At 41.5% G+C, this 144,179-nt stretch overlaps 4 protein-coding genes across 7 annotated transcripts in view; all 4 read left to right on the plus strand.

Moving 5' to 3' along the window:
* LOC311078925 (myelin-oligodendrocyte glycoprotein-like) overlaps positions 1-16,512 on the plus strand; it is a gene marked incomplete at its 3' end in the record, with an annotated part of 41,909 nt that extends 25,397 nt beyond the window's left edge. The window contains exons 3-7 of the mRNA XM_084107977.1: positions 12,169-12,528; positions 12,708-12,827; positions 12,917-12,937; positions 16,162-16,226; positions 16,459-16,512. Coding sequence (XP_083964103.1) covers positions 12,169-12,528; positions 12,708-12,827; positions 12,917-12,937; positions 16,162-16,226; positions 16,459-16,512 — 620 coding nt within the window. The remainder of the gene's footprint in view (positions 1-12,168; positions 12,529-12,707; positions 12,828-12,916; positions 12,938-16,161; positions 16,227-16,458) is intronic.
* A 12,407-nt stretch (positions 16,513-28,919) lies between these two features.
* Positions 28,920-45,741, plus strand: LOC311079264 (butyrophilin-like protein 8). 3 transcript variants are annotated; one of them, XM_084108524.1, is made up of 8 exons: positions 28,920-29,113; positions 29,229-29,285; positions 41,251-41,610; positions 43,724-43,852; positions 43,938-43,958; positions 44,196-44,234; positions 44,614-44,655; positions 44,759-45,741. In XM_084108524.1, the coding sequence occupies exons 2-8, from the start codon at positions 29,231-29,233 to the stop codon at positions 45,397-45,399; spliced, it is 1,287 nt and encodes a 428-aa protein (XP_083964650.1). In that variant the 5' UTR covers positions 28,920-29,113; positions 29,229-29,230; the 3' UTR covers positions 45,400-45,741. The 3 variants fall into 3 exon arrangements, with proteins under 3 accessions (XP_083964650.1, XP_083964651.1, XP_083964652.1); XM_084108525.1 differs by having other exon boundaries at positions 43,733-43,852; XM_084108526.1 differs by lacking the exon at positions 44,196-44,234.
* Positions 45,742-46,681: 940 nt separating this feature from the next.
* Positions 46,682-76,081, plus strand: LOC311079258 (butyrophilin subfamily 2 member A1-like). Its single transcript, XM_084108515.1, has 14 exons — positions 46,682-46,776; positions 47,008-47,153; positions 47,270-47,323; positions 56,206-56,568; positions 63,641-63,934; positions 64,250-64,360; positions 64,465-64,485; positions 64,634-64,672; positions 64,885-64,926; positions 70,785-70,952; positions 71,156-71,197; positions 73,370-73,408; positions 74,167-74,208; positions 74,332-76,081. The coding sequence occupies exons 3-14, from the start codon at positions 47,272-47,274 to the stop codon at positions 74,934-74,936; spliced, it is 1,818 nt and encodes a 605-aa protein (XP_083964641.1). The 5' UTR covers positions 46,682-46,776; positions 47,008-47,153; positions 47,270-47,271; the 3' UTR covers positions 74,937-76,081.
* Positions 76,082-89,920: 13,839 nt separating this feature from the next.
* LOC311079265 (butyrophilin-like protein 8) lies at positions 89,921-120,258 on the plus strand. Of its 2 annotated transcripts, XM_084108527.1 has the most exons (8): positions 89,921-90,127; positions 90,241-90,297; positions 103,313-103,675; positions 105,807-105,908; positions 106,006-106,026; positions 116,203-116,241; positions 119,074-119,115; positions 119,213-120,258. In XM_084108527.1, exons 2-8 carry the CDS (start codon positions 90,246-90,248, stop codon positions 119,839-119,841), a joined length of 1,248 nt encoding a protein of 415 aa, XP_083964653.1. In that variant the 5' UTR covers positions 89,921-90,127; positions 90,241-90,245; the 3' UTR covers positions 119,842-120,258. The 2 variants fall into 2 exon arrangements, with proteins under 2 accessions (XP_083964653.1, XP_083964654.1); XM_084108528.1 differs by lacking the exon at positions 116,203-116,241 and having other exon boundaries at positions 89,922-90,127; positions 119,213-120,245.
* Positions 120,259-144,179: the final 23,921 nt, after the last annotated feature.

Genomic DNA, 144,179 nt, shown 5'->3' on the forward strand with positions numbered 1-144,179 from the left:
TCGAGTTGTCCATCAAGATCGACAATCTCCTTCGATCTCGTCGCACCAACCGTCTGCCCACTTCTCCCATGACACTTTCAACAGTTAACTCCGACGTAGAACCCATGCAAATTGGCTTCACACGCATCAGCGAGGAGGAGAGAGAGAGACGCATTCGACAGAGCTTATGTTTGTACTGCGGATTACCGGGACATCTAAGAGCAACCTGTCCTACTCGTCCACCCCGCAATCCCACTGTGGTGAGTTCAATTCCCAAATCCACTACTAGTTTAGAGATTGCAGTCACTCTGGAGATAAATGGGAGGGTCGTTGAGACAGTAGCATTGATTGACTCGGGGGCTGCAGGAAACTTCATCGATATGTCTTTCGCGAAAAATAATAATATTCCCCTTGTTCCCTATGACTCTCACTTGGCAGTCGCAGCGCTAGATGGCCGACCTCTGGGCTCCGGTTGTATCAAATTCACCACTGAAGATCTGCAGTTGAGCACCGGAGTCCTCCACACTGAAACCATCCGTCTGTTTGTCTTTCAATCACCACAAAATCCCATCATCCTCGGTCTTCCATGGCTGGAGCTGCACAACCCCTCTATCTCATGGACTAAGAAACAAATCACTCAATGGTCAGACTTCTGTCTTCACAACTGTCTTCACAACATGCCCGTCAAGAAGAGGAGTGATACTTCTTTAACAGATCCACTTCCCAGTGTCTATCAGGATCTAGCCGAGGCGTTCAGCAAGGTGAAAGCATCACACTTACCTCCTCACCGAGCCAGTGACTGTGCCATAGATCTCCACCCAGGATCACAACCTCCCAAGGGCAGAGTCTTTCCGCTGTCACAACCCGAAGCAGAGGCTATGAGATCCTACATTCAGGAGGAACTCGCCAAAGGTTTCATCCGTCCCTCCACTTCACCCGCATCAGCAGGCTTCTTCTTCGTCAAGAAGAAAGATGGAGGTCTTCGTCCCTGTATCGACTATCGATCTCTCAACGACATCACAACCAAGTTCCGTTATCCTCTACCACTCGTCCCTGCTGCTCTCGAACAACTCAGACAAGCAAGATATTTCACCAAACTGGACCTTCGTTGTGCCTATAATCTCATTCGCATTCGTGAAGGGGACGAGTGGAAGACTGCATTCTCCACCACGACGGGGCACTACGAATATCTTGTTATGCCGTTCGGCCTGTCCAATAGTCCTTCCGTGTTTCAGGCTTTCATTAACGACGTTTTCAGAGACATGCTGAACCAAAGGGTAATTGTTTACATTGATGACATCCTGATTTATTCCGAAACTTACGAGGAGCATGTTAAACACGTCAGAGAAGTCCTGAAACGTCTCATTCAACACCAACTGTACGCCAAGGCAGAGAAGTGTGAGTTCCACCAAGAGACCATCTCCTTTCTCGGGTATGTGATTAGCTCTGGAGGGGTCGCCATGGACGAGAGGAAGGTACAGGCGGTAGTTCACTGGTCCCAACCTACCACTCTCAAGGAACTACAACGCTTCTTAGGATTTGCCAATTTCTATCGGCGGTTCATCCGTAACTTCAGCAGTATCGCTGCCCCTATGACATCCATGATCAAAAAGGGAACCCAACGTCTAACCTGGTCTTCAGCAGCTATAGCAGCGTTCCGTTCACTAAGAGAGAAATTCACGACCGCTCCCATCCTGCACCATCCTGATCCTGAATGTGAATTCATAGTGGAAGTAGATGCTTCCAGCACAGGCATTGGGGCAGTGCTTTCACAACGCCAGGGTGAACCTCCCAAACTTTTCCCCTGTGCGTTCTTCTCCCGTAAATTGAACTCTACCGAGCAGAATTATGACGTTGGCAACCGCGAACTTCTCGCAATGAAGGCAGCATTCGAGGAGTGGCATCACTGGCTGGAGGGGGCTAAACATCCGTTCACTGTTCTCACTGATCATCGTAACCTAGAGTATCTGAAATCAGCCAAACGACTCAACCATCGACAAGCCAGATGGTCACTCTTTTTCACCAGATTCGATTTCAGAGTTACTTATCGTCCAGGCTCTCAAAATACCAAGGCGGATGCTCTTTCTCGACTTCATGAGTCTGACCTCCTATCGCCAGATCAATAACCCATCATTCCATCCACTATCATTCTCGCACCTGTGCAGTGGGACATACTAACCGAAATCGCAGAAGCCCAGGTCATCGAGCCACCACCGGCTGAAACCCCACCCAACCTCACGTACGTTCCACAGGCCCTAAGACAGAGAGTAATACAAATGGTACACAATAACCCTAGTTCCGGTCATCCAGGTATAACGGCTACAGTACAACTCCTCAACAATAAGTTCTGGTGGTCTTCTATACGAACGGACACCATCACGTTCATTCAGAATTGCACCATCTGCAATACCTCCAAATCTCCGCGTCAATTACCTGCCGGCCTTCTTCATCCATTACCCATCCCACAAAGACCATGGTCACACATCGCCATTGACTTCGTGACTGACCTACCACTCTCTCAGGGCCACACTACCATTCTCACGGTAATTGATCGTTTCTCTAAAGCCTGCAGACTGATACCTCTTCCCAAACTCCCCACTGCTCTGGAAACTGCTGAAGTTCTCTGCAATAATGTATTTAGATTCTATGGTCTACCGAAAGATGTAGTCTCTGATCGGGGTCCGCAGTTCACCTCCAGAGTCTGGTCCGCTTTCTGTCAGCTACTGAACATTAATGTCAGCTTAACCTCCGGATACCATCCTGAAGCCAACGGTCAAGTGGAAAGATTAAATCAGGAACTCACCCGCTTCCTTCGCTCATATTGCCAGAAGAATCAGTCCGACTGGAGTCGGTATCTGCTATGGGCCGAGTATGCTCAAAATTCACTCCGCAAGCCATCTACAGGTCTCACCCCCTTCCAATGCATCCTAGGCTTCCAACCCCCATTGTTTCCATGGTCTGGAGAACCCTCGGACTTACCTGCAATTAACTCATGGTTACAACGCAGTGAGGAGACGTGGAACAATGCTCATGTCCATCTACAAAGAGCAGTTCATCGCACCAGAGAACAGGCCAATCGTCATCGGCGAACCAATCCCAACTACCAACCAGGGCAATGGGTTACCCGTGACATACGGCTCCAGTTACCCTGCAAGAAGCTCAGTCCCAGGAGCCGCTCACAGGGGAGGGGCTCTGTCACGAATTCAGCCTCTGTGGCTCCCTCTGCTCACCACCAGAGGTCACCATCACCTGAGTACTAACTCTTTGGACTTCATTTCCCATATACCCCGTACCTGTGGCTGATTTCACTCACAGGTGTTTTCCATTGACTCTCAACTATTTTAACTGTTCTCCCAGCTTCCTCATTGCGAAGTCTTGTCTTGCCATGCAAACATTTCTGAGCGTTTATTCCGTGTGTGATTTCCCGTGTATGACCTGGACTGTTTACTGGACTCTGATTCTTTGCCGCCTGCCTATTCTGATTCCATCTGCCTTGTCATTTGATTATCCTGTGTGTTTGCCGCCTGCCCTGATCTTCAGCCTGAACTCTGACTTTGATTCTGCCTTATCTACATTGTGTTTGAAGCCCGTGATTGAACTCTGCCTGTTTGACTTGCATTCTGTCTTAATAAAGCTGCATATGGATCCTCACGACACTGACTCCTCGTTACACTTACAAAATGATCAGAAACATGGAGAGGTCTCACCAAAATATTGTCTGTGATGCAGTTGCGTGTGTAAACCAGGTCCAGTTGGTTGCCTGATGTGTGTGTACCTGTGGTGATGAGCCGTTTGAGATTGAAGGAGGCTAGGAGAGAGATGAAGTCTGTTGCATACGGCTTCTCTAGATGAATGTTGAAGTCACCAAAGACTACCAGTGGGGAGCCATCCTCAGGGAAAGAGGACAGCAGCACATCCAGCTCCTCTACAAAGCTTCCCAGCTGACCCGGGGGGCGATATATGACCTCAGTATGGATCTTACTGGGAGTTGTAAGTGTAATAGCATGATATTCAAACGAGTTATTGTTGCATAGAGAAGAGAGTGCTGAGTATTTCCAATTGTTAGAAATGAGAAGCCCTGAACACCCCCACCCCTCCCAGACTGGCGAGGGGAGTGAGAGAAAGAGAAAGTGTTAGAGAGAGCAGCGGGGGTTGCTGAGTCTTCTGGACGAATCCAGGTCTCAGTCAAGCCCAAGATACTAAGAGTAGAATGAGATGCAAAGGCTGGAATAAAGTCAGCATAGACCCACGGAAAGAGAGAGAGGTGTGTGTGAGGATGAGAGAATGGGACGCAGATTAGCAGTATTGCGCTGCCTTCTGCGCGTGATGAAAGAGCGTTGTCGAGAGACAACAGGAATGTATTGAAAGCACATGTAGAGTAAGAAAAATAGGATAAAAGTGGGAAAGGAAAGGGAGAAGAAGATACTTAAGTGCCTTCCTGGTGTCGTTGCTCGGTGGAGTCGCACAGGTAGAGTAGTCGGTCTTCACACGAGGAGTCTGAACACTTCCACGACAGCACACAAACTACATAGATATAATGCTTTCTCAGACAGCTGTCTCGGCCCAGCAATTAAGCAAATAATCCGAAAATGGGAGAAATCGAGACTAGCTGCTGAGAGGCAACACTTAAGTGCAATGAAACTGCAATACTTTTCAGACGAGGCTGTTATTTAAAGTAGGAACGCGTCTAAATAAAATACAGATTTGTGTTAAGGTAAAAATTTTAAATAAGCAGAGAATCGAAAATGGCCTTACCTTGAGTAAGGAGCAGGAGAACTGGATATTAAGAAAAAAACACTTGCGCGCTCTCGCCGTATCCACAGACTGACCGCTTGTCCTGGTTTTGACCTGAATCTCCTCTAGTTTACATCTGTTTTACAGTTGCTGTCTCGGGCAATTAAGCGAATAATCCGAAAATCACAACTTAAGCGTCGGAAGTGGCGTACGCCTCTGTCAGGCCCTGTTTTGTGTGTACGCAACGGTTATAAATGAGGCCCCAGAACTCAGTCACTGATAAACACGCGCTGTTTGATTGACAGCTACAGCTATTGTAAACGGACCGTTCTTTGATCGCTTTTCTATAAATAATTCAATCAGTTTAAATAACAGATTATTTAGTACATCCTACTAAGAGAAACAATGTGAAGATGACCTTTTCGTCACTGGTTTGATTTACTGACAGGACACAGAACATCTTACGGTACATGAATCATTACATCAGAAATCACTGTTTCACAGATCAGGCATTAGAATAAACAATGTTACTTACATGTTACTTACATGTTGTGGCAATACTGTCGAGTCCATATCGTAAAAGTCTGCGCCGAGATTGCGGACTGATTTACCAAAGAATCCAGTGAAATGTACCGAATATGAATAAATAATGTTCAACTGAGTCATTCACATTGTTGAAAATAAACAACCACATTCCCACATTCCCAGCATTAGAATCCTTTGGAAGGTAATGTTCTGTTTAGTCCAGTGGGTGACCCTGTGCTCTTCTCTCTTCCTCATCTCACTAACGCCAGTGGGCGGGGCCAAAGCTGACGCCTTTCACTACCTTTATCACGTCATTAAGAGGCACATTCCAGAATGAGTCTTCGCTGGGCCTGGTAACTATAAAAGCTGATTTTGGACTAACAAGGAAGTTTTCAGTTCTGAAACTTTCAGGATATTCTTATAATATGATGACCTCTTATATGTCAAAACCTCAAGGAAAATTTGATTTCTTAGTTCATGACCCCTTTAATTTCTGCATTATTTTTTACAGTAACGTACTGTAGATTACAGTAAAAAAGACCAGCAGTCTGAATATAAACTCCAGACTCAACCGCAGGAATGAATGACACCTGATATGCAGTGATGTTTGAGATGTTTGAGATGCCTGTCCAAAGACACGGTTCAGCAGGGTGCTGTCCTCCTTCTTCATGACTCCTCGTCTGATTTCTTGCTCTTCTTCTTTTGGGCTGGTTTGGGGGCGGAGCCGTCAGCTGATTGGCTGGATTGTCCGAGGGAGAAAATGCAGAAATGTGAGAAACTCATTACGTGAAAATGCAAGATTCTGTTGCATGTATCCTTACCAGAACGGATGTGATACGTTTCAAGATAATAATAAAAAACTAAAATATAAGACACCAAGTGAATGTCAAGATGCTTGATGTCATGATCGTGGCTGATAAGAACAAAAACAACATTTAAGTGTTGCGAAAAAACTAATCTAACATCACAGTTTATAGGGATAAAATCAGATTCTCACAATGTGACACAGAGTGACTTTGACATTCATGTTGATATTAACAACACTGACTGTTGCATTGTGTATATTGTAAAATACAGTCGTCAACATTTGAAGTGGATCAAAAAAGTTCATCAAAGTTGTCCTAAGAAAAGAACGGTTTTGTTCAAAATTCATGTATAACTTTGATGAAAGGTTTTGATCCACTTCAAATGTTGACTACTGTAGTTCAATGAATAAAATGCTACGACACACTTACAGTTTTTTTTCTTCTATTAAGTAAGCCTACACTGAAAAAAAAATATTTTGGCTGCTTGTTCAAATTGCTTCATTGCTTCATTAGAGGTCTTTAGAATCGCGTGGAAAGACTGTATGTCACGTTATAAAAAGGCCCTAAAAGCGGCCAGGGCTGAGCATCTCCGCAAACTAATAGAAAACAACCAAAACAATCCTAGGTTTTTATTTAACACCGTGGCTAGACTAACAAATAAACAGACGTCACCCGAACAAAATATCCCGTTACAGTTTAGTAGTAATGATTTCATGAACTTCTTCACTGAGAAAATAGAAAACATCAGAACCACAATTGTAAACATTCAATCCTCAATCGCACCTTATAATTCAGCCTCAATTTTCCCCCCGCAAGAACAATTACAGTGCTTTACAACTATAGAACAAAAAGAGTTAAATAAACTTATCACTTCATCTAAAACAACAACATGTTTATTAGATCCTATACCAACTAAACTACTGAAGGAAGTGTTACCTGTAGTGGAAGAGCCTCTCCTCAATATTATTAACTCGTCTTTATCTTTAGGTCATGTTCCAAGAACATTTAAACTGGCAGTGATAAAACCTCTCATTAAGAAACCACAATTAGACCCGCATAATCTAGCAAATTATAGACCCATTTCAAATCTACCTTTTATGTCTAAAATACTAGAAAAAGTTGTGTCCACTCAACTGGGCTCTTTCTTGCAAGAAAATGATATCTATGAAAAGTTTCAGTCAGGATTCAGGCCGCATCATAGCACTGAAACTGCGCTCGTTAAAATCACAAATGATTTACTCTTAGCTTCTGACCAAGGCTGCATCTCAATACTAGTTTTACTCGATCTAAGTGCTGCGTTCGATACTATAGATCACACAATACTCTTAGATCGACTACAAAATTATACTGGTGTTCAAGGACAAGCATTAAGCTGGTTTAGATCATACTTATCAGACCGCTACCATTTTGTCTATTTAAATGGAGAAAAATCGATCATAACTCCAGTAAACTATGGAGTGCCGCAGGGATCTGTGTTGGGCCCTCTATTATTCTCAATATATATGCTGCCACTTGGAAATATTATAAGGAAACATGGAATTAGTTTCCATTGTTATGCTGATGACACTCAAATATATATTTCATCACGGCCGGATGAAAACGCTAAATTATCCAAATTGACAGAGTGTGTTAAAGATATAAAAGATTGGATGACGCGTAATTTTCTATTATTAAATCCAGACAAGACAGAGGTAATACTTATCGGTTCAAAAAACCGCCCACAAAACCTCTCACAATACAACTTTGACATCATAGGATGTCCTGTTACTTTATCCTCTACAGTAAAAGACCTGGGTGTTATACTAGACTGCAACCTGTCTTTTGAAAATCATATTTCGTATGTTACAAAAACAGCCTTTTTCCACCTTAGAAACATTGCTAAGCTACGTAACATGCTATCAGTTTCTGATGCAGAAAAGTTAGTTCATGCATTCATGACCTCGAGACTAGATTACTGTAATGCTTTATTAGCCGGTTGTCCTGCATCCTCAATAAACAAGCTACAGTTAGTCCAAAATGCAGCCGCTAGAGTTCTTACTAGATCAAGAAAATATGATCATATAACACCGATTTTATCATCACTACATTGGCTACCTATAAAGTTCCGTATTAATTATAAGGTATTGCTACTGACTTATAAAGCCCTAAACGGCTTAGCTCCAGTCTATTTAGCGGATCTTCTATCGCCCTATAATCCATCGCGCTCTTTAAGATCAATAAATTCAAGGCTTTTGGTCATACCTAGGATATCCAGATCAACCAAAGGAGGGAGAGCATTTTCACATTTAGCTCCAAAACTCTGGAATAGTCTTCCTGATACTGTTCGTTGCTCCGACTCACTCTCCCAGTTTAAAACTAGATTAAAGACGCATCTTTTCAGCCAGGCATTCATATAATATTGTTAATCTCACAGTTTCAAACTACAATCCGGCCTCTAGTTCATAAACGCCAGAGGAGAACTGGCCCCCGACTGAGCCTGGGTTCTCCCAAGGTTTTTTTTTTTCTCCATTAGGTCACCTGATGGAGTTTTAGGACACCATTAGGTCACTTGATGGAGTTTTTCGGTTCCTTGCCACTGTTGCCTTTGGCTTGCTCAGTTGGGGATATTTTGGGGATATTTAATTTTATTCTATCAATCAATAAATTCCACTAGAAACAAACTTTGTTGTATTATTTTATTTTAATACTGTGAAGCTGCTTTGATACAATCTGTATTGTGAAAAGCGCTATACAAATATACTTGATTTGATTTGATTTGAAAATGAGCTTAAGCAACACAATTGCTATACATTTTGTCCAAACTTAATTCGATTGTGTTCAATCTGCTTAAATATGTAAAATGTAAATTTACTTAATCCGTTTGTGTTGGATTACATGAATGATTTGTGTTGCATTAACTGAAACTGGGCGGTGATTGTTAGTTCCCAGCATGCTTTGCATATAGCTGAATTAAGAGAATAAACATTGAAATTAAGTGTTATTTTATGTGTTTTTGAGAAAATGAGGAAAGGGGAAGACTTGATAGTGTGTAATTGTGTTGAACTTGCCTTGCCTTGCCTTAATGTTCAATTACATTGGAATTATTAGAACCATTTAAATTACAGTGGGTTGCCACTGTGGAGAAGAGTGGAGCATTTGGTTGGGCTGTGGACTGATTCAAATAAGTTTAAATATTGTGACTGACGGAACATATAAATCTTAGCATTTAAAATGTTATTAACTGCTATTATTAGCTAATAGCTAGAGGTAGTCTAGAAATTCATTAGCGAAATCATGTAAATTCTACACACTTTATAAACTAAATAAACTAAAGCATGTCCACTAAACTTAACATGTTTAAGTAACAGGGAAGCAGTTCCACTGATGTGGTTGGACATTACTATTTCACATAGATTCTTTCTCATTCAGTTGTGTTGTCACAACACGAAGAGCTTACATAGATTAAAAAAATTCCATTAATGTTAATAAAAAATAATTTGCTTGTGTGGAACCACTGTCCATACTTGAATTAAGTTAGTTTAAAGAGTAATTTTTTTGAGTGCATTTACCTTAATATATAAATTAAAATGAACCATAATTTCATTTCAGTCTCTGAAGATCTCCAAACACTTTTGTTAATAATAAAAACAATAGAATAAATCCATCTATAACCCTATAGAGGATCAGATTCAACCCTTACACAACAATAAATCTCAGATTGTTCACTTAAATAGGGTCAAACAGAATGCAAACCCGGATTTCTCTATGAAAATGTTCATGCATCACATTCATCTTCCTTGAGCAGAAGAACATGAAGCTTCTCTCCTCCTCATCCAAACCATCAAAGGAGCTGAGTTACAGTTTTCTACTGTTTATAAATAAGCCTAAATTTATTTTCACTTACAAAATATTTATATGATGTATCATCATGCTGCACATGCTAAAGCACAGCTAAGTGTTCATTTATTAAAATAGTTAAGGGAGCGTCGTCTCTGTTGTCCTGATCATCGATCCATATTGATCTACAGTATCGCACACTGCAGGCTTTTCCTAGCCTGGAAAACTTTTTTCTACAGTCGATCCATGAGGGAAAAATCCTTGAGATCTGTGTGGATTTTCCATTAGCTATTCAATCGCCTCATAAAAACAGAAAACACACACATATGCATGCTCACACCGCAGAGATTATTACACAAAAAACATCTATGAGAATCAGTTGAAAAGGCGCATATCCAGTAGTTTCATGGATTGTTCAATTGTACGCGAATGTCAGTGATTTGAGCTTTCGAGGCCACATTTGCTTTGCTGCAGGGGCCAGCGCTCAAATCATGTTTCGGAGAGTCCTATTAAATCTTTCCACCCCTCCATTGCCCATTGGGTGATACGGAGTGGTGTGTGACAGACAATAGCTCAGATATTAAAGCGCTTTCAAAATGTACTCCTTGATCGGAGTGAATTTTTTTGGGGGAAACCATATATACAAAAAAAGTTGTTCCATAACTGTTTGGCAACAGCTTTGGCTGACTGATTTGGGCAATGTACCAACATCATAAAACGATCAGTGACAACAAGAACATCCACTGACTTATTCCTGCTGTCCTCAGCTGACCAAAAGTCAACACACACAAGCTCCAAGGGATCAGATGTGACTATGTTTTCAAGAGGAGCCCTAGCCTCTGTCTCAGGGGATTTACCATAGACACACCTCTTACAACATTTGAAATAATCTCTCACATCCCAGGCATAGCATACAAAACAGAGCCCATTTGCCTGACAATGGTAAGCGGTGGAATGGTTAAGGTCCCCACAAACTCTACACGCATCCCGTCCATCCCCTCTATATTTGGCCCTTGGTCGCACAGGTTTTTCTGTAGGTTTTGTCGGACCACTTGGAACCCTTTCCAACACATGTTCCAGTCGTGTAATTAGGCGCTCTAAGGATACTGTGCCACCCAAATGTTGCTTCAGGATGTCAAAAATAGGTCCGGGGCCATTACTCAAGTCAGTTTTTGCATAGTTGCGTAGGGCTATTTTAACAACATCATGTGCCCTACCCATTAATCGGTTCAGAACTTCTTCAGCCTGACATTCTTGGCTATACTCATGTTTACGCAAGTATACTGACATCAAATCCACCCATACATATATTGTACATTTATCAGAACCATCCCCACAACACTTTAACATCAGACTGTAATACCAGCTTCAGATTTAGCATGTCAGAAGGCGCACTGCTGCCAGCGTGTGTCGCTCTAGATCCCTCCCCACACCCCGTTACTCTTGATTCCAGACAGGACACAATATTCTCACTGATGGATTGACCTATTTCTTTCACAACAGTGGCCAACATATCCACAGAAATACTTCCCTCTGCAGCTGAAGTCCTTAATTCATTCACTTCTGTCCCATTAACCACAGGCTGATCAATTTGACGTGCTTCCCCACAATTTTGATAGGTTACCTGTGGTGTGGAAGTTAGTGGGTAGCCAGAAAACCCCCTACCTACAGAAAATGTTACATCAGTCTGATACACACCACTACCCAGGCCTGGTGTGTTAAATCTGTCCATGTTTTCTCACTCTATTGAACCCAAAATTAAACAAACAACCCACTACCATAAAAGTAATACATCCAAAACAGGAAATATTTCAGATAATATGCATATCAAATCACAAACGCCTCGTGCCAGTCCTCCGAAATCCGTTGTGCGCCGATCCTTGGATGTTACAGAATTTTACAGAGCTATATATGTATATGTATATGTATATAACTATGCTATGTATATAACTAAGTTACACATGCACATTTCACTCGTATTCAGGTTGGTCCCATGAATTTGCCGCAATGACAAACAGAAAACTGATTGGTTTGAAAGGTTTTTTTTTATTGGTTTTCGCTTGATATTTGCATATCGAGCCTGCCCCAACTTTTGCCGCTCTCAGCTGCCAATCCCACAATTCCCCGTGCGACCATGAAGCTCAACTTCTATAGGAATGAACTGTAACCTAGAAAATCGCTCCTCACCAGTGGACATGTACTTTACAAAAAAAACATGCTGCAGATTTAGAATCACTGTGATAAGTAAATGCAGTAAATAAATACAGCATAGTATATTTCATTGGGTGTGTCTCTCTGTGTCTCTCAGAGTCGTTCACTGTTGTGGTTCCTCGTGATCAGACAGTGGCTCATGTCGGGTCCACAGTCACTCTGCCCTGCTGGATCTCTCCTCCTGAGAACGCTGAAGCTCTGGAGATCCGCTGGTACCGTCAAGAGTTCAGCAACCCTGTTCTCCTCTATCAGCATGGGAAGATCCAGGACGTCCAGGAGGAATCGTACAGGAACAGAAGCTCACTGACTCTGTGGTCAGATCAGTCTGGTGGACTGAAGGATGGAGACGTCTCTCTACGCCTGGAGAAACTCAGGATTCAGGATGAAGGTTCATTTCACTGTTATGTCAGTGGAGAAAAGTCATATGACAGCAGTAAAGTGGTTCTCAAAGTCACTGGTGAGTCAAAATTCATTATGTTTTTATGGATCTACACCGTGACCTCATTAAAGGATTAGTTCACCTATAGAAATTACTAATTCACCAAATCAAATGTGCATGAGGTTTTTTAGCCTATAATTGATTGATATATTTTTCTCCAGAGTTGAGTTTAAATTCATATGAACTTTCTTCCTCAGATCTGCCAGATTCATCAGATTCATCAGACCCATGGAAGGCTCTTTTCTTCACCCTTCTCATCTGTGCTCTTCTGGGTTTGGTTGGGCTGATCCTGTACAAATACAGACAGAAACTAACAGGTACAATCTGGTTAAAAGATTAAAAAGATTTAGTCTTCAGTGTTTATTTATTCAATGTCATCTCATGATCTTATTGATCTGTTTTGCAGGGAAGCAACAAGCAGATCAAAGTAAGTCACATGAACCCGTAGTGTCGGCCCAGATCCGGCCCACATCTGGTACGCATTGAATCATCATGAACATGTACCAGATGTGGGGTGCAGCGAAATGAGAACCAACGACAGCATTATTTTAAATAAATGTTGTGGTACATAATCCATAATGCATATATGTATGAATATTACACACGAAAACCGCAATACATAAATATGAAAGATATTCTGTCTCTCTGCCTGGAATGGTTAGAAGTGTAATTTGCAGTAATGTGGTTTATTGTCTTTCTATGTATTTGTTGAAACGGATTTATAATGAACCCCTCCAATGATATTTTCTCTGATTTTAGATTATGAGCATGGAGTTATGAACGACAGAAAAGGTATTAGTAGTTGCAAACAATAATAAAAATAAAAGTAAACAAGTACTGTCAAGTTGTGCACTGGTTTATACCGGGATACACTGAGGTCCAGAAGTCTGAGAGAACCAGTGAAAAAGCTTCTGGATTATATTGATCTAATTTACTATAATCTTTTATAAATAATTGTATCAGCATTAAGAGCAACTCGTGCTTCAATGAATCAAGGAGATCTGACCTTCTATTCCAGGAGTCATTTCTAACATTTATAAGGCTCAGACTTTTAGACCCCACTGTATATTTTATTATAAATATATTTTATTATAATTGTCTACCAGAGCATAATGTGAATATAATTAAACATACAACTTCAATATGAGAAATTAACAATTCATGAAAGTTAAACTATTTATGTCCATTTTATGTCCTAAATTAAAGCTGTAGGTGTCCTTCACTAACATTATTATCTGTTTCTTATTTTAGTTGTGGGAGACGAAAATATAGAAGAACTGAGGAAACATGCAGGTATGACATCATCTCAGTTACACACACTCTTCATCATCTCAGTTACACACACTCTTCATCATCTCAGTTACTCACACTCTTCATCATCTCAGTTACTCACACTCTTCATCATCTCAGTTACTCACACTCTTCATCATCTCAGTTACTCACACTCTTCATCATCTCAGCTATACACACTCTTCATCATCTCAGCTATACACTCACACTCTTCATCATCTCAGCTATACACACTCTTCATCATCTCAGTTACTCACACCCTTCATCATCTCAGTTACTCACACTCTTCATCATCTCAGCTATACACACTCTTCATCATCTCAGCTATACACACTCTTCATCATCTCAGCTATACACTCACACTCTTCATCATCTCAGCTATACACACTCTTCATCATCTCAGTTACTCACACCCTTCATCATCTCAGTTACTCACACTCTTCATCATCTCAGCTATACACACTCTTCATCATCTCAGTTACTCACACTCTTCATCATCTCAGCTATACACACTCTTCATCATCTCAGTTACTCACACTCTTCATCATCTCAGTTACTCACACTCTTCATCATCTCAGCTATACACACTCTTCATCATCTCAGTTACTCACACTCTTCATCATCTCAGCTATACACACTCTTCATCATCTCAGTTACTCACACTCTTCATCATCTCAGCTATACACACTCTTCATCATCTCAGTTACTCACACTCTTCATCATCTCAGCTATACACTCACACTCTTCATCATCTCAGTTACTCACACTCTTCATCATCTCAGCTATACACTCACACTCTTCATCATCTCAGTTACTCACACTCTTCATCATCTCAGCTATACACACTCTTCATCATCTCAGTTACTCACACTCTTCATCATCTCAGCTATACACACTCTTCATCATCTCAGTTACTCACACTCTTCATCATCTCAGTTATACACTCACGCTCTTCATCATCTCAGTTATACACACTCTTCATCATCTCAGCTATACACACTCTTCATCATCTCAGTTACTCACACTCTTCATCATCTCAGTTACTCACACTCTTCATCATCTCAGCTATACACTCACACTCTTCATCATCTCAGTTATACACTCACGCTCTTCATCATCTCAGTTATACACTCACGCTCTTCATCATCTCAGTTATACACTCACACTCTTCATCATCTGTTATACACTCACACTCTTCATCATCTCAGCTATACACACACACTCTTCATCATCTCAGTTACTCACACTCTTCATCATCTCAGCTATACACTCACACTCTTCATCATCTCAGTTACTCACACTCTTCATCATCTCAGTTACTCACACTCTTCATCATCTCAGTTATACACTCACGCTCTTCATCATCTCAGTTATACACTCACACTCTTCATCATCTGTTATACACTCACACTCTTCATCATCTCAGCTATACACACACACTCTTCATCATCTCAGCTATACACTCACACTCTTCATCATCTCAGTTATACACTCGCGCTCTTCATCATCTCAGTTACTCACACTCTTCATCATCTCAGCTATACACTCACACTCTTCATCATCTCAGTTATACACTCACGCTCTTCATCATCTCAGTTATACACTCACACTCTTCATCATCTCAGTTATACACTCACACTCTTCATCATCTCAGCTATACACTCACACTCTTCATCATCTCAGCTATACACTCACACTCTTCATCATCTCAGTTATACACTCACACTCTTCATCATCTGTTATACACTCACACTCTTCATCATCTCAGCTATACACTCACACTCTTCATCATCTCAGTTATACACTCACACTCTTCATCATCTGTTATACACTCACACTCTTCATCATCTCAGCTATACACACACACTCTTCATCATCTCAGCTATACACTCACACTCTTCATCATCTCAGTTATACACTCGCGCTCTTCATCATCTCAGTTACTCACACTCTTCATCATCTCAGCTATACACTCACGCTCTTCATCATCTCAGTTATACACTCACGCTCTTCATCATCTCAGTTATACACTCACGCTCTTCATCATCTCAGTTATACACTCACACTCTTCATCATCTCAGTTATACACTCACACTCTTCATCATCTCAGCTATACACTCACACTCTTCATCATCTCAGCTATACACTCACACTCTTCATCATCTCAGTTATACACTCACACTCTTCATCATCTCAGCTATACACTCACACTCTTCATCATCTCAGTTATACACTCACACTCTTCATCATCTCAGTTATACACTCGCACTCTTCATCATCTCAGTTATATATGCTCCTACAGTAAGTGTAATATCATCTCACACATGAGGATTAATAATTGTTGTTTTATCTCTTCCTCAGTTCAGATCACTATTGATCCTGAGCATTTACATCCAGATCTGAAGGTTTCTAAGGACTGTAAAATAGTGAGAGACGCTCCAGGATATAATCACACTGGAGAGGGATTTCCATATCTATTATGTGCATTTGGAGCTCAAACATTTACATCTGGACGTCACTATTGGGAGGTAGATTTGGCACGAGAAAATAACCCTCCTAAAATCTACTGGTTAATTGGTGTGTCGAAACATGGAAATCTTCGCTTAAATAACAGATCTGCTTTAACTCCATCAAACGGTTACTGGTTCTTGTGTTCAGACGGTCCTAATGGCTTTTACACCAACTCTGATCCACCAGTTTCTCTCTCACTGACGCCGAGACCTGAACAACTGGGAGTTCTGTTAGTATGGAGCGAATTATGTGCCATAATTTAACAAACAAATCCAGCATTTTGCAAACAAACTCAATCTACTTCGCAAAGGAAAACTCCACTCGCAAACAAACTCGATCCGCTTTGCAAAGGAAAACTCGACTCGCAAACAAACAGAAAGCAATGTGCAAGCACAAAGGTCAGTTTGAGTGAAAATGCAGTGGAGTTACAAATATGTATTGTGTTTTACAAATATAAATAAATGAACCAAGATAATACTTAACAAATATATACAAACCATCCTTCAAATTGCATGTAACCTTTGAACAAATACCAAATCTAGTGCATACAAATGCATATCTGTCTGTTATGATTGTGTGACACTTCGCTTTTTATGAGATCTCTTGGCTCGATTTTCTCACAAATGTATCCAGGCAGATTTTCTCACAAATGCGTCCAGGCAGATTTTCTCACAAATGCGTCCAGGCAGATTTTCTCACAAATGCAGTTGAGCAACTTCCTCTTCTAAAACAGTAGATGGCGCTAAACTAGAGGCTAATTTAGCGCTAGTCTCCCAGGAGAAGCACTGATTTGAAACTTGCCTTTGCCTACAGCTGAGGAAAATGACCGGTGAACGGGTGTGTTTCTGTCTTATTTGATCTATAATTAACCTTTTTGAGGTTTTCTCTTGCAAAATGTTTATTGCCTATCTAGACAGAAATCCACATTAGCACTTAGTAGCACTTCATTCTCTCTAGGATCGGGGAATCTAAGCTGAAAGCTCTGCCATCTTGTTGCTTTTTGTCATTTTTTTCTGCATCGGACTCATGCGAAATGACTAAATTAGTAATTATGTCTACACTGAACAAATCTATTTCTTTCGTTCTCCATAAATGAATGAGAACATTTCATTTAATTGAAAGGAGGGTCCCACTTATTTATTTATTTAGTTGGAATTCAGTCAGCTTTACTGTTAATGTAATAAAATAATTAATGAACAAAACAAACAATATACAATTGTTTCTTAACTTGTCTGTGACGTATGCCGTGCCCAAATTATTTTTTTGGACACACAAATGAAACCCGCCGCTCAATTAAATGAAATGTTCTCATTCATTTATGGAGAACGAAAGAAATAGATTTGTTCAGTGTAGACATAATAATGTAACTCCACTGCATTTTCACTCAAACTGCCCTTTGTGCTTGCACATTGCTTTCTGTTTGTTTGCGAGTCGAGTTTTCCTTTGCAAAGCGGATCGAGTTTGTTTGCGAGTGGAGTTTTCCTTTGCGAAGTAGATTGAGTTTGTTTGCAAAATGCTGGATTTGTTTGTTATAATTATGGCACATAATTCGCTCCATATGTTAGATTATGATCACGGTCAGCTGTCATTTTACAGTGTCAAAGAGAGGAAACATCTGCTGACCATGAGCTCCAGATTCACTGGATCAGTCGCTCCGCTGTTTAATCCAGGTGTAGGAGATCTGAGTCCGCTTACAATTCTGGATTGTCCAGAACCTGTAGAATCACCTGTAGAGTCCAGTGAACCTTTACTGAGTAACAGCTCAGAACTTTGACTGACCAATCCAGTGTGTTTAGACAGAATGAAGCATGTGCACAGATACTGACACAGATGCTTTCCCCTCTTATGCCAAATCCAGATGTAAACTGGGATTGAAAACTCAACTTCTTTCCCAAATTCATCTAGTGTCTGAAAACAGAGATGATGAAGTGAGTTATTACAGTCTTCACATATTAAAGAGTTCTTCATCCTCTCTGTTACTAACACATATATCCAGAAACACATTAACTTACTATAACTATACTTTTAATTCAATTCAATTCAATTCAAATTTATTTGTATAGCGCTTTTCACAATACATATTGTTTCAAAGCAGCTTTACAGAAAGTGCATTTCAGAAATGTACATAGAGAAATACAGTTAGTTAATCATGTATTGATTTAGGGCATAAACATATCGCCATCGTCGAGTCGTCTCTTCACAGGCGCCGAGTCGTCTCTTCACAGGCGTCGAGTCGTCTCTGCACGGGTGTTGGGGCATCTGTAGTTTCCATGAGAGGCTGGATACAAACTGGAGCTGACGATCTGTATTTACCTTGGGACTGGCGTCCCGAGATAACAACAGAAAAGCAGATGGGAAATAATTAGCGTAGCTGCTGTTCGTAATATTAATGTTAATGCATTCAATCTGATTCAACTGTAGTATAAAAGGTAGGTATTATGTGAATGCTTGGCTAAAGAGATGCGTCTTTAATCTAGTTTTAAACTGGTACAGCGAGTCTGAGCCTCGAACAATATCAGGAAGACCATTCCAGAGTTTAGGAGCTAAATGTGAAAACGCCCTCCCTCCTTTAGTGGACTTAGATATCCTAGGAATGACCAGAAGCCTCGAATTTAGTGATCTTAAAGAGCGCGATGGATTGTAGGGCGATAGAAGTTCCGTTAAATACATGGGAGCTAAACTATTTAGGGCTTTATAGGTCAGTAGTAATACTTTGTAATTGATACGGAACTTTATAGGTAACCAATGTAGAGACGACAGAATTGGTGTTATATGATCATATTTTCTTGATCTAGTAAGAACTCTAGCGGCTGCATTTTGGACTAACTGTAGCTTGTTTACTGAGGATGCAGGACAACCTGCTAATAAAGCATTACAGTAATCTAGTCTCGAGGTCATGAATGCATGAACTAACTTTTCTGCATCAGAAACAGATAGCATGTTACGTAGCTTAGCAATGTTTCTAAGGTGGAAAAAGGCTGTTCTTGTAACATATGAAATATGATTTTCAAAAGACAAGTTGCGGTCTAATATAACACCCAGGTCTTTTACTGTAGAGGATAAAGTAACAGGACACCCTTCTAAATTAAAGTTGTATTGTAAGAGGTTTTGTGGGCAGTTTTTTGGACTAATAAGTAATACCTCCGTTTTATCTGAATTTAATAGCAGAAAATTACATGTCATCCAGTATTTTATATCTTTAACACACTCTGTTAATTTAGATAATTTATTGTTTTCATCTGGTCGTGATGAAATATATAATTGAGTGTCATCAGCATAACAGTGGAAATTAATTCCATGTTTTCTTATAATATTACCAAGTGGTAGCATATATATTGAAAATAGCAGAGGGCCCAACACAGATCCCTGCGGCACTCCATAGTTTACTGACGTTATCTTCGATTTTTCCCCATTTAAGCAGACAAAATGGTAACGGTCTGATAAGTACGATCTAAACCAGTTTAATGCCTGTTCCTGAACACCAGTGTAGTTTTGTAGTCGGTCTAAGAGTATTTTGTGATCTATAGTGTCGAACGCAGCACTAAGATCGAGTAAAACTAGTATTGAGATAAAGCCTTGGTCAGAAGCTAGAAGTAAATCATTTGTGATTTTAACGAGCGCAGTTTCTGTGCTATGATGCGGTCTGAATCCAGACTGAAACTTTTCATAGATGTCATTTTCTTGTAAGAAAGAGCACAGTTGAGCGGACACAACTTTTTCTAGAATTTTAGACATAAATGGAAGATTTGAAATTGGTCTATAATTTGCTAGGTTATTATGATCTAATTGTGGTTTCTTAATGAGAGGTTTTATAACTGCCAACTTGAATATTCTTGGAACATGACCTAAGGATAAAGACGAGTTAACTTTTACTTTCCTGCATGTACTTTCCCTAACCTGTGTATTAATCTGTGGTCCTACTCTAAACTTTGAATATATTCATAATACTCTGTATAAAATTAAGAGCTTCAACCCATGAACTGTGCACATTGAACAAAGAAAAACCATTGACTTGTACCTGGACATTAAAGAGGTCTAAAACATCTTTTTAGTTATGATAAAGAGTCTCAGTCTACATTACATTACCACTGGTGTTTATGATTTATATAAGTATTCCTATGACGTAAAATCCATATAGCCTATAAATGTACAGACAGATAGACAGATAGATGTTATGTTAAAGTAAGAGTTTTAAAATCAATACGGGCATGGACCAGAAGCCAATGCACGTTCCTAAACACCCCAGAGATATGCTGATGAGGAGTATGTGTAAGAACACGTGCAGCTGAGTTCTGTATGTGTTGCAGACGCTTAATAGACTTTGCAGCTAGGCCAAGATGAAGGGCATTACAATAATCAACCCTAGTGGGAATACTACATTATTTTCAAGGTGTAAACTGAATTTTTTTACCATAACAGGCAGCTGCAGGGGTACCAACTAAAAGGACCTCAGACTTTGTGCCATTCAATTTAAGAAAAGTGTGGTACATCCATAATTTAATTTCCTGCAGACAGTCAGAGAGTGTTGCCGAGATACCTGTGATATTAGTTTTCGCACGCAAATATTAAAAAGTATTTGGCCGAGGACAGACCCCTGAGGAACACCATGACATACCTGTCCGACATTAGATTTATTGTTTTCTAAAACAACAAACTGGGAACGGTAAGGTAAGATTTAAACCACTCCAACACTGTACCGGAAATACCAAGCCAAGTCTCAGTCTCTCAATCAGTACAGAGTGACACAAAGGCTGCACTCAAATCTAACAGCACCAAGGTAGTAAAGGCCCCAGAGTCAGCAGAGACAAGGAGATCGTTCATAACTCGGACCAATGCAGTCTCAGTACTATGTCCTGATCGAAACCCAGATTGAAAAGGTTCTAAAAGCTCGTTCAAGGACAAGTGAGAATATGAAGTTGTGACACGACAACACGTTCCAGAACCTTCGCCATAAAAGGAAGATTAGATATAGGCCTGTAGTTAGACAGATCAGACACATCACACCCAAGGCTTTTTAAGAACCGGTCTGATGGCAGCAACTTTTAGGGCTTGGGGAACAAGTCCAGTACTAAGGGAAGCATTAACAATGTTCAAAATGAGAGGAGTGATAGATGACAGACACTCTTTGAGAACATAAGTTGGAATAGGGTCCAAAGTACAGGTAGTGGAATTCATCATCATAATAGTTTAGAAATGTAATCAATGGTGACCGGTTTAAAACTAGAAAACCAATCTAGCGTACAATTTAAGGGATGGATCTCAGGAAGTGCACACAAAGAGACAGAAGTAATAGACTGATAAATATTCTCTTTTTTTTTAGATAGACAGACGACAGATAGATAGATAGATAGATAGATAGATAGATAGATAGTAAATTCACAATCTTCTTTCTCCACCATAATGTCACATCATTGTTCCATTTTTCATACAATGTCATAGGAATGATGATATATTTTTTCTTTAGTGAATCCAACTGAAAAAAATAAACATCAACACCTTTGAAATCTGTGTGAGTTAACAGTAGATTCAGTTGCACATGTAGGATTGAAAATAATCCAAGATATTTTAAATGAACCAAGACATTGGCTGCGTTCGAAACCGCATACTCAACGAGTAGGTACTTCTTTTCAATAAGTACTTACTTAACGAGAGCTAAAAGAGTAGGTACTTAATAGCCAAATCTCGTTGAGTATGAATGCGGTTCGGACGTCATCTGCCATGTTGACGTTATCATGTGACCTATGACGTTATCACAAGCGCAACAATTTAAAAGTTATGAGCGACAGGTGTGCACCACCGACATCTGATTGCATCAGTACCACCTAACCAGTCCAGAACGGTTCAGCGTCTGAAATGGTTGGCATGTCATCAATAGTTAGAAGAATAATTTGTGCACAAAGGAGACATCGGGCAGCTGCTCGAAGATCTCGCCTTTGGAGAAGGTTGATGATTTTATATTCAAACAAGGCAAGTATTACTACTTAAAAAATGAAGACTACCCCAGAATGAATTGCATTACTAGCCCACCCCAACACTTATGCACAATACTAATGACAAATGCTGACCAACACTTATTTATATAACATTTTCTGGTAACACTTTACAATAAGGTTAATTTATTAAACATTAGTTAATGTATTAACTAACATGAACGAACAAATAGCAATACATTTGTTACAGTATTTATGAATATTTGTTAATGTTAGTTAATAGAAATAAAGCTGTTCATTGTTTGTTCATGTTAGTTCACAGTGCATTAACTCATGTTAACAAGATTTAAATAAATTATTAGTAAATGTTGAAATTAACATTAACAAAGATGAATGAATGCTGTATAAGTGCAGTTCACTATTAGTTAATGTTAACTAATGTAGTTAACGTTAACTAATGTAGTTAACTAATGTTAACTAATGTACCTTATTGTAAAGTGTTACCCATTTTCTTAATGAAAATGATCTATTTTGGTAAAACAAGCAAACTGTTGTATTGTCATATGACAGCTATGCATGAATACACACTAGACAAATGCAGCTGATGTGAATAATACATTTTTATTCAAGCAATGATTAATGCATGAAATGAATTGTTTTATTTACTGAAAACAATATGAAACATGAATAAAAATAAGTAAATGAATAAAATAAATAATCACAATAAATAAATACATACGAGTCAATACTACATGAAACATCGCTTTATTCAAGCTTTTTGTTTTAACAAACTATCATGTTTTTACAGGCGGTGAACCCCACATCATACTGCCATCTCAACAGAGCTGTTCCCATTCTGCAGCTTTATTTTGATGAAGCAGCTGACCACCGTGCCCACCTTCGCCTGTCTCTGCCGTCCATCAGGTCCCTGATTGGTGCAGTCAGACTGGAATCTGACCATGGATGGGAACGGGACATCGAGGTGCTTGTGTTCCTCTACTGGCTGGCTCATGCAGCATCTTACAGGGTGGTGTCGCAGACCTTTGATATCCCCAAGACCTCTGTGCATGACATTGTGCACAGAGTAAGCAAGGCCATCATAGGAATTTTGAGGAGGGTGATTTGCTTTCCGACCGGAGATGACCTGGAGGCAGTGGGAGCAGGATTTGCACAGCTGGCTGGGTCACCAGCTTTCAGCAGAGCAGTTGGTGCGATAGACGGCTGTCATATCCGTATCAAACCTCCAGCAAATAACTCCCACTGTTATTTCAACCGGAAGCTGTTTCACTCCATCCAACTCCAGGCCATCACTGATCACCGGGGGAAATTCCTAGATGTCTTTGTGGGATATCCTGGGTCTGTGCACGATGCCAGGGTGCTGAGGAACAGCCCTGTGTATGCTGAAGGCCTTTATCCACCTGCAGGCAAATGCATCCTCGGGGATGGAGGCTATCCTTGCCTGAGTGCCCCCATCTGCCTCATCACCCCGTACAGAGAGCCGGTGCAGAACCCTGTGCAGGCTCGCTTCAACAGCAAGCACTCCCGTGCCCGCAACATCGTGGAGAGAGCTTTTGGGATGCTGAAGACACGCTGGCGCTGCATTTTCTTCAAGGCCTTGGAGGTGAGCCCTGCCTTCGTGCCTGAGGTTGTTGCGTGCTGCGCTGTGCTTCACAATCTCGCTCTGGTCAATGGAGATATTGTTGAGCCAGAGGATGAGGAAGACCTTGATGACGGCCCCCCTGAGCCCCGCAACCTTGAAGCAAGAGTGGGAGATGATGTGCGGGACAATCTGGCTGCCGCTGTGTCTGCTCCAAACATCCCTGTGCCTGCTCTCCATGAGCACGACTACCTTTAAAATATTTAGGAAGATTAAAATGTTTTTTTTTTTTCAATTCATGTTGTCAGCATTCCATTTCTTGTCAAATGTCATTTTATAGGTTAACAATTACATGCAAATATTTGTTAGAGCTTTACTACCTTTGTGGTGTAGTGGGCTAAACCACTGAACTGGTTAGCAGAAGATTGCTGGTTGATCAGCAAGGCTCTTTACTCCAGGTTTGTCCAGGGTCATTGTCACTGTAATAAATGCATTTAGTCACTTTGGATAAAAACATCTGCCAAATGCATAAATTTGATGGATCTTTGTAAAGAAACAGTCTCGGGCATAAACGCTCAAAGCTGCTTATTTCTTCAAGGTATTACTACAAAATACATACATTTACTACAATTTCTACTTAGTGGGAAAAAGGGTTAGTTCACCTCAACATATAAATACAGCCATTATTTGCTTGCTTTCATGCCGTTACATTACTCTGTTTTTTATTTTATTTTTTATTGTTTAAATACAAAAGGGGATTTTTGTCAAGTTTGTTCTGCTGGTTTAACACAATATCAGTCAATGGAGGCCAACTATCAGAAGCTTCTTGGCATTATTTGATAATGTTTTTGAATCTTCTGAAAGTCCATTGACTGATGTTGTATTAAACCAACAGTACAAACCTGACCAAAATCACCTTTTGTGTTCAGGAAAACAAAACAAAAAACAAAGGGTTCAAACAACATGAAGGTGAGTAAATAATGACTCAATTATTTGCTTGGGTTCACAAACCCTTTAGTCACTATTTTAACAGTGGGTAGTTAATGCAAAACTTAAGGTAGTTTGTGTAAACCGTCTCAAGTTCAGAGTTTTCAACCCTAATTATACACACCTGAATCAATTTAAACCAATTAATAACAAATTACAGACAGGAGTGCTGGACTGAACCCTCCATGACCTGCCTTGAAAATCCCTGCATGAGCTCTGAATGCATTTAGAAGTCATTTAATAAATTCCAATAAAACTGTTTTAAAGTGTGTTTTTTTTTACATTACACCACACATTCACTAATGATTCATCACTTTATAAATATTTAATTTATGAATTTTATCAAACTAAAAGTATGACTAAATTTATAGAAGTCTATAATGCACTGTGACTGCCTAGAAATAGTTTGTTTTACATAACATTGTACAAAAGTCTTAGGCCACCATTTGTTGTTGTCGTTGCACAGTACTGTGTATATATATATATAAATACATTTTATTCACATTAACCCAAATGTGTAAATGACCATAAGATGTTTTTTTTTTCCCACATAATTTATTTCTTAGCAAGGATTTCAAGGACAGATAAAAATCGTTCATCCCTTTCTGCAACTTCTCGTTCTCTCCTTTCCTCCTTCTCAATTGCCTCCCGGTGCCATCTCTCCTCTCTTTCTCTTACTTCTCTTTCTTGTCTTTCTTCTCTCTCTCTTCTCTCTTGTCCTCGTCGTTCCTCCTTCTCCTCCATTTCCCTCCAAAGCCTCTCCTCCCTCTCAGCAGCTTTCCGCTCTCTCTCCTCTTCTCTCTCCTCCATCTCCCGAAATAATGCCATCACGTCAGTAATCAGTAGTCACCTGTAACATCCAGACAAGATTCACGTTACCTCTGTGATTTATGAGCTCAATACTACATTTACATGTTGAGGTTGTTGCTGATAAGTAACCTAGCTTTTTATCCATCATAAACGTTCCACAATTGTTCAACAGTAGGCTACTAATGGACAAATGAAATACAGGGTGGGCCATTTATATGGATACACCGTAATAACATGGGAATGGTTGGTGATATTAAAGTCCTGTTTGTGGCACATTAGTATATATTAGTACACACCACCCATCTTGAGGAGTTTGCCCCCTCACGTATACTAATGTGCCACAAACAGGACTTTAATATCACCAACCATTCCCATGTTATTACGGTGTATCCATATAAATGGCCCACCCTGTAGATTACTTATGTTTAGTTACTTAATCTAAATGTATTAAACATTCGTCTAATGAAAAAAAAAAAATTCTCCTAAACAATAGTACACATACATCACTCAGATGTCTATTTCATATCTATTAGACGTAGTAGTAATCTGCAATTCTTATAGAATATTTTCTTGCTAGATATTTAATAGACATTTAGTAATTTAGATGTATACAGTTTAAAATGTATGCAAATCCACTTTGGAGACGTATGTGTCCTTACTAGAGCTCCTCTGTTAGCTAATATAGCTATAGATAATAAAATGTAATTTACAGCAAAATCACAAATGAACCATATTATATAGCGTCTTTACACCTTCAACAATTCAACAGTTTACTGTACAGTATTCAACACATGCGATTTGGTTTGTAGGCTAATACTCACATTTGAAAGACCTCTCCATTTGTTCAGCCATGTTTGAGTATGACGTATCTTTTTCTTCTTCTTCTTCTTTTATGACGTATCCTCTCTCGTGGCCTCCTGGGATAGAAAAGTATCCATGGTTGAGCACTCAAAAATCCGGGCGGAAGTAGTAAGCCATCCGGGAACTTCTCGCCTACTCTTTTATGAATACTGATATGTTTCAAACGTACTGCTTCCTTCACATACTGTTTTTGCCTACTATATAGTAGGAAAGTAGGCATATTCGAACGCACTATAAGTATACGTACGTCCGAATCTCGCGATAATTAGTATGTCACCCAGGTAATTCTCGCCTACTCTTTTATGAACACAGAGGACTCGTACATACTTTTTCGCTCGCCTACTCTTTTTACCATACTATATAGTAGGGAAGTATGCGGTTTCGAACGCAGCCATTAGCTTTATTGTTTTCCACCCCCTCTTTCTCCCACAAGGACCATTTGGAGTTCCTAAAGGCACCGAGGGGCTGATAGTGATCAAGGCCTGTAGGACAAGATGTGTGTAATTCGGGTTGTCACACCTTTAGTACAGTGGGGGAAGTGTAATTATCTGATTGGTCGGTTTGAATGTCTCACATTTGGGTTTTAGTCACATGGTCACAGAAGGGATAAAAGAAGATGGTAACACTTTAGAATACTGTTTCTTATTTACTACATAACTAATAAGGAATTACTGAAGAACTAATAGGTAATTATTTATTAACACTTAAATCACTACTGTTAAAGGACAAGTTCGGTATTTTACACTTAAAGCCCTGTTTACAGATCGTATCTGAAGAAATAGAACGGTTAAGATTAAATTTTGGACACATGCTCCTGTCCCGAGAATTTTAGGTTTATTTCGCTTTCCCCCCCACCCCCACAATGGTTGTCTAGGTGCACTGGAACATTCCTTCCTAAAACACATTAAACTTTCGTTTACAAAGACGTGAAACTCACCGAGTGGTCAGGGATGTTCACTGATATGCTCACTCAAAAATCGCTGCAAAAGATGCTTTTAATGTAGGCAGTATTGCACATGTTAAAACGAAATCAAATTCATGCTGTATTAAGAAATGTTCTCATCTGAAATAAAGGAAGATATCACGTAAATCAGTTATTGTCGTGTATTTTACAAAGGTTTAGATGATTACGTTAATAGAAAGTTTGATTTGAGTCAGAGGTATGTGGTAATTCTTTATTAATTACTAATGTGTTCCCATATTTCACTTTAGAATACTGTTTCAGGTTCTAAGTAATTCCTGCAGAATTTTTTGATAATTATTTATTAATTACTAATAAGTTCCCATTATTCTCAGTTCCCCTCAGCTGTTGCCTCAAATACATGAATTTACTCAATGGCATTCTATGCTGAGGAATACAGACACACACACAGTACTGTAAATAAAATATAAAAACTAATCTGAGGTTAGTTATGGCAAGGCACTTGAGTGGGGTTCCTTTAGAACACTCACAGAACCACACAGGCAAAAACCTCTTTAACATTTATATGTATTTGTTAAAATTGTATTTTCATAATACTACTTCTATTAATAACATTAGTAAATAAGGAAGGGCACAACTCAATGTAGTTGTGTATGACTGTTCATTAGTTACTTCTAAGTTATTTTTCTAATAACTTCCTAATTTTTAAATCAACCTTAATTAGTAGATAATTAATAATAGTTCTTCAGGCGGTATGACAGAATATTGATTAACTAACTGATACTTAACACAATCATACAATTCTATTACATACTGATTAGTTAACACATCTTCCTTAGTAGTTAACAGTAGCAAAGAAGTAGTTAATGAAGAATTACCTATTAGTTCTTCAATAATTCCCTATTAGTTATGCAGTAAGAACAGTATACTAAAGTGTTACCAAGAAGATTGTAACTGTTGCACTGTCTCTTTGATGCTCTGGCTCTCTCTTCTTATTCTCTGGGTCCCTCTCTCTCTCTCTCTCTCTCTCTCTCTCTCTCTCTCTCTCTCTCTCTCTCTCTCTCTCTCTCTCTCAGGTAACATTTTACATATATGCTGGGTAAAATTATTGGTTTTTATCATCTCATACATCTATTTTGTAACTATTTTTAGTGTAACCATAACCATATTTTGGCATTAAACTTTTTCAATTACAAATAATGTGCTAACTAGTTGTGATTTGGTATTGACTTTGAAGTGCTACCTATTGCAATACAATATCGTCACTCTCTATAGCAACGCTCTCCCACATATTAAGCTATTGTAACTGCGCTTATTTCTGTCGTTGGTATAAGTAGCAGTGAGTGGAATAGACAAGAAATGTGCAGTTTTCTACAATCTTGCTAATAACGTTTCTTTAGTCATTCTGCAGTCTTGCAGCTTGAACCACTGCAGGAGATCCACCCTTACACACACACATGTGCAAATACACACATACTGACTGAGTGTTCTGATGACGTCTGTGTTTCATTGAGGATCATTAAACTGACGTTAAAGTGAAAGTAAAGCAGGAGGGAAAACAGGAGCACGTTTGATTCTCACTAAATTCCGTCTGCTTTTATGAATTATATTTATATATTAATGTGCTGAATGTGTCTAATGGCTCAAATTCATCGTAATTAACACTGTGATTTAACGGACGAGTCTTTGTCTCCGGTGAGTTTCTGTTTCCTCACTGAACACGACAGTCTGATTTATTATATCTCTCATATTATTTGTGTGTTTCTGGAGAAATCTGGATTTTGTTTTATTTGAGTCTGTGTTTTCTCAGAAATGATGTCGATTATTATCATCGCTTTACTGGTGAATCTCCTCATAGAAACTTCTGGTAAGAAACAAAACACGTTTGGATTTCATTCATTTTTACGGCTTTAATATTCCACACAAACCAAATGAAATCAACAAATGTTCATATTTATCGAGTAATTTGTATATGTGAACACTTTCTATTATTATTGCACTATAGATTAAATATTACGCAGACATGGAAGATTATTTACAATAGGTTATTTGAGACACAGTCTGTCTTATCTCTAACTCCACTCCTTCAATATTCAATATCAGAGTCTAAAGTTCAAAAATAACCCTGGTTAAACATTCACTGTTTGCAATGCTTACATGTATTTCTAACCTGTGCAAAACTGCTCCAGATTTAGATCCACAATGACTAGTAAATATAATGAATAAATACAGTATATAGGCCTACATCAGGTTCAGCAGCATTTTTTAGTTTTGTAAAAGCACTTTTATAATTACCTTGTAAAATGTGTTTTATATGTCTAATATTTAAATTTAATCAATTAATTTAATCCAACAGAATTTCTGTTGCCAATAAAATTTGATCAGCATCAACACAAGCCATCTTTACACTGCCAATGTGGCACAGAATGGCATGTTTAGACACAGACTGTTTAATGCTGCTCAGGGGTGGCATTAATGTATTTACACAACAATTGCATAATATAATGGGATCAATGTAATTTTAAATTGGCTACATAAAGTAGGCCTATATAAATGATAAAATTAAACAATAGGATCTAATTACAGGGTAGGGCTATTGGGGTAGGGCCCTGAAAAAGCGGAACGAGATGCTGCGCTGCTTAGCGCATTGGGAACGTCTTTAATCGTGACCAGCTGTGAAAATTGTGTGTAAACACGTCGATGGAATCGACTGGAGGTAATATAGCGGTCGGTGACATCATCGGCGCGCACCCGCGACACGAGGCTATAAATAGATGAGCCACAGGTGCATCGTCAGGATATTTTGTCTGAAGAGCAGTCCCGGGACATCTTCAGCACGGCAATGCAGCGCAGCATCTCGTTCCGCTTTTTCAGGGAACAGGGTTACAGACAAGTAACCCGGAACGTTCCCTTTCAAAAGCTACAATCGATGCTGTGCTGCTTAGCGCATTGGGAACGAGAATGCCTACGCCGCTGTGCTTGAAGGTGTCTGGACCTTACGGTTGTGCAGGTGTGCTCACAAGAACGCAAGAAAGCCCTAGACATTAGCTTGTGACGTTGACTCAAGGACGTGAGAGCCCGGAGTGGCATGAACATCCAAGCTATAAAATCTTATGAATGTGTGCGGAGAGGACCAGCCTGCCGCATCACAAACAAATTGTAAGGGGGCACCCCTTGCCAGAGCAGTAGAGGAGGCAACCCCCCTGGTGGAGTGAGCTCTTAGACCCGTTGGCGAAGCTTGGCCGCACGCCTCATAGGCAAGAGCAATAGCATCCCTGACCCAATGTGACATGGTCTGTTTGGTGACCATAACAGACGAACAGTTGCTCTGACTTACGCCACTGGCTAGTGCAGTGGACGTAGGTCTGAAGAGCATGGACTGGGCACAGTCTGTGAGATCTCTCCTGCTCCGACGTTGTGAACGGCGGGGAGCAGAAAGCCTCAAGAGTGACCGGATGTACAGCCGAGAAAGGTACCTTAGGCAGGGAATCAGGATGAGGATGCAAAATCACTTTCACCATTCCTGGGGCAAAGTCTAAGCAGGATGGTGATATTGACAGAGCCTGCATGTCCCCGATTCTTTTTAGAGAGGTTATAGCCATAAGAAAAACCATCTGTAGGGTCAGAATTTTGTCAGACGCTGACTCTAGAGATTCAAAGGGGATCTCAACCAGACCCTCGAGGCTAAGTCCCATAAAGGGATCTTGGTTCTTACGGGAGGCCTCAGTCGTCTGGCCCCACGAATAATGCGAGCGAGCAGAGGATGTCTCCCGAGTGGCACCCTGTCAACCAAGGCGTGGCAAGCCGAAAGAGCGGCCACATAAACCTTGAGAGTGGCGGGGCATGTGCCTGTTGATAATTTTTCCTGCAGGAAGTCCAGAACTGAAGCAATCTGGCAGTTGACCGGATCTGCATTATGTACGACACACCACCTTTCAAAGACACCCCATTTGTTGGCATAACTCTTTCTAGTGGAGCCCTAGCACTTAGAATGGTCTCAATAACGGCAGGCGAAAGCCCAGTGCCCCTCAGTTGGTACCCATCAGGGGCCAAACATGAAGGTTCCACAGGTTGGGCCTGGGATGGAATATCGTGCCCTCCGCCTGGGACAGAAGGTCCCTCCTCTCCGGAATCGCCCATGGCGAGCCGCAGAGGAGAGATATTATCTCCGAGAACCATACGAGGCGCTATCAGTAAGAGGCAAGACCCTTGTTGGCGAACTCTGGCTAGAACTCCCGGGAGCAGAGATACTGGAGGAAATGCATACAGGCGCATTTTGGGCCATGTGTGTGCCATCGCGTCCAGACCCAGTGGGGCTGGGTGACTCAGAGAGACGTAGAGGGGACATTGCGCTGTCTGTTGGGAGGCGAAGAGGTCCACCTCCGCTTCATAAAATCTGGTCCAGATCTGTTTTACTACTTCTGGGTGGAGTTTCCATTCCCCCATTGGCAGTTTCTGTCTGGACAGTAAATCCGCTCCAACATTCAGATGTCCTGGAATGTAAACTGCCCTGAGTGACAGGAACTTGGCCATGAAACCTAAAATTTTTTGGTACTGACGAACAGTGCGATCTTGGTCTAGCCAGACTTTACTCATGGTTAGCCGAATGGTCTCGATTCGAGTGGGAGACAGTTGTGCCCGCATCGTAATCGAATCCCAAACGATCCCGAGATAAGTCGTTCTCTGTGCAGGAGAAAGAACACCTTTCTTGGTATTGAGTCTCAACCTTAGAGAAACTAGATGAGCTAACACAATGTCTCTGTGTTGAAGCGCCACCTTTTGCGATAGTGCTAGTATTAACCAGTCGTCTATGTAATTCAAAATGCGAATGCCCTGGAGTCTTAATGGAACCAGTGCTGCATCCATGCATTTTGTGTACGTGCGGGGTGACAAGGCTAAGCCAAATGGAAGAACCCGAAATTGGTATGCTTCACCCCTGAAAGCGAACCTCAGGAACTTCCTGTGTTGTGGCAATATTTGTATGTGAAAATATGCGTCCTTCAGATCGATCGTGACGAACCAATCGTGACGTTGAATTTGCGACACGACCGTCTTGACGGTTAACATCTTGAACTTGAGCGCATTGACTGTACGGTTTAACTGACTGTACTGCCTCGAAGATCTAAGATTGGACGCAACCCCCCGTCCTTCTTGGGAACCAGGAAGTATCTGCTGTAATAAAACATCACGCGCCGATGCACACAAATCAGTGACTAACGTTACTAACCTGCTGACTCCGACCTCGTCTACTCTGTGCGTTTCTCAGCATCGGTCCCGAGCGCCGAGGTCGCGATCAGCCATGGTCTCGTTCACTCCGGCTCCAACACGCCACCACGAAGCCTGGGTGGTTCCGCAGCGGAAGACGCGAGTCAGGCCCAGACCAAAACTCTCTCCGACCCTCCCGGTTTTCGAGCTATCCACACAGAACCGCTTCTCCCCTCTCCGCGAAACAGAACACGATGCTTTGATCATCGGCGATTCCATCGTTCGGCACGTACATGCTACGTTAGGTAAAAGTAAGGTGCACAGTCACTGCTTTCCTGGTGCTCGTGTTTCTGAAATCGCTGCTCGCGTTCCCGAGATTCTGAACGATGACGAGCGCGTCGGAACTGTGGTCCTGCACGCGGGAGTGAACGACATCAGGCTGCGCCAGACGGAGATTCTGAAAAAAGACTTCAGGAATCTGATCGATACGGTACGCAGCACATCGTCCTAAACAACGATTATTGTGTCAGGACCGCTTCCCACGTACCGACTAGGACATGAAAAATTTAGTAGATTGTTCGCGCTAAATGAATGGTTAATGTCATGGTGCAATGAGCAGAAACTGCTCTTTCTAAATAATTGGAATCTGTTTTGGGAGCGTCCTAGGCTTTTCCGTGCTGATGGCTTACACCCAAGCAGATTCGGAGCAGATCTTTTGTCGGATAACATCTCCAAAATGTTAAATACTTTTTGACTAGTAACCAAAAGTCCAAATCATAGTCTCTGCTGCACCAATTTAACTGATATAAATACTAGTGTTGAACATTGCATAGAAACTGTGTCTATTCCTCGTTTAGTGAGACCAAATAATAAATCTACTGCAGGATCTAGGAACAATCTAATTGTTATTAAACCAGAAAATGTTGCTATTAGTAAACAAAAACAATTTTTAAAGCTAGGTCTTCTAAACATTAGATCACTCACACCTAAGGCAGTTATTGTAAATGAAATAGTCACGGATAATAGCTTCGATGTACTTTGCCTTACTGAAACCTGGCTTAAACCAAATGATTATTTTGGTCTAAATGAGTCTACTCCATCTGGATACTCCTATAAGCACAAGCCCCGTCTGATTGGTCGTGGCGGCGGTGTTGCAACAATCTATAGAGATATTCTCAATGTTACTCAGAAAACGGGTTATAAGTTTATTTCGTTTGAAGTACTTGTACTAAATGTTACGCTCTTAGATGTTAGAAAAACAGCCCTATTATCTCTAGCCTTGGCTACCGTATATAGACCGCCTGGGCCTTACGCTGATTTCCTAAAAGAGTTTGCAGATTTTCTCTCAGACCTATTAGTCAATGTAGATAAAGCATTAATTGTTGGAGATTTTAACATACATGTAGACAATCCAAATGATGCGTTAGGGGCTGCGTTTACAGATTTATTAAACTCCTTTGGGGTCAAGCAAAACGTCACCGGACCAACTCATCGTCTTAATCACACACTCGATTTAATTATATCATATGGAACCGATCCAACTGATATAGATATCATTCCACAAAGTGATGATGTCACTGACCATTACATGGTAACTTGCATATTACGTACTGCTGTAATATGTCATGCGGCGCCGCGTTATCGACCAGGCAGAACAATCCTTCCATCCACCATAGATAATTTCTCAAATTGCTTATCTAATCTGTCTCATCTGCTGCCTGAACCCAAACAAACAGATGAACTAGAAGAACTAACTAGCACTATGAGCACCATTCTCTCTAGAACATTGGATGTTGTTGCACCTATTAAATTAAAAAAGGTCAGAGAGAAAATTAAAGCACCATGGTACAACAATACTACGCATGTTCTAAAGAGAGAAACCCGTAATTTAGAGCGTAAATGGAAAAAAAAACTAATTTAGAGGTCTTTAGAATCGCGTGGAAAGACAGTATGTCACGTTATAAAAAGGCCCTTAAAGCGGCCAGGGCTGAGCACCTCCGCAAACTAATAGAAAATAATCAAAATAATCCTAGGTTTTTATTTAACACCGTGGCTAGACTAACAAATAAACAGAAGTCACCCGAACGAAATATCCCTTTACAGTTCAGTAGTAATGATTTCATGAACTTCTTCACTGAGAAAATAGAAAGCATCAGAACCACAATTGTAAACGTTCAATCTTCAATCGCGCCTTATAATTCAGCCTCAATTATCACCCCTCAAGAACAATTACAGTGCTTTACAACTATAGAACAAAAAGAGTTAAATAAACTTATCACTTCATCTAAAACAACAACATGTTTATTAGATCCTATACCAACTAAACTACTGAAAGAAGTGTTACCTGTAGTGGAAGAGCCTCTCAATATTATTAACTCATCTTTATCTTTAGGTCATGTTCCAAGAACATTTAAACTGGCAGTTATAAAACCTCTCATTAAGAAACCACAATTAGATCTTAATAATCTAGCAAATTATAGACCAATTTCAAATCTCCCATTTATGTCTAAAATACTAGAAAAAGTTGTGTCCGCTCAACTGGGCTCTTTCTTACAAGAAAATGATATCTATGAAAAGTTTCAGTCTGGATTCAGACCGCATCACAGCACTGAAACTGCGCTCGTTAAAATCACAAATGATTTACTTTTAGCTTCTGACCAAGGCTGTTTCTCAATACTAGTTTTACTTGATCTAAGTGCTGTGTGCGATACTATAGATCACACAATACTCTTAGATCGACTACAAAATTATACGGGTGTTCAAGGACAAGCATTAAGCTGGTTCAAATCATACCTATCTGACCGCTACCATTTTGTCTCTTTAAATGGAGAAAAATCGATCATAACTCCAGTAAACTATGGAGTGCCGCAGGGATCTGTGTTGGGCCCTCTGTTATTCTCAATATATATGCTGCCACTTGGAAATATTATAAGGAAACATGGAATTAGTTTCCATTGTTATGCTGATGACACTCAAATATATATTTCATCACGGCCGGATGAAAACGCTAAATTATCCAAATTGACAGAATGTGTTAAAGATATCAAAGATTGGATGACGCGTAATTTTCTTTTATTAAATCCAGACAAGACAGAGGTAATACTTATCGGTTCAAAAAACCGCCCACAAAACCTCTCACAATACAATTTTAACATCGTAGGATGTCCTGTTACTTTATCCTCTACAGTAAAAGACCTGGGTGTTATACTCGATTGCAACCTGTCTTTTGAAAATCATATTTCATATGTTACAAGAACAGCCTTTTTCCACCTTAGAAACATTGCTAAGCTACGTAATATGCTATCAGTTTCCGATGCAGAAAAGTTAGTTCATGCATTCATGACCTCGAGACTAGATTACTGTAATGCTTTATTAGCTGGTTGTCCTGCATCCTCAATAAACAAGCTACAGTTAGTCCAAAATGCAGCCGCTAGAGTTCTTACTAGATCAAGAAAATATGATCATATAACACCGATTTTATCATCACTGCATTGGTTACCTATAAAGTTCCGTATCAATTACAAGGTATTGCTACTGACTTATAAAGCCCTAAACGGCTTAGCTCCAGTCTATTTAACGGATCTTCTATCGCCCTATAATCCATCGCGCTCTTTAAGATCACTAAATTCGAGGCTTTTGGTCATACCTAGGATATCCAGATCCACCAAAGGAGGGAGAGCATTTTCACATTTAGCTCCGAAACTCTGGAATAGCCTTCCTGATACTGTTTGTTGCTCAGACTCGCTCTCCCAGTTTAAAACTAGATTAAAGACGCATCTCTTCAGCCAGGCATTCATATAACATTTTAAATCTTACTGTTCAAACTACAATCTGGCCTCTAGTTCATAAATGCCAGAGGAGAACTGGCCCCCGACTGAGCCTGGGTTCTCCCAAGGTTTTTTTTCTCCATTGGGTCACCTGATGGAGTTTTAGGACACCATTAGGTCACTTGATGGAGTTTTCGGTTCCTTGCCACTGTTGCCTTTGGCTTGCTCAGTTGGGGATATTTTGGGGATATTAATTTAATTTTATCAATCAATAAATTTACACTAGAAACAACCTTGTTGTGTTATTTTGGTTTAATGCTGTGAAGCTGCTTTGATGCAATCTGTATTGTGAAAAGCGCTATACAAATATACTTGACTTGACTTGACTTAATAGCCCGACTGCCTCTATGGAAGAGGAACATGTTCTATGGCCTCTTTGCTCAGAAGAGTTTGTAGCTCTTGCGACAGTACATGCATCAGCTCCGGTCTCACGGACGTGGATACCACGCCGTTGGGCTATGAATAAAGTGGATTCTGTATCCTATCTGTACTGTGCTTAATACCCACGCAGAAATGCCTGGCAGAAGTTTCCACGTTTCCAAGTTTCTCTCAATTTTAACACTTCCTTTTGAGGGGATGTTAGATGTTCCGTGTCCTGGATGACAGCAGGAAGCAACGGAACATCTAACAATTCGCTGGAAACCGCTGCCCCCCCGAAGCACCAGAGGTGGCGGGGATGGAGAGGTTTCGTGGGGGTAACGAGAAGGGGCGGTCAGATGTAATACGGGCCCCGTCTCGCGGGGGGGCTACCCACACCACACTGGGCGCCAGACCATCAGGACTTCTTCTTTCTGTTGATGATAGTCTTAAGGTCTGGCTTAGGAGGTTGCTGAGCGCGACGAGCCTGTCCCCAGTTCTTACTAGGGGGAGCACGGTTCGCCACACTCTGCTTTTTCACCTCCCTAGATCTTGAAGGACCGGGAGAGGTTGGGTGGCCGATGGCTCCTCCCCTTGAGTGCGGCGAGGAAGGAACTGAACAAACGCCTCCTCATGTCTCTTAACCTCTCTGAACCTGGAGACTACTGTGTTGACCGAGTCGCCAAACAGGCCAGAGGGAGAGACCGGGGAGTCCAGAAGAAAAACACGGTCCTTATATTTTATCCCCGTGAGGTTGAGCCACAGGTGCCTCTCCGTGCTAACGCAGACATACAGATGTGGCCTTTAGAAACGCGCGTTTTCTCCCGCGGCATTCGGCAATTCGTCTCGCATAGTCTCGCAGAATTCTTCAAGTTCTTTCGGGGGGGCCTACTTAAAAAATCCCTCAATGTGTTTCGCTTCACAGAATATCCACCAGGTGGCGCATAAAAAACAACTTTACATTCGATTTTTTAGTTTACTTCACATTAAGTCATGATTGTGAGAAAACATCCACGATAAAATATAAATTATAAATAGTAATAGACACAAATATTTACAGTAGGCTACTGTATTATACAGACATTTGAAAATATTTGTAAATGCAAAAGGTTCGTCAAAATTGTCTTAAGACAAGAAGGGGTATTGGACAACGTTTACGAATTTTTATATGCTTTGTCATTGCTGTGGTTTCCAGGAGATGAGTGCATGCAGAATATTTAACATTGCTTTTATTAAAACAGCATAGTGACGTTCTTGCCAGCGCAAAACTTTTTTGTACAACTATTAAGATGATTGTGCATGCAATGCGCATTTATATAAGTGCAACAGAGAATTTAGTGTGAGCATAATACATGTGACTCTGCCTGTAAAAACCCAGCAGTATTTTTTTTTTATATATATATAGGCTACACAAAATCATCCTAACATAATGAAAGGCTTAAATAATGCGACTTACCCAGACTCTTAATTCGTGCAGATATTTCTTGTGTGATTGTTCTTGTGCAGATATTTCTTGTGAGGTAATGTTGCAGCACAACGCGTAGCATTTATATTTTGGGCGCATCTGATTTGCCATTACATTATTAATAAATATTTTAATTGAACTGTCTTAATGCATTAAGCATAAAGATTTTTCCACGTTAGTCTCAGAATGTCCGGGGTTGGTTTGCGGTCTTGCCGACAGTTTGTAAATCTTCTAAATATTCATATTCACAAATTCCATACAAAGGGTGATCAACAGTTATGACTTCTAAAATAAAATAAAAAATGCGAACACGAAAAATAAAATAAAATGAATATTATAATGTTTTTTTTTTTTGTTGGGTCAGACAATGATTACCAAATTTCTCTCTCATATTGCTCCTCATAACCACTGAAAACGGTAAAAAAAAAAAAATCGAACCAAAAGTCAAATTAATATGGATGGAAGTTAAAAGTGGTGGGTACAAAATGACTCGTGACGAAATCTGGTGGGTGCGTACCCACCGTCCCCACCGAAATCGACGCCTATAGGGAAACATGATAATATAAAAAGTACTGTACAGTAATGCAGAAAAGCGCATTACAACCATGTTAAAGCTATTTAAAACGTTAAGATGCAAAAAGGAACTAAAGATAATGATATTGCGCAAATGCTCTCGGTCTCTTCAAAGGTCTTCGCAAATTATTGTGTTATAAGACTCAGTTATCATACATCACATCTCTTCTACTGTAAGTACACAGAAAAAAAAAGACAAATGATGCGCGTTTGAGTCGGATTTTTATGAAGAATATGTGACTGTTTATGTAACTGGCAAAAGAAAACATTGTCTTCGTCATACTTCGTCAACTCAGTATGGCCACATGAAACACGACTGCCATCTACAGGTTTTAGTATTTCCTGCGTCCAACACCTAATCCCCCTTCTGCACAATCCCGCAGAATTTCGGAAGTGCTCGCGGCATTCTTCTCTCTGAGACGCGCATTTTTAAAGGCCACATCTGTAGAACGGCCGATGGCACAGGCCGTCTGTTTAGTGGCACGGAGAGACAAGTCTGTGGCTCAGCGCAGTTCAGAAAACACTTCCTCATCTATCGTTGTGCCTGCACTCAAGTCCTTCAAGAGGTCAGCCTGGTACGCCTGTAACACAGCCATTGTGTGCAGCGCAGCACCAGCCTGACCTGCAGCTTGGTAAGCTTTACCCACGAGAGCCGATGTTGTTCTGCATGGCTTCGTGGGGAGGGTAGGTCTCTTAAGCGAAGATGCAGACCCAGGTGAGAGATAGCTGGCGAGCGTCTCTTCAACCCGAGGCATCTTCGCATACCCCTGCGCCTTCGAACCCACGATAGTCGAAAAAGTCGACGTCGAGGGAACAAAGACACAAGAGGTATATGGTTTTCTCCATGATTTAGAGATTCATGGAGGTGCTCGAAGAAGGGGAGAGACTAATGTTGCGGTCCCTCCCCCCTGCCACCGGACAGAAACCTATCCTCAAGCTTACTGCGTTTGGGGGTCTCTTGTTCGCGAGGCCAGTCAAGCTGCAATCTGGCCACCGCACGAGTAATAACCCTGAGTAATTCCTCGACGGACTTATCAACGTGCGAGGAATGCTCAGAGGTTGGCTGCTCGAAGTCCGTAGAGAGAGATTCATCATCGTCCCCTGCGTGAGCCGAAGAAGCACCAGGGACTTCGGGATCACTCGAGGGAACTTGTGGATCTGGTGAGCGAGCAAGCAAAAGGGACGACCCGTCTCTTGCTCGTCAGCCAAATCGATTTGGGAGCCCCACGATGTTAATGCGGGTGCGGACTGAAAGTAGCCAAGATGAGCACGAAGCATCTTAACTGTGAACAGTTCACAATGCTCGCACTCTCCTGACTCCAATGCAGCGGCCGCATGCTCCTCCCCCAAACACACAAAGCAGTAAGCGTGTGTATCCAGTTCTGACATAGGACGAGAACATGGAGGGATACAGCGCTTACTTTGCTGACTCATTTCTCTTTTTGACTTTTAAACTCTTTTATTAGATTGTTCAGAGATGAGAAAGAAAAAAAATCTGCACACTGCCAGATGTAAAACTAAATAACTCCTAACCAAGATCTGTAGTAGACAAAGAGGAAATAGATGCTTGCACACTAAGAGGTCTCTGAAGACAAAAGACCTGATGATGCACCTGTGGCTCATCTAATTGTAGCCTCGTGTCGCGGGTGCGCGCCGATGACGTCACCGACATTCACAGCAGGTCACGATTAAAGGCGTTCCCAATGCGCTAAGCAGCGCAGCATCGATTGTAGCTTTTGAAAGGGAACTCCTGTTATGATAAATAATGATGTCTACACTGCATAAAGATTTTTTTATTGACATTGTATCTGAACTTAGTTGTTCATGATGAGAGAATTTGCAGAACGCTTGCTGAACAAAACTCCAGCGTTGCAGATTTCTTCTTCAACAGAGACTAATCTAAACTCCTCTATTTGGCCGTGGATTAATGTGGAAATGTGATTGGTTATAATGCTCAACACTGTAAAAACTGCTTAAAAAGCTTTGATGCAATGTGAGCAGATATGGATGTAATTCTGCAATCAACACTTTTTATTCATGTTCACATTTCACTTTAATCACAACAGTCAATCATTTTAGTTTCTGCACCTGCATCTTAAATTTAAGGCATTTATGTGAGCATTGGGGGCATTTTTACCCCAAGCCCAAATGTGAATCCACTGCAATGAGAAACATAAAACAGCTTGGTTTTAAAGTGACTTCTGTGTGAGCTGTACTTCATACATTGTTACATAATTGACAATAGATAATGGACACTTTTTGCATGCAAATTTTATCTGAAATATTGCTAATGCTATGAGTCACTGTATCTAGTAAAATAAAATAAATACAGTATATACATACATTAAAGACTAATGCATAGTATTTTTTTTTTTGGGGGGGGGGGTGTCTTCTGTGTCTCTCAGAGTCGTTCACTGTTGTGGTTCCTCGTGATCAGACAGTGGCTCATGTCGGGTCCACAGTCACTCTGCCCTGCTGGATCTCTCCTCCTGAGAACGCTGAAGCTCTGGAGATCCGCTGGTACCGTCAAGAGTTCAGCAAACCTGTTCTCCTCTATCAGCATGGGAAGATCCAGGACATCCAGGAGGAATCGTTCAGGAACAGAAGCTCACTAACTCTGTGGTCAGATCAGTCTGGTGGCCTGAAGGATGGAGACGTCTCTCTACGCCTGGAGAAACTCAGGATTCAGGATGAAGGTTCATTTCACTGTTATGTCAGTGGAGAAAGTGCATATGACAGCGGAGAGGTGTTTCTCAAAGTCACAGGTGAGTCAAAACCTACAATTCATGTTTTATGGATCATTAAAGCCTGTAAAGGGGACATTTGTTTTATTGCAAGGGGAAAACATCATTACATGAACTTCCAAATGAATTGAAGAATCTGGGGTTGACTATACTCCTAATCATCCCCATATGTATATATACTAATTGGCTTCATCACTCTGTCTCCTCTCCACCAATAATCGGACAGAGAGGTTGTAGACACTTGCCTCTCATCCCTCGGGAAGAGAGCCAAGCATGAGTGGAGCTTCCTCACTGTAAACTTGACACAGTGATTCATCCCCCTCAAGGGCTGAATTCTGAATCCTAAGCAGACAACGCAGAGCTCATGAGTGTCCTCAGGTGTCAAATAACGAGGACACGGAAGCAAGACAAAATAGCTCAGGCACCCCTTTACACGCACACACTCCTGGACTGCTGTCTGCCAATAAGATTGCCATGTGTATAATAAATGCTGAGGGCGTTCCCCATAGCGTCAACACCAAGATGCAGTGTCGAATTTCCACTTTGAAAGGGAATGTCTTGGTTACTGTTGTATCCCTCGTTCCTTGAAGGAGGGAATGGAGACGTTACGTCGAAAAGACTGACATTATGGGAGCCAAATCACCTTCTAGTGGTAACAAAACAAGCCAATGGACATTAGCAAGTGAGATTTGCATGGCAAGCCACTCCCCCAGACATACGGGTATATAAGCTTGCCAGCAACTCACTCATTTTGTGCTCGTTTGTGCTGAGGAGGCGAGACAGGGTCCCAGCCGTTCAGCGGTGATACGGGGTTGTGGCAGACGGGACATGTCGTCTCAGTTTCCTCCTTCAGGGAACGAGGGTTACAGCAGTAACCAAGACTTTTCCCGATCAGCCGGTCACGTTCGACTTTCCGTGGGCGTGAACGGGGCACAGCGACGAAAGGGAGTGGTGGGAACTTTGGGCACATATCCGGGCTGGGGTTTCAGGATTACGTGAGTCAGCTGACCCAAATTCCAGACAAGTTTCGCTGACCGAAAATGCCTGCAGGTCCCCTACCCTCTTGATAGACATGAGCTCAGTCAGGATCTTAAGCTTGACTGACTGTAGCAGCTCAAAGGGCGCTCTCTGCAGGGCTGTAAGTACAGCGGAGAGGTCCAAAGAGGGGAGAAGACGTGGTCGAGGAGGATTTAGTCTCCAGACACCTCTCAGGAACCTTATGATCAGGTCGTACACTCCCTAAGACCTACTGTCTACTGCTTTGTGATGTGCTGCAATTGCAGCAACATATTCTTTCAAGGCAGAGGGAGACAGCCTTCTCTTAAACCTCTCCGGCAAGTAAGAAAGCACAGAGCTGATCGGGCATTTACGAGGGTCCTCCTGGCGGGGAGGAACACCAATCAATGAACAGTCTCCACTTAAAGACATAAGCTACTTGTAGAGGAGGCTCTGGCTTGAGTGAGAGGAACTAAGGTTTTAATTAGGAATTAATTTAGCAGGGGGGGGGGGGGGGGTCGCCTGGGATATTTCAAAGAAACACAGGGCCAAAAAATGATCCTGCGGTAGGCCACTTAAGTCTGGAAGCCACACATGGAGGTTCCAGAGATCTGGACACGAGTGCTATGAGAAAACAGGTCCTTCCTCAGGGAAATTCCTTAGCTGTCATGAGGAGCATCATGTCCAAAAACCAGGTCCGGTCGAGCCAATAAGGGGCATCCATCAAGACCGGCTCCCCTTTCTCCTGTCCTTGCACAGTGTCTGTGCGAGCAAGCTCACTGGGGGAAATCCCCAGGGCCATCTGTGTGTCAGTGCATCCATGCCGGTCCCCTCGGTCATCATGGAGTAAAGAAGCTGGCAATGGGAGGACTCCGGAGAGGCAAACAAGTCTACCTGTGCATCTCCAAATCAACTCCATATCAGCATGGCAGAGTGACCTGAGCTTCTGCTGAGTTCAGAGGAGGAGATGTTGTGCGAGTTGTGACATGATAGGGAACTTTGTCCAGCATTAAGCCTGGTGTGAACACACATGAATTGAACATGAGCAAAAATGAAAATTTTGTTTTCTTTTAGCATTATTTATTTATATATTTTGCTTTAGAGTTTAGTTAAAAATTATATGGACTTTCTTTCTCAGAACCACCAGATCCACCAGATTCATCACATTCATCAGATCTATGGAAGGCACTTTTCTTCACCCTTCTCATCTGTGCTCTTCTGGGTTTGGTTGGGCTGATCCTGTACAAATACAGACAGAAACTAACAGGTACAATCTGGTTGAAAGATTTCAAAAGAGTTTAGGAGTTTGTTATTATGTTTTATGCATCTCATGTGTTTTATCTGTTTTGCAGGGAAGAAACCAGAAGAACAAAGTAAGTAACATGAACTCATGCCATGTACATCTAAACTCAGTCATGGATCAGACGAAAGCTTTTAGACACAGGATTACTGTGAGAAAATGCCTGTTCTTTTCTGAAAACACTTTCTGATACAGTTAAAGTAGTCTATGGTTTTATGCCAGTCAATGCCGGAGTTGGTTAAATGTGCAATTTAATCTGGAGAAATGATCATTGGTCCAAATTAATCCCTCCAATTTTATTTCATTTTAGTTTGTGAGGATGAAGCTATGGAGAAACTGACAAAAGAAGGTACTTTATTAAATGTTCTTTGATATATTTTTATAAGAACCATAACTGCTGAAGGGACACGCTAATCATTAAATAAACATTTACATGCATGTTGTAGCAGAAGAAAATATGAACATGGTTTGGTGGAAAATAGAATGAACTGAATAATGAAACAGTCAGTTCAGGATCAGGTCTGTCCACATATGTGTTAGTAAAAATGAACTCGATTAACAAATCATTGTCATTTTGTTGCTTTTACAGTCTAACTGTAACATAAGAATTTGCTCACTTTTCATATTTGTTAATTATACTTTTCTCTGTTACACATTGATAACTCTAGATGTCCTCAAAACATTTTTTTTTCTTTTCAAAACATCAAATTGCTTGTTTTTCATTTTAGCTGGGGGAGAGATAACTATAGAAGAACTGAGGAAACATGCAGGTATGACAATCTCATTTACATACATTTCATATGCATATATGTAAATATGATCTCACACACAAGTTTGAGGATTAATAATTGTTGCTTTGTTTTTTCCTCACAGTTCAGATCTCTGTTCACGAACATTATGTATCTCCAGATTTGAGCATTTCTAAGGACCGTAAAATAGTGAGGCACAATAAAGAATATAATCACACTGGAGAGGGATTCCCCTACAGATTATATGCATTTGGAGCCCAAAAATTTAAATATGGCCGTCACTATTGGGAGGTTGCGTTGGCACAAGAAAATAAACCTCCTAAAAACTACTGGTTAATTGGTGTAGTGAAAGATGGAAATTTTCGTTCAAAAGACAAATCTTTTACTCAATCAAACGGTTACTGGTTCTTGTGTTCAGACGGTCCTAATGGCGTTTTCACCAACTCTGATCCACCAGTTAAACTCTCACTGACGCCGAGACCTGAACAACTGGGAGTTCTGTTAGATTATGGTGCCGGTCAGCTGTCATTTTACAGTGTCAAAGAGAGGAAACATCTGCTGACCATGAGCTTCAGATTCACTGGATCAGTCGTTCCGCTGTTTAATCCAGGAGTAGTTGAACAGAGTCCGCTTGTAATTCTGGATTGTCCAGAACCTGTAGAATCAGCTGTAGAGTCCAGTGAACCTTTACTGAGTAACACAGAGGCTACACCGGACGCAAGCGGCGCGATGCAACGCAACAAAAGCAAAAAGAAACCATTATAATCAGTGATGCTGTCTACACTGGATGATGGACAATAGTAAACTGATGCTCTGCTCTATTTCTGATGTACTCCACACACACACACACACACACACACACACACACACACACACTAAAACTGCACTTTTAAGCCTTCTGTTTGTCAGTTCGGTGAGTTTGAGTGACTTTGATCTTAAAAACGAGCGAAATCCCAGCAAATTTAATATAAAATTAAATTTGACATTGTAAGATATATTCAATAGATGGACACTGTACTTTGGGGACATTGAAATACATTTCTTTTATAAACCATATTGTAAATGACATTGAAGTACACTTTGATTGATTTTTTTTGTCATTTTAATAAAAGACACAATAAATAAATAATCAAAATACTTTTGTTTTTTCTTTATAAATGAGATCTTGAGGAGGAAACACACTGAGACTTCAGACATGATGAAGTAAAGTGATGTTCATGAGACACGCAGAAACACACACTTGATTTGATTTAACTGCACCAATGCTTTTGGGGGTCACTGCTGTAAACCTCTTAAATGTGAATTAATTTAAAAGTTCTCTTTCTTTCTCCATTAATCACAGTTGTGGCTCCTTACGGTCGGGACTACATTCTCTTCTGTAAGACTTTCTTTCTTCAGGCAAACACAGGAGGAGATGTTCAGAACTGAAACGGTTGAGCTTTAAAATTATATTAAAAAAAGCACCGTGAACTTATCATAAGAGTAGTGCACATGACTTGTGTGCTGTATTCTAAGTGTTCTGAAGTTATATGATACTTCTGTGTGATGAACAGAACTTGATCTCGACACTAAAGAGCAGCAGTCTGGATATAAACTCCAGACTCAACCGCAGGAATGAATGACACCTGATATGCAGTGATGTTTGAGATGTTTGAGATGCCTGTCCAAACACTGTCCTCCTCCTTCATGACTCCTGATTTCTTGCTCTTCTTCTTTTGGGCTGGTTTGGGGGCGGAGCTGTCAGCTGATTGGCTGGATTTGATGCTGTCAGAATGAGAAAATGCAGGAATGTGAGAAACTCATGAACTGAAAATGAAAGTTTCTGTTGCATGTTTCCTTACCAGAACTGATGCTTGATCGTGGCTGATAAGGACAAAAATTAAATTAACCCATATGGCAACAATTAATTTCTACTCCTTGTTCAGAAAAAAATACAATATATTGCTCCATGAGAATTAAAAGGGCAGGCCTTAAGGTAGCCAATGATGTGCTGGTTTTAAGTCACATGACATTTGAATGTCCTTCCAGAACTCTCTTTCCCACCGTCACACTGAAGACTGTTAATGTGCTCAAGAAATTACTCTATTAACCTCATTTCTAAATCTCTTCTCAAGGGGGATTTTTATGAAGCATCTTTGATAAGTAAATTATATATTTTTATGCACAAATCAACTTTGTCTAACATAGTTTTACTGTAAATTGAGAAAATGGCAACGCTGTACCACAGTAGAATTGCAGTAATGTATTTCTACATTGGGATTTTTTATAGATAGTAGCATCAACAATATGATTGCAGTTATTTATTTATTTGAAGTGTTTATTGTAGTATAGTTGTATTTATGTATAAATAACAAATTGATTTCTTCTTTTCAGAAAATGAATACAGCAAAAAATCAGGTGCACGTTTGATAGATTCAGATTTCCGTCGATTTTTTCCGTTTATTTTGACTCTATTATTGAGTTGAACGCGTAACAGCTCATCTTCAGATCTCTGTGATTTAACAGAGTCTTCTTCTCCGGTGAGTTTCTGTTCCTCGATGAACACGACAGTCTGATTTATTATTTCTCTCACATGATTCATGTGTTTCTGGAAAATATCCCGTAGTGTTTTATTTGAGTGTCTGTATTTTCACAGGAATGTTGACTATTATTGTCGCTGTTCTGGTGAATCTCTTCATAGAGACTTCTGGTAAGAACATGTTTAATAATAATAAACTGTATTTCATATGGTGTCTTTAAAGCAGCTTCTCAAGGCACTTTACACTATAAAACAGACATAATTTTGCACACATTGAGTGTAGTTTTAGGAACCCATGCAAGAAGTGCGTTGTAATCAATGTGTTAAAACACAAAAGTATTGATAAGCTTTTCAGTCACAAAAAAAAAGAAAAAAAAAAGGACAAAGTAGCAATATTTCTGAAATGAAAAAAAGGAATTCTTAACAGTATGGGTCAAAAGACAAACTTGAATCAAATATAACTTCTAAAAAAAAAATTACAATAGTTTACATGCAATGAGTAGCCTAGTTTTGGTTGTTGTTGGTGGCGTTATTGCATTGTTATGCCTACAATGCAAAATTGTTCCCTCGCGATTGGAAGCTCCTGTAGCGCCGCATACGCATTTCAAAACATCGCAACGTGAAATGCCACAAAAAGCGGTTTGTGAAGGTCTTAGTGAGTTAGGAGTCCTCTCGACTTCTTTTAAGCTGTCCCAGGCTTAGGTGCTACTTTTAGGGCTAAAATGCTTCGTGAATTACTCTTAGTCAAAAAAAAATAGGAGTCCTAAAGTTACGAGTGACACGCCCATTATTTTTAGGAGTTGCTCCTAAATTCGCCAGTTAGAGCTACTTTTAACCTTAAAATTCTTTGTGAATACGGCCCCTGATCTCTAGGTTTTCTCAGAGGAAACGTGTCTTTAAAGCAGCTTCTCAAGGCACTTTACACTATAAAACAGACATAATTTTGCACACATTGAGTGTAGTTTTAGGAACCCATGCAAGAAGTGCGTTGTAATCAATGTGTTAAAACACAAAAGTATTGATAAGCTTTTCAGTCACAAAAAAAAAGAAAAAAAAAAGGACAAAGTAGCAATATTTCTGAAATGAAAAAAAGGAATTCTTAACAGTATGGGTCAAAAGACAAACTTGAATCAAATATAACTTCTAAAAAAAAAAAAAATTTAGTTTGGAACAGAGCCATCTAAATTTAACATTAGTGAACCAGCTTTACGGAGCTGATGATGAGAGACAATAAGCAAAACCTCTTAACACTATTAAGGCTCATCCATATTTATATCTCAGAAATACAATGTGAGAGAAAAGAAACATCCACATTTTGACCAGGATTGGAGTGGATATAAATCTGAGTCTCATCTGCACAGAAGTGATCATTACGCCTGAGTGTTCTTAAGAGCAATCCAGGAGGATATATATAAATGATAAAAATTAAGGGGCTTAAAACCGAACCCTGGGGGACGCCAGTCAATCTCAGACCTGAAGCCACTCATAAAAACAAACTGGTAGCGGTCAGAGAGATAAGATCTAAACCAGGTTAAAACAGTCTCAGAAACACCAAAGACAGTTTCAAGATGGTTGAGTAAGAGGTTGTGATTGACAGGTTTGGATTTCATTCAGTTTTATGGCATATATTCCAAACACACCATTCCTGATAGATCAACAAATGTTGATATTTATGGAGTAGGCCTAAATCATATATGTGAACTCTTTCAATTGGATATTATGGCACTGGGTTACAATGCTTAGACATGGAAGGTTATTAGGTCAATGTGACACCAACCAAGCTAACTAATTTTTGTTCTAAGAACGTTTTCCAAACATTTTGTTTTGGTTATGGAAACGTTAAAGTGTCCAGTTTTCTTAATGTTAGAGGAGCGTTTTATAAAAGTTTAGTATGATGTTCTTGAAACATTCTTTCAACTTACTTTTTATCAACAACTCAACATTCTAGTAATGTTGATTTGTAACATTCCAAGAACATTAAAACATCCCACTTCCTTAATGTTAACAGAATGTCTTTTAACTCCACAAACAGCATTACCAGCTTCACTTATTACTTGTCACATGCCTGTCCTGTCTCGTGTAGCACATGTGGTGTTTGTGTTCCTGTCTCTGTTTTGACCCCACCCTCCTTGTTATCTCATTATTGGCTTCATTTGTCCCACCTGTTCCTTCATTATCCTGCCTGATTTGTTCCCTTTTATAAGCTCCTTTGTGTTTGCAGTCTTTGTCAGATTGTTGTCTGGTTTACGTCTCCCGCTTCATGTGTAACCCTGGTATGTGTTGTTTCTAAAGTTGTTGTTTTGTTGAGTTCTTGTTTTTCCCCTTGTGGGTTTTTGGTTTCGATTTCTGTTTCAGTTTGTTAATAAATTCTTTTTCTGCAATTGAGTCCTTCCCTTAGTTTTCTTTAGTTTTCATGACAGAACGATCCGACCATGTCTAGGATTAAGCAGAAAGAGTCACGTCACCCACCAGGCCCTCCTGTCTCGTGCCCCCACTACCAACGCATTGTACGTTTCCAGTCATTAAGTGCCCTCCGCCAACAAGGAACTGACCTGAGGAAGTTCGCTAGGGAATTCCTTAGAGCGGTGGAGGGTTTAAGACTTAATAACGGGCCTCTTAAGGACCTTTTTTTTACGCTCTTAATGAGCCAATGGACTGGGTTCTCAGGAGGGCGTATGATGGGTGTACCTTTGAGGCTATGGTGGAGGGTCTTGCTCGCTTTCAGGAGCGGGAGGCCAGGAAGGTGGCCCCTGTTCCAGTGGTCCCGAGTCCGGTGGTCCCGAGTCCGGTGGTCCCGAGTCCGGTGGCTCCTAACACGGAGACCATCCCGGAGGTGACTGCCGTCCCTGACGCGCCACCCAGGCGTCTTGCTCTGCCCGCGCCGCCCAGGCATCTTGCTCTGCCCGCGCCGCCCAGGCATCTTGCTCTGCCCCACCGCCCAGGCGTCTTGCTCTGCCCGCACCGCCCAGGCGTCTTGCTCTGCCCCACCGCCCAGGCGTCTTGCTCTGCCCCACCGCCCAGGCGTCTTGCTCTGCCCGCACCGCCCAGGCGTCTTGCTCTGCCTGCGCCGCCCAGGCGTCTTGCTCTGCCCCACCGCCCAGGCGTCTTGCTCTGCCCGCACCGCCCAGGCGTCTTGCTCTGCCCCACCGCCCAGGCGTCTTGCTCTGCCCCACCGCCCAGGCGTCTTGCTCTGCCCCACCGCCCAGGCGTCTTGCTCTGCCCGCACCGCCCAGGCGTCTTGCTCTGCCCCACCGCCCTGGCGTCTTGCTCTGCCCCACCGCCCAGGCGTCTTGCTCTGCCTGCGCCGCCCAGGCGTCTTGCTCTGCCCCACCGCCCAGGCGTCTTGCTCTGCCCCACCGCCCAGGCGTCTTGCTCTGCCCCACCGCCCAGGCGTCTTGCTCTGCCCCACCGCCCAGGCGTCTTGCTCTGCCCGCACCGCCCAGGCGTCTTGCTCTGCCCCACCGCCCAGGCGTCTTGCTCTGCCCCACCGCCCAGGCGTCTTGCTCTGCCCGCACCGCCCAGGCGTCTTGCTCTGCCCCACCGCCCTGGCGTCTTGCTCTGCCCCACCGCCCAGGCGTCTTGCTCTGCCTGCGCCGCCCAGGCGTCTTGCTCTGCCCCACCGCCCAGGCGTCTTGCTCTGCCCGCACCACCCAGGCGTCTTGCTCTGCCCCACCGCCCAGGCGTCTTGCTCTGCCTGCGCCGCCCAGGCGTCTTGCTCTGCCCCACCGCCCAGGCGTCTTGCTCTGCCCGCGCCGCCCAGGTGTCATGCTCTACTGGCCCCGCCCGAGCTGCTCGCACTGCCTGCACCACCCCAGCGATCCGTCACGTCTGCTCAGCCAGAGACTGTTCACGTCACGTCTGCCCAGCCAGAGACTGTTCACGTCACGTTTGCCGAGCCTGTGTCTTCGGACAAGATGGCCGTCACAGAGACTGTTCACATCACGTCTGCCGGGCCTGTGTCTTCGGACAAGATGGCCGCCAAAGAGACTGTTCACGTCACGTTTGCCGAGCCTGTGTCTTCAGACAAGATGGCCGACGCCGACCCTGTTCACGTCACGTTTGCCGAGCCTGTGTCTTTGGACAAGATGGCCGCCACAGAGACTGTTCACGTCACGTCTGCCGAGCCTGTGTCTTCGGACAAGATGGCCGCCGCCGAGCCGGTGTCTGTTCCTGAGCCGGTGGTGTCTGTTCCTGAGCCGGTAAGCCACCCGAAAGGTCGTCTCCGCCATGGCCGCCTGAGGGGTCGTCTCCGTCATGGCCACCCGACGGGTCGTCTCGGCCCTGGCTGCCTGCACAATCTCCTCTGCCCTGGCCGCCCGAGGGAGAGTTTCTGCCCTGGCCGCCAGATGGACTGACATTTCCGCCCTGGCCTCCCGAACTCTGTGGTCCGCCCTGGCCTCCTGAACTCTGTGGTCCGCCCTGGCCTCCTGAACTGTCCATTTCCCCTGCTCCACCCTGGTCTGTCCTTCCTGTTCCCCCTGTTCCATCCTGGTCTGTCCCTCCCATCCCGCCCTGGTCCGTCCCTCCCGTCCCTAGTGGAGCGTCTGGTAGCCGCTCCGTAAGGAGGGGGTAATGTCACATGCCTGTCCTGTCTCGTGTAGCACATGTGGTGTTTGTGTTCCTGTCTCTGTTTTGACCCCACCCTTCCTTGTTATCTCATTATTGGCTTCATTTGTCCCACCTGTTCCTTCATTATCCTGCCTGATTTGTTCCCTTTTATAAGCTCCTTTGTGTTTGCAGTCTTTGTCGGATCGTTGTCTGGTTTACGTCTCCCGCTTCATGTGTAACCCTGGTATGTGTTGTTTCTAAAGTTGTTGTTTTGTTGAGTTCTTGTTTTCCCCCTTGTGGGTTTTTGGTTTCGATTTCGGTTTCAGTTTGTTAATAAATTATTTTTCTGCAATTGAGTCCTTCCCTTAGTTTTCTTTAGTTTTCATGACATTACTAACCAGATTTACTTTATTTCTCTCATACGTCTACAGAAGTTCTTAATGAGAATTAACAGAGGATTAGTTGTTGATGTTTTACATCAAAGAACGGACAAAAGTAATGATTATGAATATGTCAAATATAGCAAGGAGACATTTCAATTGTTTATTAATAAACAAGTGTTTTCTGTGTCAGTGTCGCTGCAAAAATGAAGTTGACGATGCAAGATCTTCGCAGTAGCGCCAGAGAGAAATGCATATTTCATACGGATTACATAAGCAGAGAGCAGTCTGTTTTCTTTCGTTTTGAATTGTTCTGCTTAAAAGTAGACATTTCAAGCTTTCTATATATTTCTCAGGTCTGTGAGGCAAGTACCTTATTCGCTGAATTTCGGTTAATTTATGAGACGAGAGTCCAGTTCACGCACCGGCGCCTCCATGTCATGATTATCTATTTTTTACTATTCTTATTTATTAAATCCAGACAATTGGTTGATGAAACATTGATTAAAATTAAGATACAATTAATAAAAAAACGAAATTCACTTTAAAGAAAGGCTTTGTGCTTTCTGTTTGAGGTCTTTGTGAAAGTTTTAAAGTCGCTTTCAGAGCGGTCATGTCCGTAACATTGTTTTTTTCCTCATAAACACGAAATGTTCCATGCGAACACGAAAAATAAAAATAAAAAGAATATTTTATGTTCTGTGGAGGCCGACCCTTCTTCGGTGGGTAGAGTATTACTTTTGGTTTGAGCAGTGTAATTCACAGAATTACTAAAAAATATTTTGCCACCTAAAAGTTAAAGATTTTTTGTGTCACGTCACGTGTATTTGTGTAGACTGATATTTTTCTAATGTGTGGACTCCTTTATTAGGCTAAGGGAGTATGGATATATAAACAGATGTTTTAATATATTGGTATTAAATGCATTTTCTGAGAATTTATATTTCAAGTTTTGACTGCAAATGTCACGTCCATAATGCTGGAATTGCCCAATTTTAAAGAATTTATCCCCAACTAGTCTTTTGGTGTAGGTCTACGTATTTTATAATCTTAACTTCAAATAACGCTAATAGTAATTTAAAGATGTGGTAGCCCTACATCTTACACATCATACTCCACTGTTATGGTGGAAATTTCAGTAGATTTACTCACTAACATTGTTAGAATGGAAACTAAAATATGGTAGTATCGTGCTGCAGCGCACATTCTATCAGCTGCAGTTCTGGCGCCTCAGTCCCAATACCGTAAAACTCGACGTACATTCACATCACATGTTAATGCAGCGGTAGAGTCACACTCACAGGACTCTGCACTTATTCGCAATCACAAAAGTTAATTATTTGCTTGTGCTTTAAAGCTTTGCCGGGTAAACATTTCATCGGCGTTCTGTTCTGACATGATGCACTTTTTCTGAGCACGTACTTAAGTGCGCGCGCACTGTCAAACAGTGCCAAACTGGATTTTTGTTGGGTCAGACCCATCTGATAGCGATGTGGGGCCGAAACCGAGAGAGCTACATGGAGCTACATGGAAAAAATATGCACCAAGCAAGCCACTTTTGCTGTTTTCATGAATACAAAAGTTGGGTGACCCTCCCCCTAGACTAAAAAATGTTGGATGACCCTCCCCTCAACAAAGAATAAAAAGACATGACCCTCCCCTATTTTCCTCCGGTGGTCCATTCCATAAATACAAACACTCATTATACAAACCTCATCAATGGTGATAATAATAAATAAAAAAATAGTAAAAGAATTCAGCTGCATAATTTATTCATGCCGCAATGCATGCTGGGAGCCATGAAGGAGTTTTGAATGCTGGCATTAAGCATTTCACCATTGTTGCGTTTCATATGCCGATTGTTGATGTCTGTGAGTGTATAAATAACACAGCCATTAATAACTTCCTGAACATGTTTTCATTTGTCAGAAAATCTGATTTTCACAATAACATCACATCAGTAGCACAATTTTTAATTAATTAAAAACAAAACACACTTCCGATCAGTGATTAGACTTCAGGTGTGATCAATGAGTTAGGCCACTTCATGATGATTTCACTATTAATTAACAGTCAACATCATCTGATGTTATTGTACTCTTCTGACACAATAAATGTGTTTTCTAAACACACTCATACTGCCGCTACAGGAAACACTGATCACCACGGCGGTGACTTCAAATGTTCCTCTTTCCTTAAGTGATTTTACTCATTAACATCAGGTGACATCACTAATGGTCACATTGAGCGTGTAAGGTTACAAATTACACAACAACAATGAGGGTGTGCTTACAATGTACTAAAAATGGTAAAAACAGAATAACATTTCTGTTATTTGCGTACAGACGAATATGTTGTCAAAACGATCCCTGTTCACACGGATCTGCATAAACTACTAAAAACGCTGCATTATTCATGCCAAGCCAGTAGATGGCGATTATGGGATTCCATTTGTGCCAAAAAAAGAGTCGACTGCTTTGTGCTTTGTACTATACATTTGTCCTTGACAACAGTCATTGCCTAGTTGTTCAGATAAATTAGTATGTTGATATGTACAGTGGGGAGAACAAGTATTTGATACACTGCCGATTTTGCATGTTTTCCAACTTACAAAGCATGTAGAAGTCTGTAATTTTTATCATAGGTACTCTTCAACTGTGAGTGATGGAATCTAAAACAAAAATCCAGAAAATCACATTGTATGATTTTTAAGTAATTAATTTGCATTTTATTGCATGACATAAGTATTTGATACATCAGAAAAGCAGAATTGTAATATGTGGTACAGAAACCTTTGTTTGCAATTACAGAGATCATACGTTTCCTGTAGTTCTTGTCCAGGTTTGCACACACTGCAGGGATTTTGGCCCACTCCTCCATACAGACCTTCTCCAGATCCTTCAGGTTTCAGGGCTGTCGCTGGGCAATACGGACTTTCAGCTCCCTCCAAAGATTTTCTATTGGGTTCAGGTCTGGAGACTGGCTAGGCCACTCCAGGACCTTGAGATGCTTCTTACGGAGCCACTCCTTAGTTGCCCTGGCTGTGTGTTTCGGGTCGTTGTCATGCTGGAAGACCCAGCCATGACCCATCTTCAATGCTCTTACTGAGGGAAGGAGGTCGTTGGCCAAGATCTCGCGATACATGGCCCCATCCATCCTCCCCTCAATACAGTGCAGTCATCCTGTCCCCTTTGCAGAAAAGCATCCCCAAAGAATGAGGTTTCCACCTCCATGCTTCACGGTTGGGATGGTGTTCTTGGGGTTGTACTCATCCTTCTTCTTCCTCCAAACACGGCGAGTGGAGTTTAGACCAAAAAGCTCGATTTTTGTCTCATCAGACCACATGACCTTCTCCCATTCCTCCTCTGGATCATCCAGATGGTCATTGGCAAACTTCAGACGGGCCTGGACATGCGCTGGCTTGAGCAGGGGGACCTTGCGTGCGCTGCAGGATTTTAATCCATGACGACATAGTGTGTTACTAATGGTTTTCTTTGAGACTGTGGTCCCAGCTCTCTTCAGGTCATTGACCAGGTCCTGCCGTGTAGTTCTGGGCTGATCCCTCACCTTCCTCATGATCATTGATGCCCCACGAGGTGAGATCTTGCATGGTGCCGCCCCAGACCGAGGGAGATTGACCGTCATCTTGAACTTCAAATACTTATGTCATGCAATAAAATTCAAATTAATTATTTAAAAAGCATACAATGTGATTTTCTGGATTTTTGTGTTAGATTCCGTCTCTCACAGTTGAAGTGTACCTATGATAAAAATTACAGACTTCTACATGCTTTGTAAGTAGGAAAACCTGCAAAATCGGCAGTGTATCAAATACTTGTTCTCCCCACTGTATGTTCATAAACAGAGAACATACATATGAACATATATTAATTAATTTATCTGAACAACTAGGTAATGACTGTTGTCAAGGACAAATGTATAGTACAAAGCACAAAGCAGTCGACTCTTTTTTGGCACAAATGGAACCCCATAAGTCTTATTTATTTTATTTTTCACAAAAAACATAGACTACAGATTTAGAATCACTGTGACTAGTAAATATAGCACATAAATACAGTATATAATGCATGTATTACATTGGGTGTGTCTCTCTGTGTCTCTCAGTGTCGTTCACTGTTGTGGTTCCTCGTGATCAGACAGTGGCTCATGTCGGGTCCACAGTCACTCTGCCCTGCTGGATCTCTCCTCCTGAGAACGCTGAAGCTCTGGAGATCCGCTGGTACCGTCATGACCAGTTCAGCAACCCTGTTCTCTTCTATCAGCATGGGAAGATCCAGGACATCCAGGAGGAATCGTACAGGAACAGAAGCTCATTGACTCTGTGGTCAGATCAGTCTGGTGGACTGAAGGATGGAGACGTCTCTCTACGCCTGGAGAAACTCAGGATTCAGGATGAAGGTTCATTTCACTGTTATGTCAGTGGAGAAAGTGAATATGACAGCGGAGAGATGTTTCTCAAAGTCACTGGTGAGTCAAAAACTACAATTCAATGTATTGTTTTTATGGATCTAGAGCTCATTAAATGAATAGTTCACCTATTGTGTTGCATGAGTAGGCTTTTCTCCAGATTTCAACCACTATATCTCTGAAACAAATGGAATATCAAAACACAAAAGTTTTTGCAGCATAATGCTGCCATCATTTTCCAAAGAAATTGTCAACCCAGCAATCAGGGAATGTTCTCATAACTTTTGCTAATATTCTGGCAATGTTCTCTCAAAATGAATATTCTTTCAATATCTTTCTAGTAACATTAATAGAATATTTGTTAAACATTTTTTTTTTGAAGAAGAAGAATGTGGTTTTACAGATGCTAGAAACGTGACTTTCAAATGAAAGATTGGTATCAAAGAGCAAACCCGGTTTCCTAACTGAAACCAGAGACTTGACAGAACATTCATCAAGTGTTAGACAGTATTTTAGGTTATTATGTGCTGAGGTTTTTGGTCCAATAATTAGAAACTCAGTTTTTTTCTTCAGAATTAAGTAGTAGAAAATTATTAATTTCTAGTCATCCATTTTTTTATATCAGCTATGCATTCCATTAATTTTGTGAATTGGTAAGTTTCATCGGGGCGTGAAGAATTATACAGTATCATCAGCATAACAGTGAAAACTAATTCCATGCTTCCTAATGATATCTCACAAGGGTAGCATGTACAGGGTGAACATCAGCGGTCCTAGTACTGAGCCTTGTGGTACGCCATACTGAACTTGTGATTTAACACTTTCTGGTCTCACACAGATATCTTCATATTTTCAGTGTTAATGCACTACAGTGATATTACAATAGCTGGTTCTGTTTTTATTTTTTTATTTTATTTTTTTATTAATGCTTCAACTTCATAATTGTTACATTTAAGCCTATCATGAAACTACAGAAAAAACAGTTGTTTAAACCACTTTAATGCAGTAATTTGACTTTCATTAAAGTAGTCATGTTGATATGCTTTTTCCTCAATCTCTTTCTTTATCAATGCAGTAATTTTCTATGAAAACAGTAATGCAATTTCTGTAAGAGAAATCAACAAAAGTCAAGGGTCAAGAGATCAACTAAAGATTTTGCTGTGAAGAATGTTGTTGTTAATAAAGATCAAGTTGAAAGAATGTTTCAGGAATATCATACTAACTGTAAAAAATTTGTTTAAAAAAAATCCTCTAATATAAGGAAACCGTCTCATGTAACCCATGTTCCCTTAGAAGGGAACGAGACACTGCGTCGGTAATGACACATTTTAGGGAACGCCCTTCAGCATAGCGCCTCTGAAGCATGAATGAAACTAAGCCAACCATGATTGGTGTTGCGTCATGATGTAGTGTGTGACAACATACACAGAAGCTACAAAGGGATGCCGGCACACAACAGAGTTAGCTTCTGTGATGAAGCAAGTTGCTCCCAGGCAGGGGAAGGCGTGGCAAAGGGACGCAGTTTCTCGTTCCCTTCTCAGGGAACAAGGGTTACAGTCATAACCCGAGATGTTCCCTTTTGAGGGAACTCACACTGCGTCGGTCACAACACTTTGGGGAACAAATACCCACTATGTTTGTATGCCACAACAACTTAGGACAAGAGCACTTGTGCACCCGGCATCAAAGGAAGGTCCAGACTATAGAATCTTGTAAATGTATGAGGGGTGCCCATCCAGCCGCATCACACACTTCTTGGATAGGGGCCCCTGAGAGGAGGGCTCTAGAGGACACCATGCCTCTGGATGCGTATTACGAGTTCAGTCTATAGGTATGTGCGTTTGAATATATGTGCGCAGGCGTGTAGTCCTTCCCTACAAATCAACCCTAAACATACTACTTGTCTTGCCTTAAAATTAATAATACAGAATTTTATCGCTTCCACGTAGCCACGCGAACCGGAATTATCCCGACAACGCTTTATCTGTAGAGAGGTAAAGGGAGGGGAGGAAGGCCTTCACAGGGAAGAGCCTAGTTGACATTTCAGGACTGCTCTGTCGTCGTGTCCAAGCGCAGGTCCTTCATCAGATCTGGAGTGTGTGTGTGTCCAGGCGCAGGTCCTTCATCAGATCTGGAGTGTGTGTGTGTCCAGGCGCAGGTCCTTCATCAGATCTGGATACGGCCTGGATCCGGCGGCCTGCGGTAAACCTCGGGATAAACAGAGAGACTAATATTAGCGTAGATGCCATTCTTCTTATGATGTAACGAGTACATCAGGATTTATGGGAAGTGTTCCCGGTTCCAGCTGACCTAATCTATGCAGCCTAACATTGAATTATAAAAGTCTATAATGTGTTATGTGTATCCTAGGTCAAAGAGATGTGTTTTTAGTCAAGCTTTGAACTGACAGAGTGTGTCTGCTTCCCGGACAATGGTAGGAAGACTGTTCCAAGGTTTTGGTGCTAAATAGGAAAAGGATCTTCCGCCAGCAGTCGATTTTGATATTCTAGGTATTATCAACTGGCCGGAATTTCGAGATCACAATAGACGTGAAGGACTATAATGCGTTAAGAGCTCGCTCAAGCACTGCGGCGCTAAACCATTTAGTGCTTTGTAAGTAATCAGCAATATTTTAAAATTTATACAATGTTTAATAGGGAGCCAATGCAGTGTTTACAGAACCGGGCTAATTTGGTCATACTTCCTGGCTCTGGTAAGAACTCGAGTTGTTGCGTTTTGGACCAGCTGTAGTTTGTTTATTAAGCGTGCAGGGCAACCACCCAGTAGAGCATTACAATAATCTAGCCTTGAGGTCATGAACGCATGAACTAATTGTTCCGCATTTGTCAAAGAGAGCATATGACGTAATTTAGATATATTTTTAAGATGGAAGAATGCGGTTTTACAGATACTAGACACGTGACTTTCAAATGAAAGATTGGTATCAAAGAGCACACCCAGGTTCCTAACCGACGACGAAGACTTGACAGAGCAGCCATCAAGTGTTAGACAGTATTCTAGGTTATTACGTGAGGAAGTTTTTTGTCCAATAATTAGAATCTCTGTTTTTTCAGAATTAAGTAGTAGGAAATTACTAGTCCAATTTGTTATATCACCTATACATTCCTTTTCTTTGTGTTGAGCCTCAATCCCACCTCTGAATGTGGGCAAGGACGACAGCTCCTGTGACTGGGCCAGAATAAGCCAATCGTCGATATAATTCAGCACCCGGATGCCCTGAAGCCTCCATGCACTTGATAAATGGGCGAATGGAAGAACCCGATATTGGAACTCTCCGCCCCCGAAGGCGAACCTCAGGAACCTCCTGTGAGATGGATGGATATGTGGTATAGGTATGGGTCCTTTAGATCTATCGTGACAAATCAATCCTCAGATTGGATCTGACTCATGATGATGGGAATAGTAAGCATCTTTAACCTGAATCTCCTCAGGTACCGATTCAAGTGCTTTAGATCTAAAATTGGATATGACCCTCCATCCTTCTAGGGAATTATGAAGTAGCGGCTGTAGAACCCGGAATCCCTGTCTGGTGGAGGAACACGTTCTAATGCCTCATTTACCAGCAGGGAGTTTACTTCCTGTTCCAATACCCGACTCTGCTCTGGGTCAACTGCAGTCCACACCACCCTGCTGGATTTCAGAGGGCGGAAATCGAACTGCAGCCTGTAACCCTTTTCTATTGTACACGGGACCAAGGAGAAATATTCGGCAGGTTTTGCCATGCTTTGAATATTCTACTATATTTGAAATATTACTGTATACTGCACCCCTGTCCGAAATTCAGAATGGATGGGGACACACATCAGATGTGTATACACTGCTTGGGAGTGCAGCACACTCAGGCAGATCTCGAGGGAGCCTGTGCAGATTGTGAAAGGTTGCTGATCTGAGTGCTGCCCTCACGTTTGCCCATTTTCAGTGACGATGGTCAGGCTTGCGTTCCCTGGTGGTTCGGGTCCGGGCGCGGCGTCTCAGATCATGGGGTTCCCAGATGGAGCTGACAGAGGACCCTGAGACTGCTGAGGCACTTTCTCAGGCTTCCTTTGCCAGCTCTGATGTTCTCCCTCCTCATGCGGAATCCTTTCACAATCTGCACAGGCTCCCTCGAGATCTGCCTGAGCGTGCTGCTCTCCCAAGCACTGTACAAACATCTGATGTGTGTCCCCATCCGTTATGAATCTCGGACAGGGGTGCACACATCTCTTAACCCTCTGGGGACCAAGCTGTTTTTGGGGTCCTTGAGATGTTCTGACATGCCTTGACATTTGTGCTTTTTTCAGTTATTTATAAACATGTTAATGGCAAAGGTGTAAATTCACTCTATATAGCACAAACAGGGCTACCATAATATGCGAGCAACGTGTATGTAGATGTTTGTATTTTTAAGAGAATAATGTTTATGCGTGGTTATTGGAAAAAATTCAAATGAAAGTTGCTGAATTAAGACCACAAAACACATATTAAATATGTGTCCACAAGACTTTTGACTAATGGATGTCGTCCCTTTGAGTTCTAGCTTCAAAATGATGTAAAAATAGTCTTGCTTTATCGTTCACAAAAAAAAATACATTGATTTAAATGGTGTAAAACAGGTTTTGCTTGGAAAGCCAATATGCGAGGGGGAGGAGTAGTTTACACCTTAGATTATGAATGTCCCACCCACTCTGCATAATGAGCCATTCACTCAGGTGTGAAACTGACTGAGCCACAATGCAAGGACAAAAGATGTATTTAGAAGAAGACTTATATTGACCATTTAAGATTTCGCTTACATCTCTCTTGTAAATATGTTTTGCTATTTTATTAAAAATGTTACAATTACAACAATAATTACAATTTCAACAATATTTCAAGTGTACTCTTTCTTTGTAAAAAAAAAAAAAAAAAAGATTATAGGCCTACATTTTATCATATGTATTCATTAGTTTGAATATAGCCAACATTGGAACATCTAACATCTTAGTCTATGAATTTATTTTTGACAAAAATAGTATTTTTTTTGCAGTTTAATACGTTGCTTATACAAATACATTTTATTTCAACATATTCCAGTCGATTTTTACTCATCTCAGTAGGCTATAGCAAAGCAGTTTATTCTTTCACACACAGACGCGCGATTCATATTTAGGCTAAACAGTCTTTACAAATATGTCCCCTTCATTCATCTCACAGAAAGGCGAGTCATATTATAGAAATGCGATTCATCTTTTTGCGGTTTACATAGGCCTACACTAACGTTATTCCATAATGTTATTCCACACGTGAGAAAAGAAAACAGCCTACCTCACTCCTCAGCGGAATCTGCTCCTCATTTCAGGAGATATTGCTCCTCATCAGCACTGTTCTGAGGAATCTTTTCTCCATAAGGTAGGCTATAATGTCTCACTCGCGAGGAGTCGCAACGCGCTTTGTTTACAGCTGATGTGGGCGTTTCACAGCTCTGAAATAGTTCTCAGAATTTGCGTTTGAATAGCACGCGCTCTCCGGGGAGTGGTCACATTACTGTGAATGAGCTCCTAATGAGCTCGACAGGAGTCGCTCTCTTTTTATACAGATTACAGAAGCTGAGAATATTTGTTTTTTATATAAATGACTTCATTTAAAAGATGCGATCTCAAGCTTTATGCCCGTGGGTCTGTTTGCCTGTTTGACTGAATTTTCGCGGAGTTATAGATCATTTTCGAACGCGTTTCAAATGGGAGTTTACTGACAGAGAGAAGGCAGAAATCGCATCATGTTAATTTTTCTTTATTTGTCAAAAAGCAAAACACTTTATTTTTATTGTGAGTATACAGAAAAAAAATAGAAACTGAACAGGATCGATTGATGTATTACACGAAAATGAAAGATCAAAATTAACAGAGCATTTAGTGTTTATTTTCATTGCTAAAAAAAAAAAACGAGCAAAACGCGTGGGCGCGTTTGTGGTCCCCAGAGGGTTAAATGATTTTGCCATGTTTGCTGATAATATACAGGCTTGTTTGACAGAAAACACCAAATAAGACAGACAAAGATAGAGAGTGCTTGCTGAAGAGCAGAAAGCTAACTCTGTTGTGTGTCGGCGTCTCTTTGTAGCTTCTGTATATGCCGTCACACATTACGTCATGACACAAAACCATCCAGGATTGATTTAAGCCCTATTCGGACGGGATTAACTTTACAAGGGTAGATAGAGTAATGTAATTTTACCACAGGACGTCTGTAATATTAATGGCCAATTCGCACGGGATAAGAGATCTCAGTAAAACTAGCAGAAGTAGGAAAGGTAACTCGATTTGCACATCGCTGTCACTCCTGTCGTCATGCTTCATGTATTACATTACTTTCTTATATCACGTGTGCAAACACATAACCTATATTTATAAAACCGTTATGTCCGGTCGAGCGATGTATTAATTAACTTCAGATTGGATTGTGTTGGTAATAGGCACTTGCCTAACGCTAAAAGTTTCGTGCCTCTAACAACTTTTGATCTTCTTTCTGATCTGAATGGCGTGTGGAAAACACTTGAGTTTTGTCCCAGCGTCTAGAACACAACTGAATGCTTTTTCAAGCGTCTCCATACTTGAAAAACTGTGGAAAAATACTTTTAAACAGGAAATGCCGAAATATTTACGTACATGTTTACAGCGGGTCTATTCGCACGGGATTAGTATTACCTGAGGTAGTTTTTCCGGACCTTTTTACCGAAGGTAAAAGTCGGCGTAATCTTAACTGACATTGTCCGTGATGATTACTGAGATGCACATTCGGACGCGACTAAAATCACAGAGAAGCTCTGGTCATTATTACTTTACCCCACCTCTCCGTGTTAAACTAATTTCGCTGGTACTTGTGACTAAGTGACAATAAAGCTACTACAACTAGTCCCGTCTAAATAGGGCTTTAGTTCTCCAAAGTGTTGTTCCGACGCAGTGCGATCTCCCTCGAAAGGGAACTGGATATTTTAAAGTTACCATAACCAACACATAATGTTTGAAAAACGTTCTTAGAACAAACATTTGTTTGCTGGGAAGCAGCCTTCATTAATCCACTAGAGATGCATTTACCCCAAAGAAATGTAAAATATACTTGCACAGTGTTTGTAGAACGTCTGTCTCTTCTCTTCCAGCTTTAGGATCCGCTCCTGTCCTGTTTCCACAGCCTCTGGATGATGGATGTGTGAACATCAGCTGTAAGTCCAGCGGCTGGTATCCAGAGCCGGACGTCACCTGGATGTCAGATGAGCGAACGGTTCTCCGTCCTGGAGGAGTGTCTCGCAGTCGTGGAGCAGATGAGATGATCTCTGTCCACAGCTGGACGGCCGTCTCTCACTCGGACACTCAACTGGTCTCATGCTCAATGTCTCTCAAGACTGGAGAGTTTAGAGAAAGTAGGATTGACATACAGGCCGTCATCCCTTCAGGTCAGAGAACATCTTGGAACAAACATATTTGTAGATATCTGAAAAAGGTTGTGTTCACAGACAATACGGTTGTGAGTTCCGAAAATATTCGGATGTGAGTTTGGTTAGTCAAATAAAATTTTACATTTTTCAACCATCCAATTAAAAATAAAATCCCATCCTACATTTAGTTCTCAATCCTGTTTCAGAAGAAAAATGGATTATGAATGACATTTTTATGTTTACAAAGTAAAAAAAAAAAAAAATCTACTTAATCATTGTAATGGATTTATATATTTTGAAGATATTAAGATTGATCTGGTTTGTCTTCCTCAGATCCACCAGATTCATCAGATCCATGGAAAGCTCTTTTCTTCACCCTTCTCATCTGTGCTCTTCTGGGTTTGGCTGGGCAGATCCTGTACAAATACAGACATAAACTATCAGGTACAATCTGGTTAAAAGATTAAAAATGATTTCATCTTTAAAAGCTTTTTATGTGGGTATTTTATGCTTATGTGTTGATATATATTTTTTAATCTTTCTTTCAGGGAAGAAAACATGTAAAGAAGGTAATTCAACTACACATATTTCATTTTAAGATCCAAAACACATGTGATTCCACTTAACAGCAACATTTATTATGGTTTACAAATTCTGGAGTATTTGTGGAAACAATTAATAATTAAATCTTCAAAATAAAATTTTCTCTCATTTTAGTTTGTGACGATGAAACTATGGAGAGTCTGACAAAAGAAGGTATCTGAAGAAGCGTAATTATTGCAATATCCAATATCAGCAATAATATCTGAAGCTATTCACTAAACTTCAAACAAATGCTCATGTGTATGTTGTTGCAGAAATCTTATACCAGAACACATTTCCAGCTAATAGTAATAACTGTATATGTCCACAATTACAGCTGTAGTTTTCTTTCTCTAAAACCTTGAATTATTTGTTTTTTAATTTAGTTGTGGGAGACAAAACTACAGAAGAACTGAAGAAAGATACAGGTATGTTATGATGATATCTCAGTTATATATGCATACACTGTACAGTATTTGTAAAGCTTGTTGTTTGTTCCATCCTTTCCTCTTTTCTCTCCCGCTTTGCTCCAATCTCAGACTGATTAAAGACAAATAACGGTAAACAAACAAATTTTGCAGAATGACAATCTATAAATACAATCATACCATTCTTAAACATTTTGATTGTATAAGGTAAATGAGGGGGTTACACACAGAAGCCACAGTGCATTCAGAGAAACACCAAATCACGAGGCAGATGTGATGAAAATCATTCAGTTTATGACTGTAGAATTCATAACCTCAGCAAACACTGATACAGCACTTTTCATTTCTTATTTGAAGATATAATTGATAATTAAGAACATCATCATTTCAAACCAATCTGATCTGAATGTATTTGTAGCAATGTTAGATGTTGCGGGAAATAAATAAAAATGTTGCGGGTTAAAAAATAAATAAACAAATACAAAATGAAAGTAAAGACAGAAACAAAACAGAAAACAGAAACAAAACATCAAAAAAATTCCAGGTCTGGCCTCTCTCGTCTTTCACCGTCGTCGCTCCTCCTTTTACGCTTCCGCTCCTCCGTGAGAGTTACGAGACCGGTGCATCGTGCAGGTGTCACTCATCAGCAATCACGCCACCGGCCTCGCGCTGTTCTCCCACGGCCCTCGGCCTCGTCCTGCTCGCCACAGTATTGAAAGACTGACATAACTAAAGTAATTCCTGGATGACAGATGAACACTAAGAGCAGTGTGGTGTTTTTATGAGGCTAGAATGACCTTTGACCCTGAGCCTAAGAAGCGTAACTGACAGCAATACAAGTTAATATCTTAAAGAGATTCTATCTGAAAGAGTTAAAGGAGTTCCCTTTCGAGAACGGTCACTTCGTATTGCGCAGCTATATGCAGTGGGGAAACTCCTTTTCCTGGATAATACTGAAGCCTAAAATGTAAAACGCATTTGCAGCTGCACAGCTAGCACAGTGAATGTCTGGCTCACTCATTGGCTGTGCTGCGGCAACTGCACATCCAATGGCATGGCGTCTCTGGTCTCTGACGTGTGTTGGCGGGCTGTTAGCTCATTGGCGCACACGTCAGAGACCACCAAATTGGCCGTGGCTAAGTCTATATTAGAGCCTGAATTCGCCATTATAGCAGATGTATCTCCTTCATCGACACACTTCACGTCTCTGATTCCTCTGCAAGCCTTCGCCATAGAAACAAGCCTTTTACAGCCTGAGCGAGCCATTTTACAGTAGACTACGCCTTCAACACCCAAAGTCACTCCTGTCGCCGTTCTCCTGTGGCCATCTGGCGATCGACACATATCCTTTTCATTGCATTATTGCTACTATGTGTTCGCCGCTGCGTTCACATAGTCTGAAAGAGCAAGCGAGCGTTGTTACAAAAGCCTCGCTCTACATGCGCCACGTGCGGATGCCATCTGCACGAGGCCGACGGGCATGCGAAGTGCGTCACATGTCTGGGAACCCCCCATGCTGAAGCTGTGCTCTCTGCCGGAGGCTGCTCTCTCTGCGAGAGTATGCCTGTTCTGTGACTGCGCACGCGGCTAGCTCTCTGCAAGATGGCGATGTCGCTTCTCCTGCTCTTCCTTTCCCGGAGGAAAAAGAAGCGCCACAGCCAACGAGCGCCCGAAAGAATGGAGGTGATTATTTTTTTACGACACAAGAGAGCTACCCCACCCTCCGTTCTGCACATCACACAGAAGCGCGTTTTCTCTGAAAGTGTTCTCTATCATGTGCTTCCCCGCTTCCTTCCTTCATTGAGCCCCGACGGAAGAAGCGCACGGTCAGATGTGCTCGCGGCTATCTCTCTTTACGACACAAGAGAGCTACCGCTCCCTTCCGTTCTGTTCATCATGCAGAACCTTCTCCGTGATTCAGACACAACAGTGCGGTGTTCATGCCTGGAATCAAACCACACTGAAACTGTTCTCTCTCACTGCGAAGCCACCATTCTAAGTACTATAAGAGCTCTTATCTGTCAATCCCCCCTGTGGCTCAGTGGTGGATTCTAAGACTTTCGCGCCAGAGACCCGAGTTTGAATCTCGGCTGCGCTGAATCTATTCACCAAAGCGAATGAGCTCACACCAGCCCCGCCCCCGCGTGACTCACTCTCTTTGGCAGCGTCTGAAGAAGGGTTTGGTCGGGCTCATCATTTGACCCCGCCCCCCAGCATGAGTGCAATTGGACAAAGCATGGCCAACTAGTCATATTAAAAAAACATTCAAACAGAGCTATAGCCGCAGTCAAGGGGCCCGCTGTAAACCGCGCACCACTGCAAACTAACGCTGTTCTCACAGTAGCTCAAATAGAGTGAGAAATAAATGTTACCCCACAGCCCCCGCTCACAGGTGGCTGGGAACGTTCTCAAATCAGTCATTAGGCCTGTTACAAAGCACATAAAGAGTATGTTTCAAGCACACAACATACTGGTTCACAGTCCCCCTTCACTAGGCAGCCCCTTCCCAGTTGTTTCTCTGACTTTGCCCCAAGCGAAAGCCTTTACAGTCAGCCCAACACTCAATATGATAAGATAAGAAAAACTTTATTGTCTGTCACAAGTGACAGAAATTTGTGTTTGACAAGGCAGGCTCAGATAACATAAAAACACATACAAAAAGAAAACATGAATACACTCAAAACAATTTAACCACATTAGCTGTACAGACATGTGCAAAATGTAAAAATGTGATGTGTTCTATATATGATTGTTCAGTGTAGTAATGGCCGTGGGAATAAACGATTTTTTGTATATATTTTTCCTTGCAAGTGGGACTCTGTAGCGTCGACCTGATGGCAATAACTGAAAGGATTGCTTAAGGGGGTGGGTGGGATCCTGTGTGATTGTAGTGGCTTTCCTCAATACTGACCGAGTGTGAAGTTCTGTCAAGGGAGTTTGAGGGGAGCCTATTATCTTACTGGCTTGATTTATTATTCGTGCAAGTTTGGATTTGTGCTTGACGGTGAGGGCATTATACTGAGGCTGATATTAGGCTGAGATATTAAAAGTGAGTATGGATTCAATGAGTGACCTGTAGACCCTAATTAAAATTCCCTTGCTCACCCTAAAGTCTCTAAGTTTCCTCAGCAGGTGTAAGCGCTGCTGGGCTTTCTTATACACAGTGTCTGCGTGCTGTGAGAAAGACAGAGATGTGTCCATCTCTGTCCCAAGGTATTTAAAAACATTGACTTGTTCAACTGTCTGACCATTGATGCTGAGGGGTTGAAACATTTGCTGTGTATTCTTGGTTTCCCTACTCTGACAGCACAGCTCCTTGGTTTTATCGATGTTGAGCTCCAGGGAAATTTCTTGGAATGTTGTGACCAGATTATTAACTGTCTGGTGGTAAACAGACAATGCCTTAGTATCAGACAAGTGGGCTACTAAGGCCATATCATCAGCATACTTAAAAAGAAACATTCCGTCCCTGTTGCAGGATATATTGTTTGTGTAAACAGAGAAGAGAGCAGGAGATAAAACACATCCTTGGGGGAGCCCAGTATTTAAAAGCTGTTTCCTAGAATTAAAACCGTTCACACGCACATGTTGTGGTCTGTCCTGTAAAAAGTTATTAATCCATAAAATCAGTATTGGGTGGACCTGAAGCTCGACTAGATGTTGCAGAAGTGTGTATATGTGTACAGTATTAAAAGCAGAGGAAAAGTCCATAAATAAAATCCTTGCGTGAGTGTGTAATGAGTCCAGCTGTCTGGTCACAGTGTCCAAGAGAGTTAGAGTTGCATCCTCCACTCCACGTTTAGCTTTATAAGCAAACTGGAGTGGGTCCAGTCTTCCTGTCACAGGTGATGGCAGGTAGCGGTAATCGGCTACCTCTTCTCCTCATTCTGTTGCGAATACCTCCTCTAGACCCTCGTTTCCTCCGTATTCTCCTCCGTTTGCTGCCACGAATTAACTCCGGAGGGATCTGTGTTGTGGAAAGGGATACCTGCGATGGCTCTAAGTCAAGCTGGCTCAGCTCAAACAGATGGGTCCGCGTGTAGACGAGCCTGCCTGGGTTGGCGGCGAATGGAGTATCTGGTCCTAAGAAAAGTCCGTTTACACGACATAGACTCACAATCGCGAGCCAGATGTACGTTAAATTCAACACTGTTGTTATTGACATTTTGTCAAACGTGAAAACACACACTATGGAACACAACACAAGGCGGAATAACAGAAAAATACAGAGCCTGACCGTGTCATGTGACATGTGCACAAATCACAATATAAGGGTATCAGGTCCCCCTGTGTTAGCTGGCCCGTCCCCGAACATGTGTCAAACCTTGGCCTGGCAAGCCATCCCCGGTGTGTTGAGTTGGGTTATAAACACAATAAAGCGAGGCTACTCGCTCGCAGACCCCCAAAATTTCAGGCGGTTGTCGAGACCTCGGTGAGAAGCGGCGTGTGTCACGTGCTTTTCTCCGAAATACAAAATCTGTTAGCAAAAGGGGCGATAGAATTAGTCCCCCCTGTGCTAAAACACTCAGGGTTTTACAGCCACTATTTTCTAGTTCCGAAAAAAGACGGCGGCATCAGACCCATACTAGATTTGAGACATTTGAACAAGGCTCTCATGAGACGGCCATTCAAAATGTTAACTACCAAACATATCCTTGCGCAAGATCGCCCGGGGGATTGTTTTTTTTACGGTGGATCTGAAAGATGCATACTTTCACATTCAGATAGCCCCTCGTCACAGGCCATTCTTGAGATTCGCCTCGAGGGGCAGGCTTATCAGTACACGATTCTGCCATTCGGTCTGTCCCTAGCACCCCGTACGTTTACGAAGTACATGGACGCGGAGCTTTCTCCTCTGAGGCATCAGGGAGTGCGTATGCTAAATTATCTCGACGACTGGCTAGTCCTGGCGCAGTCGAGAACCGAACTTTTGACACACAGATCTTTGATTCTCAGCCATTTGGAATGCCTGGGTCTCAAAATCAACTTATCCTAGAGCAAACTGAACCCCATCCAGAGTGTGATCTTTCTGGGCACAGTTATCGACTCTACAACGATGAGAGCGCGGCTTACACAAGAGCGCACGCTCTCTATACAGAAGCTGGAAGCCTCCTTCAAGGCAGCCGAGTGCACACCCTTAAGAAGTTTCAGAAACTTATCTGTCTCATGGCAGCTGCATCGTCAGTACTCCGAATGGGATTACTGCGCATGCGCCCACTGCAGTACTGGCTCAAACGCCGTGTGCTAGCCCATGCATGGCAGTCAGGCAGCCTGCGATTCATGGTGAATCACGGTTGTCTATGGACCCTGATTCCCTGGCGGGCTCAGGACTGGTACCATGAGGGCGTGACCATGGGGGTGACTTCCGGGAGTAAAGTGGTTTTTACAGACGCTTCCAACCTAGGTTGGGGAGCGCTGCACGAGGGCAAGCCTGCCTCCGGCCTCTGGTCGAGCACGGAGCAGAGCTTACATATCAACTGCCATACAACACGTCAGTGGTGGCATACATAAATCGGCAGGGCGGTGTCAGGTCGGGCAACCTGTACACCATGGCAAGAGGCCTCCTCTTCTGGGCGCAAGCCAATCTGAGCTCTCTGAGGGCAGCACATATCCCTGGCATTCAGAATCTGGGTGCGGATATGCTTTCACGGGGCAACACTCCCCTAGGCGAGTGGTCCCTGAACCCTAAGACGGTCGGTCTAATATGAAGTGTGTTCGGCGAGGCCGAAGTTGACTTTTTCGCCTTGAAAACCAACACTCACTGCGCAGTGTTCTTCTCGAAGAACAGGGACGCGTTGGCCCATCTCTGGCCCAGCCGCCCCCTTTATGCGTTTCCCTCTGTTTCAATGATCCCCCAGGTCATCTAACGGGTCAGGGAGAGCGGATGCCCAGTCCTCCTAGTGGCCCCCCTCTGGGAATCCAGGCTGTGGTTTCCAGAGCTGGTTCAGATGACGGTTCAAGTCTCCTGGCCTCTCCCGCTGAGAAAGTTTGTGACGATGAATCTACGGAGAGAGTGACAAAAGAAGGTATCTGATGAAGCTTAATATTACAATATCAGCAATAATATCTGAAGCTATAAACATCAAATAAATGCTCATGTGCATGTTGTAGCAGAAATCTTGTACCAGAACACATTTCCAGAAAATAATAATAACTGTATGTATATGTCCACAATTACAGCTGTAGTTTTCTTTCTCTAAAACCTTCAATTATTTGTTTTTCAATTTAGTTGTGGGATACGAATTAACAGAAGAACTGAAGAAAGATACAGGTATTTTATGATATCTCAGTTACATACACTGTACAGTATTTATAAAGCTTGTGGTTTGTTCCATCCTGTCCCCCTTTCTCTCCATCACATTGTAGGTTATGTTTACACAACAATGATATGCTTAAAACGGAGAAGTTTTCTCCTTCCTTTGAGTTTTCCACGTACAGACGACACCAATATCAAAATGATCCCCATTCACACGGATCCGCGAAAATGACTAAAATCTCTGTGTTCTCCTGCCAGGCCAGTAGATGGCGATGAAACACAATAGACTGAACACGTAATACGCATGTGCACGACATCATCGTTTTTAGAGATCGTTTTTGTTGTTTACACGGAGAACGTTTTCAAAAGTTAGCGTTTTCAGGCACCCAAAACTCTGTTGTCGTGTACATGTATGGCCAAAACATTTACGGATGAGGCAGACGAGAAAATGGCGAAGGGATGGTGAGAGCAGATAGATGAGACCATGGAGGCGATGACGGAGGAAGAAGCCATGGTTGGGAAGATGGGAGGAGCCAAGTGATCGTCGGGACAGAAGCCCACGGTGGAGTTTGTGGAGGGAGGGGCCATGGTGGAATCCCGGCTGACGACACTAGGGGAATGACCGTCGGCGATGGAGCCAAAGGTAGTGGAGCCCAGAGCAAAAATGGAAGGCAGAGGAAGCAATGTGACACCGATGACCTGGGCAGCTGCGACGGAGCCGCAGATGGAACAACCTCCTGAGATGGAAGTGGGGAATCAAGTCTGCAGCGGAGGCGTGGCGATGTCCGACCCAGGTGAAGCCGACAGTTCTCATCACGGTTCATCGCGCCCAGAAGGAATATGCTACCAGCAAGTCCGCAGTGTAACAACGCCACTGAGAGGAGGTAGAGGTGACCCAGCGGGACCGATGTGGGACGATGACGACTGGGTGGCAGACTTGGCTGAGGACTGAGGATGAGGATGAGAATAGATAGTAGCATGAAAACTAACACAACACTACTGATAGCAGTATGTAGAGGTGGTGGGAGAGGGAGGCTGGGTGGGGTCAGCAGGACTGAAGTGGATGTACATTCTGGCAATATCAGGGGACATAAGGAATTCCTCTCTCCACACTCAAAGAAACTGTCCAGTAAGTCCAGCCGGTACTCACACTCAGTAGTGGGAGGGTGGGCTGGGCTTGCTTCCATTCCCTCAAACTCCACGAGGACTCCCACGACAAAGGATGATGACCCTGGCTGTGAACACACATTCTAAAATTCACAGTGCTAGCTAAAATAAATTTGCCTGTTCAGATCACACGTTCAAACAAACGATAAGAGGATGACGTATTGCACAGGTGCCCTTTTATACTCTCTGTCTCACCTGTAGTGACGTCATAGGCTGCCGCCTGCCAATGTCAAGTTCATTGTCGTGTTTAGATTTTCACTTCAGACACCGGTCGCGCCCAATGCATTCCACATAACGATCCCTAGGGGACGCAGTGCGAGTTCCCTTTCGAAAGGGAACCTAAAAGTTTCAGGTCTTTTAAAAAAACACAGAAGCCATGCCCTCGCTCCGGCCCTGACTGTGTTAGGCTGGAACTGAACTCTGCAGGAAGATCTCCAGGAACAGGAAAAAGCTCTCTTGACCTAAAATCTCTCATTTTGCTTCAGAGTTTATAGTTGAAATGTTTACATTTTCACAATCTATAAATACAATCATACCATTTCTAAAACATTTTGATTGTATAAGGTAAATGAGGGGGTTACACACAGAAGCCACAGTGCATTCAGAGAAACACCAAATCACAAGGCAGATGTGATGGAAATCATTCAGTTTATGACTGTAGAATTCATAACCTCAGCAAACACTGATACAGCACTTTTCATTTCTTATTTGAAGATAGAATTGATAATTAAGAACATCATCATTTCAAACCAATCTGATCTGAATGTCTTGAAAGACTGACACAACTAAAGTAATTCCTGGATGAACGGATGAACACGAAGAGCAGTGTGGTGTTTTTATGAGGCTAGAATGACCTTTGACCCTGAGCCTAAGAAGCGTAACTGACAACAATACAAGTTAATATCTTAAAGAGATTCTGCCTGAAAGAGTTCAAAGAGTTATTGAGGTTTATAGTGTCTGGAGTATTTGTGGAAGCTGAATGATAATTAATCCCTCCAATTAAATTTTCTCTCATTTTAGTTTGTGACGATGAATCTACGGAGAAACTGACAAAAGAAGGTACTTGAAGATGTTGTTCTTTGATATATATTACAAGAACTGAAACCGCTGAAGTGACGCACTAATCATTAACTAAACATTAACATGCATGTTGTAGCAGAAGAAAACATTAATATAACAGGTTTGGTGACTCACAAAACACTGAGTTTAGGACTGAACTATTCACACACACACACACACACACACACACACACACACTCATACTCTCTCACACACTCACTCACTCACACTCACACACTCTATCTCTCTCTCTCTCTCTCTCTCTCTCTCACACACACACTCACACACACACACACACACACTCACACTCAGTCAGTCACTCTCTCTCTCTCACACACACACACACACACACACACACACACAGACACTCACTCACTCACTCACTCACATACACATACACACACACACACACACACACACACACACACAGTCACACACACTCTCTCCCACACACACACACACATACACACTCTCACACATACAGCAACACACTCACACACACGTATTGGGATTCAAAATTTTATTTACAAGTGTAGAATTGTTGTATCCCAGATTGTCTTTTGACTTTTGGACTCCGCTGTATATTTTACAAAGTGTTGCAGAAACATAGTGTGAACATAATCAAATATACAACTTCATTACGGGGAATAAACAATTCATAAAAGTTGATAAAAACTAATAATGTCTGTTATATATTGATGATACAGATACAGGAGTAGATTTCTTTCTCTAAAGTCTCAAATTATTTTTCATTTTAGTTGTGGGAGACACAAATATAGAAGAACTGAGGAAACATGCAGGTATGATGACATCATCTCAGTTATATATATTTCATCATCTTTAGTCATATATGCACATATTTGTAAATATGATCTCACACATGTTGAAGTGTATTAATAATTGTTGCATTATTTTCTTCACAGTTCAGATCATTATTGATCCTGGGCGTTCACATCCAGATCTGATGATCACTAAGGACCGTAAAATAGTGGGAAATGCTCCAGGATATAATCACACTGGAGAGGGATTTCCATATGAATTATGTGCATCTGGAGCTCAAAGATTTACATCTGGACGTCACTATTGGGAGGTTGATTTGGCAGTACAAGATACTCCTCCTAAAATCTACTGGTTAATTGGTGTGGCGAAACATGGAAATTTTTGTTCAAAAGACAGATCTGCTGTAACTCCATCAAGCGGTTACTGGTTCTTGTGTTCAGACGGTCCTAATGGCTTTTACATCAGCTCTGATCCACCAGTTACTCTCCCACTGACGCCGAGACCTGAACAACTGGGAGTTCTGTTAGATTATGATCACGGTCTGCTGTCATTTTACAGTGTCAAAGAGAGGAAACATCTGCTGACCATGAGGATCAGATTCACTGGATCAGTCGTTCCGCTGTTTAATCCAGGAGTAGGAGATCCGAGTCCACTAGAAATTCTGGATTGTCCAGAATCTGTAGAATCACCTGTAGAAACACCTGTAGAAACACCTGCACCTGTAGAATCACCTGTAAGAGTCCAGTGAACCTTTACTGAGTTACAGCTCAGAAGCTTGACTGACCAATCCAGTGTGTTTAGACAGAAGAACGAATATGAAAAAAGTAAATATCTCTTCTCAGATATACATCCTAGAAAAGTGTTTAAAATCCACAAGTAGAGCATCAGGCTCATGGTTTGATTCCCAAAGATCATGAATACTGATAAAATGTACAGCTTGAACACAGCAGCATCAGTTCAGTCTTTAAGGTACGACAACTTTAGATGAAGCAATATTATTACAATAATCACATAACATCATCAGATCAAGTGCTGCACATTCTCTGCTCACAGCAACACTATTACAGCTCAAGACACTCTTGATCTGACTGATTCAGGGATCTCGTCTTGCTCTGATACTGGCTGAACTGCAGAACAGAAAACTGAACATGAACCAACAGAATCAGCCACAGAAAAATCAAACCAGTCCAGATGTAAGCTGGGATTGCAAACTCAACTTCTTTCCCACATTCATCTAGTGTCTGAAAACAGAGATGATGAAGTGAGTTATTACAGTCTTCACATATTAAATAGTTCTTCATCCTCTCTGTTACTAACACATATATCCAGAAACACATGAACTTACTATAACTATACTTTTTTTATACTTCCCTGCATGTAATTTCCCTAACCTGTGTATTAATCTGTGGTCCTGCTCTAAACTTGTGTATTATGAATATTGTTGACTCTTACGACAAACTGCTTGTTCCTCATTTGTAAGTCACTGATAAAAGCCTCTGATAATGAATAAATGTAAATCTTCAGCCTTACAGGAGGAATAAAAGTCTTCATGACTTTAAGATCAAGGCTCACAAAACATGATGCTCAAAGATATTTGTACTTTTTTACTGTATATTGATGGAGAAACATGATGTCTAAAATGTTTGATAAAATGTCTAAAGGTGCCTTGACCAAATACTTTTGATATTTAACAGATGATCATTGTACTTTGGGCTCTTACTTTTCTCTTATAAAACAATGTAACTGATAATTGAAATGCACATTGGTTGATGTTTGTGTTCATTTAATAAAAAACACGATCTGAAATGTAAAGTCTGATACAGATGGCTGAGGGCGAATCCACAGAACAAGATGCTCAGAGTAAATGAAAACGAAAGACACAACTGCATCAATATAAAAATAATAATTTCTTGAAGTTGTAAACATTCTCAGAATCAAAATACAACTGTCACAGTCACTTAACTCCTGTTTCCCTTTTGCTCTATTTTCCCGCCACTCGTTTGTCTCCTTGCTTACCGTCATTATGAGTTCTGTGTTTCAGCTGTGTTTGATTATCATCTCGTTTGTGTTTGCTTTATAAGTTGTACACTCACAGTCACTCTTTGTCTGGTCACGGTCCATGTTAGAGGTTGTTTTGTTTGCCTGCCTGTTTGGATTGCCTTTGTAGTGGATTATTAAAGACTCTTAAAACATCATCAATAATCACTCATCAACCTTGTGTGACAGATGACCGGACCAAACAAAGAAATGGACATTGTGTCTATTAACGACACAAGGAGGGGCAATAGAGTTTTGGATGGAGGGACAGTTTATGTTCTAGAGTGGCAGAGACCTGGAGCGATTCCTGGATACGTGGAGGAGTTCCTCGAAAGCTTCCATCTTGCCACCAGACCCAGAGCCCTGCCCCCCACCAACACACTAAACCGAGGAGATTTCATCTGAGCCCCAGCAGACGGAGAGCTTCAGCCTGCCGCGATGTGTGAGCCAGAGTCCGTTAAAGAGAGGACATCGCCGACCATCGTCCCGGAGCCAGAGCCTCAGACTGAGTCTGACCAGGGGTGTGAGCCAGCGGCATCTGTGGCTGAGGGAGTTCTGGTGGAATTGGACACTGAGGACTGGCTGATAAACTGGGACACTGAGGTACTGCCTCCCACCCTGAATCATTTGCCTGTTCTTCATCATCGCTGTTTAAAGACAGCACTGAGACCGTTTCATTGACTTGTTGGGAATTGGAATTACCGTTATTGATCCCGTCCAGCTTCCCTCTCTCACCTTCACCTCAGCCAGTCCTCCAGCCCTGCCTCTGCTGGATGCCCTTCGTCTTCCCCGGGAACGACTTGCTGCGACGTGAAGCCTCAGGTTGTGCATCCACCAGCCCTGCCCTAGTGAGAGGATCCTGTGGCCGTGCCTCCGGCCTCTGATCCCTTCACTCCACCTCGGCCCGTCGACCTGTCGGCTCCGCTTTGGCTCCTCCCACCCTTGGCTCCACCAGAGACCCTCGACCCTGCGGCCCCACCGGCTCCCCCTTGGTCAATCGTCAAGTCACCTTTATTTATATAGCGCTTTTTACAATACAGATTGTTTCAAAAGCAAGGCAAGGCAAGTTTATTTATATAGCATATTTCATACACAATGGCAATTCAAAGTGCTTTACATAGAAGAAATTAAAATAATAAAAAGAAATAAGAATAATTAAAACAGTTTAGAATGAAAAATAAAATAAAATACGGTACAGTACAAACAGTCGGACGAACAGTGACACAGTGCTCATTCAGTAAATGCACAGCTAAACAGATGAGGGATTTGAATGTGATACTGTAGGAGCACGTCTGATCTCTTCTGGAAGCTGGTTCCAGCAGAATTGTCTTATGGTGTTTTTGGGAAGGCCAGTGAGGAGTCCATTACAATAATCCACCTGCTGGTGACGAAAGCATGAACTCGTTTCTCTAAGTCTTGTCTGGAAACAAAGCATCTAATTCTTGCAATATTTTTCAGATGATAGTATGCTGATTTAGTTATTGCTTTGACATGACTACTGAAACTAAGGTCTGACTCTAGTGATACACCAAGATTCCTGACTTGATTTTTAGTTGTTTGACCCCTAGAGTGAAGGTATGCATTCACCTTGAGAACTTCATCTTTGTTTCCAAACGCAATGACTTCAGTTTTGTCTTTGTTTAACTGAAGAAAGTTTTGGCACATCCAACTGTTGACTTCATCAATGCATCGGCACAGGGAGTCAATGGGGCTGTAATCGTTAGACGATAGGGCTAAGTAGATCTGTGTGTCGTCTGCATAGCTGTGGTGTGTGTGTGTGTGTCGTCTGCATAGCTATGGTAAGCAATTTGGTTCTTTCTCATTATTTGGCTCATTGGGAGCATATACAGGTTGAACAGGAGTGGCGCAAGAATTGAGCCTTGAGGGACTCCGCATGTCATGGATGTCCACTCAGACTTATGGTCTCCTATACTCACATAATAACCTCTCCCATCTAAGTATGACCTGAACCATTTAGGACTATCCCAGAAAGCCCCACTCAGTTTTCCAGCCTGTCAAGAAGTATGTTATAATCGACAGTGTCAATTATTGGACAAACTGATTAATCTCACAGTTTTAAAGGAAGGTCTACCTGGGCCAGCTCAAAGGCCTAGGACCACAATTCAAAAACTAGAAAGGGTTCCTTCATAAAGCCAATTGAAGACAAATTTTCAATGATCTTGCCTATGAAAGGAAGATTTGAGATCGGTCTATAGTTGCTTAATATGGTCTTATCCAGATTGCTCTTTTTCAGGAGGGGCTTGACAACTGCAGTTTTCAGGGAGTTTGGAAAACGTCTCAGGTTACGACTGTAACCTATGTTCCCTGAGAACAGGGAACGAGACACTACGTCAGAATGACGCTATGGGGAACGCCTCAGGCGTGACAGGTGTCTGAAATAAATATCAACTCACGTCAATCATGTTGACCGGCGACAGCCCGTGAATCATCAGCTTGATTGATTAACGCGCGACCTGGATGTATAAAGGGGAGCCTTGCACACATGACAACATCCTATCGTCTGAAGGGACTGTTGCAGGCAGGCCCCGAGGCATGGCAGGAAGACGTAGTGTCTCGTTCCCTGTTCTCAGGGAACATAGGTTACAGTCGTAACCTGAGACGTTCCCTTTCGAAAGGGAACTCTACACTACGTCAGAATGACGCTATGGGGAACGATATACCAACGCCACCATGCTAAGGGGAGTGCATGCCCTCAGGTCACACTGGGCTGTCAGTGACAGCATTCCCTACGGTCATAGCCCAAGCTAAATGATACCACAGAAAACCTCACAGTTTTAAAGGAAGGTCTACCTGGGCCAGCTCAAAGGCCTAGGACCACAATTCAAAAACTAGAAAGGGTCCCTTCTAGGGAATGTGGCTAGGGGACCCGAGGGAACCCCAGCCAGTCACTGTTCAGGGGAACGTGCCACCTGAAATACCACCAGGCAGGCCTGACCTGGTGTCACTACATAAGACACTAAAGTCTGGCCACTTCCTGTCTGTCCGAAGACAGAGCCTCTGGAACTTGCCTTAGGAAGGCATCCAACCCGAGGGACTGCGAAGCAGGCAGTGAACCACTCAGCCCGGATCTCAGAGACGGGACATCCTGGAGAGTATGACTCAGCATAGTGCTTTACAACCCTTGCCAGCGAGGGGAGTTTCTCTACTCTATCCATGGATCTACCCAGTGTTTGAGTTTCAAAACACTGAGGAGGCCTGTGAGGGCCTAAAGGGAGCTTACCTCCAGGAAGGCCTGGTAGGACCTCTAACCTGGCGACCACAACATGGGGGAGCTTGTATTCAACCACAATATGTGGGAGCTTACCTTCAGGAAGGCCGGTAAGGCCTCTGACCTGGTGACCACAGCATGTGGGAGCTCATATTCAACCACAGTATGTGGGAGCTCATATTCAGGAAGGCCTAGTGAGGCCTCTGACCTGCTAACCACAGTATGTGGGAGCTCATATCAGGAAGGCCGGTGAGGCCTGTAACCTGGCGACCACAGCATGTGGGAACTCCTATCAGGAAGGCCGGTGAGGCCTCTAACCTGGCGACCACAGCATGTGGGAGCTCAAATCAGGAAGGCCTATGAGGCCTCTAACCTAGCGACCACAGCATGTGGGAACTCCTATCAGGAAGGCCGGTGAGGCCTATAACCTGGGGACCACAACCTGTGGGAGCTCACTTTCAGAAAGGGAATAAAGCGTACAGCGCACAACCCTTACCATAAATATTGGAAATAGAAAGTACATGAAAGAAAGTGCATGTACTTAGCCATTCTGAACCCAAGAAGGCCTGATGAGGCCTCTAACCTGGCGACCACAGCATGTGGGAGCTCATACTCGGGAAGGCCGGTGAGGCCTGTAACACGGTGACCACAGTGTGTGGGAGCTCATCAGAATGTGGAAGTTAGCTAGAGAAAGGCGTCTGTCGTAAAAAGTGACGACAGGACGCATCTAGAGTGGGACCCGAGGTGAAAGACCAAGGTCTGAGCCACATAGGAAGGGACCGAAGCGAACAGCGCATGACCCTTACCATAAAAATGGATTTTAGAAAGTACACAGGACGTTAGTCGTGTGACTTACATAAGCATGGGTTTAAGAAAAATAGATGAAGTAAAGGTGCATGTACTTCATCACTCTATATTCAGGAAGGCCTAGTGAGGCCTATAACCTGATGACCACAGTAAGTGGGAGCTCATTCTCAGGAAGGCCCCTAAGGCCTGTGACCTGACGACCACAGACTGTGGGAGCTCGTATCCAGGAAGGCCGGTGAGGCCTGTAACCTGGCAACCACAGCATGTGGGAACCCATGATCAGGAAGGCCAGATGAGGCCTATAACCTGATGAACACAATGCGTGGGAGCTCACATTCAGGAAGGCCTGAAGAGGCCTGCAACCTGACATGTGGAAGCTCACAACCAGTGTGGCCTAAACCCTAGCGACCACAGAGAGTGGGAGTTCACATTCAGGAAGGCCTGGATGAGGCCTGTAACCTGACATGTGAAAAACTCATAACCAGGAAGGCCTTTAGGAAGCCTGCAACCTGGCAACCACAGTATGTGGGAGCTCATACTCAGGAAGGCCTGTGAGGCCTGTAACCTGGCGACCACAGTATGTGGGAGCTCATACTCAGGAAGGCCTATGAGGCCTGAAACCTGGTGACCACAGTAAGTGGGAACTCACATTCAAGAAGGCCGGATGAGGCCTGTAACCTGACATGAGGAAGCTCATAACTAGGAAGACCTGCGACCACGGTGTGTGGGAACTCATACTCAGGAAGGCCGGGTGAGGCCTGTAACCTGGCGGCCACAGTATGTGGGAGCTCACATTCAGGAAGGCCAGGTGAGGCCTGTAACCTGACATGTAGAAGCCCATCACCAGGAAGGCTGGTGAGGCCTGTAACCTGGCGACCACAGTATGTGGGAGCTCATACTCAGGAAGGCCTAGTGAGGCCTATGACCTGATAACCACAGAATGTGGGAGCTCATATTCAACCACAGTATGTGGGAGCTCATTTTCAGGAAGGCCTAGTGAGGCTTATGACCTGATAACCACATTATATGGGAGCTATATTCAAGAAGGCCTGGAGAGGCCTATAACTTGATAACCACAGTATGTGGGAGCTCATATTCAGGAAGGCCTAGTGAGGCCTCTGACCTGCTAACCACAGTATGTGGGAGCTCATATTCAGGAAGGCCTGGTGAGGCCTCTGACCTGATAACCACAGTATGTGGGAGCTCATATTCAACCACAGTATGTGGGAGCTCATATACAGGAAGGCCTGGTGAGGCCTCTGACCTGATAACCACAGAATGTGGGAGCTCATATTCAACCACAGTATGTGGAAGCTCACATTCAGGAAGGCCGGGTGAGGCCTGCAACCTGACATGTAGAAGCCCATCACCAGGAAGGCCGGTGAGGCCTGCAACCTGAGATGTAGAAGCCCATCACCAGGAAGGCCGGGTGAGGCCTGCAACCTGAGATGTAGAAGCCCATCACCAGGAAGGCCGGTGAGGCCTGTAACCTGGCGACCACCGTGTATGGGAGCTCATATTCAGGAAGGCCTGGTGAGGCCTATAACTTGATAACCACAGAATGTGGGAGCTCATATTCAACCACAGTATGTGGGAGCTCATTTTCAGGAAGGCCTAGTGAGGCCTATGACCTGATAACCACATTATATGGGAGCTATATTCAAGAAGGCCTGGAGAGGCCTATAACTTGATAACCACAGTATGTGGGAGCTCATATTCAGGAAGGCCTAGTGAGGCCTATGACCTGATAACCATAATATGTGGGAGCTCATTCAACCATAGTATGTGGAAGCTCATATTCAGGAAGGCCTAGTGAGGCCTATAACCTGATAACCACATTACTCCTTGACAGTCGATTCCTGGGAGCTCACCTCAGGGAGGCCCAAGCGCTGTCCGGTTGCAAAATGGGGACTGTCTGGTCAAGGAGGCCTGATAAGACCTACTACCTGACCATCGAAAAAAAAAAAAATCTTAGATTTACTTTCTTACCCACAACATTTTGCCCCAGACTCTAAAACAGGAAACGTGGTCTGAAAAGAAACAGAAATATGTTAATTTCACATTTTACAAAAAGACCAGAATTACACCTGCTCTTTTTGTTCACTGCTCATCATTTTAATTCCTTAATTAAAATGCAGCCAAAAACACTGGATAACGCGATCTGGATGATAGGCTGAATTACTAAATATCTAACTTCATAAAAGTCAGATAAAATTCCATCATTTTAATTCATAGAATTAAATGCAGCCATAATCACCAGACAATACTGTTTTAACATTTATACGTTCTCGTAGTCTACACACTGCCTCGGCAAGCGCGAGAAACGAGCCGTTAAATATATTTGGCTTTCATCCCTCGAGAAGAAAGTCAACAGGTGCGAGGTTGAAACATCCGACAGCGCACGGATTTTTTTCTTTCTCACGCGCGCCGAGATATTTCTTAATGAACACTGCCAGCACCCTCAGGAACTGACTGTGAATGCCTCGTACCCAAACAGTATTGTTTTTTCACAGATCGCCACAGGGCTCAGATACTGAACCCTCCTCCCTCGAGAAAAGGGTCAGACGAGAGCGGAGCATCTTTAAATGAAAAACGCTCACAGTTTCTCTCGAGAGCCTCCCGCGCGCTTCAGCGATATTCTCAAAACAGACAAACAGTCCCTGAAGACGAAAAGATGTTGTCATGTGTGCAAGGCTCCCCTTTATACATCCAGGTCGCGCGTTAATCAATCAAGCTGATGATTCACGGGCTGTCGCCGGTCAACATGATTGACGTGAGTTGATATTTATTTCAGACACCTGTCACGCCTGAGGCGTTCCCCATAGCGTCATTCTGACGTAGTGTAGAGTTCCCTTTCGAAAGGGAACTCCCAGAGAGAAGTGAGGCATTTACCACTTCTAGAAGATCTGCTTCTAAACCAGTGGCGGAGCCAGAGGGGGGTCCGGGGTGGCACTGGACACCCCTGACATGCGATTGGCCACCCCGGGTGCCACCCCAAAATTGTATTTGCTACTGGCAGTTGCTGATGCTGATTTGAAAATAAAATAAAAAATTACGTTCGCCGGCAGCGTGTCGCGCGCGCAGTTTTCAAACGGACGAGCAGACAGAGGACAAGAGATGGTTGAAAGATACCGAACTTCCCGGATAAGAAAACATCATATTTGAAGTAAGTTTTCAAGGTTTAGCATCAGGGTGGTTTGCTCCGAATACATTAGGCCTAATACACGCATACAGTAGGCTACCTTGCCGTGTGTACGTTACAGTATACAAATGTTCAAGCCAATGCGAGGATAGGAGATCAAAACGCATGCAAAGAAGAGCAGAAACAAGCGATATTTCATAATGCGATCACTGACTGTGAAGCTTTATGGGTGTAGGGTGTTGATGGACTCGATCTATTGTGTTTTGATCATCATTAAATCTGATCTAGATGTAACGTTAGTCTTTGATAAAAATGCAATTTTCTCAGCTTTTTGCTCATGTTGCTTTTTATGAAACAACTGCCAACATTCAAGTGTTGATAAAAAAGATGCACGAAGCTAGAATAAAACAGATTTTTTTTTGTTGTTTAAAAGCATAGGGTCTGTTCTTTCTTTTGGTATGTTGAGATATTCATACAACAAAATATTCTGGGGTGCCATGAAATTGTGAAAATTACCAAAAACACCATTTTTTTATACTGGCGAGAATAGTTAAGATAAAAATGTTGGTAATTGGATGATGAAGAGAATATGAAGATGATTGGAATTTGGAATCATATTTTAAATTTGTCATATTTTTGAACAGGGTCAATTAAACATGAAAAGAAAGGGAGAGATAGGCTATCAGAGTTCTTTTTAAATAAGCACAAACATAGTCCAGTCATTTTTATGAAAAAAAAGGTTGAACAAATTGCAACAGAAGCAAATAATTTTGTATCCTCAATATGTCCTGAGTAAGGAAAAAAAGTCCAGAAGAATCCCATTAGGGGAAAGTTTTGAAAACTGTTTCTGGGGATTCACTTTTTATTTTACCTACCTTTTGTCTTCTGCATTCTCCTTACCATTGTCTCCTGTTCTTCCCTCAGACTCGTCCCCCAGAAACAGTCCCATGGACCCAGTCCCAAACCCAATCTCTTAAAAATTAATAAAGGCTGGTTTCTAAAGTACTTCTTCCTGCCTCTATGTATTAATGCTCATGGGTAGCCAAAATGGGTTCCATTCAGACCTTAAGTATTTTACTGTTATTTGTCAACAAGATTCAACAAGACATTTCACCTGGCTATACCCAATGTTTAGACCTGTTGTGGTATTTATGCAAAATAGCACATCTGTAATTAGATAATGCACCGTTTGTCCATGTTAACAAACAATTTTAAAAAACTTGTCATACATTTTTTGTTTGTCTTGATATAAGTAATCAACTCCGTAATTTTCATGTTGATATCTAAAGGTTACATTTTTTACCCTATTCATGTGAGTAAAAGAATGAATAGGTGTATGAATAGGCTATATTTGGGTCTTTTTCGAAACTTTCCCCTAATGGGATTCTTAGGGACTTGTTTTTCCTTACTTAGGACATATTGAGGATACAAAATCAGTTGAGTTTGCTTCTGTTGCAATTTGTTCAAGGTTGACCCCCATTTTGGCTTAAAATGACTGGACTAACAGGCAGATCAGGTGCAAACAGACCCCAGCCCTTGCATCATCACTGGTTAGTCAGTGTGGTCAGACTTCAGAACCAGGAACAGCTCAGAGCATCTACCAGACACAGGCAGTCAATCACATACCCAATTCAGGAATTTAAGTTGAGATGATTTTGCCAGATTAAAAGGATAGTTCACCCAAAAATGAACACAAAAAATAATTATAAATTAAATAATTATAATTAGAAAGAATAATTATAAATTATTATAAAGAAAGAATTATGTTGTATTAAATCTTCCTAGGATAAGATTTTATATTGATGGGCAATACAATTGTTTACATGTTTCAAGTACATGTCTGCTTGATGCCTGCTATATCTAATTAAAAAAAAACATTTTTTTTGTAAATGTGAGGGTGTTTTTTTTTTTGGTAAATAAACGCAGCAGTTCATAACAGACACATGCTACGGTATCTTATCTCCTTGGTACTTCAGCTTTGTTTTCTGCAAATATTTTGGATGTTCAACACTTATAGACACAAACAGAGTGACCCAATTCCTTCCATAAGCTTTTCCACTGTGTATGTATGTGTGTGTGTGTGTGTGTGTGTGTGTGTGTGTACTGTGTACCCCCGAAAGTGGCAGTGGCCACCCCCTGGCCACCCCATGTATAAAACTCTAGTTCCGCCACTGTTCTAAACTGTTTTGACGCCAAGACCTGAACGACTGGGAGTTCTGTTAGATTATGATGACGGTCTGCTGTCATTTTACAATGTCAAAGAGAGGAAACATCTGCTGACCATGAGGATCAGATTCACTGGACCAGTCGTTCCACTGTTTAATCCAGGTGTAGGTGATCAGAATTCACTTATAATTCTGGATTGTCCAGAACCTGTAGAATCAGCTGTAGAGTCCTGTAGCGACAATGAGTAGAAACCAACCACAGACTAATTTTCTTCCAGAAAATTAATTCAAACTCTCTACTTCCTGCCGAACAAAAGAGAAGATTTGTTCAGAACGTCTCATGATCGTCATCATTCTGGCTATTTAAAAGAGCCTCCCCCAACACCAACTAAATAATGAATGGACAATGCGAGATTTGTTGCCGAAACGCCGACTGGTTGAGAGAATCCCACAATTAAGAGGTCCCATGATGCAAACAGATTTCAACAGGAAATACTCATGACCTCAGGGCTGTCTCAAGCCCATACACTTTACACACCAAGAGACATACACCTATCAAAGTCCATAAAACTCACCATCCCGGCGCCAGAGAGTCTGCAAAAGACCCTTCTAATGACCAAACTAACGAAAAGCTTGTCAATAGCCGCTTTCCGACCGGAGGAACCTTTTCACAGTTCCTAGAACTATTGGCTAAAGTACCCGGATGTCGGCGTGTTCGCACCGCAGGAACTAGGAACGATTTTAGTTCTAGGAACACCATTTGTAGGAACTAATTTGGGTCCTACTTCAGAGTAGGGTCTAAACCAGCACTATAGGAACTACCCGTGACGTTAGTGTACGCTGATTGACCGAACGCACGCGGAACACCAGCACCCGCCATTTTTAAAACAGCTAGAATGTAAACACACAGATTATAGCCTATATATTTACTCCATAAACTAACTATACAAACATGGAAAACAGTGATAGATGTGTCTCTAAACCTTTATGCTGATGAGAAAATCCAACGCAACTTTGAGGGGACCAAGCCAAACATGATTATGTTTATCTGCCCAGCTAGCAACACTGGACATCAACCTCACAGCATAGGCTAATAACCTTTTTTCATCTACTGTCTACTTTCTATAACAGTTCTATCTAATAACATATTAAACAGTACTGTTAGACAGATCGCTAACTAATAAACACAGAGGATGCGAGCATTGTTTGCTCTGGCGTTCTCAGCGCCACCAAAATAAAGGTCCGTCGCGCCGTCAAAATAAAAGTCACCGTGCTTGCGTCACTCCCTTACCCCTCCTACCAGTTCCTATGGCCACTTGGCCAGTGCGAACGCAAACAGCAAAACCGAGTTTGGGGGAGAGTAGTTCTTAGAACTGTTTAGAAGTGGACAGTTCCTAGAACTAAGTTCCTGTAACTACTTGGTCGGAAAGCGGCTAATATGAGTTTTTTTTTAAAAAGACAGATTGGTTCAGAAATAGCCCCACAACATTCCTGAACCCCTCCTCCTTAAGACCTCTGAACGAACAAACAGAGTTTCTTTTCTCTTCACACCAGAGAACTGATTCTTACCAATAACTAGAAATTATTCAAGAACAATTTTCAATGGACAACATCATATCATCACATCATAACATCACAATCATACATCATTCTATGTATTTCTACGATATATGTGTCCATTTAATATGCCTTGATCCCATATAATTCATCCCTGGTTATAACTGTTAGATGTGTGAATGAAAGTGTGTACTGTTTCATATCAATGCTATCTTACGAACACAACTAGCAAGATGGCTTTAATTAAATCTGTGTAAAATGTTTCATATTCTGATAATTAGAAATCATGCCTAAGCTGTTACATCTGGTTTTTAAATAGAGAAACCCCCTCAGGGAAGACATGATTTATGACTTGGCAAACAAAGCCAGTGTCTAATTGGTCCGATCTCTTCAGGAGGGGGGACAAGCTTTTGAGTTTAAAATCTTTGATTCTCTGTTCGCCAGTTCTCTCTAAGTTCCGGCAGACCAGTAACCATGTAACAAACGCGCAGACCGAGGAACCCAAATTAAGATCAGAAGAACGGGTTCAACAGCTTTATTCAAGCCATCTTACTACTCTAGTCTAAATCTTCTTTCCTTTTCTAAGTTTTCCTTTATTTTCCGTTGTGAGTCTCGGTTCTAAGTTAAGTTTTGCGACAAGATTCCGACCACGTTTCTTCTGCAACGCACGCTTTCAACTCCAAAGACTTTTCATTCATCCCCCAGCCACCACGTGACTGGTTTTCCCGAAGCTCTCCAAGCACGAGGAGATCAACCAACGGACCCCGAAAAAACCCTTTTTACCCAACAAAAGGGAACCCTCAAACGGAAACGCAAGTAGATACCTCCAGACATTTAAAAGCTTAACTGGTGTATAAAAATATTAACCTGTTTAAGAAACGATAGAAGGGTTAAATTAATGATTGATGGTTCGTTCCAGGTCAGGTCTTACAAGTGCATAGAACTTCGGAATTTCCTTCCTCTTACCCTTAAACGCCTTTCTAAACTCATCCTTCCCTTTTTATTTTTCTTTATATATTTCTTTTTGTAATTCTTTCTGTAACTTGTATGAATGTGTGCGTGTGCGTGGGTTTGTGTTAGATATTTTAGCTAATCAGCTTTGTGTGTTAGTATATAATCAATAAAGTATTTTTCGTATTTAAAAAGATATTGCTTGTGTGTGTGCTTATCAAATTTATTGTCTTAAACTTCGATCTAAGTTACCGATGCTGGTACCCGTGATTATTTCTTAATTTATTGTTAGCTGGAGATTAATTCTTTCTTGGCCAGGAAGATATTATATTTCCTAGAGTTAATACTTGTTTATGCTTTCTGTTCATTGGATGAACTGATAAAATGATCATACTATTGATTCTGCTACAAGTAAATTCTGAAAATAATTAAAAATAATTAAAATATTAATTATTGATCATAATCCGTTATGAATAATAATTAAATATTCATAATCAATTATAACCAGTTATTATTGATTATTAATATTTCATATAGAGCTAATTTGCTTACAGTCCAGTGAACCTTTACTGAGTAACAGCTCAGAAGCTTGACTGACCAATCCAGTGTGTTTAGACAGAATGAAGCATGTGCACAGATACTGACACATATGCTTTTCCCTCTTTCCTATCGTTACACATCAGAGTTTATCAGAGAGAACAAACATGAGACAACTGAAAGAAAACACAATAAAACCCAACAGCAAATTGGTGGTAATATGGATGAGGAGTGTCTTAGCTCTCATTCTAACAGCATCTCTACTGAATTCATCATATTTCTATTCAGTTTGTGAGGTGTAAAATTACACCAATAGAAGAGAAACAGTCCAGATGTAAGCTGGGATTGAAAACTCAACTTCTTTCCCACATTCATCTAGTGTCTGAAAACAGAAATGATGAAGTGAGTTCTGTTACTAACACATATATCCAGAAACACATTAATTACTATAACTATACTTTTTTTTATACTTCCCTGAATGTAATTTCCATAACCTGTGTATTAATCTGTGGTCCTGCTCTAAACTTGTGTATTATGAATATTGTTGGCTCTTACGACAAACTGTGATGTTCCCATCCGAATGCTCAGTCTTACAGGAGGAACAAAAGTCTTCATGCCTTTAAGATCAAGGGTCACACAATTTAATGTTCAAAATATTTCTATTTCTTTATACTGTATATTAATGGAGCAACATGATGCATAACATGTTTAATTAAAAAAAGTCTAAAGGTTCCTTGACCAAATACTTTTGATATTTAACAGATGATGGTTGTACTTTGGGTTGTTACATTTCTTTCATAAAACATTGTAACTAATATTGAAATGCACATTGATTGATGTTTCTGTCTTAAATAAAACACACAATGATCTGAAATGTAAAGTCTGATACAGATGGCTGAGGGCGAATCCACAGAACAAGATGCTTAATGTAAATGCATGTGCAAAAGAGTAAATACAATTGTCTACAATTTACTCAATTAACGAGTTGAATCTCAGTGAAATGATCAAATTCTCCTAAAAAATCTTGCATCGTGTGAGCCATCATGTATATGTATATGTACATGCATATATATTCCATAAATGACTGACATGCAATGTTTGTAATGTCTGCTAAATTGGCAAATGACCTGCCATTGCAATGAAAAAGGAATCACAATCTAACCATTCTAGTTTGGGAACATAAAGTTCAGTTTATCCAGCACAATTATTAGCATATAGATAGATAGACAGACAGACAGACAGATGAGTTAGATTAGATTAGAATAGTAGATTCAGTTGCACACACGTGCAAATACACACATACTGAGTGTTCTGATGACGTCTCTGTTTTATTGAAGATCATTAAACTGACGTTAAAGTGAAAGTAAAACAGGAGGGAAAAGAGGAGCACGTTTGATTCTCACTAAATTCCGTCTGCTTTTATTAATTATATTTAAATATTAATGTGCTGAATGTGTCTGGCTCAAATTCATCGTAATTAACACTTTGATTTAACGGACGAGTCTCTGTCTCCGGTGAGTTTCTGTTTCCTCACTGAACACGACAGTCTGATTTATTGTCTCTCATATTATTTGTGTGTTTCTGGAGAAATCTGGAGTTTGTTTTATTTGAGTCTGTGTTTTCTCAGAAATTATGTCGATTATTATCATCGCTTTACTGGTGAATCTCCTCATAGAAACTTCTGGTAAGAAACAAACACGTTTGGATTTCATTCATTTTTATGGCTTTAATATTCTACACAAACCAAATGAAATCAACAAATGTTCATATTTATCAAGTAATTTGTATATGTGAACACTTTCTATTATAATTGCACTATAGATTAAATATTACGCAGACATGGAAGATTATTTACAATAGGTTATTTGAGACACAGTCTGTCTTATCTCTAACTCCACTAATTCAATATTCAATATCAGAGTCTAAAGTGCAAAAATAACCCTGTTTAAACATTCACTGTTTGCAATGCTTACATGTATTTCTAACCTGTGTAAAACTGCTCCAGATTTTCAACCACAATGACTAGTAAATATAATGAATAAATACAGTATATAGGCCTACATCAGGTTCAGCAGCATTTTTTAGTTTTGTAAAAGCACTTTTATAATTACCTTGTCAAATGTATGTGTTTTATATGTCAAATATTTAAATTTAATCAATTAATTTAATCCAACAGAATTTCTGTTGCCAATAAAATTTGATCAGCATCAACAAAAGCCATCTTTACACTGCCAATGTGGCACAGAATGGCATGTTTAGTTACACTTACAGACTGTTTAATGCTGCTCAGGGGTGGCATTAATGTATTTACACAACAATTGCATAATGTAATGGGATCAATGTCATTTTAAATTGGCTACATAAAGTAGGCCTATATAAATTATAAAATTAAACAATAGGATCTAATTACAGGGTAGGGCTGCAATATTATTATTGTCGATTATTGTACTTGATATTGGAAAACGTCTCAGGTTACGACTGTAACCCTAGTTCCCTGAGAAGGGAACGAGACGATGCGTCAATGACGCTTTGGGAAAGCTCCTGCGTGATTGCATCTGAAGCACTTGTGTCAACTAGTCCAATGGCGAGAGTGGGCGTCATGGGCTGTTGACGTCACGACCAGGAAAGGATAAAGCACATCCGGAATAGAACCATGCTAGCTTCGAAAAGGGCCGAAGCAAGTCGATCACAGGGATGTAGGAAGTATGGCAAAGTGACGCATCGCCTCGTTCCCTTCTCAGGGAACTAGGGTTACAGTCGTAACCTGAGACGTTCCCTTTCGAGGGAACTCGCGATGCGTCGATGACGCTTTGGGAACAAGAATACCAAAACGCCATACGAACCAGAGCCTGTCTGTGTGAATACTGCACAACTAGAACAAGAGCACCTGAGAACCTGGGGAAGTGCCCAGGTCGAATTTGTAAAACCTTACGAATGTGAGCGGAGAGGACCAGGCTGCCGCATACCACATCCTACAGGGATATCTACATATATAATAAGGCTTCTAAGCCGCCATACTCTTGTCCTGGTCTAAAAGCACCACAGAGGAAACAAACCAAAGGTTTCCCCCCTTCAGGGAAATACCACCAAAAGGGACATGGTAGGCACTAAGGCCGTCACATACACCTTCAGTGTGGAAGGGGATAACCCTGTGGAAAAACGAACCCGCAGTAACTCCAGCACTGTACCAATCGGGCAGTAAACTGGGTCCCACTGTCCGAGATCCGCAATATGAAGTGAAAACCCATCACTTAATACATACAGTTTCCTCGTGGAGGGAGCTCTGGAGTGAAGTATGGTCTCCACAACCTCAGTTGAGAGACCAAAGTTGTAAGGGTGGATTCCTGCATTGATTCAAGCTGCAAGACTGCCGAATGACTAAAAAAACGTTGTCAGCAAGATGGTAGAAAACTGTACATTTCTTGTCTATTCCACCCACTGCCACTTATACCAACGACAGAAATAAGTGCAGTTACAATAGCTTAATATGTGGGAGAGCGTTGCTATAGAGAGTGACGATATTGTATTGCAATTTGTAGCACTTCAAAGTCAATACCAAATCAAAACTATTTAGCATATTACTTGTAATTGAAAAAGTTTAATGACAAAATATGGTTATGGTTATAAAAAGATAAAGATAAAATATACTTTAATGTCCCCCAAGGGGGAAATTTGTCTTGGGCTGCAGTCACTGCGACACACACTTACAACGTACCACATAAAATATACACCGAGTATAAACAATACAAACATGCCTCATTACACTGTACTGTGAAGAGAAAAAAAAAAAAAAAAAAAAGTGCACAACACAGTGGGGATAAAAAGTGTACAAGTAGGTAACAGTCATTTGTTACTGTTTAGCATCTTAATGGCAGCTGGGATGAATGAGTTTTTATACCTCTTTAACCTGCAGTTCGGCATTCTAAATCGTTTACCTGAGGTGTAACAACTCTAGTTCCTTATTGAGAATGTGGGTTGGGTCATCCAGAATCTTATGTGCCTCCCTGAGCACAGATTTTTCGTACAGTGACTGTAGGTAGCACTGTTCTTGGTAGCCTACAATTCTAAAAGCTGTACTGATCAGACGCCCCAACTTGGATTTAAACTGAACTGAAAGATTACCATACCAGGTCTGCATGCTATAACGTATCACACTCTCTAAAATCATTTTGAAAAACAAAAACAGGAGTTTGCTATTAACACCATACAGTCTTAGCCTTCTTAAAAAGTACATCCTTTGTTGCAACCTGGTGCAAAGATTTTCAACATGAATGTGCCAGGTAAGGGAACAATCAATAAAAACACCCAGATACTTATATGACGTAACCTGACGTATTGGTGTGTTGTGAATAAGTACAGGATTAGGTTCACAGATTGATCTTGGGTCAAATATCATCTCCTCTGTTTTAGTGACGTTAACCATCAGTTTGTGAGCATCACACCAGTCCACAAACTGTTTTATTTCTGAATGGTAGGAGACTGTGTCTTGGTCTCGATACAATAAGCTAAGGATAGCAGTGTCATCAGAGAATTTAACAATGTAATTGTGTGGATGTTTACTCACACATTCATTGGTATAGATAGTAAAAAGGACAGGGGAGCTCACACAACCCTGTGGTGCCCCTGTGCTGATGGATTTGGGGTCTGAGACTGCCTTGTGTACTTTAACATATTGTGTCCTATTAGTTAAAAAGGAGTAATACCATTTAACAATAAAAGAGCTTACACCCATATTTTTAAGTGTCTCAAGTAAAATAACTGGCTGAATCGTGTTAATAGCCGAACTAAAATCTATAAAAAGTAAGCGTGCGTAGGCCTTCGGGTCCTCCAAGTGCTTTAGGACTAGGTGGGTGATGCTACTTATAGCATCATCTGTACTCCTACCCCGTTTATAGGCAAACTGCCAGGGATCTAACTTTTTGTTGACCTCAGTTTTTAGAAGAGACACCATATATTTCTCAAAACATTTCATTACAATGGATGTCAATGCTACTGGTCTAAAATCATTGTTCTCCTTGGGACAGGGTTTCTTTGGGACTGGAATTATAACAGTCTTTTTCCATAGGGCTGGGATGATGACTAGGATGATTCCTAGTACACTGATGCTGGAACAGTGACTGTATCTGTAACCAGTCTATCTCATGCCCTATGTTCAAATCCGTGCTGATGGAGTTTAGGATACTAATGCATTCATTGTTAAAATCCTGAGTTTGAAATCTGAGGTAAAAGTCATTAAATTCATTAGCTTTCATCCGGTCATCTGTAGTGGTTATATGTACCTTGCTTGGTGCCATGTTAGTGATGGCTTTCATTGAGTACCAGAGATTTTTCGAATTCATGGTTGTGAAGTGGCTTTCAATTACTTCCTTTTGCTGTTTTCTGGCTTTATTAAGCAGTTGGTTCAGTTCCTTTTGTACCACTTTTAGCTCAGTTCTGTCTTTATTTCTAAAGGCTGCCTTTTTACGATTAATGCAGTCTTTTATGTCCTTGGTTACGTAAGACTTATTGTTTGGATAAACCACAACCTCTTTCTTTGTAAGGACGCTGTCTATGCAATAATTTATGTAGTCTGTGATTGTGTCTGTTGTAACATCAATATCTGTGTCGTGGAACACACTCCAATCTGTACACAAGAAGCATCCTTTTAGTGTTTCTATCCTCTCATCAGACCACACGGTAACTGTTTTCACTTGTGGCTTACTGCGTTTCAGCATGGTTTTGTAGATGGGAATTAAGTGAATCACGTTGTGGTCTGAATTGGCCAATGGGGCTTTTGGTTTGGCTACATAGGCATTTTTGACGTTGCCATAACATTTGTCAAGAGTCTTGTTTTCACGTGTGCTGCACTTGATATATTGTTCAAACCCAGGGAGTGCTAATTCAAGTTTACAGTGGTTGAAGTCGCCCATTACAAACACGGGGGCGCCCGGAGCGCGCTGCTGTTCTTGGTGTACACAGTCAGCAATGCGAGCTGCGGCCCTAGCTGCATTCCCGCTGGGGGGAATGTACACAACGCACACGGCCACACTTCCGAACTCCCTTGGGAGGTAAAACGGTCTCATAGTCAAATGCAAAATCTCGACATCCGGACAGCAAAGTGTTTCCCTAACTGTGTACTGTTTGCACCAGTTGTTACTTACATACACAGCCATGCCGCCACCTCTTGTTTTTCCGGATTGTTCAGTCCTGTCTGCCCTGACAAGTGAAAATCCATCGATGTCAACCAGAGAGTTTTGGATATCCCTGTGTAACCACGTTTCCGTGATCACCATTAACCCTTGTGTGGTGTTCATATTTTTGTTACTCAGCCAGTGTTCGTGGGTCTGGTGGACCCGCTGCGTTTTTGGGTTTTTAATTCAACACAATCAAAAATTTTATGTTAAAATACTCAACAGATGTCTACTTCATCCCAATTACAAGCAATATAAACAGCATATATGGTTAATATTCTCTCTTTAGCTTTGTTAGATCACATTTAAGAATTGCAACCTCGTGTGGGAATGGCAGGAGTAGAAACACAAAACTCAATCTTGCACTCTTTCACACTTACACACAATCTCTCTCTCACACGCACGCACACACACACTCATGCACACACATACACACACCCACAACACACACATAGACACACACAAAAGACACAGACACACACAAAAGACACACCCACACACACACACACACACACACACACACACACACTCACTTGGATATGTGGTGTACGGTCACTCTCCATAGGCATAATGGTTTTTCTAATGTACAAACTGTATAATCTATCCCCCTACACTAACCCTACCCCTAAACCTACCAATCACAGACAACTTTTGGCATTTTTTGAATTTCAAAAACACCATTTAGTATGTTTTAGTATGAGGACACAGATGTCGTCATAAACCATGTTTACGTTGTAATTCCCATGTCATTATACACATTTGTGTCCTCATAAACCATATACAAGAACATACACACAATAACAGCAGGCCCTGACAGGAGGAGGACAGAGTAAAGGTACACAGGACCTACAATTTCCACACTTTTATTAGCCCCGGGTCCAGTGGACCCGAACATCCTGTGTGTAATATAAATGTGTAGGGGGGGTGTACAGTGTGTTTTCATTGAAAATGTGTTCTGATATATATTCCTCACAGAAAATGAGCCAAGGCCAATGAGTCTCAGTTTGAAAAAATAATTAATTGTATCATTTTTCTTTTGATAAAAAATGAAAACGGGTCTAACAGACCCGAACACCATACAAGGGTTAACCCTCTGGGGACCACAAACGCGCCCGCGCGTTTTGCCCGTTTTTTTTTTTTTAGCAATGAAAATAAACACTAAATGCTCTGTTAATTTTGATCTTTCATTTTCGTGTAATACATCAATCGATCCTGTTCAGTTTCTATTTTTTTTCTGTATACTCACAATAAAAATAAAGTGTTTTGCTTTTTGACAAATAAAGAAAAATTAACATGATGCGATTTCTGCCTTCTCTCTGTCAGTAAACTCCCATTTGAAACGCGTTCGAAAATGATCTATAACTCCGCGAAAATTCAGTCAAACAGGCAAACAGACCCACGGGCATAAAGCTTGAGATCGCATCTTTTAAATGAAGTCATTTATATAAAAAACAAATATTCTCAGCTTCTGTAATCTGTATAAAAAGAGAGCGACTCCTGTCGAGCTCATTAGGAGCTAATTCACAGTAATGTGACCACTCCCCGGAGAGCGCGTGCTATTCAAACGCAAATTCTGAGAACTATTTCAGAGCTGTGAAACGCCCACATCAGCTGTAAACAAAGCGCGTCGCGACTCCTCGCGAGTGAGACATTATAGCCTACCTTATGGAGAAAAGATTCCTCAGAACAGTGCTGATGAGGAGCAATATCTCCTGAAATGAGGAGCAGATTCCGCTGAGGAGTGAGGTAGGCTGTTTTCTTTTCTCACGTGTGGAATAACGTTATGGAATAACGTTAGTGTAGGCCTATGTAAACCGCAAAAAGATGAATCGCATTTCTATAATATGACTCGCCTTTCTGTGAGATGAATGAAGGGGACATATTTGTAAAGACTGTTTAGCCTAAATATGAATCGCGTGTCTGTGTGTGAAAGAATAAACTGCTTTGCTATAGCCTACTGAGATGAGTAAAAATCGACTGGAATATGTTGAAATAAAATGTATTTGTATAAGCAACGTATTAAACTGCAAAAAAAATACTATTTTTGTCAAAAATAAATTCATAGACTAAGATGTTAGATGTTCCAATGTTGGCTATATTCAAACTAATGAATACATATGATCAAATGTAGGCCTATAATCTTTTTTTTTTTTTTTTTTTTTACAAAGAAAGAGTACACTTGAAATATTGTTGAAATTGTAATTATTGTTGTAATTGTAACATTTTTAATAAAATAGCAAAACATATTTACAAGAGAGATGTAAGCGAAATCTTAAATGGTCAATATAAGTCTTCTTCTAAATACATCTTTTGTCCTTGCATTGTGGCTCAGTCAGTTTCACACCTGAGTGAATGGCTCATTATGCAGAGTGGGTGGGACATTCATAATCTAAGGTGTAAACTACTCCTCCCCCTCGCATATTGGCTTTCCAAGCAAAACCTGTTTTACACCATTTAAATCAATGTATTTTTTTTTTGTGAACGATAAAGCAAGACTATTTTTACATCATTTTGAAGCTAGAACTCAAAGGGACAACATCCATTAGTCAAAAGTCTTGTGGACACATATTTAATATGTGTTTTGTGGTCTTAATTCAGCAACTTTCATTTGAATTTTTTCCAATAACCACGCATAAACATTATTCTCTTAAAAATACAAACATCTACATACACGTTGCTCGCATATTATGGTAGCCCTGTTTGTGCTATATAGAGTGAATTTACACCTTTGCCATTAACATGTTTATAAATAACTGAAAAAAGCACAAATGTCAAGGCATGTCAGAACATCTCAAGGACCCTAAAAACAGCTTGGTCCCCAGAGGGTTAAACTTGAGGTACGATACTCAGAGCATATCCTGGTATTAATCCGAAGTTCGTCTATTTTAGCTCGAAGTGATCTTGCGTTGCATAATATCATTGAAGGTAGAGGAGGCCTGCTGCCTCTCCGTCGTAGACGCTGGCGCGCTCCACCGCGCCGACCCCTTTTCCTCGACCGCGCTGGCCGAGCGCTCACGCAGGCTGGTAAATCCACAGATGGAAGATTGGACAATCGGAGTGCCAGCAGCGCATCTCGGGTGTAGGTAGTAAGACGCTGGGCCTGGATGCCCGCTGAATAAGTTTGGCATGGTACACATAGTCCGACAATGATCAACACAAGATATGTGTAATGAATAAATCTTGCCATGTTGGCTTCACGTTCCCACAGCGCAGCAACACATTCACAAACATACAAACCAACGCAAACAACAAACAAAACGACGATGGCAGTAAACAGCGTGCCCGGGTCGCAAGCAGAGCAGTGCCACCGGAAACCGGAAAATACAAAAGTTACACTTAAAATAGTTACAAAATAGATGTAGGGGTGATGATAACTTATACCATTAATCTTACCCAGCATGTAAAATGTTACCTGAGAGAGAGAGAGAAAGAGAGAGAGAGAGAGAGAGAGAGAGAGAGAGAGAAAAGAGGAGGCAAAAGGAGAGAGCCCCAAGAATAAGAAGAGAACCCTAAGAAAGGGACCCAGAGAAGAAGAGAGCCAGAGCATCAAAAGAGACAGAGCAACAGTTTCAATCTTCTTTTATCCTTTCCTGACCATGTGACTAAAACCCAGATGTGAGACATTCAAACTGACCAATCAGATAATTACACTTCACCCACTGTGCTAAAGGTGTGACAATTCATCGACCCCCAAAGTACAAACATATTGGCCTACAGGCCTAGATCACTATCAGAAACCTCTGTGCCTTTAGGAACTCCAAATGGTCCTTGTTGTAGAAAGAGGGGGTGGAAACAGTAAAGCAAATATGTTTGTTCATTTAAAATATCTTGGATTATTTTCAATCCTACAAAGTCAATGAGTTGGGCCCCCTAAGAGGCCAAACCCACAGGTTCCAAATCTCTGGGCTGGGGTGAAGGCCCCTTCAACTTGAGACCGAAGGTCCCTCCTGACTGGAATCTCCAAGGGAGAGCCGTTGAGGAGAGACACCAGGTCCGAGAACCAGTCAGCTCGGCCAGTACGATTCTACTAGTAGTAGAATTATTCCGTCCCGGCGGACCTTCTCCAGAACTCCTGGGAGCAGAGTAATCAGGGAAAGATGTACAGACGTACAGACGTACAGACTCGGCCATGTCAATACCACAACGTCCAGCCCCAAGGGAGCTGGGTGTGTGAGGGAGAACCAAAGTGGACTGTGCGTCGTATCCTGAGACGTGAAGAGATCCACTTGTGCCTGGCCATAAACCCCCCAAATGTGCTCCACCACCTCGGTGTAGAGCCTCCATTCCCTGGGCCTCAGCCCCTGCCTCAACAGGATGTCTGCTCCTACATTCTGATGGCCCGGAAATAAACTGCTTTCAGGGAGAGCAGCTTCCCTAGGGACCACAAGAGAATCTGGTGCGCCAGTTTGCATAGTGGACGAGAACGCAGACCCCCTGACAATTTATGTAAGAGACCACCGATGTGTTGTCTGTACGGACAAGCACATGATGGTCCCTCAGGTGTGGGAAGAATTGTCTCAACGCATTAAAGACTGCCATAATCTCCAGGCAGTTTATGTGCCAAGAAAGATGATAACTCCTCCACAGGCCCTGGGCTGAGCGGCCTTCCATTACCGCTCCCAGCCGGTGAGGGAAGCATCTGTCGAGATAGCAACTCGATGGCAAAGAGCTCCCAACACCGGACCCTGGGATAGGAACCAGTATTTCCTCCATATAACCAAGGTGCGGAGACACCGCCACGTGATCTTGATCGTACGAAGTGGGTTTCCCCTCGGGAAGAACCCTCTGGTTCTGAGCCACCACTGCAAGGGTCTCATGTACAGTAGGCCAAAGGGTATCACATTGGATGCTCCTGCCATGAGGCCCAACAGTTTCTCAAACTGTTTCACAGTGCGTGACTAGCCTAGCTTCAACTCTTTTGTGGCTGTGAGGATAGCAGCTACACGAACGAGCGATAATGTGGCTCGCATCGTGACTGAATCCCATACCACACCAAGGAAAGTGGTTCTCTGCAGTGGAGAAAGCACACTCTTCTTGGTATTGAGTCTCAATCCCAATTTCTTCATGTGGGAAAAGAACCAGTATTTACTCCGTATAACCAAGACGCGGAGACACCGCCGCGTGATCTTGATCGTACGAAGTGGGTTTCCTCTCTAGGAAGAACCCTCTGGTTCTGAGCCACCACTGCAAGGGTCTCATGTACAGTAGGCCAAAGGGTATCACATTGGATGCTGCTGCCATGAGGCCCAACAGTTTCTCAAACAGTTTCACAGTGCGTGACTGGCCTAGCTTCAACTCTTTTGTGGCTGTGAGGATAGCAGCTACACGGACGGGCGATAGTATGGCTCACATCGTGACTGAATCCCATACCACACCAAGGAAAGTGATTCTCTGTAGTGGAGAAAGCACACTCTTCTTGGCATTGAGTCTCAACCCCAATTTCTTATGTGAGTGAGGACGACATCTCGATGCCGAACCGCTAACTGCTCTGATTCCGCAGAATCAGCCAGTTGTCGATGTAGTTCAGAATGCGTATGCACTGCAGCCTGAGCGAGGCCAGAGCTGCATCTGCGCACTATGCACTGCATCTACGTGAACGTGCAGGGTGATAGAGCTAGACCGAATGGAAGCACCCGATAATGGTATTCTTTACCCCAAAAGGAAATCTCCGGAACTTCCTGTGTTGAGGGAGGATGGAGACATGGAAGTAAGCGTCTTTTAAATCTATCGTGACAAACCAGTCCTCAGATCTGATTTGGGTCACGATCTGAGTGTGAGCATCTAGAACTTGAATTTCATGACTGCACAATTCAACAGACGAAGATCTAAAATGGGACGCAACCCCCCATCCTTTTTTCGGAACAATAAAGTAGCGGCTGTAAAACCCTGATACTCTGTCGGGTGAGTACACCTGCACTATAGCTCCCTTCGCTAATAGAGACTCTACTTCTTGCTCCATTACCAGAGCCTGCTCGGGATGTACTAACGTGAGTAGCACTCCATTGTAACGAGATGGAGGAGAATGAAACTGGATTCTGTAACCTCTCTCTATTATCTGCAGGACCCATGGAGATATATTCAGCAGATTCTTCACTCTGTCAGAAATCTACTCAGGGTACCAGTCTCTCGAGACTGGCCTCTGGTGTTATTGTAACAGCCACTTCATTGACCTGAAGCATACCTGGCAGGAAACAACCGAACTGACTGTTTTTGAACCCCCCTCAGAGGGTGCGAGTTTGACACAGAGTCGTGGTGACACTGAGCCATGTGCTTGCTGGAGACCGCTGCGCCCTGAGGCACCAAGGGTGGCGGGGTTGGCAGAACGGCCTCCTGAGGGCACCGAGGTGGGGCGGGCACCGTATATACTGAGGTGTACACCGCTCCACCCCGGTCGGGGTTGCCCTCAGAGGTCTGACACCAGTGGCGTCAGGACCTTGGCTGAAGCCTTTTGCGCAGGAAAAAAAAAAAACAGTCTTCAGATCCATCTTCCGCTTCAAAGGCTTCTGTTGAGAATGCCATTCCAATCCCCAATCTTTCTGAGGGGGAGCACAGGAAACGACACTCTGTCCTGTACAAGGAGTTTGTTAATGGCTAGGGCTGCTCCGCCCAGCAGCCCTATTTACATCTTACCCACCAGCGGCAAAAGTTTCTAACTGGCCTGGAGAGTAATGCCGAGCCTTAAGGGGAGCCTAAGCCGTGACAGGACTGATAGCTCGCAAGCGTCTGTTCTGCCTTTGGCATCGGCCATGCCCAAGCTCTTTCAACCCAAATTATTAAACATACATTTTTTTAATTGAAAATCCAGGCTGAAAGGGTTGATCCGGGATATCATTTTTTATTAGTGGAGATCGGGAAAAAACTGGAAGGCTCTGACATGGAAGTTACAAACTCCAAAACTCATTGTACACAGGGGATTGAGATGGATAATCTTCAATTCCCTTAACTCGATGCTCAGCACATCCATCTCCTCGGAGGTGGACAGCTGCAGCAGCGAATTATACCATTTAATTCCTCAAAATTAAATGTAGTAAAAGATCAACCAGACAAGTTAACACGGTCTGGATGAAATGCTGAACTTATACATGAATCTAACTAATGAAAGTCAGAAAAGCAAATTTAAATGCAGCCCACTTATTTAATTCCTCAGAATCAAACAGCAAAAAAATAACCAGAAAAGTTAACATAGTCTGGATGAAAGGCTGAATATATATTTACATATAAGGCTTATATATATATAAAAAAATTGTTTCAACATACAATAAAATATTCAAAAATTAATAGCTTGCAATACACTATGTATCTCTTTAATCTATGCATTGCGTTTGCATAACCACTCGATTCTTTTTGCAGTCTTTTTTAAATAAACAGTAGCATGGGGAAACTCCCGATAGTGCACACACGTCGGTAATGTTTATGAATTAACATAGCCCTTCCCCTATTTTCATTTTTATATAGAGCTACATGATTCTTCGAACATGCTCTTAATAGATGAGGGTGGTGAGTTTTTATTCCCCTGCATCGATGCTCAGCACCTCTACCTCCTCAGAGATAGACTGCTGAAACACCGGGCTCTCTAACGAGGGCGGAAGAAGCCGCGGCGCGGGCTTCCGACCCCAGAGAGAGCGCGCTGGATCCCCCGGGTAAAGGCAGAGAAAAGGCGGAGCCTGTCTCTAACCCCTCCGCGAGATCCATTTGCGAACCCCACAATACCAGCTTCCGTGCTGCCTCGGCAACAACGGGGCCAGTACTGCGAGGAACGCGAGCCTGAACACCCTACTCAAAGAGTGACAAGTGGGAACGGAGCGAGTAAAGCATTAGTAACTAATTTACTCCTGTAACTCCTGTTATAACAAATAACGATGTCTACACTGCATAAAGATTTTTTATTGACATCGTATCTGAACTTAGTTGTTCATGATGAGAGAATTTGCGGAACACTTGCTGAACAAAACTCCAGCGTTGCAGATTTCTTCTTTAGCGGAGACTAATCTAAACTCCTCTATTTGGCCGTGGATTAATGACTAATATAAACTCCTCTATTTGGCCGTGGATTAATATGGAAATGTGATTAATTATAATGCTCAACACTGTAAAAACTGCTTAAAAAGCTTTGATGCAACGTGAGCAGATATGAATGTAATTCCGCAATCGACACTTTTTAGTCATGTTCACATTTCACTTTCATCACGACGGTCAATAGTTTTAGTTTTTGCACCTGTATCTTAAATTTAAGGCATTTATGTGAGCATTGGGGGCATTTTTACCCCAAGCCCAAATGTGAATCCACTGCAATGAGAAACATAAAACAGCTTGGTATTAAAGTGACTTCTGTATGAGCTGTACTTCATACATTGTTACATAATTGACAATAGATAATGGACACTTTTTGCATGCAAATTTTAGCTGGAATATTGCTAATGCTATGAGTCACTGTAACTAGTAAAATAAAATAAATACAGTATATACATACATTAAAGACTAATGCATAGTATTTTTTTTGGGGGGGGGGTGTCTTTCTGTGTCTCTCAGTGTCGTTCACTGTTGTGGTTCCTCGTTATCAGACAGTGGCTCATGTCGGGTCCACAGTCATTCTGCCCTGCTGGATCTCTCCTCCTGAGAACGCTGAAGCTCTGGAGATCCGCTGGTACCGTCATAACCAGTTCAGCAACCCTGTTCTCTTCTATCAGCATGGGAAGATCCAGGACATCCAGGAGGAATCGTTCAGGAACCGAAGCTCACTGACTCTGTGGTCAGATCAGTCTGGTGGACTGAAGGATGGAGACGTCTCTCTACGCCTGGAGAAACTCAGGATTCAGGATGAAGGTTCATTTCACTGTTATGTCAGTGGAGAAATTGCATTTGACAGCGGAGAGGTGTTTCTCAAAGTCACTGGTGAGTCAAAACCTACAATTCATGTTTTATGGATCATTAAAGCCTGTAAAGGGGACATTTGTTTTATTGCAAGGGGAAAACATCATTACATGAACTTCCAAAGGAATTGAAGAATCTGTGGTTGACTATACTCCTAATCATCCCCATATGTATATATACTAATTGGCTTAATCACTCTGTCTCCTCATATTGCTCCTGTTCTGGCGCAATATGGCGATAATAATATATCGTAATAATATTATCCAGGTAGATGCTGCACATTGGTGGTGGTTGAGGAGATTCCCCCTTCCATGTAAAGTGCTTTGAGTGCAGAGAAAAACGCTATATAAATGTAATGAATTATTATTAATATTACATTTTAACATTATTTTCCCACTACCTTCTCAATGGAGGTGCCGAAGAGTCCCTATCCTCCGTGCTCCATGTGTGATGTCAGGACTGCTGTCTGCCAATAGAATTGCCATGTGTATAATAAATGCTCAGACACCGGTCATGCTGAAGGCCTTCCCCATAGCATCAACACTAAGATGCAGTGTCAAATTTCCACTTCGAAAGGGAATGTCTTGGTTACTGTTGTATCCCTCATTCCTTTGAGTCATAACATCGAAAAAACTGACGTTATGGGAGTCCAATCACCTTTTAGTGGTAACAAAACAAGCCAAATGGACATTGGCAAGTGAGATTTGCATGGCAAGCCATTCCCCCGGACATACGGGTATAGAAGCTTGTCAGCAACTCACTCATTCGGGTATGTGCTGAGGAGGCGAGACAGGGTCCCAGCCATTCAGTGGCGATAACGGGTTGTGGCAGGTGGGACGTATCGTCTCAGTTCCCTCCTTTAGGGACCGGGGTTACAGCAGTAACCAAGACTTTCCCGATCAGCCAGTCATGTTCGACGTTACATGGGCATGAAAGGGGCACAGCGACGAAAGGGAGTGGTGGGAACCCTGGGCACATATCCGGGCTGGGGTTTCAGGATTACGTGAGTCAGCTGACCCAAATTCCAGACAAGTTTCGCTGACATAAAATGCCTGCAGGTCCCCTACCCTCTTGATAGACATGAGCTCAGTCAGGATCTTAAGCTTGACTGACTGTAGCAGCTCAAAGGGCGCTCTCTGCAGGGCTGTAAGTACAGCGGAGAGGTCCCAAGAGGGGATAAGACGTGGTCGAGGAGGATTTAGTCTCCAGGCGCCTCTCAGGAACCTTATGATCAGGTCGTACACTCCCTAAGACCTACTGTCTACTGCTTTGTGATGTGCTGCAATTGCAGCAACATACACTGTCAAGGCGGAGGGAGACCGCCTTCTCTTAAACCTCTCCTGCAAGTAAGAAAGCACAGAGCTGATCGGGCATTTCCGAGGGTCTTCCTGGCAGGGAGGAACACCAATCAATGAACAGTCTCCACTTAAAGGCATAATCTCACCTAGTAGAGGGGGCTCTGGCTTGAGTGATAGGAATTAAGGTATTAACTAGGAATTCATTTAGCAGATCCGGGGGGGGGGGGGGGGGGGGGATATTTCGCCTGGGATATTTCAAAGAAACACAGGGCCAAAAATGATCCTGCGGTAGGCCACTTAAGTCTGGAAGCCACACATGGAGGTTCCAGAGATCTGGACACGAGTGCTATGAGAAAACAGGTCCTTCCTCAGGGAAATTCCTTAGCTGTCATGAGGAGCATCATGTCCAAAAACCAGGTCCGGTCGGGCCAGTAAGGCGCATCCATCAAGACCGGCTCCCCTTTCTCCTGTCCTTGCACAGTGTCTGTGCGAGCAAGCTCACTGGGGGAAATCCCCAGGGCCATCTGTGTGTCAGTGCATCCATGCCGGTCCCCTCGGTCATCATGGAGTAAAGAAGCTGGCAATGGGAGGACTCTGGAGAGGCAAACAAGTCTACCTGTGCATCTCCAAATCAACTCCATATCAGCATGGCAGAGTGACCTGAGCTTCTGCTGAGTTCAGAGGAGGAGATGTTGTGCGAGTTGTGACATGATAGGGAACTTTGTCCAATATTAAGCCTGGTGTGAACACACATGAATTGAACATGAGCAAAAATTTAAATGTTTTTTTCTTTTAGCATTATTTATTTATATATTTTGCTACAGAGTTTAGTTCATATGGACTTTCTTTCTCAGATTCATCAGATCTATGGAAGGCTCTTTTCTTCACCCTTCTCATCTGTGCTCTTCTGGGTTTGGTTGGGCTGATCCTGTACAAATACAGACAGAAACTAACAGGTACAATTGAAAGATTTCAAAAGAGTTAGTCTTTAGGAGTTTGTTTTTATGTTTTATGCATAAAACATTTTATGCATGTGTTTTATCTGTTTTGCAGGGAAGAAACCAGAAGAACAAAGTAAGTAACAAGAACTGTTTCTGATTTTTTCTGTTTCTAGAAATTTCAGATTAAAAATACTTCTGAGAAAGCAATTAATATCCAGAGGAGATGGGGGAGAAATACTGGAAATACCGTGTTCAGCTCTTAAAGTGTCAGTTCTTCCAAAGGCCAATAGCTTTAGTTCAGTTCAGTATGTTTTACTGCAGCTGGTTTGCTCTCCTATGAGCTTGTTTTTGCATTACAAAGTCGGGTTGATAATGACTTCAATGACAAAGTCATCTAAGCCTTTTTCTCTTGACCACAATGTTGCCAGCCATTTTATTTTAGGCCAAATTATGTTTTAGGTCAAGAGTTGATAATTTTGGGTGACTTAAATACAGATATGCTGAAAAAGGATTCGTCAGTGTTTAAACATTTTAGTTCATTTTGTAAGTCATATGCATTGAAACAAATTATTGTTGACCCTACAAGAATTACTCCTAAAAGTAGAACAATTATTGATATTATATTGGTTTCAGACAATTCCAAGATCTTTAGAAGTGGTGTTTTGGAGGCAGGATTAAGTGATCATAACATGGTTTATGTAATTAGGAAATTAAAGAGGGAGGCCATAAGGCAGCATAATACATAAAAAATTAGATCACTTAAAAGGTATAGTCCACAAATATTTGTTGAAGAACTTAGTAAGGTTAATTGGATTGAGGTGATGCAGTGTGATGATGTGGATATAGCTTGGGATAGGTTTAAGAGGAATTTCTTGCAAGTTTTGAACAAAGTTGTGCCTTACAATGAGATAAGAATTAAACAAAGAACAGAACCTTGGATGACAGATAGTATTTTGAAGGATATTAAGGAATGCAATGATAGTTTAAAAGCATTTAAAAGGGATGGAAATAATGATAACTACAAGAAATTTAAACATAAAAGAAATGAGGTAAGATGTAAGATTAAAGAGGCTAAAACATTTTTTTTTAAGAATAAGATTAGTGAAGTAAAGCAGGATTCTCAAAAATTATGGTGAGTTTTAATTATATGCGAGTTCATGCATATAATTGTGTTAATAGTGTCCTATGTGAACATGTTCTGCATTTATTTTCCCCAGGTTTTTTTTTTCTTTCTTGAAAATCATATTTGAATGTGCGGCAACTATAGTTGCCGGTGGGCAAATATGTTGTATGCACCCCCTCAATGTAAAATATGAAAACATTTATCTCAAAATAACTGCTTTCAACAGATCAATCTTTATTCATAAACAAATTTATTATGTATAAAAGTCAAAGAACATTTGATGTAAACCCAAAAAACTGCATCTAGTTTATAATCTCTTGAATATGAAAACACAACAAACAACAAATCCATTTGCCTTAACCATTGTGCGCTGTTCAGGGTATTTTTGACCCACATTTCTAACTTTCATTCTTGGAGATAACATGGATAATTTGACATGGTTTAGTGTAAGATTTTTGCCCATCTTTTGGAAAATGCCATTTTAAAAGTAACAAATTATCACTTTAACCAGTAGATGGCTGCAGAACGATTTGCTATTTGACTAACTGAAAGACATCTTTTCACAAGTTTTTCCAGTTGTATTCATATCTACATATTATGAAATCACAATTATAATAATAAAAGTTACTTTTTGTCAAAGTTTAGGCACTTTTTGTACTGAAAAAAAAAAAAAAAATTATATATTATGATTAGAATCAAATGAATTTCATCAATGGACAAAATTCATCCTCAAAATCAGAAACAACACAGAACACACATAGACAGAAATTAATTGGCACACTTTAAATTTGTAGAATTATATGAAAAACAGATGTTTGAAATAAATGATAAACTCTAAAAACTTCAATTTTTCACTTTGTAACATCCTGATTAGGTTTGATTCTAATCATAATGTAACATTATTGAAAAACTAATTTTTTTTCAGCACAAAAACTGCTAAACTTTGACAAAAAGTAACTTTTATTGTTATAATTGTGATTTCATTATATGTAGATATGAATCTACCTGGAAAAACTTGTGAAAAGAAGTCTTTTAGTTTGAAACTTTTAGTACATTAAGAGCTCTGCAGCCATCTACTGGTTAAAGTGATTTTTTTTTTTTTTACTTTTAAAACTGCATTTTCCAAAATTTGGGCAAAAATCTTACACTAAACCTTGTCAAATTATCCATGTTATCCCCATGAATGAAAGTTAGTATTTACTACTTATTTATTTTCTACAATAACCTTGATTATTAACCTATTAACACAGAATACCCCATTTTCCCATGATATATGTTCTTACAAGGCATTTGCCCACCGGCAACTATAGTTGCCGCTTGGACTTTTGACTAAGTATACAAAAAACTATAGATCTCTTGTAAGATTTGTTTTGTTTGGCTGATTCTAGAGACCTTCATGATTATGTAGATATATATATGTAAACAAAAAATACTTATTAGTAACATGAAAATGACCTTTCTTTTGGAGGTTTTGCCTTCGCCATGCTTCCTAGAAGTAGGGCTCGGAAGTTGACAGCCTCATGTGACAGGGGGGAAGTGAATACCTTTTTTTTTTTCTTGAAATCCTTTATTTGGTTGTTTGCTTGCATTCCATTGAGAAATAAAACATGGACAACATCTAGAAAAATACTTACAAAAGGAAAATGACAACTATGCATTGCGGCAACTATAGTTGCCGGTGGGCTTAAATGGTCAATTGATGACAGATCAGAAAGAGGTAGCAAATTGTTTTAATAGATTTTTTACTACTGTTGCTGACAATTTGGTAAAGGAGCTACCAGCTCAAACTGGTTTATATAATGACAAATTAGTTAAGGAGTATTATGCTAATTGTGGTGTCACTTTAGGAGGTTTTTCATTTAATAAAGTAAATGAGACTACTGTTTATAAGAAATTAAGGGAACTGAAATGTAGTAAAGCGACAGGTTTAGATAATATTCCAGCAAGGTTTATTAAAGATTTTATAACCCCTGTGGTTACTCACATTTTAAATCTCTCTATTGGCCAAGCTAAGGTACCTGATGAATTAAAACAAGCAAGAGTTGTTCCCCTTTTTAAGAAAGGGAGTACGTTTGAGTGTAACAATTATAGGCCTGTGTCAATTCTATCTTCCTTATCCAAAGTGTTTGAAAAGATTATTTTTGATCAAATTGAAGAATATATTTCTAAATTTAATATTTTATATGAATTTCAGTCTGGCTTTAGGAGGATGCATTCCACTGAGACAACAATTTTGTATTTGACAGATTACATAAAGAAAGAATTGGATAAAGGCAAATTAAGTGGGATGGTGTTGCTAGATTTACAGAAAGCCTTTGACACAGTTGACCATAATATTTTGCTTTCAAAATTAAATGCTATGGGTTTTGATTCTAAAGCATGTAAATGGATTAACTCCTATCTTTCAAATAGGTGTCAAATGGTAGATTTAAATGGAGTGTTTTCAGATAATTTGTCCATCTCTAGTGGAGTACCACAAGGTAGCGTATTGGGACCCTTACTTTTTTTAATGTACATAAATGATCTAAAAATGGCCTGTTCTATAGCCACCTTTTATTATATTCTGATGATGCTACAATAATTGTTACTGATGAGAGGAAATAAATAATAGAAAGTGAATTAAGTAGAGAGATTGCGGAAGTATCCAACTGTTGTTGTTTTTTTTTAAATAAGCTGTTTTTACATTTAGGGAAAACGCCTCGGTTACGACTGTAACCTCGGTTCCCTGAAGAGGGAACGAGCGTTGCGTCGAGAATGACGCTATGGGGAACGCTTTGCGTGATGACGTCTTGAAGCACATGTAAAATCAGTCCAATGGTGTGGCGGAACGTCAGAGGCGGGTGACGTCACGTACCAGGAAGCTATAAAAGCCGGCCCGAAACAGAAAACGAAAGCTTCGTAAAAGTCTGAAGTCGAGCTGACAGGCATGAAGGAGATATGGCAAGGCGACGCAACGCTCGTTCCCTCTTCAGGGAACCGAGGTTACAGTCGTAACCGAGGCGTTCCCTTTCAAGGGAACTCCCGTTGCGTCGAGAATGACGCTATGGGGAACGTCTATACCAACGCCTCCATAGCTACGAATGTCTGTCCTGTGTGTAATCTAGAGAGCAGCACTAGGAAGATAAAACATGAGACCCTGGAGCAGAGTCTAGATCCAGAGAGTAAAACCTGACGAAAGTGTGCGGTGAGGACCAGCCTGCCGCATCACAGACGTCCTGTAAAGAAACTCCTGAAATAAGGGCCTTAGAGGCCGCCATACTCCTCGTCGAGTGCGACCGGACAGCCAAAGGAGAAGGCTGCCCAGCCGCCTCATAAGCAAGTGAGATAGCCTCGACCACCCACTTACTCATCCTTTGCTTAGACACTGGACCTCCTTTGTTAGGGGACCCAAAGCACACAAATAATTGATCACTTTTTCGCCACAGGGCAGCTCTGTGGACATATGCGTCTAACGCCCGCACAGGGCAAAGCAAATTATTAGCCTCCTGGTCCGCATTTTGAAAGGGAGGAGGACAGAAGGCCTGCAGAACAATAGGTCTGACCACATTAGTGGGGACCTTGGGGATATAGCCCGGTCTCGGATGAAGAAATGCTTTGATCATACCCGGAGCAAACTCCAAGCATGACGGAGCAACCGACAACGCTTGGAGATCCCCTATTCTCTTGAGAGAGGAAATAGCAAGAAGGAAAAGAGCTTTCAGCGTTAAAAACTTCTCAGGAACCTCCTCAATAGGCTCAAAGGGGGCCAGGGACAAGCCTTGTAACGCAATGGACAAGTCCCATGGTGGCACCCTAGAGCGAACTGCAGGCCTCAGCCTCCAAGTGCCACGAAGGAAACGAGATATCAAAGGGTCTTTCCCCACAGACATTCCACCCAAAGGAATGTGGTAAGCACCTATGGCCGCCACATAAACCTTTAAAGTGGACGGGGTTAGACCTGCTGTGAACCGGTCCTGCAGGAACTCCAGCACTGTACCAATTGGGCAGTTAACTGGGTCCAACCGACGGTCACTACACCAAGAAGTGAAGACTCTCCACTTCAGGGCATAAAGTTTCCTCGTGGAGGGAGCTCTGGACTGTAGAATGGTCTCAACAACCTCAGTTGAGAGACCTGACTCTATGAGCTGGGCCCCCTCAGAGGCCAAGCCCACAGGTTCCACAGTTCTGGGCGGGGGTGAAATATTGAGCCCCCTGCCTGGGACAGAAGGTCTCTCCTGACGGGTAACTCCAGAGGATGCCCGTCGAGGAGGGAGACCAGATCGGGAAACCATACTCTGCCCGGCCAACGCGGGGCTATAAGAAGCAGGCAAACCCGGTCCCTGCGAACTCTCTCCAGAACTCCCGGGAGCAGAGCAACTGGGGGAAAGGCGTACAGACGTAGCCTCGGCCACGTCTGAACCATAGCATCCAGTCCAAGAGGAGCTGGATGCGTGAGGGAGAACCAAAGTGGACAGTGAGACGTCTCTCGAGACGCAAACAGATCCACTTGTGCTTGGCCGAACTCCCTCCATATCAGCTCCACCACCTCGGGGTGGAGCCTCCATTCCCCGGGCCTCGGCCCCTGCCTCGACAGAGTGTCTGCTCCTATATTCTGGACCCCGGGGATGTAAGCTGCCCTGAGTGACAGTAACTTCCCCTGGGACCACAAGAGGATATGGCGTGCCAAGTTGGATAACGGGCGCGAGCGCAAACCCCCTTGGTGGTTGATATAGGCGACTACCGACGTGTTGTCCGTGTGTACTAACACATGGTGTCCCCTGAGATCTGTGATAAAGCTCCTCAGAGCCCGGAAGACAGCCAACATCTCTAGGCGATTGATATGCCAGGAACGATGATGGTCTTCCCACAGACCTTGAGATGAGCGACCCTCCAGGATCGCTCCCCAACCCGTGAGGGAAGCATCCGTCGTTAGCAGTTTGCGACGACAAGGAGCTCCCAACACTGGGCCCTGGGACAGGAACCAAGGTTTCTTCCACATAACCAGGGCACGTAAGCATCGCCGCGTGACCCTGATTGTGCGAAATGGGTTGCCCCTCGGGGAAAACCCCCTGGTCCTGAGCCACCACTGCAGGGGCCTCATGTGCAGCAGTCCAAAAGGTATCACGTTGGAAGCTGCTGCCATGAGACCCAACAGTCTCTGGAACTGTTTGACAGTGAGTAGCTGGCCTAGCTTTACACTTTTCACAGCTGCAAGGATGGACTCTATACGTGGCGGTGACAGGCGCGCCTGCATCGACACTGAGTCCCAAACCACGCCTAAAAAAGTGGTCCTCTGGAGAGGAGAAAGCACACTCTTCTTGGCGTTCAGCCGTAACCCCAGCTCTTTCATGTGGGCGAGAACAACATCTCGATGTTGAACCGCCAACTGATGCGACTGAGCTAAAATCAACCAATCGTCGATGTAGTTCATGATGCGACTACCCTGGAGGCACAGCGGCGCCAGAGCTGCATCCATGCATTTGGTGAAAGTGCGGGGTGATAAAGCTAGGCCGAATGGAAGAACACGATATTGGTATGCTTTGCCCCCGAAAGCAAACCTCAGGAACTTCCAATGACACGGACGGATGGAAATATGGAAATATGCGTCCTTGAGGTCTATCGTGACAAACCAGTCCTCGGACCTGATCTGTGGCACGATCTGTCTCAATGTTAACATTTTGAACTTGAGCTGCATGACTGACTCGTTCAGAACTCGAAGATCTAAAATGGGACGCAATCCCCCGTCCTTTTTCGGAACAATGAAGTACCGGCTGTAAAACCCGGTTTCCCTGTCGGAGGGAGGTACATATTCTATGGCCCCTTTCTCTAACAGAGTGTTCACTTCCTGTTCCATGACCAGAACCTGCTCGGGGCCCACCACTGTGGGCAGGACCCCCATAAACCGAGGTGGGCGTTTTTTGAATTGTATCTGATACCCTTTTTCCACGGTCTGCAGGACCCAACGAGAAACATTTGACAGTAGCTTCCACGCTGTCAAAGATTCTACTAGAGGTACCAGCCTCTCGAGACTGGTTTCTGGATTTCGTTGTTGTTGAGTAGTCAATTCGTCGCCCTGTAACGGCGCACCGGCAGGGAACGACCGAACAGACTGCTCTAACACCCTCCTCGGAGGGGGCGGGCATCCCGAGGCCACTACGTTTCCGGGTGGTCCTTGAGATATGTGCTCGCCGGAGACCGCTGCGCCCTGTAACACCTGAGGCGGCAGGGTTGGCAGAACGGTCCCCTGAGGGTACCGAAGAGAGACGGGCACCGTAAAAAGAGGTGTTAACCGCTCTGCTTCGGGGGGGACTACCCTCATTTGTCCTGAGCCCTCGGACGTCAGGACTTCTTCCCAGCAGCCTTCTTGGCGGTAATAACGGTCCGCAGATCCGTTCTACCCCTCGAGGGCTGCTGGGTTTGAGAGCGCCCTCCGTGTCCCCGAGATTTTTGTGGGGGAGCACGAGAGGACACACTCTGTTTTTGAGTGGCACGATGGCTAGCGCTCTTTTTAGAGGAGTGAGGCTGCTCCCGCTCAGCAGCCTCATAGAAAGAACGGCGGGGGAGAAGTCTTTGGAGTGCAACTGCCTGTTTAGAGGCCTCTTGTGATTTAGCTATCGCACTGTTCACAACATCACCAAATAGACCATCAGTGGAGACCGGAGCATCTAAGAGAACATGTTTTTCTTTTTCTTTTATGTCGCTCAGATTGAGCCACAGATGCCTCTCAGTGGCCACCAGGGCTGCCATAGACCGCCCGATTGATTTAGCGGTCTCCTTGGTGGCCCTGAGAGACAGATCCGTGGCTCTGCGTAGTTCAGCCACTGTGTCTGGACCAATACCCCCGCCCTCCTCTAAATCCCCCAATAATTCAGCCTGATAGGCCTGCATAATAGACATCGTATGCAGACACGCTGCAGCTTGACCAGCGGCTGCATATGATTTATGAACCAGCGATGAAGTAAATTTTACTGGTTTAGAGGGAAGAGAGGGAGCCTTCAAGGAAGATGCCGTCGCTGGAGAGAGATAGCTCGCGAGCGTCTCTTCCACCTTCGGCATCTCCCCATAACCATACTCTTTATAATTGTGAATGGAAGAGTAGTGAGAAGTTTGTGTTATGTAAACTCTGTAAGACATAGGTTTCCCCCACGATCTCGACACCTCGGTGTGGAGATCGGGGAAAAACGGAAGGCTTTTTCTCTGAGGCTGTGCACGAGATGGCAGGAAGCGTTCGTCGAGCTTACTTTTCGAGCGAACGTCCTGCCTATCCTCTGGCCACTCAATAGATAGTCTGTGAACTGCTCTCGTGACAACATCGAGCAATTCCTCAAAAGCGTGAGACTGAGGTGGCGAATCCTCAGACTCAGCTTCAACACTAACAACGTCCAACTCCTCAGAGCTGGACAATTGCAGTATTGGTGCCTCCATCGGGGGGGAAGAAACCGCAGCGCGTGCTTCCACACCCTGATGAGAGGCACTGGATCTATCAGAAGGTTGCTGAGATAAGGCAGAGCCCGTCTCAACATCCACTGATAGATCCATTTGCGAACCCCAGGTCTGAGATCGATGCTGTGCCTCGGCAGCAGCGGGACCAGAGCCCTGGGGAACGTGATCGGGATTGAACCGTGCCAACCGGGATCGGAGCGTACGCAATGGAAGCGCACAGCAATGCACACAGTCACCACCCTCGAGTGCTGACTGGGCATGCTCCTCTCCCAAACAAACAACACAAAGAGTGTGTGTGTCACCTCCCGTTAAATAACGCGGGCAGGGATGGACACACACTCTAAACTGCTGCTTGCTCGCCATACTGAATATATATATATATAGACAGACAACACCAAATAACAAGGACAGATTTCAACACAGAGCGCGACTGAAGACTCAGAAAGCTTTCGTTTTCTGTTTCGGGCCGGCTTTTATAGCTTCCTGGTACGTGACGTCACCCGCCTCTGACGTTCCGCCACACCATTGGACTGATTTTACATGTGCTTCAAGACGTCATCACGCAAAGCGTTCCCCATAGCGTCATTCTCGACGCAACGGGAGTTCCCTTGAAAGGGAACTGAAGCTATTTTATTTGGTTCTGCGGCTAAATTGAGAAAATGTTCCAAATTAGAAGTAAGGGTTGGAGATTTGACTATTACTTCTAAACAAGAAGTGAAATACTTAGAATGTACTTTGGATAATAAATTGACAGGTGATAGCATGGCTGTTGTAGTTCATTCTAAAGTATGTAATCGAATAAAATTCTTAGCAAGACAGGCTGCTTACTTAGATACACAAACCTTAAAAATGTTAGCTGGTGCATTAGTGCAAACACATTTTGATTATGCGGCAACTTTCTGGTATAGTGGCTCTACGAAACGAGTCAAAAGTAAATTACAGACTGCTCAGAACAAGTTGTGTAGAATTATTCTGAGGCTTCATCCACGAATGCAATTGAATAATAATCATTTTAGGGAAATAGGGTTTTTAAAAGTGGACAAGAGGGTCATTTTTCTTAAGTTGATGATGGTGTACAAAATATTACAGAGAAATGTTCCAAAGTACTTGTATGACTACTATGTTTTCGTAAGAGATGTTCATGGTTTTTCTACAAGGGCAAGGATAAATAATATATACTTGTGTCGGTTTAAGAGTTTAATTGGGAAGAATTCTTTTTTGTATTCTAGCGCTGTTGCTTGGAATGAATTGCCTGATTGCTTAAAACAAATTCAAGAAGAAGGTCCTTTTAGAAGAGAAGTTAAGAAATGGCTTTTTAACTATGTTTCTAGAAGTTATTATGTGATATGTTGATGTGTGTTTGATTTCATTCCCATTATGAACTGCTCGTCCATTTTTGAATACAGAGGACCACAATGGAAAAAAGCCTGTGGCTTTATTGTGTATATCCTCGACAGTTTTTTAAAATGTGTATGAATTGGTCTTTTGGGCTTGATTGTGCTTGTTTTAACTTTTATTGTCAAATAAATCAAATCAAATCAAATCAAATAAAAAAACTCATGCCGTTTACATCTAAACTCGAACGCTTGCTTTTAGACACAGGATTACTGTGAGAAAATGCCTGTTCTTTCTGATACAGTTAAAGTAGTCTATGGTTTTATGCCAGTCAATGCCAGAGATGGTTAAATGTGCAATTTAATCTGGAGAAATGATAATTGATAAAACAGACTGATAATTAATCCCTCTAATTTTATTTCATTTTAGTTTGTGAGGATGGAGCTATGGAGAAACTGACAAAAGAAGGTACTTTATTAAATGTTCTTTGATATATCTTTATAATAACCATAACTGTTGAAGTGACACGCTAATCATTAAATAAACATTTACATGCATGTTGTAGCAGAAGAAAGTAGTTTGGTGGAAAATAGAATGAACTGAATAATGAAACATTCAGTTCAGGAACAGGGCTGCGTTTCCTAAAAGCATCGTAAGCCTAAGAAGATCGTAAAAACGATCGTACGACTGATCTTAATATTACGGTCTGTTTCCCAAAAGCATCGTAATTTAAGTAGCACTTGAAAATCTTCGTAGATCTACGAGTGCTCTGGAGTAATCGTAAATCCCCAAGTGCATTGTAAGAAGACAGATTTATGAGGACACCTGCAGGACAACCGGCAGATTACACTTTTATCTAGATTTAACAGATTGCACTGCAAAGTGAGTACAAATATAAGGTTTTGATTGTACTTTTTTTATTGTACACTTTATTGTACTTGTTTTTTTGTTTAAATGAATGTATAAATTAAATAATAAAAAAGGGAAGAAAAAATACACATCTAAATTAAATGAATGAAAAAAAAAAAAAAAATCATAAAAGAGCGAAGTAATGTGGGAAATATGCTTAAAAGACTGGGCAAAATATGGATGAATAATAAAAAAAAATCTGTCAATGACTTGCTGACGTGCACGAAAACCAGCCATGTATTGGGCATTTCTTGCAGACCACCTTTCCTGATCTTTGAAGACCCGGGTTGCAGTTTTTGCATTGTCCACCCAGACGTTTTGTTTTCCCTTATTTGTATGGCGTCCTTTAAATCTGTTAAAAATAACATCTTTGTTTCGCTCAATCTCCTCTAAAATTAGGCCTACATTAATTTCATCTTTTTTGAAAGGTATCTTTTCTTGTTTTTGTTTTTTTTGTTCATACATTTTGTCAGTAGGCTATCTCCGCCTGAATGTAGACTTTAGACTTGTCTTGATTGCTAATCTACAGATGATGATTATTAGGTTAAACCTAATAATTAAGGCTAAACGTTCAGAACACGATTCCATATAAGGTTATATTTCAGCACTTCGCGAATGGACAACGACTCTTAAGTAGCACGTAAAACGCGTTCTCGCGCGTTCATGTTAAGTGCATTTTTGGGAAACGCTTGTGGAATTGCTGCGAGCGTTCGTAACCTTGCACGTAGAGAGCACTCTTAAGAGCTAAGATACTTCGTTATCGGGAAACCCGGCCCTAGGCTGTGTTTCCAGATAACGATGTATCTTAGCACTTATGAGGATTTTCTACGAGCGACTTTACGAACGTTCGTGTTCATTTCACGTGCGTTTCACAAAAACGGACTTAGCACGATCGCCCTCAGCTGTGCTTTAAGTGCTACTTAAGAGTCGCTGTCCGTGTGTCAAGTGCTGAAATGTCACCTTGTAGAATGGCTCGTAATTGTAGCACACGCTTGTATTTTGAAATGTTTAACCTAATTGATTTCAACTGATGTGCATTTTCTACGAGGCCAATAATCCACAAAGCAGCAAACCTACACCAGCAAAATGGCTGAACCAAAAAAAAAAAGAAAATACTTTTTTTTGTTAAAGAGGAGATTAATGTCATTTTAGAGGAGGTGGAGCTATACAAACATTATTTTCAGCAGGTTTAAGAGCAGTCAAACAAATAAACAAAAACTAAAAATCTGGAAAATTTGCTAGAAAACTGACTGCAACTAGGGGCATTAAAAGATCAGGGAAGGAGGTCAGGAAGAAGTGGCAAGCCTTTCTAAAAGGAAAAGGGCTCTGCAGAGGACAACATTTAATAAAACAGGTGGTGGGACCAATGAGTCATCCCTTCTCACAGCAGAGGAAGAAAAGGCCTTGTCAATACTTGGCACAAGTGCTTCAGATGGCATTTGTGGTGGTATTGACGTCCATGGAGGAGTAGGGGTAACTCAACCTGAGCCTGAGTCAGGTCCTTCATGCTCAGAGGAACTATCAGTTTCATCTGCCATCTCCCAGCACATCTCCTAGTCCTCCAAACAACCCTCCCAGGCCTCAGCCTCCATCTTCAGTTGTCCCGACTGCAGCCACAACACCTCAGCAGTTTGAGAATGTTTGTAGTTGTTGTCAGGGCATATGAGAGTGTCCTTACTTAACAGGGAGGAAGATGGAGAGGTGGAGGAGGACTAGGAGGTCAAAGATGGCATGGGACCACATGATGGCCAACCAAGAAATGCCCAATACATGGCTGGTTTTCGTGCATATCAGCAAGTCATTGTCAGATTGTTTCCTGTTTTTTCCAGTATTTGAAGCATATTACATCTTTTATTTTATTTTTTTGTTCATTCATTTAATTTTTATTAAAATTATTAGATTAAATTATTTCAATTTTTTGGTTTTGTTTTCTGACCTTTTTAATTATTTCATTTATACATTAATTTAACCAAAAAAATAATAATAATAAAGTAATAAAGTGTACAATAAAGTACAAATGCACTTGGCGATTTACGATTACTCCAGAGCACTCGTAGATCTACGATGATTTTCAAGTGCTACTTAAATTACGAAGTTTTTGGGAAACAGACCGTAATATTAAGATCAGTCGTACGATCGTTTTTACGATCTTCTTAGGCTTACGATGCTTTTGAGAAATGCAGCCCAGGTCTGTCCACATATGTGTTAGTAAAAATGAACTTGATTAACAAATCATTGTCTTTTTGTTGCTTTTACAGTCTAACTGTAACATAATAATTTGCGCACTTTCCATATTTGTTAATTATACTTTTCTCTGTTACACATTGATAACTCTAGATGTCCTCAAAACTTTTTTTTTAAAAACATCAAATTGCTTGTTTTTCATTTTAGCTGTGGGAGAGATAAATATAGAAGAACTGAGGAAACATGCAGGTATGACAATCTCATTTACATACATTTCATATGCATATATGATCTCACACACACAAGTTTGAGGATTTATAATTGTTGCTTTGTTTTTTCCTCACAGTTCAGATCACTATTCACCAACATTATGTATCTCCAGATTTGAGCATTTCTAAGGACCGTAAAATAGTGAGGCACAATAAAGAATATAATCACACTAGAGAGGGATTCCCCTACAAATTATATGCATTTGGAGCCCAAACATTTACATCTGGCCGTCACTATTGGGAGGTTGCGTTGGCACGAGAAAATACACCTCCTAAAAACTACTGGTTAATTGGTGTAGTGAAAGATGGAAATTTTCGTTCAAAAGACAAATCTTTTACTCAATCAAACGGTTACTGGTTCTTGTGTTCAGACGGTCCTAATGGCGTTTTCACCAACTCTGATCCACCAGTTAAACTCTCACTGACGCCGAGACCTGAACAACTGGGAGTTCTGTTAGATTGTGATGACGGTCTGCTGTCATTTTACAGTGTCAAAGAGAGGAAACATCTGCTGACCATGAGGATCAGATTCACTGGATCAGTCGTTCCGCTGTTTAATCCAGGAGTAGTTGAACAGAGTCCGCTTGTAATTCTGGATTGTCCAGAACCTGTAGAATCAGCTGTAGAGTCCAGTGAACCTTTACTGAGTAACACAGAGGCTACACCGGACGCAAGCGGCGCGATGCAACGCAACAAAAGCAAATAGAAACCATTATAATCAGTGATGCTGTCTACACTGGATGATGGACAATAGTAAACTGATGCTCTGCTCTATTTCTGATGTACTCCACACACACACACACACACACACACACACACATGCACACACACACACACACACACACACACACACATGCACACACACACACTAAAGCTGCACTTTCAAGCCTTCTGTTTGTCAGTTCGGTGAGTTTGAGTGACCTTGATCTTAAAAACGAGCGAAATCCCAGCAAATTTAATATAAAATTAAATTTGACATTGTAAGATATATTCAATAGATGGACACTGTACTTTGGGGACATTGAAATACATTTCTTTTATAAACCATATTGTAAATGATACTGAAGTACACTTTGATTGATTTTTTTGTCATTTTAATAAAAGACACAATAAATAAATAATCAAAATACTTTTGTTTTTTCTTTATAAATGAGATCTTGAGGAGGAAACACACTGAGACTTCAGACATGATGAAGTAAAGTGATGTTCATGAGACACGCAGAAACACACACTTGATTTGATTTAACTGCACCAATGCTTTTGTGGTCACTGCTGTAAACCTCTTAAATGTGAAAAGAATTTAAAAGTTCTCTTTCTTTCTCCATTAATCACAGTTGTGGCTCCTTACGGTCGGGACTACAGTCACTGTTCTTCTGTAAGACTTTCTTTCTTCAGGCAAACACAGGAGGAGATGTTCAGAACTGAAACGGTTGAGCTTTAAAATTATATTAAAAAAAGCACCGTGAACTTATCATAAGAGTAGTGCACATGACTTGTGTGCTGTATTCTAAGTGTTCTGAAGTTATATGATACTTCTGTGTGATGAACAGAACTTGATCTCGACACTAAAGAGCAGCAGTCTGGATATAAACTCCAGACTCAACCGCAGGAATGAATGACACCTGATATGCAGTGATGTTTGAGATGTTTGAGATGCCTGTCCAAACACTGTCCTCCTTCTTCATGACTCCTGATTTCTTGCTCTTCTTCTTTTGGGCTGGTTTGGGGGCGGAGCTGTCAGCTGATTGGCTGGATTTGATGCTGTCAGAATGAGAAAATGCAGGAATGTGAGAAACTCATGAACTGAAAAAATGAAAGTTTCTGTTGCATGTTTCCTTACCAGAGCTGATGCTTGATCGTGGCTGATAAGGACTAAAATTAAATTAACCCTTTATGGTACGGCTATTAATTAATTTCTACTCGTTGTTCAGAAAAAAATACAATATATTTCACTATGAGAATTAAAAGGGCAGGCCGTAAGGTAGCCAATGATGTGCTGTTTTTAAGTCACATGACATTTGAATGTGCCTCCAGAACTCTCTTTCCCACCGTCACACTGAAGACTGTTAATGTGCTCAAGAAATTACTCTATTAACCTCATTTCTAAATCTCTTCTCAAGGGGGATTTTTATGAAGCATCTTTGATAAGTAAATTAGATATTTTTATGTACAAAACAATTTTGTCTAAAGAGGGAGCCACTGAGCGGTTTCCACAGTTGTACCGACAGGCTGTAGAAAGTTCTGATGGAATCACGTCCTCATGATATCAAAGACACGCGAAGGTCAACTTGTATGAAGTTCAATTGCCTTTGCACTATTTCATTTATATTTTTTGTATATATTTTATAGTTTTCACATGATTTGATATGATTTTATTGATTGGTTTGTTAAATACACACACTATATCTGTTTGATTATTGTATTATGTTTAATACAGTATCTCTTCAGTTTAAACCATAAACACTGGGTGTTCACTCAAGTGGACATCTGAAAATCTCTTTGAAAAATGTGTAAAAATAAATAAATAAATTCAGATTTTGTTTTTCATGCCCTAAGAGCAATAAAAACATAGTTCATAATTCATTCATGAAAGGGTTAATACAATTATTTTAACTAACAATATTCATAATTATATGATGTATCATCATCATGTCCATGCTAAACACACATGTATTAATGAATGCACGCTGTTGTTAAGAGAGCGTCGTCTCTGTCGTCTTTATCATCGATAATGACAGTGGCGGAACTAGAGTTTTATACATGGGGTGGCCAGGGGGTGGCCACTGCCACTTTCGGGGGTACACAGTACACACACACACACACACACACACACACACACACACACACACACACACACACACATACATACACAGTGGAAAAGCTTATGGAAGGAATTGGGTCACTCTGTTTGTGTCTATAAGTGTTGAACATCCAAAATATTTGCAGAAAACAAAGCTGAAGTACCAAGGAGATAAGATACCGTAGCATGTGTCTGTTATGAACTGCTGCGTTTATTTACCAAAAAAAAAAACACCCTCACATTTACAAAAAAAATGTTTTTTTTAATTAGATATAGCAGGCATCAAGCAGACATGTACTTGAAACATGTAAACAATTTTATTGCCCATCAATATAAAATCTTATCCTAGGAAGATTTAATACAACATAATTCTTTCTTTATAATAATTTATAATTATTCTTTCTAATTATAATTATTTAATTTATAATTATTTTTTGTGTTCATTTTTGGGTGAACTATCCTTTTAATCTGGCAAAATCATCTCAACTTAAATTCCTGAATTGGGTATGTGATTGACTGCCTGTGTCTGGTAGATGCTCTGACCTGTTGCTGGTTCTGAAGTCTGACCACACTGACTCTGACTAACCAGTGATGATGCAAGGGCTGGGGTCTGTTTGCACCTGATCTGCCTGTTAGTCCAGTCATTTTAAGCCAAAATGGGGGTCAACCTTGAACAAATTGCAACAGAAGCAAACTCAACTGATTTTGTATCCTCAATATGTCCTAAGTAAGGAAAAACAAGTCCCGAAGAATCCCATTAGGGGAAAGTTTCGAAAAAGACCCAAATATAGCCTATTCATACACCTATTCATTCTTTTACTCACATGAATAGGGTAAAAAATGTAACCTTTAGATATCAACATGAAAATTACGGAGTTGATTACTTATATCAAGACAAACAAAAAATGTATGACAAGTTTTTTAAAATTGTTTGTTAACATGGACAAACGGTGCATTATCTAATTACAGATGTGCTATTTTGCATAAATACCACAACAGGTCTAAACATTGGGTATAGCCAGGTGAAATGTCTTGTTGAATCTTGTTGACAAATAACAGTAAAATACTTAAGGTCTGAATGGAACCCATTTTGGCTACCCATGAGCATTAATACATAGAGGCAGGAAGAAGTACTTTAGAAACCAGCCTTTATTAATTTTTAAGAGATTGGGTTTGGGACTGGGTCCATGGGACTGTTTCTGGGGGACGAGTCTGAGGGAAGAACAGGAGACAATGGTAAGGAGAATGCAGAAGACAAAAGGTAGGTAAAATAAAAAGTGAACCCCCAGAAACAGTTTTTGAAACTTTCCCCTAATGGGATTCTTCTGGACTTTTTTTCCTTACTCAGGACATATTGAGGATACAAAATTATTTGAGTTTGCTTCTGTTGCAATTTGTTCAACCTTTTTTTTCATAAAAATGACTGGACTATGTTTGTGCTTATTTAAAAAGAACTCTGATAGCCTATCTCTCCCTTTCTTTTCATGTTTAATTGACCCTGTTCAAAAATATGACAAATTTAAAATATGATTCCAAATTCCAATCATCTTCATATTCTCTTCATCATCCAATTACCAACATTTTTATCTTAACTATTCTCGCCAGTATAAAAAAATGGTGTTTTTGGTAATTTTCACAATTTCATGGCACCCCAGAATATTTTGTTGTATGAATATCTCAACATACCAAAAGAAAGAACAGACCCTATGCTTTTAAACAACAAAAAAATCTGTTTTATTCTAGCTTCGTGCATCTTTTTTATCAACACTTGAATGTTGGCAGTTGTTTCATAAAAAGCAACATGAGCAAAAAGCTGAGAAAATTGCATTTTTATCAAAGACTAACGTTACATCTAGATCAGATTTAATGATGATCAAAACACAATAGATCGAGTCCATCAACACCCTACACCCATAAAGCTTCACAGTCAGTGATCGCATTATGAAATATCGCTTGTTTCTGCTCTTCTTTGCATGCGTTTTGATCTCCTATCCTCGCATTGGCTTGAACATTTGTATACTGTAACGTACACACGGCAAGGTAGCCTACTGTATGCGTGTATTAGGCCTAATGTATTCGGAGCAAACCACCCTGATGCTAAACCTTGAAAACTTACTTCAAATATGATGTTTTCTTATCCGGGAAGTTCGGTATCTTTCAACCATCTCTTGTCCTCTGTCTGCTCGTCCGTTTGAAAACTGCGCGCGCGACACGCTGCCGGCGAACGTAATTTTTTTTTTTTTTTTCAAATCAGCATCAGCAACTGCCAGTAGCAAATACAATTTTGGGGTGGCACCCGGGGTGGCCAATCGCATGTCAGGGGTGTCCAGTGCCACCCCGGACCCCCCTCTGGCTCCGCCACTGGATAATGATCTACAATATCGCACACTGCAGGCTTTTCCCTTGATACACTTTTTTTACAGTCGATCCATGAGGAAAAAATCTTTGATATCTATGTGGATTTTCCATTAGCTATTCAATCGCCTCGTAAAAACAGAAAACACACACACAAACACACTTATGAGACTTCATATATGAAGCGATTTTAATCATATGATGATGACGTTTTCATTGAGGAATCACGTTATGTTTAGAAAGTGAAAGTTAAGAGGAGAAAATCAGGTGCACGTTTGATAGATTCAGATTTTCGTCGATTTTTTCCGTTTATTTTGACTCTATTATTGAGTTGAACGCGTAACAGCTCATCTTCAGATCTCTGTGATTTAACAGAGTCTTCTTCTCCGGTGAGTTTCTGTTCCTCGATGAACACGACAGTCTGATTTATTATTTCTCTCACATGATTCGTGTGTTTCTGGAAAATATCCCGTAGTGTTTTATTTGAGTGTCTGTATTTTCACAGGAATGTTGACTATTATTGTCGCTGTTCTGGTGAATCTCTTCATAGAGACTTCTGGTAAGAACATGTTTAATAATAATAAACTGTATTTCATATGGTGTCTTTAAAGCAGCTTCTCAAGCCACTTTACACTATAAAACAGGCATAATTTTGCACACACTGAGTGTGGTTTTAGGACCCATGCAAGAAGTGTGTTGTAATAGTCAATGTGTTAAAACACAAAAGTATTGATAAGCTTTTCAGTCACAGGAAAAAAAAAAATAGGGCAAAGTAGCAATATTTCTGAAATGAAAAAGGGAATTCTTAACAGTATGGGTCAAAAGACAAACTTGAATCAAATATAACTTCTAAAAAAAAAAAATGTAGTTTGGAACAGAGGCATCTACGTTTAACATTAGTGAACCAGCTTTACGGAGCTGGGGTCTCATTTATAAAGCGTGCGTACGCACAAAACGTGGCTGGAAACGTACGTACGCCAGTTCCCACGCAAAGGTTGTGATCTATAAAAAACAAACTTGACGGGAGAACGTGCGCACCTTTAAGCAAACTTTGAGCCGTGCGTACGCACATTCTGGAGACAAAGGGAATTGGCGACACCGATGGTGAGCTGGAGTTAAGTGTCTTTTTGGTCACTTTTAGACAGAAAATCTAAAGAAAATTAAACATATACAGAAAGATAATACAAATATAATTTCACTCACCAAGCCAATCACTTGAAGCAAATATCCATCCCTTCTTAAATGTCCACGCCAGCGAGGCGTTGGGCCGTTTAGTGAAACTGACGCAAATAACAGTTTAAATAAATAAAATAATGATTTAAACTATGTTTTACTTCTGATATAAACATTTAGATTAAATATGACATTCAAATTAATGGAGTTAAGCACTTAAACATGAAATCATTACTGAGAAGTTACAACATTTTTATATTCAAATTCAGTCAATAGAAATATTTGTTGTGGATGCGATTGTTTTTGAACACTTCTCCTGTGGCATGCTGTGTTTTAATATTTTAACCACAGAGATAATTGCTTATCATGATACCAGATTGTCTGAGAAAATAGATTCGTGCAAATAATGCCCAAGGCCTATCTGTTTCCATTAAAAATATAAATCAATTAAAAATACAATTCGGCCAGTGGAAAAGATTGAGAAAAACTTTCTCTGAAATGTATTTTACACTATTTGATTTATGTATTCAAAAACAAGGATAGGCAACTACTTGATTTTTATTAATGTAATGTGTCTTGTACCATTAAACGTTATCACGTGGATGAATAATTATATGCAAATGATATGCAGATGAGGATATGCATAGTAAAACTAGGCGTTGCAAGCTCCATATATGGTTATTTCGGGGTGGAGACGCATGTGCGCCAATCTTCCGCTGACTGGGATTTATAAAGTGAATTCTGCGCAGGTTCTGGCGTACGAACGGTTTTATAAATCTGAATATTTTTTTGCGTACGCCATTTTTGGCTTTCGGGCGCACGTACACTTTTAGTAAGGTTCCTGCGCACAGTTTTATAAATGAGACCCCTGATGAGGAGAGACAATAAGCAAAACCTCTTATCACTATTAAGGCTCATCCATGTTCATATCTCAGAAATACAATGTGAGAGAAAAGAAACATCCACATTTTGACCAGGATTAGAGTGGATATAAATCTGAAAATGAAGGGGCTTAAAGGGGTCATATAATGGTACATGCACTTTTACAAGTTGATTGTACTGAAGTGTGTGTTGGCAGTGCCTGTACACAACCATCATAAAATGATAAAAATCCATCCAGTGTTTTTTTTTTAAATATTCTTTTATGTTTCCCCCCAACTCAAATCAAGCTGTTCGATTTTGTGACGTCACAAAATCGACGCCCCTCCCACGATTGTTGATTGACAGTAGCGTTTCAACACAGCCCCGCCCTCGCTCGTGAGCGAGCTGTCAATCATAGCCCGCGCGGACCGGCGCGGTCATTGTTGATACGCTGGAGCACTGTCTATGAGCAGAATGGCGTCTAAGCGATTGTGGTGTTCTGTTCTTGGGTGTAATAACGTATGACGTTCTCAGTATAATTCATAATCCCACGTTTATAATGAACAACGCGTTATGGTTATTGTGTTACAAACGGTGTCCGTACAGAACAGAGGGGCGGGGTGAGCAAAGCTCATTATCATGTAAAGACACATGCACTTAAACGGCGTGCTGAAAACAGAGCTGTTTTTGACCAGGTAAAATGAGTGTTTTCTTACAATACTAATGAGCATTTTTAATTAAAGTATATTACAGACTTTTAATTTAGACCCTAAAGGATCATATTAGCTTGTACAAAAATGGCATTATATGACCCCTTTAAAACCGAACCCTAAAGGATGCCAGTCAATCTCCGACCTGAAGCCACTCATAAAAACAAACTGGTAGCGGTCAGAGAGATAAGATCTAAACCAGGTTAAAACAGTCTCAGAAACACCAAAGACAGTTTCAAGATGGTTGAGTAAGAGGTTGTGATTGACAGGTTTGGATTTCATTCAGCTTTATGGCATATATTCCAAACACACCATTCCTGATAGATCAACAAATGTTGATATTTATGGAGTAGGCCTACATCATATATGTGAACTCTTTCAATTGGATATTATTGCACTAGGTTACAATGCTTAGACATGGAAGGTTATTAGGTCAATGTGACACTGACCAAGCTAACTAATTTTTGTTCTAAGAACGTTTTCCAAACATTCTGTTTTGGTTATGGAAATGTTAAAGTGTCCAGTTTTCTTAATGTTAGAGGAGCGTTTTCTAAAAGTTTAGTATGATGTTCTTGAAACATACTTTTTATAAACAACTTAACATTCTAGGAATGTTGATTTGTAACATTCAAAGAACGTTAAAACATCCCACTTCCTTAATGTTAATAGAATGTAATTTAAGGTTAGTATGATGTTCCTGAAACATTCTTTCAAACATTCAAACTCCTGCTGTCAACATGCAAAATCACTGAAGGAAAGAGAAATAACAAAAACTGAACCTACAACTGACTTCCCACCACTGCCTTAGATGAAATCATCTGAAGATAAAAGAAGACATTAAATCTCTCAAGATCTCAGCAGAGGAGGATTAAACAACTCTACAAACAGCATTACCAGCTTCAGTTATTACTAACCAGATTTACTTTATTGCTGTCATGCGTCTACAGAAGTTCTTGTAGAGAATTAACAGAGGATTAGTTGTTGATGTTTTATTGAAAATGTTTTGTTTATCATTATGGTGATCAGTGTACTGCTTTTTCTGTAGTTTTAAAACTGAAATAATTACAGGATTAGAAGAATTTGTTTCAGCTGTTGACAACGTCTTGTGTTATAGTTGAGACACACTTAGACAAACACTCATTATACAAACCTCATCAATGGTGATAATTACAATTTAAAAAAATAAATAAATAGTAAAAGAATTCAGCTGCATAATTTATTCATGCCGCAATGCATGCTGGGAGCCATGAAGGAGTTTTGAATGCTGGCATGAAGCATTTCACCATTGTTACGTTTCATATGCCGATTGTTGATGTCTGTGAGTGTATAAATAACACAGCCATTAATAACTTCCTGCACGTTTTCATTTTGCAGAAAATCTGATTTTCACAATAACATCACATCAGTAGCACAATTTTTAATTAATTAAAAACAAAACACACTTCCGATCAGTGATTAGACTTCAGGTGTGATCAATGAGTTAGGCCACTTCATGATGATTTCACTATTAATTAACAGTCAACATCATCTGATGTTATTGTACTCTTGTTTTCTAAACACACTCATACTGCCGCTACAGGAAACACTGATCACCACAGCGGTGACTTCACATGTTCCTCTTTCCTTCAGTGATTTTACTCATTAACATCAGGTGACATCACTAATGGTCACATTGAGCGTGAGGTTACATTTACACAACAACAAAGAGGGTGTGCTTACAATGTACTAAAAATGGAAAAAACAGAATAACATTTCTGTTATTCGCATACAGACGAATATGTTGTCAAAACGATCCCTGTTCACACAGATCTGCATAAACTACTAAAAACGCTGCATTATTCATGCCAAGCCAGTGGATGGCGATGTCACTTTGTAAAGACACACTGCACTGCACTAGAGTGATCAGTTGTACAGTAACATTTAAAGCTGATGTTAACCCCCCGTTTCTTTGAGAAATTTCGCCGGCATTCAAATAGGAATCACGCAATCGGGAGAATCGCTTGAGGGTGAAATTTCCCTGGAATATAGATTCGCTAATCTGACCTTATTTATTATTCATTATTATTATTATATGTACTAAGTCTTATTTATTTATTTTTTTTCACAAAAAAACATAGGCTACAGATTTAGAATCACTGTGACTAATAAATATAGTATATAATGCATGTATTACATTGGGTGTGTCTTTCTGTGTCTCTCAGAGTCGTTCACTGTTGTGGTTCCTCGTGATCAGACAGTGGCTCATGTCGGGTCCACAGTCACTCTGCCCTGCTGGATCTCTCCTCCTGAGAACGCTGAAGCTCTGGAGATCCGCTGGTACCGTCATGAGTTCAGCAACCCTGTTCTCCTCTATCAGCATGGGAAGATCCAGGACGTCCAGGAGGAATCGTACAGGAACAGAAGCTCATTGACTCTGTGGTCAGATCAGTCTGGTGGACTGAAGGATGGAGACGTCTCTCTACGCCTGGAGAAACTCAGGATTCAGGATGAAGGTTCATTTCACTGTTATGTCAGTGGAGAAAGTGAATATGACAGTGGAGAGGAGTTTCTCAAAGTCACTGGTGAGTCAAAAACTATAATATACAATACATTATGTTTGTATGTATCTACTGCTCATTAAAGGAATAGTTCACCTATTGTGTTGCATGAGTAGGCTTTTCTCCAGATTTCAACCACTATAACTCTGAAACAAATGGAATATCAATCCCAGTTTTTGCAGCATAATGCTGCCATAATTTTCCAAAGAAATTGTCAACCCAGCAATCAGAGAATGTTCTCATAACTTTCGCTAATGTTCTGGCAATGTTCTCTCAAAATGAATATTTTTTCAATATTTTTCTAGTAACATTAATAGAATTTTGTTAAGCTTTTTTTATTTATTTGAAGAATGTGGTTTTACAGATGCTAGAAACGTGACTTTCAAATGAAAGATTGATATCAAAGAGCAAACCCGGGTTCCTAACTGACGACAGAGACTTGACAGAACATTCATCAAGTGTTAGACAGTATTTTAGGTTATTACGTGCAGAGGTTTTTGGTCCAATAATTAGAAACTCTGTTTTATTTTCTTCAGAATTAAGTAGTAGAAAATTATTCATTTCTAGTCATCCATTTTTTTTATATCAGCTATGCATTCCATTAATTTTGTGAATTGGTAAGTTTCATGGGGGCGTGAAGAAATATAGAGTATCATCAGCATAACAGTGAAAGCTAATTCCATGCTTCCTAATGATATCTCACAAGGGTAGCATGTACATGGTGAACAGCAACGGTCCTAGTACTGAGCCTTGTGGTACTCCATACTGAGCTTGTGATTTAACTCTTTCTGGTTTCACACAGATATCTTCATCTTTTCAGTGTTAATGCAATACAGTGATATCACAATAGCTGGTTCTGTTTTTATTTTTCATTAATGCTTCAACTTCATAATTGTTAAATTTAAGCCTATCATGAAACTACAGAAAAAGCAGTTGTTTAAACCACTTTAATGCAGTAATTTGACTATCATTAAAGTAGTCATGTTGATATGCTTTTTCATCAGTCTCTTTCTTTATCAATGCAGTAATGTTCTATGAAAACAGTAATGTAATTTCTGTAAGAGAAATCAACAAAAGTCAAGGGTCAAGAGATCAACTAAAGATTTTGCTGTGAAGAATGTTGTTGTTAATAAAGATCAAGTTGAAAGAATGTTTCAGGAATATAATACTAACTGTAAAAAAAAAAAAAGATATCTAATATAAGGAAAACGTCTCGCGTAACCCATGTTCCCTTAGAAGGGAACGAGACACTGCATCGGTAACAACACATTTTAGGGAACACCCCTCAGCGTAGCGACTCTGAAGCATGGATGAAACTAAGCCAATCGTGATTGGTGTTGCGTCATGATGTAGTGTGTGACGACATACACAGAAACTACAAAGGGACGCCGGCACACAACAGAGTTAGCTTCTGTGATGAAGCAAGTTGCTCCCAGGCAGGGGGAGGCGTGGACGTACAGTCATAACCCGAGATGTTCCCTTTCGAGGGAACTCACACTGCGTCGATCACAACACTTTGGGGAACAAATACCCACTATGTTTGTATGCCACAACAAACCCCGCCTGTCCCAGTGTGAGGCTGTCACAGGCACAAATTAGGACAAGAGCACTTGTGCATCCGGCATCGAAGGAAGGTCCAGACTATAGAATCTTGTAAATGTATGAGGGGTGGACCATCCAGCTGCATCACACACTTCTTGGATAGGGGCCCCTGAGAGGAGGGCTCTAGAGGACGCCATGCCTCTGGTTGAGTGAGGCCTCATGGCCAACGGTGAAGGCAAACTGCGCACCTGATAGACCAGAGAAATAGCCTGAACTATACAGTTGCTGATGGTCTGTTTGGAGGCAGGAAGCCCCTTCTTGGGTGACCTGAAACACACCAGCAACTGGTCTGACTTCCGCCAATGAGAAGACCTCTGAACATAAATATTGAGAGCTCTGACAGTGCAGAGCAGATGGAGTCTCTCATCTTCCGCCTTCACGTGAGGTGGAGGGTGAAAAGCCTGCAGAACCGTAGGCTGTGTTGTGTTAGAAGGCTCCTTAGGCACATTACCAGGCCTGAGATGCAAGATAGCCTTAACCCTTACAGGAGCAAACTCCAGGCACGCAGGAGATATAGAAAGGGCCTGAAGATCTCCTACTCTTTTAAGAGAAGTGATTGCTAAAAGAAAATCTATCTTGAGCGAAAGGTTCTTGGCCTCAGCCGACTCTAAAGGTTCAAAGGGGGCCTCGACCAGCCCTTCGAGAACCACTGCCAGGTCCCATGTGGGAACTCTAGTCTGAGTCGCAGGCCTCATCCGCCAAGCCCCACGGAGGAATCGTATGACCAGCTGATGTCTTCCCAAAGGCCCATCACCCAGAGGAGTGTGGCAAGCCGCAATGGCAGCCATGTACACCTTGAGTGTGGACGGGGTAAGACCAGAAGAGAAGCGATCTTGGAGGAACTCCAGCACTAAAGCCACTGGGCAGTTAACTGGGTCCACCTCACGCTCTCTACACCCAATGGTGAAACACATTCCATTTTAGGCCGTACAATTTCCTCGTGGAGGGAGATCTAGAGCTGAGTATGGTCTCGACTACTCCTGCTGACAGGACAGCTTCTAGGTACTGTGACCACTCAGGGGCCAGACCCACAGTTTCCACAGCTCCGGCCGAGGGTTGAATATTGAGCGCTTGCTGAAAGCAGATCCCTCCTGATGGGGGTCTCCCATTGAAGGCCCTCCAGGAGTGATACTATGTCTGAGAACTGGGCAGGCCACAAACTGGGCTACTAAAAGTGGACTGACCCCTTCACGACCCCACACTTTTCTTTGTGTTGAGCCTCAATCCCACCTCTGAATGTGGGCAAGGACGACATCTCGATGCCGAACTGCCAGCTCCTGTGACTGGGCCAGAATAAGCCAGTCGTCGATATAATTCAGCACCCGGATGGCCTGAAGCCTCTGTGAGGCTAGAGCTGCATCCATGCACTTGGTGAATGTGCAAGGGGAGAGATCTAGGCCGAACGGAAGAACGCGATATTGGAACTCTTTGCCCCCGAAAGCGAACCTCAGGAACCTCCTGTGAGATGGATGGATGGATATGAGGTATGGGTCCTTTAGATCTATCGTGACAAACCAATCCTCGGATTTGATCTGAATCACGATGATGGGAATAGTAAGCATCTTTAACCTGAATCTCCTCAGAGACCGATTCAAGTGCTTTAGATCTAAAATTGGACACAACCCTCCATCCTTCTAGGCAACTATGAAGTTGCTGCTGTAGAACAGATGTCAGATGGAGCTGACAGAGGACCCTGAGACTGCTGAGGCACTTTCTCAGGCTTCCTTTGCCAGCTTTGATGTTCTCCCTCCTCGTGCAGAATCCTTTCACAATATGCACAGGCTCCCTCGAGATCTGCCTGAGCGTGCTGCACTCCCAAGCAGTGTACACCAGGGGCAGTTGGCCAATAGAGGGCGCTAGGGCGCCACCCCCCCCATGAGCCAGACCACAGTTTATGAGCCACACTCATTAAATAAATAAGTAAATACATACATAATCATATATACTAATAGTCAGTATTTGTGTGTTTGAGATATTAAATGCACCCAGTATGTGAAAAATATGATAGAAATTCAAAATTAATGCTTTTTCAACACGTCTCCTCCAGCTGCGTGCACGTCTCATCAGCGCTGGAGTCAATCGCCCCAGAGAGGCGGGTCTGTGGAGCAGCTTAGCCAATTGCTGATTTAAGATATAAATGTTTGACATAAACTGTAGCCAATCAGCGAGCTCAAATCTAGTCAGCTATGGGCGATTCTGTTAGCGCCCCAAGCTGCGCGCACCTATCTCCATCAGACAGTGGACTATCGGCCTGGCTAGCTGGATTACTTTTTAAAACAACAGGGATATATCCAGCATGGACAGTTACTGGAGTGAGGGAAGCAGCACCTGTCTGAGAAAGTAACTAAACAGTTTGAGTTCAATTTCAAATGCGAAATGGAAAGTTTGTGCAATTTGTTTGCTTTTGTGTAAATGCCTCAGCATTGTAATATGGAATTTAAATAATTACTGACTTTTTCTCAGAGCACTGGTATCATGCAGTTTGTGTTAAATTGTGTTTGGGTGGTTAATAATAATTATTATTATTTTTATTATTATTTATATAGCGCCTTTCCAACACCAAAGGTCACTTTACAAAGATATGTAAAGGCAGTGGTTCTCAAACTGGGGCACGTGAGCTGACAGAAGGGGGTGCGGGAACAAAATGCTGAATTTTGCCGTTCATTTAATTCTACCCCACCTTAAAATAAGATTTAAACTGAGCATGCATTTCTATCAGGTAAAATGCGGTCAAAACTTTCTGCATTTAAGCAGTGTGTATGCTATATGATAGGTCTCCTGTAGATTCCTGCCTCGGCAAATCGCGCTATACTACCGTTCTCGACAACGTACGTTACCTTTGTAAAAGTAGGGATTTAGCACTTACTAGCATGAAGAACATAGACATACTGTGCATGGAGATCGATATAGCCTAAGATTCAAACTCTCTTCGATACAAACACATACCCAGTTTGAGTTCCTGTGTTTAATGATGATCACATTATATGAAGATCCACACGATTGCAAATGTGACATTGATTTTATGAAACTGTTCAACAAACGAAATATTAATATTAAGTGACGTTAATTTTCAACACAGTTGTCAGTATTTTTACAGTAAAATAATAGCTCCAACGAAAGCCACAGCAGAACTGCAGCACACAACAATGATTGTGAACGAATCTGCGGTTTTGAACGAATCATGAGTCAATGATTCAATAATTAATTCATAAATACAGCCACTTGCTTCATTACTGAGTGAATGAATGACTCGAAGACTCCTCACCTACTGGCGGTTTTAATTTAATATTTAAAAGCATCACTTCATTTTTACCATCATTGCATATTTCTCTATTGAACATTTATTATGAACATTTATTATTTAAAGCATTATTTATTTTATAAAGGTATTTGTAAAGGTAAAAATGCACTGGAAAAATGATTTAAGGGGGCAAATATTGTCCCTTACTGAGAAAGGTGTGACTGAAGAGTGGGTACGCAGAAGGATGTTAAAGTCTCATGGGGTTCAACTCTAAAACGTTTGAGAACCACTGGGACTGGGTTGAGGAATAGAACAAAATAAACATCAACATCAAAGTACAATACACATACCAAGAGCAGAAAGTAGGCCTAATATTCAGAGGTCACTTACAAAGTTAGGTTAAAGACACAAAGAGGGATTTAAACAAATAGCATATCAATAACAATGTAGAATTTACAGACTGTGAGCTGAAGAGTAATATTCAGATGAAACATGTGTTTTTGAAGGAGAGAAGGGTGGATGTTTGACGGATGTCTTGAGGAAGAGCATTCCACAACCTCAATATTCCTCAACCCACAATATTTATAAAACAGTTAGGTCAGGTCAAGCAATGTATTAATTAACTTCAGATTGGATTGTGTTGGTAATAGGCCCTTGCCTAACGCTAAAAGATGTTTCGTGCCTCTAACAACTTTCAATCTTTCTGATCTGAGTTTTGTCCCAGCATCTAGAACGCAACTGAATGCTTTTTCAAGCGTCTCCATACTTGAAAAACTGTGGAAAAAATACTTTTAACCCTTACGCCTCATTATATATTTTACGACGTTGAGTGCATTAAGGGACAAAAATGTCCACTGCCATAAAACTATTGTCACGTCGACAGGTTGAAGAAGAAGACTAAGGTCAAGTGACGATACCAAATACTCAAGTTTTATTTCCAAAAGGCAAAATACATCCAAAATACGAAACAGTGTGCTAACACAAGCAGTGTGCTCTAACACAAACATGAAACAGTGTGCTGGTGCACAAACAATAACCGACAGTGAAAATGAGTGAGAGGGGAACTTAAATACACAGATAATGACAGGACAACAGGTGACGGTGATGATAATGATGAGGGTGATGAGGAGCGGGTGCAGGTGATGATGACAGACGGTGAATGTGACAACTATTATATATTAGTATTTTTTTCCACTTTCACTGAGTTAAATATTTTAACCAACATCAGTCCTGAAAATAACTATCAAATATTTATTTAATTTTCAGAATTTTAACCCCTTAAAAGCCATTTGTTTACATGATGCCACTGTTTTTATCGATGGAAAAAACATTATTTTTTAAAAAAAACAATTGTGTACTACATGCTAGGTGGATTTCTTGGGAGGGAATTATCACAGCCTGGTATATGTCCATTATTAGCAGCAACATTGATTTTTACGCATTTTTATTTTTTGTGTTATGTCAGATTTAAAAAAAAAAATCACACTTAGCGCGTTAAGGACCAAAAATGGTCACATATTAAACACTGCCTAAAATATTATATATTATTATTATTTTCCACTTTTACTGAGTTAAATCTTTTAACCAGCATCAGTCCTCATCATAACTACCAAATATTTATTTAATTTCAGGATTTTAACCCTTTAAATTCCAGTTTTGGTGACGATACCATCAATTTGTATAAGAGGAAAAAACACAAAAATGTAATTATTTTCCATACACTAAATGCAAAGAGAAAACTTTAGCTTTGGATTATCACAGTCTTGAATATGTCAATGACTAGCAGCAACATTATTTTTTGTGCATTTTTATTTTTTGTGCTATGTCAGATTTTTAAAAAAAATCACACATAGTGCGTTAAGGACAAATTTGATCCTATTTAAACCCATTAAAATATCCATTTTTGAACCCACTGTCATAATATCATAAAATCATAATTTCTATTCAAATACCCTGTCATTAACAAGCCTTGGGGTAAAATATTTACTTTTTACTGTTTTCCACCATTTGGTACCATTTTTCATATAATTGACATACTGCAAACATCTGCAGTATTGCAAACATTTTCCTGATTTCTACTAGGTGACTATAACCTGTGCCTGTCTCCCTACACATCAAAATTTGCTCTATAAAGAAATCAAAACTACAAGATCACCATGAACATGAATTTTTATTTTTCTAAATTCTATAAACATATCAAACATATCAAAAACTTCAAAACAAAATGGGGTCATTGTTCAGCCAAATCAAACCGAAAGAAAACAATGCAGTGAGAAGCGCTTTCTCTTGCTAAATGCACACACACAATCAACCAGAATGCCTATTACCGCGGCAAATCTACCGCGGCAAAAATAAACCAGTCGCATTTCAAAGTCATTCGCGAAATGACCGCCAGGTGGCGCAAAGGGATAATGTGCAAAACAGCAGCAATTGCTGCATTTTTTTCAATTGCCGTAAGTGGGATTAATGTCAATTAACAGTAAGGATGAAATACTACAACTATGGTAAACAGAATAGAGCATTTTATAAGGCCAGAAAAATAGAATAACAAGTTAAAAATAGAGACGATAACAATATAACCTGTATTATTGTAGGCCTAGACATCGGTGGGCGACAAGCCTATTCCCCGGGGAGCAGTGCGATAAAAAAAACACACACACAAAAAAACCCCCACAAAAACAAATTTAATAACAAAAATAACAAAAAAAAGTAAATTATGTGCAATGAAGCTGATTATTTGTACTATTCTATTGAGGAATGAGACGAATGAAGAGCGCTTCTCGCTAGTGTGAGCGAACACATATTGGAACATTTGGGCATTTCGCAACGAGTAAAGTCATGTCCGAGTGGTAGAACTTACGTTTCGATCATTTAGATGACACGGGTTCAAATACCGAACCAACTTGGACTATGGTAATTTTTATATTAGCCTATTAATGCATTTTATAGCCTATTATTGATGCAGAGAGTTCTAAAACTCTGTTACACTATAGTTTTTTGCTTATATTTATAAAATAAAATTACCATGCATCTCCATTTTACACTAAGGAACAAATATTATACAATGACTTTACTTCTGTAGCCTATAATAATTCCAATCGTAATGTCAAAAGCAGTTTGTCTAAAGCCTGATTATGTAATCCATATGAAACCGAGAGGTACAGAGGATCTACTCAAACATGTTTAGCTATCATGTGAGCGCTTCCCAATGAGGAAAGGACAAGGAAAGGGTGAAAATCTCGCTCTAATTAAATCTAGGCTAAATCGCCCTGAATTAAATTGTAAAAACAGTCAATGTTGTGATATTGTTTCATTTAAGTTCATAATTATTCTATAAATGTTATTTAGTTTAACAGCAGCACAAAGCACTGTGGTTCGAGATTTATTTGAATAAAAAAATAGAAAACTTTATTCACAAATCGCACCCTGGTTGTAAGGATTCAAAGATCCCTGTGGAATTTAAATATTGAGTTGAACATTTTGTTCATGACAACAAATGAACATGCGTTTGAAGATTGAATTTAGTTTTGCTTGGAAAAAGCTGGCCCAAACTGAAGTAGCATTTTAATTCTTCAATTATTGAAATAATTAAATATTTAGTAATAAACATTTATGACAGAAATATTACTACATAGCCTAAATTATTTAATTCCTTCATTATCAACACTTGAATAGCCTATTGCTGATGTGTAGAATAGCGATTTAAGTGTGAATTGCAAACTCTTTGTTTTGTTTTGCAAACTCATATAGCCTGTGGGGGGTTTGGAGAAGGCAGTTGCTTTAGTGGGGGTGCAGGACAAGAGGTGTTAATGTTCCGTCTTTCATATGGACAGTGTCGGATAGCCAGCCTGATGAGCAGGCAAAGGCTAAATTCTTTTAAGGATAAATCTCCAAATCTCCATATGTAGGCCCTATATCTTATTAAATTATAAATATTGTAGTTTTATTGATTGTATTTAAAGGTTTTCCACACACAATTTCAATTTAGCAGAAACAGAGCTCTTTAATTCGTGATCAACCTTGTTTTATTGTAAGGTGAATTCAGCAAGGCATGCTGTATCTTTGAAGCAACAAAGCTATTTGTTACAGTTTTTTCTTTCGTGATTTGTGTGGATGACACACAACGACATATACAGTATTATCAGCTGTATGGTGTGTTTTTACCCAGAAATGTTTAATTTCGAGAGAGACCCGGCGCGCGCAGTGAGGGAGACAAAAGAAACTTACTAAAAAAGATCCAGCGCGAGAGAGAGGCAAAGAAAAACGCCTGTTCTTAATTTATGTTGCTTTGAACTATTTTCGTATTTTGTACCGTTTTAATTTTTTAACTTAGCGGCAATTTCTATGACAATAGAAATTTAAAATGTTTCAAGAATAAGATTCTGTGTTTCTTATTTTGCATCGCAAAGGGAATAAACTCTATCGATGCAATCCTGTTTTAAATAAATAAACTGTCCCGACACTTTATTTATACCTTGAAATATGCGATGGGTTTTCAAACTTAATTTTATTTTTATTTTACATTTTCATTGTTTATTTTTTTAATTGAAAGCAATACTGTATTGAAAGTATTTCTTCTGATTTGTTCGATCTGTTTTGAAAAATGTCTTCTGTTGCTTTGGCTGGGTATCACTGTCAGTCATCTCAATTTCGTGAATGATTCATAAAAAAAAAAAATATTTAGCAGATTAAAGACGAGCTTCATCATCTTCATTTTCTGGTGCGATCGGCTGACAGTCTTCCTTCATCAGACGTGTCGTCTTTGCAGCGGCTCAACTGGAATGTAGCAAATTTATGTTGTAATGTACAATTGATAATTAAACAAGATGCTTGACTTTAATAAACAGATACATATTTAAGCATCAAGAATGGTAAAACATAAACACTGTCGGCTACACTGAGATTCTATCTCAGATCGCTTGAAGCTCGGAGAGGCTCATGTTGTTGCACTGACCACAGAGCTATCGTCTGACTACTGTTAAACTAATGTCTTATGCTCTTACAAAGCCTCATTGATGTGGCCTAATATTTTTCTATTGCAATGTTTTATGTTGAATTTTTTTGTCATTATTCAATTTATTCAATTTAATTTCAGTAATTTCAGTATTGTGATTATGAATTCGTTCAGTGTTTCATTTGAATTGATTTGCTACCAGTTTTCAATCGCTCTCAATGAGCCGCGGCACGGCGGCAGATTACGCAATAGAGAATAAACTGACACTTTGCAAAGTCTGTGATTGTAGCGCCTCTTAGCGGTAAGAGGCTGCAAATACACACCCGCAAAGTATTATTCTGGTTGAGTACCATCTGTATACGCCTACACACACATCCTACACCACCGACACACACACACACACACATAGAGGGAGAGAGAGAGAGAGAGAGAGAGAGAGAGAGTATAGACAGAAAGAGTAAAATATGACCTTCAGGATAATATGATTATTATATAATATAATATAATATGAGTATTATATTACTGCCACCTTACCGTGGTGGAGGGGTTTGAGTACCCGAATGACCCTAGGAGCTATGTTGTCTGGGGCTATATACCCCTGGTAGGGTCTCCCAAGGCAAACAGGTCCTAGGTGACGGGTCAGACTAAGAGCAGTTCAAAAACCCTTTATGATGCCAATAAATTCGAGGACCGTGACGTCGCCCGGTATGGCGCAGTCGGGGGCCCCACCCTGGAGCCAGGCCCGGGGTTGGGGCTCGTATGCGAGCACCTGGTGGCCGGGCCTCCCCCGATGGGGTCCGGCGGGGCTCAGCCCAAAGGAGCGACGTGTGGCCACCCTCCCGTGGACCCACCACCTGCAGGAGGGACCGTAAGGGGCTTAGTGGATCGGGCGGCAGTCGAAGGCGGGGTCCTCGACAACCCAATCCCTGGACACGGAACGTCACCTCTCTGGCGGGGAAGGAGCCTGAGATTGTGCGGGAGGTTGAGAGGTACCGACTAGAGATAGTCGGGATCACCTCCACACACGGCTTGGGCTCTGGAACCACACTCCTCGAGAGAGGATGGACTCTTCACCACTCTGGAGTTGCCCATGGTGAGAGGCGGCGGGCTGGTATGGGTTTGCTTATAGCCCCCCAACTCAGCCGCCATGTGCTGGAGTTCACCCCAGTGAACGAGAGGGTCGCTTCCCTGCGCCTACGGGTCGGGGGTAGGTCTCTCACTGTCGTGTGTCTACGGGCCGAACGGCAGTGTAGAGTACCCGGCCTTCTTGAAGTCTCTGGGAGGGGTGCTGGAAAGTGCTCCGACTGGGGACTCCGTCGCTCTACTGGGGGACTTCAACGCCCACGTGGGCAACGACAGTGACACCTGGAGGGGCGTGATTGGGAGGAACGGCCCCCCTGATCTGAACCCGAGTGGTGTTCTGTTATTGGACTTCTGTGCTAGTTACAGCTTGTCCATAACGAACACCATGTTCAAGCATAAGGGTGTCCATCAGTGCACATGGCACCAGGACACCCTAGGCTGGAGGTCAATGATCGACTTTGTGGTCGTTTCATCTGACCTGCGGCCGTATGTCTTGGACACTCGGGTGAAGAGAGGGGCGGAGCTGTCAACTGATCACCACCTGGTGGTGAGTTGGATCCGATGGCGGGGGAGGAAACTGGACAGACCCAAGCGTACTGTGTGGGTCTGTTGGGAACGTTTGGCCGAATCCCCTGTCAGAGAGATCTTCAACTTCCACCTCCGGCAGAGCTTCGACCAGATCCCGAGGGAGTCTGGAGATATGGAGTCCGAGTGGACCATGTTCTCCACCTCCATTGTCAACGAGGCCACTTGGAGCTGTGGCCATAAGGTCTCCGGTGCCTGTCGAGGCGGCAATCCCCAAACCCGGTGGTGGACACCGGAAGTAAGGGATGCAGTAAAGCTGAAAAGGAGTCCTATCGGGCCTGGCTGGCTTGTGGGACTCCTGAGGCAGCTGACAGGTACCGACAGGCCAAGCGGACTGCAGCCCGGGTGGTTGTGGAGGCAAAAAATCGGGCTTGGGAGGAGTTCGGTGAGGCCATGGATAAGGACTACCGGTCGGCCTCGAAGAGATTCTGGCAAACCGTCCGGCGCGAGAGGGAGGAGACCCCGGGGAAGACCTAGGACACGCTGGAGGGATTATGTCTCCCGGCTGGCCTGGGAACGCCTCGGTGTCCCCCCCGGAAGAGCTGAAGGAAGTGTCTAGGGAGAGGGAAGTCTGGGCATCCCTGCTTAGACTGCTGCCCCCACGACACGGCCCCCGGATAAGCGGAAGAAGATGGATGGATGGCTGGATATTATGATTTTTGTCACTTGCCTAAACACCATGTATTATATTTAGGCCCTACACACACAAACACACACACACACTTTTGTCAACGCAGACACACATTGCTCTCAGACATCCACACATACTCAGAAACATCATTTTAGATCATTGAGCCATTAAAATGCTTCATAACACAGTCAATAGTGCCCCTAGTGGAAACCAGGAAAATAACATGCATTTCCCCCCATAGGGAATACCTATGTAGTGACGTCATCTGGTGGAATACACTATATAATGCAAATATAATGCTTTTGCTTCAAAATGAAAGGATGTTTCAACATAAGTCATGATTCATGTATTAATGACGGCCCCGGTGTAAGGCCCGCTATATTGGTCCAATTGCCGGTTCGCCAATACACGGGGAAGGTATCACGTGTTCTGTCCTCACTCATGCAAAGTATTGGTTGGTTAAATTTGCAATACATTAATCATATGTATTTACTCGTTACTTCATCTGACTCCATAAATGAAAGGTTTTAATAACATCTGTGCCTCACTAAAAGTGAGCGAATGTATGACTATTCCTTTTAACCATTAAATTATCGATGTCAAAATTAGTTAGAATAATCACGTAACAATTTAATATTTCAGATATCAGAGATCAATTGCACAATCAATTCAAATATCTAGAACATGGTTATACATTAGTTACACCAAATAATCTTACCCAGCTTGTAGCCTACCTGAGATAGAGAGAGAGAGAAAGGGAAAGAGAGAGACAGAGAGAAAGAGAGAGAGAGAGAGATAGAGAGAGAGAGAGAAAGGGAAAGGGAAAGAGAGAGACAGAGAGAGAGAGAGAGAGAGAGAGAGAGAGAGAGAGAGAGACCACCTATTCCATTCCTGTCCAGCAAAGAAGAGACCAGAGAGAGCGAGAACACCTTCTTTTATCCTCCTGACCAGGTGACATGGGGGATGGGGGAGACCACCCTCAAATGGCTTAACCAGTTTTCTCTAAACTTCTATAAACCTTATTACCTTTTATTTTATCTATCTGGATATGAGATATCTGTACCACTCACTTAGAGACATTTCAAATGACACCAAAAACATAACAGTCAATGGTAAACATTCACATTAAACCATGTTCTTGTGTGAGTTCTTTATTGTTTTCTGAGAGGAAGGGAGGTTGTATGGGGGAGGTCCATAGACCATGCCTCAAACAGTATTTTCAGTCTTACACCGGCTTTAAACAACGTTTTAATCGGTTTCAATGGGCCATTTTTTGGTCATTATGGTGCTATATGTTCCTATTTGATCTACACAGTGTGTGTTATACATATTATGCAACATGGGATCAAAATTAAAAAATTTATCCAAAAAGTCACAATTTTGCCAAATTACATACCTTTTGCATTAAAACAGCCAAAATGGTCAAAGAAATTAAACTGAAAATGACCAAAAATGTCCTAATGCAGCATGAGGGTTAAACAGAAAATGACGAAATATTTACGTACATGTTTACAGCGGGTCTATTCACACGGGATTAGTATTACCTGAGGTAGTTTTTCCGGACCTTTTTACTGAAGGTAAAAGTCGCCGTAATCTTAACTGACATTGTCCGTGATGATTACTGAGATGCACATTCGGACAGGACTAAAGCCACAGAGAAGCTCTGGTAATTATTACTTTACCCCTCCTCTCCGTGTTAAACTAGTCCCGTCCGAATAGGGCTTTAGTTCCCCAAAGTGTTGTTCCGACGCAGTGCGATTTCCCTCGAAAGGGAACTGGACATTTTAAAGTTACCATAAACAAAACAGAATATTTGGAAAACGCTCTTAGAACAAACATTTGTTTGCTGGGAAGCAGCCTCCATTAATCCACTAGAGATGCATTTACCCCAAAGAAATTTTAAATATACCTGCACAGTGTTTGTAGAACATCTGTCTCTTCTCTTCCAGCTTTAGGATCTGCTCCTGTCCTGTTTCCACAGCCTCTGGATGATGGACGTGTGAACATCAGCTGTAAGTCCAGCGGCTGGTATCCAGAGCCGGACGTCACCTGGATGTCAGATGAGCGAACGGCTCTCCGTCCTGGAGGAGTGTCTCGCAGTCGTGGAGCAGATGAGATGTTCTCTGTCCACAGCTGGACGGCCGTCTCTCACTCGGACGCTCAACTGGTCTCATGCTCAATGTCTCTCAAGACTGGAGAGTTTAGAGAAAGTAGGATTGACATACAAGCCATCATGTCTTCAGGTCAGAGAACATCTAACAAGCATATTTGTAGATATCCGAACAAAGGCTGTTCACAGACAATGTGGTTGTGAGTTCCAAAAAGTTTCGTGTGTGAGTTTGGTTAGTCAAATTATATTTTACATTTTTCAACCATACAATTAAAAATAAAATCCCATCCTATATTTAGTTTTCAATCCTGTTTCAGAAGAAAAATGGATTATGAATGACATTTTTATGTTTACAAAGAAAAAAAACTACTTAATCATTGTAATGGATTTATATATTTTGAA

The sequence above is a fragment of the Abramis brama genome (genome assembly GCF_963993115.1).
Source record: "Abramis brama genome assembly, chromosome: 3".
Taxonomy (NCBI): domain Eukaryota; kingdom Metazoa; phylum Chordata; class Actinopteri; order Cypriniformes; family Leuciscidae; genus Abramis; species Abramis brama.

Excerpts from the sequence above, each read along its gene's own strand:
- LOC311079258 (XM_084108515.1), top strand. The coding sequence starts at position 47,272 with ATGTTGACTATTATTGTCGCTGTTCTGGTGAATCTCTTCATAGAGACT. Across the intron at positions 71,198-73,369 it reads AGAACTGAAGAAAGATACAG|TTTGTGACGATGAATCTACG; the intron begins GTATTTTATGAT and ends CTCTCATTTTAG. Across the intron at positions 74,209-74,331 it reads AGAACTGAGGAAACATGCAG|TTCAGATCATTATTGATCCT; the intron begins GTATGATGACAT and ends TTTTCTTCACAG.
- LOC311079265 (XM_084108527.1), top strand. The coding sequence starts at position 90,246 with ATGTCGATTATTATCATCGCTTTACTGGTGAATCTCCTCATAGAAACT. Across the intron at positions 116,242-119,073 it reads GGAGAAACTGACAAAAGAAG|CTGTGGGAGAGATAAATATA; the intron begins GTACTTTATTAA and ends TTTTCATTTTAG. Across the intron at positions 119,116-119,212 it reads AGAACTGAGGAAACATGCAG|TTCAGATCACTATTCACCAA; the intron begins GTATGACAATCT and ends TTTTCCTCACAG.
- LOC311079264 (XM_084108524.1), top strand. The coding sequence starts at position 29,231 with ATGATGTCGATTATTATCATCGCTTTACTGGTGAATCTCCTCATAGAA. Across the intron at positions 29,286-41,250 it reads TCTCCTCATAGAAACTTCTG|AGTCGTTCACTGTTGTGGTT; the intron begins GTAAGAAACAAA and ends TGTGTCTCTCAG. Across the intron at positions 44,656-44,758 it reads AGAACTGAGGAAACATGCAG|TTCAGATCTCTGTTCACGAA; the intron begins GTATGACAATCT and ends TTTTCCTCACAG.